Below are 144,179 nucleotides of genomic sequence, written 5' to 3' on the forward strand. Positions count from 1 at the left end.
CATGGGTTGAAATAAGGGCAATTTACTGGAAACAGCAATGAGATAAGAAAAACAGTAAAAGCAGCAATAATGAGAGAGACTCCAAGAAAAGAAGCATCATTGCTCACTGTGGAAACCCCCAGGAATAGAAAATACCTGACTGCTCCCTCTGCCATGCTGCCCCACTGCTCCCAGCTCAGATCCAGCACTATCCAACCACTCCCTCTGGCTCAGAACTGGTGCCACCCAGCAGGTCTACCCAGCTGGGAACCAGGCCCCCCTCACCACTCCCTCTGCCACACTTGCTTGACTGGAAGGAACCTTTTCTCCTCAGAAGAGAGTTCCTTCACCCCACCCTTGGAGAATGGCATGAGGTGGTATAGAATAACTTCTGGGTTCTGGCTGTGCCCTTCCTGGCTACTGAGAAAATTGACCCTGTTCTGTCTTGAGTCAGAATAAAGACAAACCTGCCCAGTGTGCTCTAGGACACCCCTGCTTGAGCAGGGAGATTGGACCAGATGACCCACTATGGTCCCTTAAACATTGTGTGACTGGGTGATAGTTAGGTATTTCATCATGCATAAGAGTGGTTTTATTATTGATCTTTATGTGAGCTTGAGAGTGCCAGTTAATAAAAAGTCCTGATGTACCAGGAGCTGCACACATGATGAAATATCTTACCAAATATACAAATGCATAAATCTATTGCAGTCCCTTCCTGAATCTCCCTGAAATGCAGTTTATCAGGACAAACTAAAAAGACTTCTATTGTCCTCTAATTCTGTCTAAAAAATCAATTTTATTTCTCTGGTAGTGCTCTCTATTTCAATCCCCAGCATTCTTTAATATTCACAGCAGGGTTAGGGGTTCATATAGTTGTTTCAGCTAATTGGTACTGCAATAAAAGAATATGAAACATTAAAAGATCCTGGAGGAGAATGTTATAAAAAGCATCAGGGCAAAGTGTCTAAAAGGGCATGTCTGGTATAGAGCACCTGTAGCCTTTAATTTAGAGCCTCTCCAGTTCCTTTGGGGTGCTCCTAGGAGAGATTTAAAACATCCTTATCATACTTGGCTGTGGGCAACATTTCCTCCTTGTGCTTGGTGCACATGAAATGCAGCTTAACAGATATAAAATGATTTTATGAGACACACGGTGAAGGAGGAGGTCCTGAGTTTGCACCTTGTTATTTTTATTTTTTTTTAAGTAATTTGATCTTCCAGTTGGAAAAATAGGTGTTCTCTGACAGCAAACTTACTTATAACTTTTGAGAATTTCTAAATGCAAGTGGTACCAGCAAGCTTAACTGCACGTGGTGCAATTGCCTTTGCCTACTCATTTGCATCATTTGTTTCTCCCTCTTTTACTAAAAAGCAGATATTTTGCCTGAACTGATAGGGAGAATAATTTAAAAAAAAATAGTCTGGATTCATGAAATCTGTTTTCAGTTAATATTTTTAGGAATACCCATACTGAAACAAGCACCAGTTTGCTGATTGGTTCTCTTATAGTTTGGATATAAACATATATGTCTCATTTTCTTATCAGAAGAATGCAGATTAGAATATTTGAAGCATATATTGCACAGTTGCAGGGTGTTTTGATCTGCATTTGTAATCAGGGGAATAGGAAGAGCAAATGGCAGCGGAATAATCACCTCAGAGTCTTGAGATGACTTGCACGGCTGCTTGTCTGTAGCTCTTGCTGCTCTCCCCAAAGGACAGGAATGAATCAGCTCTGCGAGGACGTGAACCATGTTTTCTGTGACAAAGCCTACATTTCCCATTGTGTTACCACACTGAAGCAAAATGACTTCTCAAAAGCTGCCTCAAGTGCATTCTCAGTCCTGACAGGTGCAAGCATGGCCATAGAGCCTTTTTAGGAAATAGTGAGAGAAATCAGGTTGCTTGTGTTGGTAGTAAACAAAGACAAGTAGTAATATGTTTTACACATGCAGAGCTGGACTGTGCAACTTTCTTTCCTGTGATGTTTTTCAGGATAAAGATTGAGCAAACCCAGGAAAGACTGGATATTTATGTGGATGAGAATGTCATCCTGAGCTGCAGTAGAACCAGCATGAAAAGAACACAGGCTGGAGGTAATTCACCAGATAAAGAAATTTATAATGCTATTAAGGTTTTAAACTTTGTGGGAATTGAGTTTTCTGTGTGTACCAGGGATTTTCTCACATCTTCTTGCAAAACAGAGCACTGAATTCTGTTTTGCATCATTGCACTAGTCTGACAGTTACTTCTTTGGTTTCATACCTTTAAATTTTGGGTGTTGAAGAAAGTAGTTTCACAGACATTCAAAAAAAGCTCAGATGCTAAAGAGCTTTTGTGTAGACATGTCAAACATGTGACTTAAATAATGTGGTTGAAATTTGTAATAGGCCTCAGATATCTGTTATGATCTGGCACGCAGTTACAGGGAAAGTGGGCAGAAAGAGGTGTGGAGCAACAGTTGTGGAACAAAGAGGTTATTCCTGAGAGCAGTTTAACAGCTTTTCTACTAAAGAAAATTGTCGATGGTAAAATCAAATGGGAAATATTATAAATGCCACCCTGTTGTCCATAAAAAGATACATATATTGCTGGTTTTAGGGACTTATCTTTTGTGTTCTTGAAACCTCAGACAAGCAGTGTATACAGATAGTAAATACTTCCATAATTTTTGATACAAGTTGCATGAAAATAGTTACATCTTTTCTTGAAATAAGCAGAACATAGGAATAAACATGGCAGATGGATCAAAACACTGATTTTTACAGAATGATGAAAGAAAAACACTGCTTGAATAATGCAATCATTTGTGCTCTGTGAAGGGATACCTCTCAACATTTAGGAATTCATTGGTTAAATATTTTACTAAACATTACCACTTAACAGACTTTAAACAGGCAAAGAAACTGATATAGTGTAGAATCTGAGAATATTATGAGTGGGGTGGAGGTCTGGGAGGAGAAGGGAGTAGAACGGGGGTGTTGGTGCTCCTTGTCTTCAGAAGAGGAAGAAAGGTGAGCATGAGCAGCCCTTGGGCTAGAAATATGAGTCTAATGTGTTTGTGCCTAGAGACAGAGAAGGGAGGCAGGCTTAACCCTGAAGAGCTGAAGGCTTGAACTTCAAGAAAATGCAGTCTTCTTAAAGGAAGTTTTAACAATCACCCAGCCATAGTAAGGCCCAAGGTAGTGAGTTAGGTAGCACTGGAAAGTCTTTCAGCATGTAGAGGAGAGGGACACCCACATCTTAACCTTTCTTTGGGGTGTCCAAATACCAAACGACCAGCACATGCTTCATACTGCTATAGTTTCTCCAGACTCTCTGAAATTAGTTTGTAAGCCTAAACTTCACACAATCTCCAAACCCTCCACTTTTCATACCTGTCACACAAATTGAGCTGTGAGTGTCTTGACTCCTATGGCTTGCCTTGCTGCACTGGCCCAGCGTGAAGCAGCTCTACGCGGTTCCTACCCACATGTGTTTGCCAGTAAAAAAACATCTCTTGAAGCTCAGGGTTCTCATTTGCTTCCCAATAATCAATAACTGCTGGGGAGCAGGGGGAAAAGATGTTTTGGATGGTTTAGTGACTGCCATAAAAGTACCTGTGAATTGCACTGGGACCATTAAAAACCCTTTCTCCAGAATTCCTGAAGATTTTTCCAGAGCTGAAAAAGTACAAATGTGTGTTAAAGCCTCCTCTGTATTCTGTGATACAAGCTTCTCTGGATGCAAGTAAGAATTCATTTCTTAGTATAACCTATGAAAAGGTGCTTTTAAAAGGCAAGGAAATACAATAATGCAGGAAACACCACAAGCTGTGATCGTAATCTAGTTTCATTTTGCCTTTATGCACATCTATTTTCCCTCCAGCTTAAAACTTTGGCATTTCCTAGTCGTGGACTTTGGAGCCAAACTTTGCTAGTGTGAGCCTATCTCTAGGTTGAGATATTTATGGTGATGTTGAAATCTTACTATACTAGTGAATGAACGGTAGCGTATTTTGCAGGAATAATGAAATCTCAGCAACATGAGACCTCAATAAAGCACATTGTTGCTAAATCTTTGCTGACTGCTGTTTTTACGTGTGAATTATAAGGTGTGTGGATAAGCAAAGTGCGAATTAATGAGGTTTTGCTGTGCTGAAATGAAACTGTGGTGGGACATGAGCTAAGAAATATGGTGTTACTTAGTATTTTGTGTTCAAGAAATTATGTTTTCTGAGCAGTTGCCAGTCAGAGCATGGGTGGCTGCACTGAGGGCATCTTTATAACCATATTTTTGTATGTATATTCCTGGGGGAGATTTTTATCCATCAGTTTTTCCATTGACCAAAGAGAAGGTTGAACAAACTAAATCTCTATTAAGGAATAAGAGGAATAGATCCATGAGCAGGAAGATTTCAAGAAACCCCTATGTGTTTTCAAGAAGCCCTTATCTGTGTACTCAACTAAAGAGACTGTAGAGAGGACCTACTCCCCTTTCAACTTTCCTTCTGTGGTTTGTCATGGAGTGTCACCTCTATTCCTCCCCTTGCTCAGTCTACTGCTGGCTAGTGGTGCTTTGGGGTGGGCAGGAATACCTTGTGTGAAGCAATCTGATCTTGCTCAGCACCTCCTCAGCTGTCCCTGGGATGCACTGCATTAGTTGGGTTAGTAGGTGGTGGAAAAGCTCATGACCACAAACATATGGAGTTCCTGTCTGTGTGAGAAGTTGTGTGCAGGGCTCAGCTTCTGGATGGAAAAGCTCTTTCCAGGTGAACACAGAGGTATAGTAACAGGGAATGATGCTGCATTCTTATACAACTCAGAGCTGGGTTTGCAGGATAGCTCTTTCCCAGCCTTCTCCTCCAGGCTTTTAGTGCTGCTGATGCTGCCTGAGGTGTCTGAGAGCTGCTGTGGTCACAGCCATCATCACAACAGCTTGCTCCTGTGCATAGAGAATTCAGAGGAGATTCAGGGCCAGGTCATGAACAGCTTTCTCACCCTGCCTCAATCCATCCTCTGTTCACAGTTTTGCCTTTCTCAGACTCTCTTTGTGGCAAAGCAAGTCATCATGTTAGTCTGCCAATCCTGCATTGCTGTCCTTACCACTTCAGCACCTGGAGACATCTGCCTGAGCTGCTGTGGAAGCTCATAGATTCATTTGGCGCAGAATGCTCTGCATCCTAGGAGCAATCTGCAGCTCCTTTCTTCCAGACTGTGTATGAGGAGTGAAACAGAGCCAGGACCAGAGCAGCTGAAGTGCATCGGCGCTTGCTTAAATATGCTGGCTTAACTTTTATTTACTTATTTGCTTCTTTACAGTGGGACAACCTACCACAGTTGGAATTTTAGGTGAAGAGGTGCATGAAGCATGGGAGATGACAAGAATGCTTCTGTAAAAGAACATGGGCTGAAGGAATATTTCTTCCCTAGGAGATATTATGGAGGAACTGCTCTCTAGTTAAAAGTCTTCTGTCATCACATTTTGCATAATTTCTCACATTATAGTGAGCCTTTGTGCAGAACTGTATAGGTTAGGCTTTAAAGGATTCATATGATATTTTACATATGTATTTCTTTGGTTTGGACATGAGCTGAGGGACAGTGTGGCAAATGACTGAGTAAATGCTGACAATTCATCTACCCTGTACAAGCATCCCTGAGAAGATTAGAGTCATCAGCCATATAATTGCCATTTTGTGCTCTTCTCCCCTTTCTACAAAATGCACATGCATGAACATGCTCTTCTATGATAAATCCTACAAACTTCATTTGGAAAGTAATTTCTCTGAGTATTTCTGCCTGAGGGTTGTTGTTTTCTGCAGCAAAAGGCTAGAGGAACCTTGGTTCTGAAGAGCTGAAGAGGGAATGGGACAGTGTGAACACCCCAGCATCTGCATTGGTATCAATGGGTAGATGCACAGCACAGCTGGCATATGTCTTTGTTGGAGTAAACTTGCAAGCAGATCAGCTTTTGCATAAGCTTTTACTAGAATAAACGCCATCTTTGAATAAATGCTGTCTTCTTTTTTTCTTCCTTGTTTGTTTATATGATCTTCTCTCTTGTTTCCTCAGCTGATAGTGGAGAACCAGTCCTCAGTTTCCTATGCAGTTTTCTTTTCCATGTAGACATGGTGCTGTTGCTATCATGCTGGCATGGTAGTGTGGAGGAAGGTTTTAGAAAGGCCTTGGGAATGAGAAACTGAGGTAAAAGATACATTTATGTATGCTCCACTGTTTCGGGAAAGTCTCGCTTCAGCATTCCTCTGTAAGCCCCCTTCTCCCCACCCCTGAGCAGTTCCCATTGGACCTGGCCCCTGGGGTGGTTCTGATGTGCCTTAGCTGGACAGTGTCCCCATTGTTTAGACCTTATCTCTTAATTTTGCTGTATAAAAAGGTATCTGGGCAATAGCCTGGGGCCTTTGGTCCCTGCTACGGTTCAGGCAATACAATCTATCTGGACAAGCATACCATTGGTCTCTCTTGGTCTCTTTATCCCGACTTCTAGTGGCGACTGAGGCAGTGCTGCAGCTGGTGAGCCCAGGGCAGCGGGACCGCGGCAAAACCCCGGCCCCAGAGGGGACAGCTAGCCGGAGGGTCCCGGGGGGCCGGGGAGGGACGGGGGACAGCGGCAAGTGACCCCCGAAAGCAGCATGGTACTACCTTCTAGGCAAGGCTATCTAGCTTTAAGATAAACATAGAAGACAAGATGTTTTTAGGACTTAACTAAGTTAGGCACAACACAGTTTGTTGGTTGTGTTTGTCACAACTTTTGAATTTCAGCTGATTTGAGACAACATCCAAAACAATTCTTTACTTCAAAACTGAACTACATCTACTTCTATCAGAGTGTGGCCTTTTCTCACTGCTCTGCTCTGTTACACTGGTGAGTCCCACTTTGGATTTTAGGTGGGAGCAGCGTTGCTTGAAAGCAGTTTCACAGTGGGTATGACTGGGTCAAAGTGAGCTCTGCTGAAAGGTGACTTTCCTACCCTACTCGCACACCACATTCCCACCCATTGTATCCTGTTTCACAATGTGAGCATTCTTTTTTTTCCAAGCTTCTTCTGTGCACTAGATAGCTAACAGAGCATTTCACACACACTTTGGCTGCCATCAGTCTGTACACTCAGAAAGCTGGCCAGATGCTGTAGCAGATTGAGCCCAAGACCATTCCTATTCATTTCTGATCTGAACATCAAGCCAGTGCTTGAAGTACCAGAAACTGCTCAGGAAAGAACATTACTCGTTTCCTCCTTAAATTTCCTTCCCCATATCATTAATGAGTTGGTACACAGCACATCACCCTTTTTGCCATCCTTGACAGGTCTTTTTCCTCAATGATACACTCTGCCCGTGTCACAGAGTGTTCTCATTGTGGTGCACTCACCCTGTAGTAGGTTGTCGCTGTTAAGTAAGAAACAACACAGACTCACAGAAGGTTGGTTTGCACAGCAAAGCTGCCTTACTTCAAATTCTCTTTTTTTATACATGGTTCCAGTACAGACAGACCAGATTGAGCAATTAATCAATACATTTCACCTGACTGGCTAATTAACACAACGCCTTTCTTATAAACAATCTTTGAGAAAAACAGGAAAACAGAGAGTAGGAAAACAACACCTTCAGGTTGTTTATAATAATAAGCTATCATTGTTTATCTTCAACTCCCTAAAGTCTCACAATTCTGGGAAAACTTATCTAGTTTTCTTGCTCTCTGACCAGGCTGTCACATCCACAGTAGGTAGCATTTAACAGAGATTGCTGGATGAAACTGATGTGGTCTCACAACATCCCAAAGCAATGAAACTGCTGCAAACTTTGCCAGCCTGCCAGGTCTAAATTACTTCCAATTAATTGCACAGAGCTGCAGCAGAAACAGTGAACTCCTCATACACTTTTCCTTCTCAAAGACCTCAGCTGACATGCCTTAGACAATGCTAATCAGGCATCAAAAGGCATGAGCTAAAGCCATAGAGCTTTACCAGGACCAGCGCTTTCAAACAAGCATGACTCACTTGTCAAGCATGGCTCTCAGCCCGTGGAAAATCCTTTTGGGGGAAGCAGAAGCAACACCGCTTAGGAGACATTTAAAGTCTTCCCCAGAGACATTTAAAACTAGACTGGACAAAGCACTAGAAAGTGTACTGCAGGAAACAATCCTGCATTGGCATGGGGTTTTGGTCTAAATGACCTAATAGGTCTTTTCTGCCTCTAATTTCTATGATTTTATGACTGGAAATAACTTCTAACTTAAGAGGATTTAGATGGCAGGCATGGGCACGCATTATTTACAGCTGAACCTAAAGTAACTGCTATATTATGGAGTGCATGAGCTGTAGTGGTGAGTGAGGATTGAGCAGGTAAACGTTGAGAGGAATGCATGGGATTAGCCAGCAGTAGTGGAGTTGGCATAATGAGAATAGGTTTCTTTGCAAAAGGGGTACTTCTAATTGGAAGACGTGTAAGAGTCCTGACTACAACAGGTACCTTTCAGTATATTTTACAGTAATTTGCTAAATTGTTGGCTTTTAAAATATTTTTGGACACTGGCAGTGGTTGTTTTGAAGGCATATAGTAAAACATATTTAATTTTACTTTCTTTGAGAGACTTTTGCAGGGCTTCCGCTGGTAGAGGCTGAGCTCCCATAGCTCATAAGCTTATTTTGCATATTTGGGAGGAACTTCTAGTTAAATAGAAATTGTTGTGCCAAATTGTGACCTACTGATCATGCTGTGACCAAACCAGCTTGCAAGTGCACACAGAGAATGGTTTCATCCTCTGTACTTGTCTTCTTAGTTATTATCAGCCATTCTTGACATTTACAAGTAATTTTCTCCCAGACACACTCATGGAGCAGTGTTATTTATCAATGTTTCTTTCCTTTGTGCACAGGAGTTGAGGACAGGGAGACTGCCACAATGAAGAAAATCTGCATGTGGCACGGATGCACGCATGGTCTAAGCTAAGGGATGTGCCCTGACTTTGTGATTATGGGGTCATAGCAATTACATCACATATTTAATCAAGTAGCATCCACTCTGGTGTCTTCATTTTCTTTATTAAAAAACAAAAAAGACATCTCTCATTATCAGCTAGACATGTGGAGCTAATTACTGTGACTTTGATGTTCTGTTTTTTACTTCCTGACTTTTATGTTATCCCTTTAAATGCTTTTGCTCAAAATGCACTTTTTATATATGTGTGGAACTAGGAAACTTTGTAATAGTTAATTGAAAAGGGAAATATTTTTATTTCCTGTATATTTGGGTGCACATCCACTGAGACACTCTAGCACAAGCATCCTGAAAATGTACCAGGATTAACTTGAAATAATCTTCCTCAACTTCCCCCTCTTTTTTTGCAAGGGGAGGGAGTGTGGGATCAGGATTCATGAATGGGAATAGAACTCCAGGAGTGTAGAGTGTAGCTTGGACTCTACTGCAATCTTGGGTAAGTCATTTAACATCTACCTGCCTAAGTTTCTCTTTTTGGAAAAAACATTGTAATCTCTTCAGGCAACTAATGTGATGCCTAATTTGTGTGTATAGAAGGTCTTATATAATCTTTAATTTAGGAAAGGAACAGAAGAATAAGTAGCCATTAATACTAGTCTCACCAGAATAGATGTGTTAACTTGCCCCTAGAATTCCCTGAAATGTTGGGTTTTCCATATGTTGTAGTTTTATTGAATGGCCAATACTCCTCTCCTTTTCTTCAGCTTCATTAACCTGTTCTGAAAGAGGAGAACAAAGAATCAATTGAAATATGTAAGACTGGAAAGTTTAACATACTACAGCACTTAACTGCAGTCTGCAGAATATTTAAAGTGTGGTTCCACTCTGAAGTTGGCAGACTGAGGCAATACCTATGTGGAGCATTAAAGTCATTGGATGCTGCATTTTTTCTGTGGAAATAGAATTTGCAATGCTTGATATTTATTGCCTTTCCGTGATTTTTGTATGAAATTTGCTCAGCTGATAAATAAAAGGAGGTAAGTACCCAAATGTCAGCTATGTCAGCTTGTCCTGAGAATCCAAGCATGAACTGAGTCTGTTCCATGCGTTGACAGCAGGGGTGGAAGTTCTGATATTTGTGTTCAATCCTTTCCCAGAGATTCTGTACCTACGCATCTTCAAATGCAGTTCCTCTTCCAACTCCCTTCACTGTATCTGTGCAAGCATAAATGAACATAGCATAGTGAACAGTTGTGTGGATGAAACACAAGTGAAAGTTGTGTTAAAAATGCCCATTTCTGGTCAGACCAAACAGAAACCATTCTTTACCTATTACAACAGAAACATGTAATTTTTATTGTTACTCGCTTCACCCTGCAAGTTTAATGAAAATGTTGTGCTTCTGCTTTTTTTCTACTCAGCTTGATTTTATCTGAATTTTGACCCATTCATCTGCAGAGCTGTTGCTTTTGTTTTTTTACTGCTTGTAATTCAAAATCCCTTCCGGAGGTTTTGCCTGCAAAGAAAGGAGCAGACATACCTGCACTGGGGAAATACTGAGTTTCAGTCAGTCTTCCAATGTGTTTTCATTGTTCAGATACTGTCAGCTCTAGGCAACAACAGTGGAAGGGGCACGTTCATAAAAGCTATTAGAATAATTCTCTTATTGCCTTTTCTTTCTTTTTTTCTTAGTTTGGAAATCATTATAAGCCACTCTACATATTTTTATATGTACACATTCACATTTTTTATTGGATACATAAAACCTTTCTCCCCCATGTGCATGAATCCACAAAAGCAGCATAAGGAGTGGAAAACATGACAGGTCTGGAGAATTTATGCATATAAGAATTCTTCAGCCTGGGAAAGAGAAAGAATATACAAATGCTTCTTTCTCAATACATTCCACCTATTCAATGATCTTGATTATAGCACACAAGAATTAGGTGACAGCTGCTTGTCCCCCATCATTCTCCAAATAGTCCACCCCATCCTCTGCCACATGGTATGTTTATCTTGGCCACCTACCCACATCTTCAGTATTATTAACATTGTGATAATTTATACTGTAAACTGCAAACATTTCAATCAAAGGCAGGATCCAGTGCTATTGAAACATGTTTTGACATCCATAGCCAGGTCAGGCCAAAATATATATTTTATTTTTTTCCTTGAAAATCATCTGGAACTCATTTTTTTTTTCCTGATTGACAATAACTTACACAACACAGTTTCTGTGGCTTAACAGTGTTGCATTTCACTGAAAACCTGACATCGTCTACTGCCAAACCTGGGATTTTCAGCAGATCACAAATGTTTTTAAATCAAAAACTCATTTCTGCTTTGGTAAAAAGAAAAAAAAAATAGAACATCTGTATTGCTCACAATTGTTTAAACCTTAATGTAGGCAGTTATGTTTTATACAGGTTGCAGCAATTGAAAGAGGTACTGTTTAGTATTGAATAATTTCAAAATTATGTACTGCAGAAGACATCAAAACCACTTAGGACTTTGTTTACAGTGGTGGAAGTAATTGTGTTTATAATCTCAGAAAAAGAAGGAGTTGAGTTTGGAAGTTAGATGTCCATCATTTCAGATTCCAGCTCTTGCCACTGAGGAGTTCTCTGGTAGGAAATATTGGATGAATCACTTTGACTATGAGTGGGCTGCCTCATGGCTGTTCAGCAGTGTAGAAAAATGGTACTTTATGGGCTTGAAGAAGAGGCAAAGGTTAATTTTCAGAGTATGATAGTAGCCTAATACCAGGTTTGGATGTTTTTCAGTTTCCTTCTGTGGTCTTATAAAGTGTCCTTTGGTCTGTAGTCTTTAAAAACTAACCTGTCAGCCTTACTGCTTTGAAATTTTTTTTCAGTGACAAAAGAAGAACAGCAACTATTGCCTAAATGTGTTTGAAATGCTCCTGCAGTCCTCTCAAGGAGATAGTCACACTCAACATTGCATTATTGCTGCTGTAAATTATGTGCAGATATGCCTCAATGTTCAAGGATAAATATATTTGATAGATTTAGGTTTAGTTATCTTGATTGACACAGTGAAACAAGATCCACATAGATGTGAAAATGCTTGTGACTATGCTACAGGTCCTGTGGGGTAAATCCCTTGCTTAAAATGCTAATTGTTCTTCTGGCATGAGACTACAGAGAACAATAGCTTATCTTCTGATGGAAAAAAACCAGCTTTCATATCAAATAACATCCCAGAAGCTGAATACAGAACCCAGGACAAACCTTTTGACGAGAGCTCAGACGTTCCTGTATTCTTCCTTAAGGAAGTTAGGTTTTCTGGTTTCAATACTTTCTCCTTCCAAATTTCCAGACTCAATACATTTATGGTTCTGAATATTCCAGATCATCTGGAATGGATTTAAAGAACAGATTGGGGAATGGAGCAGATTAGGATGAGCAATCTCTTATCCCACAGAACAACCTTTCAGCATTCTCTGTTTCTGAAGCCATTCAACACACAAGGAATTGCATCAGTTTACCTGTTTTCAGCCTAACACTGTTGAAAAAGTAATGTTGTGAAGTCCTTGGCAGGCAGATTCTAAGAGTTCCAAGAATGGTTCATATTAATATAAGTAATATAAATAAAATTTGGTTGGTTTTGCTTACCTCTTAGAAAAAAAGAAATTAAGTACACAATGTGTGTGTATGTGTGTGTATTTTGAAATTATTAATGCTTTTGTTAAATTGTCTAAATATAAGTAGCTTAGTGGGTTTAGATGTTACATATATAAACTAAAATTTTTAGGTAGACAAGTTTTAAAATAAGACAAATACAAACTCTTAAAGGAGTGCCCCAACCATTTAAAAACTTTTATTGCTTTCTCCTTGTTTTTTCTTCTACGTCTCTGCATTTTACAGGATCTTAACTGCGAAAGGTACCTTTTTTTCCAGTAATCTTTGCTGGATAAAGACATTATATTCTTGGAAGATTTTAACTGAGAGATGGGTTAATCATAAGTTTTTCAAATGATTCATTTAAGCTTTGTTCTATTGTCAGATGTGGTTTGGAAAATTCCCACCTCTGCTTATGATATATTTCTGAACCAGACGCAGCCAACCAAACAACATAGGAAATTCAAATTAACTGCAGTATTAATTTCATGCTTCTGAAAGATGGCTGGAGATTGGAAAGAAGAAGATTTTCTTTTAGTGTTGCATCTGTTATAGTTCTATCAAGTATTTTGGTTTCAAAGGGAAGAATGGAAGGAGGAGCGCATTTTTTGTACTTTAGCTCTCTTAATAATTATAATAATAGTAATAATAATATTAGAAATATTTGAGCTCCCTTTCATTACATACCAATGAAGGTGGAATTAAAGAGGCAAGTATAAACACTGTGCTGTATGTATCTGATGCAGATTTGCTGAGAGAACTGCTGAGTAGTCACTCCCTTGCTGGCATTAGCCAAGGTGGTACTGGCTGCAGGAGTATGGAACATGGTTTTAGCCACATAAGCCCCAGGTCTCCCTTCCTACACCATGTCTGAGCTTCTCATTTTGTATGGGATGGGTCTACTTCAGCTCATCACTCACTGGTGGAAGAGCTGCCTTGCATCCCAGACCCTTATTCTTTATATGGATTTGCACTATGTGAGAGAACAGAGAGAAAAAAAAATACATGTGCATGTTCAGCTTGTGTTGATTGATTGTTCCTTAGCTATGAAACAATTTTCTGTACCAATTATGTCTTTGCAGATGACAGAAGCCATTTACTCTAATGACCATAATAATTAATTTTCATTATAAATCAGATTAGTTAATGATGCTGAAGTCTACATTCTTCACAGAACTAAAGCACAGTATCTTACATGAGCTTTCAGGACATATAACTTGCTATATAAGGCACTGCTTTAGAGATTTTTTGAGTCAGTAAGAGTAGCATTGACTGTCTTTGACCTCCAGGATACAGTGGGAACAGCTACTGTCCCAGTGTCAGGTCCTTGCTAATAGCTTTCCATTTGCAGCCACAGCACAAAGAACCCAAGGCTGAAGATTCACTGGTTTTATAGCATATTTGTGGGCAAAATTACCTAAACCATTTTTTTTTTTTCCTCCACTGTAAAAAGTTATGATAGAGCAAACAGTATTCTGGGAATAAGGTGGTGCTTTTTTGTTTTATTTCCAGAATAATATTTTTGCTGAATTTTTCTAAACTTTTGGTCCTGTGTTCACTTTAATACACATAAAGACCACCTGTAAAATATCTAAGTGGGTAGTGAGCAAACAACCAAAACTTAGGGTAAGTTATATTTGTATTTTTACCATTCAGCAGTCTTTTGCAGTAGACAAGCTATGAACTTTCTTCAGAAAATTCACAGGCTTCTTGAATGAAGAAGGTAAGAGACGTTCTCTTCAACAATTTTGCAGAAAGGCTGTATTTATTATTTCAGGCCATAAAACAACTAAAACCAGTCAAATACCTCACCGATGTATTTCATTTTCCCCATTCTTAAAGTCTGTGCATTGAGATGAATTGACCGTTTTATTAATTGTAAGTATGCAATGAAGAATGTGGATAAACACTGTGCAGCTTGTGGCTTTTGATGATTTTAATTTAGGATATTAAACCATCCATTATTTTTGGTGTGAAATGAGCCACCAGCTCATGTGGTGCTGTTCTCTAACTGAATGCTTCTAGTCATGCAAAGCATTGTGAAAGCATAGATCAACAAACTACAGTTGATGATGAATACACAGTGAATTATCTGGTTTGCACATAAGTGCAGGGGAAACAAAGCCTTGAGCATACAGCCAAAGCTAGTGTGCCTTTCTGGTGGGCTCAATAAACATGCTTTGGGGTGCCATTCTGTCCATGGGCTTCTCTAAAGGAATTATATTGGGTCAAAATAAAACAAATAAAACAAATAAAACAAATAAAACAAATAAAACAAATAAAACAAATAAAACAAAAGCAGAAGAGTTAGAAAGGAGAGAAAGGAAGCGGAAAGCGCAGATCTGTAAGAAAGTTAGCAGCAATTCATTGATAAGCTCACATTTTTGACTACATGTTACCAGAAAGGTAAAAACAAGAGAGGAAGAAGTAGATACCCAAACTGGAAAACTAGACAAGGAAGGCAGAGTGGGGATTGCATAGCCAATATAAAGAGGAGTTAAGAATAATTTTTTCTAGATAGGATGTAGCTATTTGGAGTATAGAGGTGACCTGCAAATCTGTGTCTGACCAAGGAAAGCTGGAAAGTATTATTTCATGAAATTGTGTCTCATTACTATTCTTGTCATTAGCACATAACTGATTAAAATAATGTTATTTGAGCTGGCACGGCCTTGTCAGTTCCTTTTTGTACAATATTGTTAAATGTGGTGCTCTTCTCCAGCAATAACCTAGTCACATCCAGCTCCTAGGTTAATTTATAGACTTAATTTTTAATCCACGTATTCCATTAAAATAGAATTTGTTAAAAGAACATCACTGTCAGGATGGTGGTATATTTCCTATATTATAGCACTGCATTTAGACTGAAAATATTGGACTACTTAAGCGTCCTGTTGTCTCAGATATCTTCAGAAAGGGAGAGGAGTTAAAATAATACCCCACTACTGATCTGCAGAGGTCGGTGGTACTGTGTCATGAGAGAGCTGCAGGGGATGCAAACGCTGTCCAGCCCGGGCGCGATGCGGCTGCAGCGCTGCTGGCTCCACTGCACCTCCTGCCCCTCCCGGGGCGCCGAGGGACAGCGCAGCCATGGGTCTGCTCAGGCAGTCTGGAAAACCTCCTCTTTCATTTTAACTAAAGGCATTTTTTTATATATATAAAAAATTGCTTTCAACTGGTTAATTTTAGCCCCCAAATATTGTGCTGGCCTGCAGCTGGGAAGTGGTTTCTTAAATAAAAAAAAAAAAAAAAATAAAGTGAGGAATGTAAGGACATTAAGTGAGCTTTATTGATTTTACCAATGTTTAGTTTCAAATACAGTAAAGACCCTGCAATAACTACTAAAGAAGATACAGATTTTGAGAGATCTATTTTTAATTTTGTGTCTGAAGGAACGAAGCTGATTTAATAATATCTCTCTATGTTCTAAATAAATGACTTCTGGAGGGGATGGGGTGGAATAAGTGAATGTGGAGTGCAAATTGTTACTGTAGTGGAAAAGCAAAAACAGCAAAGCCCACTTTTATTTCTTTCTCTTCAAAACTAAATCTCATTTCTGTGTCTGTTTGCTTCAAATACAAACTAAGGAGTTTTCAGTTTCCTCTCCTTTTTTTATTAAAAAGTCAAATATATTTTTTGGGCTTTTTTTGTTGTTTTTTTTTTTTTTTTTTTTTTTTAAGAAAAAAATGCAGTTGTTCATAAAGAAAACTTACAGAAAGTTTGCAAATAGGAAGAAGGTCCTTAATTCTGAGCACCATAAAAACAAAGGAGGCTGAAGTTCATGTCAATGCATTCATTATTTTGGGTTTATTTCATCTGTGGCCATTGAAGGGGTGAAATATTCCCTCTTCCTCCAGGATTTCCCCCTCTCTGCTGCACTCTTTGAGGAGTGCTGTAGCCACTCAAACATGCTTTGCTGTGCTTTGGAAATGAGGTGTACAGAAAAAGGATGTGGAAGGTGGATTGAAATTCTACAGGAATAAGTGACAGCTTCATCTGTCTGTAGCTTAGTTGTCCCATCTGTGAAGTACTCTTTTATATTAACTTTGTACCACAGCCATTGCTACTGGAATTGGATGTCTGCCAACTGTACATTAAGTTATATGACTGTGCATCATTGAAATTGATTATTTCATCCTTTTTCTTATATATGCATACAGTTTGGGGATTTGGGGTCGTCATTTGCCGAAGTTTCCAGTTGACCAGTCTGATTTTGTTCTCCCTATTGCTATTAGCACTGCCAGGCCTGCCAAATGGATCTGCAACACAAAGTACCTGCTGTGTGTTCAGACATGGCACCAACACCTGGGTTTAATCAGGTTTTTAAGAGATAGGTTTTTTCAGATAGATATCTCTTTATATTTATGGGAGAGAAGGCAGGACAAAGACCTGAGACTTGCATTTGAGGAGGTCGTCAGATTTGTCATGGTCTTTATTTTGTTGAAGGATTTAATTTTTTTCCACTTTAACTTAAAAATGTTAATTAATTAATTTTTTTTTTTAATGATGGACCATTCCTGACCTCAGAAAGTCCTTGCTTGCCAGAAGAGTTGTATTGTCCTTTAGGGAAAGAACTGCATTGCTCCAGGAACCAGAGACCACATCTTTGAGGTTTGGACAGTAATTCTGAGCTACTGGGCTCAGAATTGCATGCCCAGACCCACCTTAAGGCAATGTTGCATTGATAACATCCATTAGTGACTGTAGGAGGTCCAGACACTGAAAAAAATATCTAAGATGGACAGATGTGCTTTTATTTGAAAGAAATCTCCAAATACAAGCAACCTGTGATCAAACCATGCAGGACAAGTTTGATGAAGTACCAGGAGGCAGAGGAGAATTAGGAGTGAGGTGACAGCCAGAATAGCTTTGCTTTTACTCATATGTGTTTCAACATTAATGTTATTTTAACATACACACACATATACACACACAAACACACACACAGACACACACACTCTCTAACTTACTCTTCCTGAATAAAAAACTCTAGGCATTGCTCCAAACCGTTACACCACAGTCTTCTCTCAGTAAAAATTGCCAATTTCTGCAACGGGTGCTTTTATGGAGTTGAATTTTAAGACTGAGCTGCTACACAGTATCTCCTTTTCGGTTTTTCTTCTGTAACGGAACATCCTTATTTGCCTATCTGGCATAGCTATTGTGAGTTATATTTACTGACTGGAAACTTGGCAAGTCCAATATTTGTTCTTGGTAACAAGATACTACCCACAGTTTTTACTTACCAGGCTCTGCAGCAGCCAGGTGGAACATACATCATTAGTTTACTCAATAATGAATATAATTTAAATCATGATTCAAAAATGCTCAGTTACAGTATATTAAATTAGTAAAAGAAAAATTAAATTAATGTAAAACTGGCTTTCCATAGTAGAATTAGCAAAATCAAAATAGGCTTTTTATCAACTTTATTGAAACGAATTCAACTTTCCAAGAACTAAAAAGTGGTTTCCTGTCTTGACTGTTTTGGAATTACTTACTGTCATCTGTTTCAGACGTTAAAGGATATGATTTAATATCAGCAATAAGGCCTCTGTTCCTACTTTGGCAGGTGTTAATTATTTAAACACTACTCATTTAAATTTGTTTCCAATCACTCTTTTGAGTGATTTGCTTTACATGTTTCTTTGTGTGTATTTTCTGCACACACATATAAAATAAGGGGAAAAATCCCCCAATCAGCAACTCTATTTCTTCTCTTTTCAGCCTTTCTTTAGATAGAGAGGTAGAAACAGAGGGATATTTCATGGGTGATGGTTTTCAATGATGAAACATAATATATAATACATCATTTTTATCTCCTTTGTAATAATAAAAAGTTGTTCTCTTAGGGAGAGTGCTGTGGTTTCTGCATGATCATGGCTGTATTCTGTACGAATGAATTATGAAATGAGTCACAGTTCCTGAAGCATTCATGGAGGCTGGAACAATATAGATAGACTTCTTGGTGAAAAACACGAGGAAAGAAACCTCTAAAATAACTACAGTTATTTCTCCACACCTACAATTACACCAGTCTACTTGCAGTGACAAAAACCCACAGTTGTAAGAATATTGTCTGATTCTATACAGCTGGTATTCATTCTATACAGCTACTGTTCTATTCATAAGATGAGAAATGTCTCCCTTGTTGTATGTGCCTGAATTATCCTCTACTATCATGTTAGAGTCATCCTATATTTTTTTTTTACTTTACCTTTGCCTTCCTTTACAGCACTCATCAGAGAAAAAGGAACCTTAGGTCTGTGCAACAGACCTCTGTCTGGTGTGAAGTGAAATTCTCATTCTGCGACAGATAACTTGTAATTTAATATATAATTCTTGTCAGTAGAATAACATAAGGGAAAGCTAGACCAGAGGGAAAGGCAGCCATAAGAGAGGGAATTTCATGCACCACTGGGAAATGAGAAGCTGACAACTATAGGTATTTCACTTCTATAAGGCAAGTCATTTCATCCTGGTAATAAATGGAAAAGGTGGGTGTTTGTTTAGATTTAGGCCGCTTGGTAATGATTTTAACACTCAGCTAAGCCTCTTGCCAAGACAAGCACACCAAGGCCAAAATCTATAATGAACTCCCATCTTCTCAATTATAGATTCAGCCCCGACCGGAGCGATATCCAATATTCCCCTCCTTGCTCCACCAGTGCAGAGATGTGCTGATGGACGTGCGAGCAGCCAGGTTCTGCATGGCTCCTGCAGCTCCCCAGGCCCCCACAGCCCACCCGGCTGCCGCGCCGGGCCAGCAGCTCCCACCTCCCCTCTTCCCTTCTCCTTACCCCACCCCCGCCCTCTGTTGCATGGAAAGAGTGAGAGCAGAGCGGGAGAAATAGTGCCAGTGATGATGGGAGGAGAAGGAGAGGATGAAAGGATGTCCTCCCTCCACCTCCAGGATCCTCCCAGCCCCTTCCAATGGGTGGGAGACTGAATCAGTGGGACCAGCTTGTGATTGTGTTGGCAGGTCTCTGCCGGCTGGCCGAGCGTGTCATGGCTTCTGAAGCACTGGGACAGTGGGCAAGGCACGCATGGCTCTGCAGCACCCTGCTGCTCTTAGTCCATGTCCATTTCCCTCTTGCTGCTACTTCAAGTGGTCTCTAGTATCTCCTCCTCACTTGCTCTTGTCACCAAGTGCACTCTTTCTGATGCTTGTCCAGCAAAAAACATAGAAGGTAATTTTTTTCCAAAGACTTATATTTTTTTAATTTATCCCCCTGGCCTCATTCCCTAGCTTGTTTTCTTCTGCCTTTTCCCATTCCTTTGCTTTTTTTTCCTTGTATATTTTCATACATTGTAGTATATTTGTCTTTTTATCCATATTGAAATGAAGGCATCTTGACTCCACCTGCCTATTGGCTGGTACAACTCTGTCTTTGTTCCCTCTTATAATTCCATAATCAATCACCTGTCCCACTAACCCTACATTCACCAAAGACCTCGTAAAACTGTGGTACATGTTTAAAAGGTGGAGACAATAATATTCAAAGGATAATATAATAATAATAATATTCAAAAGGATTTTTTGTTTGGAGGAATGTAGATGTATCTACACTGGGGATAAAAATGCACCCATAACTGTAGGGTTTAAAGAGCAGAAGAAACTGATGCACTTTTTGCAGGGTGATCTGCTTTGTGCAAGGGCTCTGTACTACTGCTGTGGCTACTTGCTTTTTCTAGCGACTTGTGGTCTGCTGCTAAGTTAAATGGATCACTAACTCATTTTCAGCAGACTTTTCAGATCACTGTCCACCTTCTTGACAGAAGGTGAGGAGTAAAGAGACGGATTAAAAGATATGTAGTGGAGAGCAAATTATCTGCCATGCAGAAGGAGCAAAAGAATGTCTTTCCACCATGGAGGCAGAGACTGTGATTAATTCAGAAAATAACAGTGGAAAATAATAAATAAATCAGGAAATCAAAGCCAAAACCCCACAACGCCGGACTAGGTCTGTGTTATTCAGAAGTTCTGACTTTTGCTCAGAACAATGAGCCTGTTTCAGCAAGAAAGCCTGCCTTAGTCCTTTGTGCTTCCTTAAATAGTAAAGCCTCCCTTTATATGGTTTTGTGTTCTTCATTTATACTGTGTTACATTTTTTCTATTTTTTTTTTTTCTTCCTGTTCAGCAGCTGGCAGGGGGTGACAGAATTTTAGAGGGTAAGTGTGCATAATACAATACATAATCCAGACAGTCTAGTCTTCCAGTTGTCAATCATGTGTACTCAGGCTTTATATCTCTACTCATGAGTTCAGTGTGACTTCTGAGCAACTAAGAACCAGAAGTTTGATCTCCTGTTCATTAAAAAAAAAAAAAAGTAAAATATGCTGGGCAAAAGCCTAGATGAAAAATCAAAAGAATTATTATGATAAATGTTATTCATATTCTCAGATTAAATCTGGTTTTAGTTCTTTTTTCTTCCAGTGACTTACTTGTGTACAGCAATCTTGGCAGAAGGCAGTAAGTCATATGTAGGTTAATCACTTAATGTTTCTGAATTGCTTTGACATGAAGTGTGTGCCAAGTACTACTAATATTATGTGAGACAATATTACGATAAGCTAGGGGTTCCATCTTCAGTCTCTTTTATCAATCAGTAATACTTCAGCTTTTTTTGGTGCTATATATAGATTGTAAATATAATGATTTGAATTCACTGCAGATTGAATTCCATTCCCTCCCTTCACTGTAAAAGAAGAGAGGCATAATATGTAAAGAAAGCAACATTTAGAGAGAATTTTCTTAACATGACCCATCCCTCTTCAGTCTTAACAAGGACTGAAAGAGATGTATGGGGGTCCCTAAGCCCAGGGAAGAGTAGTGCAGTCATCTGAGCAGAAAATAAGTTAGTCTGTTTTAGAAAAAAAATTTGTAATTATAATAAATTATAGAATGTTTTATTGTTATAGAAATATCAAGTTTTTCTCCTAGTGAGCTAATTAACAATTTGATTATTGTCATTACTTGGAAGTGGTGTTTTCATTTTGTGTAAGCTCAAGTTCTCAATATTGTGTTTTCAGAGGTAAAGTTAAATTTACCTTGTTACTTCCCTTGTCTAATTAATTCTGTTTATTACTTAAATAACACTTTGAAGACTCCTAAATGTGAATCACTATGGCCTGCATTTTGGAAAAAGAAATTAATTTTCTGGGCAATCAAGTATCCTCAGTAATACAGACAGCAATTTTCCCTTCCAAAGCAATGTACATGACATTGATGTGATTTGCAGCTTAATTACAGATGGAACCTGTTAAAATTATTTGCCTTTTCCACATAATTTACAGTTAATCAACAACCACTAGCAGTAGACCTGTACTTCCTGTGCATTTTCAACTCCTGATGTCTTGAGTGAGTTTAGGAACTTCTAGGGATCTTAGGCAATGCATAAGATGCTTTTATTGTGGCAATGGTCAGACTGCTATAATGATATGCCCCATTTATTTAGTAGTAGGAAATAGAAGTGGTCATTCTAATTCCATTGAAGCTGCTTTGAGGCTTGGATGGGTTCCATTTCAGTAGTGTACATTTTATAATCTAAATAAATATTATTTCTCTTTTTACTCCCAGTTCTTACACCTTTCATGTGACAAACCTGTCTACGTAGCTGCAGACTACAGAGTGAGGGCATTTCCTGGTAGGCTGGAATTCAGGGTACACATACTCTGTCTAAAGGTATTGGTTGCATATTCTGATGGTCGGCTTCATGAAATAAAATTGGTTTGGGTTTTTTCCAAGCAAACCATATTTTTAATCAGTCATGTTTTCTTTCCATGAAAACACTGACTTTTTGTCAGAATTAAGGGAAATAACTCTCTGAAAAACTTTTTGAAAACCTATTAATTTTTTTTCAAAATATTTTCATAGGCATGGTCCTTCTTTTTTGATCAATATTAATTTTAAGCTTAATGTCTAGTTTTAGGAGACCAAAAGCTAGAGCATGTGTCTAGCAGACTAATAGTGTCTGTGCGAGAATAATCGCTCCCCTAATCAAGCTCTGAAAATGAAGGCCTATGTGTTTTCTGCATCTCACACAAAGAGGAACTTAAGGACTTAAAAAGAAATCAAACTATATAGTAGGTTGACAAGTGCATTGAAACAAAAAAATAAATGTGAAATATCAACACATCAAAAATTAAATCAAATATATCCAAAACCATTTAAAATGCAAATAATGAATTAAAAAAAAAAAAACAAACCACAACAAAACCAAAACACAACCCCCCCACATTTATCAGCTCAAGCAAAGTAGCTTCTATTCATCTGGTTTCCATGAACACAAGATTTTATGAGTACTGGTACCAAATTACTACATATTATCTGAATGTGCAACATAAGATCTGTCTGAGCAGTCAGTAAGATGTCATTCATTATTGCTTCACCTTGGGGACTGGATATTCAAGCTCAAAAAATAAACACTCAATGTATGTTTCATCCATGGGACAGGACCTTCTGTTACAGCTTGCTTTCTGATATTTAGCTCCTACCTGATACCAGAGAATGGAAACCCTATCAGATTCACCTGTGTTGTCACTTACTCCTAAAATACCCAAAATATTTTATTCCCTTGAGCTGCTCATTAAAAGGAAAAGGCTAAAAGTATGTTTTTCTGATAAGTATTGATATGTGAAGTGCTGCTTTTATTTTGAAAGCTCAGTAAATGTTTAATGTCAGTTTTGTCGGATCTTGTGTGTTTATAAATTGAGTTCTGTTGATTCATTTCCTCTGGCAGCACTGCAAAGTTTTGCTACCAATAGGATGAAAAGGGTCAAATTTTAGTTCCTCGGCAATTTCCCTTCTTGCCTATCACTTTCACAGGCTTTTACAATGTCACCAATCGCCCATGTTTTAACTGACTTCCTGATTACATATGAAGAGATTCAGGCACCTCTCAAAGCTTTACTGATTGGTTCATGTTGGGAAGGTGTTTCCAGAATAGCAGCTACAGCTGAAAAGGTCACATCACCTTTCTTCTTATCCCTGCTGTTGGAGAGCTGGTAGTATGGACCGAAAGAAATCTCATTTTCCCTTGCTTGCTTGAGAATGATGCATGTTGGCTCCCCTGCACCACAGATTGCTGGAGAAGATATTTACCTAAGGAGGACAAAGCCATACACCTGGTCTTTACTTTCAGCCCTATGAAAGAGTGCTCTGGTCCATGGAAAAGTAATGGAGATGCTGCTGAGCTGCATGACAGCTCCCATGCCAGGAAAGACAGATCTTACCTGAACAGAACTGGCGTCCTGAAACCAAACAACATGAAACATGGCAGAGATCTCATCCAGAAAACCCTGCCTTGCATATACAGTCATTCAGACAAAAAATGCCCTTAATATTTATGGGAGCATTTGCACTATACTTTAAACAAACTGGTGCTGTTAGTTTAAAGTTGAACTCACACCCAAAGAAGTATTTTTGTTCTGAAATTCTTGGCAGGATCTTTGCTTGGTCACATCAAACCTTCCTCCCATACCTTTCTTCTCCACTCAGGTACCACCAACATGGATAAATACTGTGCTCAGGAAAGGGACTTCACAAAGGAAAATTCTCAAAAGAAGAAGGTGAAAACTACCGGGCTGTTTGAGACTAATAGAGAAGAAGAACTTAAACCAGTATGATTGGCAAGATATTAATGGAATTTTGATAGACTTTTAGAGAAGCAAATTGAATTGCATAAAATACAACTGGCAGTAGTCTTAAAAAAGATTTTAACATTTTTTGATTTATAGGAATATTTACACACCAAATTATTAAGCCAAATAAAGTGACTGATCTAAAAATAATGGAAAAATAATTATTTTTTCCTCAATCAGTTATTGCTTCACACTATGTAGGAAATTAAGGTTAGAAGTCCTGAGAAAGAGGCTTTTATCAGTCTATTTGGGGGTATGAAACATAGTAATAAAACAAACTAAACCATTTAGGCTGGTTTTGCTTTAAATCTAGTACAAAAATGCAGAAAATTTCCATGAGATTTATTTAAATTGAGTGGAGAAAATCTTCAAAAAACAGGTCTGTGTTTTAGATTTTGTGATACTAAACAGGGTGGGAATCACCACATTTGTGCACAAACCTCAGTGTAATTTGTAGTGCAAGTGAGAAACTCCACATGAAAATGCCTTGCATAAAAATTCCATTAAATTGGCTATTAATTTAATACAGCACATTAAAAGCCATTATAAGCAGGTAGAAAACCCCAATGGCACTGCATCTATGCATGATTTACTTCAGCCTAATGCACGGTCTGAAAATTTTAAACTGAGTTACAAGCAACACATTTTTGAGATTTTGAAGCAGTTGCAGCAAGTTGCCTGACATCAGGAAAAGACACAACTGGAGTAGAAGGGGTTTTGGATATAAAGTCAGAAAGAAGGCTAATAAAGCGATTGTAAATGGTCTGTTTAGTGAGGTGAGCAAAATTAGGGATGGAGTAAGAGAATGAAAAGCACATCTTGCTCTTGCTTTTTTTTTTTTTTTCCTCTCATGACTGTAAAAGACATAAGCATATCTACCACCAAAACAAGGGGAGGGAGTTCATTGAGATAAGTTAACCAAAATTTCAAAATATAGCCCTGGACATTTTTTTTGAAATATGCTAAATATGATCAAATACTTAATATTTGACCTTGAACTTATATTTCAGGTGAGGGCAGCATAAGTACGAATTTAAACTAACATCTTCTGACATGCTCTGACAGTAGGCTTACCTCCCTTCCAACCAGTGCTTTGAAGGGCATTTATGCAAAAGGAAAAAAAAATAGTAGTACAGGAGGATTAAATTCCAAATGTAGCTTATCTAACTTACATATACATGATAGTTCTGGGAGAGGAGAAGCTACACTGTACAGGGAAAAATGCCTCTTCCAGAGCAAAATGCCAGTGTGAGCACAAGGTATCTTAAGAGCCAAGATTTTGCCAGAGTATCCCACACTGTCTTCATTGCTGTCCCTGCAAATATCACCAAGGACTGATATTTTAAATACAAAAGCATAACTATAATACAGAATATTGCTTGTACTCCCAGGTGATCATGCCATTTGGTGATATTATTGATGAGTACCTTTGTGCAGCTCTTCAGTCCACAATATTCCTCTTAATTTCCAGGAAATGTTTTCACCAGAATACTACAGAAAAACAGAACAAAAACCATTATTTTTTTCACTTAGATTTCAGGTTCTTTATGAGAAGAAATAAGCAGTAAAGAAATGTTTAGTGAAAGGAAGCTGCAGTGTATTGGAAGGAAGGATGTGGTTAAAGCAAATGCCTAGAAGGCACCAGATAACAATTCTGTTCCCAGATCTGGCACAAATGCTCTTTTTTGCCTATCACCAAAGTATTTCCATGCTTTGGAACCAGTTTCTCTGTAAAATAGTAACAGTGCTTAACTATTTTTTATGATAGAGCAACTGGGAAAATTTATTTATGCTTGTTGCAAGATTTGAGAACCTGAGAACAATTAAAACAGGATCGGTTTCGACATGCAGGCTTAAGTCTTTCCTTTAAATAAAACATTTCATTTATATTTGTGCTAATTAGGTGTATTATAAAAAAAAATTCAGCTGATGAGGATTTGCTCAGTCCTGCTAATAATTAGCTAACAGCTTTACTTGAAAATTCAATTTTATTTTCCTACAGTCAACCAAAAAAACCAAAAGAGTAGTGGAAAAAGAGTAATAATTCTTTATCTTGTATATGACCAAGAAGTTTAATTTCTGATAGAAGATTTTAGCATTGATAGTGTGATCTTGAGAGGCTGTTAGAGAGTATTAGAGGAAAACAAAGACTCTTTTTGTACCTTCTAAAATAACTTAGAGGAATGCTTTGATTGTTTTTCAGAATTAAACACACATAAAAAGTGGCATTTCCCTATTTCTTTTCCAATGAGTTCTGGAGCTGAAAAATCCCCTGGGCAAAACTTTCAACTTGCTTTCCTTCTATTGTGGAGCAGAGAAGCATTGCTGAGGCCTGCAGGGTCTTCCTGCTTGCTAGAAGAAGGAAGAGACTATTTTCTACTGTGATTCAGCACCCACTGAACAAACTATCTCACCTCTTTCTGGCTTTTTAATATGGGAGGTTTTAGCCCTTATCCTTGAAACAAAGTCCCAAACAGGTCACAGGCTTAAGAGTCTGGCCCAGAAATACCCACCCTTAACTGAGGCAATGTTTACTCATAAAATTATTTAAATTATGAAATGCTGATTGTGAAAACAATAGACATATTCAATCACCATATCCCAGAAAAATTGAGAGAAATATTCCAGAGCTCCTATCAGAGTTTAATAGGTATAATTTTTCTTGCGATATGGTAATACACAGCAGCTTTCCCTGGACGGCTGTGTAAAACAAAGAAGTGGTTGTCAGCCTTTCAGAATCAGATGTTAATGATATTTCATGTCTTTGTTGAGTCTGTGGAAAGCAGCTACTGCACCTAAAAGGGAAATGACTTCCATACCAACGTCCCCCAGCCAAAGTCGTTCAGATTGGGAAAACTGGATGAAGTCCATATTTATACTTCAGAAAGAGGTGTAAAAGAAGATTTCAAGACAGTATGGACTGAGCTGTCCCCCTGTCTCTTTACCCAAAGTTATATCTTATCATTGTGATGAAAGTTTTTAGTTCAGTGCATTACAGTCTCTTTCCCCCCCCTCCTTCCTTTTTTTTTTTTTTCAAACATATACGAAGAAAGAATGTAATGTAAGCAAAACTCCAATGTGTTTCTGGCAAATGAGGAGTGTTTTTTACATCTCATATATTTTTGGAAGCATTTGAATCCAGAAGTAATACATCTTCCAAATCGGGAAGAAGGCTTTTTATTAGACTGATGCCTGAACACAGCAGAGAAGGGCTGTCTGCCCCAGCACTGCAGCAAGCAGGGACTGATGCTTTGTCTGAGCTAGTCTGGAAGATTGGAGCCAGTCAAAGGAAGGGTTTCTGTAGCTTTATTGCTGCAACTTCATTTTGCTCTACTACTGTATGTCTTCGCTTCTGCAAACTCTCTTTCATTTGTTTTAAGAAGAGGTCTTAATTCCAGTGCAAAATCCATCCAGAAAGGAGGGCCCCTCAGCACTGTATTCCAGCTGGTGGGGATTAGCTCAGTCCTTTTACCGGATACGTATCATTTTAATCTTAAGCCTTTAGACACTGTACAACATACTATTAAGTCTGTTACCAAATAAAACACTAAAAGGCTGATTCACTAAGGGTTACACACCCTTTGCAGGGGAAAAGCTAACATTTACAAAGGGATAACTGCCAAAAATCACTTAAATTTCATGTCTTTCCTATTTATTAAATCCCACATACACCATGTGTACAGAAACTTCCTTGGGATATGCCTCTGGGAAGAAGTACAAGTCAAAATAAAGGAGCAAATGCTCCCCTAAAACATGTCCCCGGTTCTAAAGAGTGATTTACATTGGTTCACATCAGAAAATCTGAAAAATTGAAGTATGTTTTTCAAGAATAAAATGAAACCTTCCAGAAAGTGTGAATCGTGTACTCAACTATGATAACGAGTAATAAATTTCCTACAGGAATTAGTGGCTAGGGTATGAACCCAGGGCATTAGCAGACTAAGGGAGTCATTTGTTAATGATACTGTGCCAGCAACTTTGACTGCAGTTTGTGACTCGGGTGCTTAAACTGCAGCAATATTGCAGTGCTTGGTTATTTAGGGAAATGTGGGGGGCAGAGTCATTGGACCTTGAACCACTCACTTGTATTGTTAATAGCAAACACAGATGCCTGACTTTGCTCCCTGTGGAGCTTCTTAAACCATGCTTTATCTGTCTGTCTGGGGTGAGACAAAAAAATTCTCTGATATTTATAACGTGCTTTGGATAAAGGGAGTGATCTAAATGCAAACTGTGATAGCCAGTGTTTATTGGCTAGCCTGTTGTTCTGACACAGGCTCAGAAGCATCTCACCATGTAATTTCAGCCAGTCATTTGAAGTTAATCACTGTAGTTCCTCATACTAAATTAATGCCTATGCTTATGGTACTATCTCAGGGCATGAAGATCATCTCAGGAGGTCATTAGGTGTGGTTCTGGCAACAGTCCTGTGAATGAAACTGTACTGATAGTCTGTTTTCTGCTGTTTGGGTAATACAAATGATTTAAGTTTTCTTCCAGGGGATTGAGTTGTTATTGTTGTTTTCAGTAAGAAATAACTCATCTGTTTTGGAAAACATTGTTTAATGTATAATGGAATATTCCACTAGCACTGACAGGCAGAGCTGCACTATGCCAGCCAGCCAGCCCTGGGAATGACTGCAAATCAGGGAGCAGGCACCCCACTGAGGCTGGGTTCTGTCCCCCCCTTCACTGTTATTTTCTACAGAAAAAACCCTCTTCTAAGGCATATTGGTTAGAAAAATTAAAAACCTGAATGTATGCTATGACCAAGTTTTTTGTTAGGGGATAAACCAGCATAGAATAATGCTATATAGAATTTGCAAAGTCTTTTTGCATTCAAGATATTTGAGTAAGATAAATGGTAAAATCACCATATTCATTAAGCCCCGGGATAAAGTACTATTAGTCCTGCTGTGCAGATGTAGAAGTTGAACTAGAGGCAAAGATTTTTGTCTGGGAACTGAGGTAAAGATTTTTGTCTGGGAAGTGAGGTAAAGATTTTTGTCTCAGACAGGTTTATAATTCAAAGTTTTATTCAGTTGCCCTGTGCTCAGACCATGCAATTCTCCCTAGCTCCATTTTATTGCAAGGATCTTGGTGTCTTCATTAAAGACCTAGTTTGAGGGTTCAAACTCAAATACAATTTTTTGTTAAAATGTCAGTGTTCGTATATCAAAGGAAAATGTTTCAAGGCCATATACTGTGGGAAAAGTCTGGAAATAAAAAGTATCACTCATATGTAGCCTGAAGGCTGGAAGGACCACTAGACAATGTAAAAAACAATCGAAACCAAAATTTGCTTGTTTATGTAACAGTCATGATTTTAAAGGGAATTTTGTGTTTTTTAAGGGATCCAACTCATGATTTTTCAGTGCTTGGCTAGCCTGTAGTGGAGGATTTACATCTGATGACCAAGTTCCCCTGTCGCTTCACGTACAGTCAGTTTATTTTGGAGGATCATCAGACACAAACTCTGTTACATGTTAACAGCATTGCCAAGCTCAAGGATTCAAAAAATCATGAGCTCATTTACTCTACATAGCAAAGCGATTAGTGAGGAAAAAACTCAACAACAACAACAGCCCAACAAATGCTCTTAATATTTGCTCTGTTGTCTCCTCCTATGAGGCCTTCAGCAGTGCCCTGGTTCAGTCCCACCACCAGAACCAGCCTATTTGTCTTTAGGCATGAGAGGGATTTCTGACGTTTAATGACAAAAATATGGGTCTTGCTCTGTATTATCCATAAGCTATAAGTTTTCAGGGGGAATGCAGTGGGAGACTTTTACAGACTGAGCTGGTCTGAACAATCTTTGTTGCTGCAGAAATTGGAGGGCCAGAACCTGGGACTCCCATCCGAGCATTTACATTTGCAGAGCACCATCAGGGGGAGCTCCGTCACAGACTTAGCACCGGTGTTCCACAGCTGCCACACCTGGAAAAACACCTCCACCTCCACCTCCACCTCCACCTCCACCTCCACCTCCACCTCCACCTCCACCTCCACCTCCACCTCCACCTCCACCTCCACCGCCACCTCCACCTCCACCTCCACCTCCACCTCCACCGCCACCTCCACCTCCACCTCCACTTCCACCTCCACCTCCACCTCCACCACCACCTCCACCTCCACCTCCACCTCCACCTCCACCTCTACTGCCACCTCCACCACCACCTCCACCTCCACCTCTACCGCCACTGCCACCTCCACCTCCACCGCCACCTCCACTGCCACCGCCACCGCCACCGCCTCCATCTCCACCTCCACCACCACCTCCACCTCCACCTCCACTGCCACCTCCACTTCTTCCTATAGCAGTAAACAAATGCATTGAGTACATTAGTCTTTGTGTCTTTGTGGTACTTCCACCATCTTCATCTCACTATCATTGAGTCTGGCAGAGAGTGTAGAGGTGAAAATTTCCAGAAACACCAATGAAGAACAGAATGCCCAGTATCAAAGTAAGTAGGGTTAATTGTGGAGTCTCAGATAGAAGTTGCTGTGATAACTGGTGTGGTTCTGCTGCTTTCTTTGATTGTCCCATTCAACTGCAGAGTCTTGCTGTAAGATTTTATGACCCTTAAGTGAGTATTGAGGAAACATTTCCTTTATCACCAAAATCTGTTTTTATAGGGGTCCTGCTGCGACTTTCTCAAGGAGCCACCAATTCAGCTGAAGCCCCTCTGCTCTGAAATGTCTTCTGTTGAATCCTATCATATGAAAGAGAATGAGCCAAGGAATTAGACTGAATGTGTATGTAATACATCCTGAGAACCAGTATGCAACATGGTACACCAGTCACAGAGACAGCAGTCAGATGTTTTCTTTTTTTCATATAGAGAAAGGAATGTTCTGATTTTTAGAAAGTTAAAATGTTTTATTTTTTTAATTCGGTGAAGTACAGAACTTAGAGATTATAACTTGATCTCTCCATAACCTGAAAATCTTCAATAAAGACTGAGGACCCACAGCGTCTTTCTCTAGTAAGGTGCAATGATGGATAACAATAAAATAGAGGGTTAGAATGAGCTCCATTTCATCTATACACGGGGAATAAATCACACATGGCTATATAAGATGCTATGAGTAATGGAAAATGTTGAGTTTTTCTTAAGGATAACTAGGAAAAATTAGTTAAGGAAAAGAAAACTTTACCCTAAAATCCTAACAACAGTTTGGCACAATAAAACTGATTTAGTTGCTAAGATTAATTCTATTTAAGCTAAAAATTGCTTTCATTTTAAACTTGGCCTATAATTCTTATAGTGGAGAATATGTGAGGACCTAAGAATTAACTCTTTACACCTTTTTCATTCTGATTGAGGCACTTCTTAAGTACTTTTAAAAATTTGCAGAAAAGTTCCTCCACTGCTCCAATTATGCTATGAGTGAACCCTGATGAATTAATTCCCAAAGAAACCGATTCAAGTCATTGCTGTATTATTGCCAGCATCTGTCAAACTGCCTGGCAAAAAGCATGGAAACATTTCAAGCAACATTGCTCTGGCCATTTGTATAACAATGCCCACATTTAAAATAGTAACTTTATTCTCCTTTGTAATGGGACAAAGTAGAGGGAATAAAGTTACAATCATGTGAATATTACCAGAACACCTTCTGAGAAACATATTTTTACCATGGTGAGTCTTTAAGGATTTGGACAGCCTCCACTCTTGATCCCAGGACATCAAGGTCCCATGTAAAGCATGAGTTTTCATAAGAATTTATTAGAAGATAGTTACTAGAACATTTCCTTTCTGTCATTTCCAAAATGTAAAAAGCAGCATAAGCATTCTACTGGTCTTTTTGCTAGGATGTGGACTTATTCCTGGTTCATAACTGCTTCATTTTGTTGATGTCTCCTTTCTCTCCAGCCCATCACTACCTTCAGCACAGTTTTTGAAAGACTAGATCCTGAGGTCCTTGTTGCAGCGAATATCTTTTCTCCACTTGTGTTTTAGCTGTTAAGAAAGCCCATGGATGCCACACAAAAGTGGTAATGAACTTTATAAGTCTACTAAAGTACTTTTTGCATTGTGAAGGGGATGACATTTGCTTGATTCTAATAAATCTTGAACAGTTTATGGCAACATTAAATGTTGCATCCCACCTACAGGAGAACTGCTTCAGGATGCATCTCCAGCCCAGCAGAAGTCCTGGTATTTTTTTCTTGAACTTTCTCTTTGCCTCATGCAGACAATAGTGTACAATAAAACTGTTGCAAAACTGTGAAATCACAATAAACTAATCCAAACTACCAGAGCAAACAGACTTCTATTCCAGTGATGCCAGGACTCTTTGCAGCCTCAAGGATGGGACTGATTGCATTGAATGGGGTAGGAATTGAATCCTGACTGCAGTTTAATGCATACAATCATATTCTAACATTAAATGTGCTGAAAAGAGTAATTTCTTGGTACTTTGAACTGTCATGTTTCAAGGCTTCACCAAAGTCTAATGACTTTATTTCTTCTGGACTAGAGGATATTGTCAGATGATCTAGAATTCCTTAGAACGTTAGCAGTTTGTCAACACAGAAATCTTCAAGACTAGGATATATGAAATATTTGTCAAGTTATTTTTAAGATTTCAGGGCATGGGGCCTGGCAGTATGCTTTAAAGTATAGCAGAAAGCAGTGCCTTGATACATCTTACCTATGTGGAGGATTGTGTTGATTCATCCAGAAGAATTTCAGTATGCAACTGCTTGGTTTTGTGCAATGAAGATAACCCTGGAGAGGCAACATCCAGCCTGTTATGCATAACCTAGCATGCTCAAGACCTTACTTGCCTATGTTACTTTGAGGTTAAGGTAAATGCCAGAATAGATCAGATATTATGATTTCAAAAGTATATGGGACCTGAAACAGGGCCAATCATGATTCTTCTTGAAAGGCATGAGGACCTCTTTGAAAACCATGGGAGCTCAAGTTGAAGACTTGTCTTTAATGGTCTTGGAGTCCATTCCTCACCACAACTAAAACAATGAGAAAGGACAGTAAAATAGGTGAAGGCATTGAACAGTTTTCTTTCCTACTGTTGGAATAATGAACCATTAGAGAGGAAAGACAGAGGTAGTGACAGAGAGACATGATGATGCAGTGAGCAAGTCACACAGCCTTCCTGTGTCACTAACACAGAGTGATGAGGAGAATCACACCAAAAAGTATTAAATAGGCAGTAACTTACATGCTAAAAGACATGAGAGAAGGATGTGCTGTGGTTAAGAGGTGAAAGTGACTCAAGCTGAACTAGGATGTGCAGTAAGAGAGTTGAATACAGGAACGTCTTGAGATCTCCATCACTGAATGCCCTCAGTAAGAATTTGCAGCCAGCAGAACTGGGAGAGCATTTTGGAAGGTGCATGATGGTCCTGCCAGATCCAGTTCCTCAAAAACTGACCTTAGGGAGTATCTGCCTTAGGTCTGGCAAGGTAGGTATGACCATCTGTGAAAAGGTCTGTAACAAAATTCAGTAGCTATTAGTTACAACAGAAAAGTGAAATAACTTCATTACTTTCTGCCTCTATCCAAAATACACTTGAGGGTTTTGAATAACTTTTCTATTTCACTTCCAGATTCTTCTAAGAGGACCTCTGAACCACTTGATTATAATTGATTTGTTCTTTATGCACACTGTGGTAAAGGGTTTCATGACTAAATGATCTCTAGTTAATAGGAATCCCTGTTCCTTCAATTTTATTCCTGTCCCTCCAACATTTCCCTGCTTCTGTCTGTTGCCAATCAAAAGTCTTGAGTCCATGTTGATTTAGCTCCACTTATGAGAAAGAAATAGAATATTTTGAAGCTAAAATTTAAAAAAGATGAGACATGGCAAGTGGAATCTCAGATTATTAATATTTTAATCACCAATACAACCTTAGCAAACAGAACTTCAGAAAAAAACAGGATATGGATTCAGGCTAGAATTTAACCCAGCTGCTGGTACAGGATAAATTGAAGCCAATGAAAGACACAAAAAAAGAAGTTTGCAAGATTAGAAAATTATTATGACAAACTTTCTTTGAGGAATGAAAGATGAACACATATTACAAAAAATACGTGATCAAGGTTGACCAAGAAGTGAAGTACTTATTTTGAGGGAAAAATATTACGTCAGCAGAATTCCTATAGAACTCTTTAATGGAAATTGAAATTGCTGCAATGTCAACACCACCCACCTTAACCTGGGAGATTTCCATTCCACAGAATGGGCTGGAAGGTCCTTTTTTATGTGTCCTTGTACTATGTACAATGAATATGGTTTCTGTTGTATAAAGACCACAATAATTACTTCAAAAATGAAACAGCCTTTGAGGTAGTTACGGAAGCAATTCTGGAAAACTAGTTCAGATGAGATATATTGATGCTCTTAGATTCTTTCACTAGGTTTTGAAAGTATGATCAGTGTTTCTATGAACAGAAACAATTAATTCATTGAAAGCAGTGGCTAAGCATCTTGATTTTTGTGGAATTTGACATGGAATTTTTGTGGGATTCATAGCTAGTCTAAATCTCACTGCATGCAAATGAATTTCTTTTGCATACAATTTGCAAGTGGCATAACTGCTATGTGCAGACATGTTTAAAAACTCACCAGTACTTACATTCCTTCTAGACAGTAAAATTCCCAAACAATTCCAACCACAGTTGTCTCATCAGTGTTTAAATTTCAGTACTTTCTACTGACAGTAGAAAACCTGTTTCTAGGTATATTTTTGCAGACATAAATATATAAACTTCTCTTACAAATCAAAGAAAGTCCATCAATTAATGTGGACCAATATTGGTGAAAATTTGAAGATTTTCAGTGTGATCCATGAGTAACACTTATTTTAATCTTGGGTATCACATTTTGAAGAATTAGAATTATCACAAAATGCTTGCCAAGCTCTGGGTGTACTTTGCAGTTATGAATCCAATGAGTAAAGTTGCTTGTTTTATTTTAAAAAGCAAAAATGCAGAACTTCATAATACTTCCACAGGACTGCTTCTTCTAATTTGCAAAGTCACACTGTTCACTGATACATTTTTAAAGATAATTACAGTTTTGCCAGCAACCTTCTGTCAGTAAAAATATGCATTCTTTGACTAAGCTACCAGTCCCATTCATTTTTAACTTCAGATGTCAAATTAAGAGTGCATTGTGAGCTGGGAATAATATGTTTTTCATGTAAAGATTATTTTTATACCACAATGTTTACTGCTTGAATAAAATAATGCAAACACATTTCATAAAATGCAATTTCAAAGTTTTGTGTTCTCTGTTCCTTGTATGTGAAGAAAAAAAAAAAAGCCTGTATGCTTTTCCATTCCACTGCACCCTCAGTAGGGGTAAATAAATCAAGAAAACCTTTAGGGGACGTAGCTGTTGTTTTCCTTTTATTGGTAAGTGCAGTCAGTGGGATCCTAACTTTTAGAATTGTTTGACTTGTGATTTGTATGTGACTGTCCTCTGTCTTTTAGAGAGGAGAATTCATTGTCAGGAGAGAATAATTTTTCAGGCAAGAGAGATGTCAGACATGGCTTTCTGTACCATCATCATCAGAAAAGTTTGATGTGTTATTGATTGAATTTATACAGGATTGCTGTGAAGTGAGGCTTGATTCTCCTGCCAAAGGCACAACAGCAGAAGATCTCAGGTCATGTAGGTCATGATTGACAGAAAGTAACTTTCCTTAATTCTTGGACTTTTGCAGGCATGTTTCTATATTGTGGCAAAAAAAAAGGCCAGGGCCATGCAATACCAATGACCCTGCTCATACTCAGATATACTTCAATGGACAAGTAGTCCTAAAAATGCACTGGCGTTAAATCTAAGACAAATGTCTGGTGGTAGATGGATAGAGGTATTGATAAAGGTAGACTGCTAGAAGCCAGGTCTGAAATTATTTTGACATTGTTTTAATTTCCTGCCCTGGACTAAATAAGCTCTCCTTTTCCTTTCTCTTCTTCTTTTGTCCCAAATATCTCACGTACATGGATTTTACATCAATGTAATTTGCTTTAGTGGCCTAAGATCTCTGGTGGCTGTAAATTTAATTCAAGATTTATGAGGTTGCAACTACGATTAAAGACTGGATTTGAGAACAGCATATATCATGCAGAGATATGAATGGATTAATTTCTCAAGAAAATTAGATGGGTGAATTGAAATTGTTTTCTTCTGCTAGAGTAATAGAGAAAGGGGGTTGGTATGCTCAGTCAAAATTATGGCCTCTGAATCAAATCTTTAATATATTTTTCAATACATGATAATTTTATCTGTCATCACTATCAAATAGCTGTAATATTATTCACTTAACATCATTCTAGAAACAACTTAACTAATGTCTCTGACAGAGAATTCATCTTCTGTTATTTCTCCAGCTGTATTTTCCTTCTTACAATCCCCAAAATGACTCTAGCGCTGACTCCTCCTCCTAAATTACAATATCCAAACAATTTAAATTAGTATGTCATGAGATTGGAGTAGTTTTGTGTTTGACCTAATTATTAAAATTACTTTCTGAGAACTAATGGCATAATTACTCTTATAATTAGTAAAATAAAGAACCTGTAACTGCTCAGACTGGGAGCAGCTGATATGATCAAGCTTTAAATTGAAAAAATCCAAAATTTTCTTGCCCGTCGTCTGTAGCTCAGTACATTTCAAAGGGAAGGCTGATACATGCCTGCAATGACTGTGTTTAAACAACTAAATCTTGTCTCCACCTTAGCATTTGATTCATTACTCACTGATGAACCTTTGTCCCTACTTGCCTGTTACTGGGAAAACACACAGCAGTGTCTACTACAGATACCAAAACATATTTGCCATGGCACTAGTGATACTGCCTTGTGATAAAGCAGGAATGGGAGGCTGAGTGAAACTGAAAAAAGGGCTCGAGTTAGAGGCTGACCTTCCCAGAGTACAGCTCTGCTAAGCTCACTGCCCAGCAGAGCCCTGGGGCATCCATGCCAGGCACTGCTTCTATCACCACTGCAATTTGCTGTGGGTCTAAAGCTGGGACCAGGGGGATTAGGAATCTTTGCTGGCTGTTCTTTTTCTCTCTCCTTTTTCATTTAACTTTCTGTACCATCAGAGGGCTACCCACCTTGCTGATGCTCACTGGGACATTCTTGAACAAAGACACAGGGGGATACAATGTTTGGAATATGATCTACATATACAAGTGCACATTGTGTCCTTTTGTACAATTTCCCTCCTGAGAAAATACATCCCTGGTATAATTTTTTTTTGGCTATTTTGACTGTAGATGACTCAGGCATGTTTGTGTCTCAGATTAGACCTCCTAGGGAAAAGTACATATGCATTTTACTTATGGTGTATGACACCCGCTTTAGAAAACCTTTAATGATTATTTGCAGTATAATGCAGTGTGTGGACTTTTTTATTATTGGATGAATGGTGGAATCCTCTTCTGCTTGGATTGCATTTCTAACCTTTTATTTTGTTAAGCAATCAGCCAGTGAGATGTTTATATCTCTCATTTTGATGCTAGATCAAAAAGATCCTGAGAGTTTCAAGTGGATGGTATTGTGTTTTACTGAAATTTGCTCTTGATTTGCATCCCCAAAATGGCAGAAAAATATATTTTGAATGTTGAGTTGTGTTTCAGCAGGAAAGAACACCAAGACATTGCACTGGTGTTCAATTAGAGTAAACAGAATAACTGCTCATAAACATCCTAGTGTATTAATATTTTGGGCTCAATACTCACATTTCATGAAAACTATGTTTATCTTTGTTTTGAACACAGGACCAGACAAATCCATAATGAATGGCATAGAATTATGCTGTGTCCTACAGAAGTATCCTACACATCTCAATTTGTATATAAATGCAAAATGCAAAAAGTATATAAATTCATAAAACAAGAGAGGGAAAATTCTTTAAATACACTTTCTTTTCTGTTAGTAATGCAGAAAATATTTTCCAAAAGGGTGCGTGTAACTCAGAATGGGCTTAAATCTTTCTAAATCCACAAGAAACCTTTTTCTCCTATAGCTGATTTCATTCAAACATGAAATGACTGACAAATGAGATTTTTTACCCACATTATCATTTAAAGGAAGAATGAATAACAAATGTACAAGTAAGTTGCTATTTGCATTTTCTTTTCATACTGACATCTTGAATAAGACATACAAAGTTAAATGCTTCTCAAAATTCAAACGCTGAAGGAATTGTTACCCTAATTATTAATTAGAATACTTTCTACATCCAAAATATGCAGCAGAAGATGTTGAGGCCTGCACCATCATAAAGACATGAAATTCTCTTACACACAAAAGCTAAGATGGGCTGCCATGAAGATGAGTCTCCAAATGTATGAAGATACCTGTGTTTGAACAGACCAGACAGGGTAGGCTGGTTCTCCAGCACAGAACAAGGCAGTGATTGGAAGAGCAATGAGGACACGCAGGCTACTTGTTTCCAAGGTTCAGTGTAGCCATCACAAGAGTAATGTGCCCTAAAGAACTATTTATGCTTAGTGCTAATGGGTCATCCTTTTCTATAAGGACTTGGATCATGTGACTACTAAAATTTGCCCTTGGTGGTTTTTTTAAAGATGGAAAACTATGTGCACAAAGATAACTCCCTGAACTTTACATGGAATTCCATTAATTATAGCCTTTTCTGTAAAATGGTTCATCTCTGAGATGAAGACAGGCCATTCATACATTTGCCTGAATCTAGCCATTGTAAAGCTGGTATATCTGCTGCATTTTCATTCATTCACTGGGTATATGACATATTTTAAATGGAAAACATGACTGAAATAGATGCTAAATTTCTACAGAGTGAGATTTGTATTTTTAGGAGAAAACTGCAATGGAGAAATACCTGGAAAGGAGAGCTTTGTCATATTTCCTGTTTTGCTTAACACCTTAACCACATTTGATTTTGCTGCAATAAGCTAAATTAATCCTACATAAATCCATAATCATAATTATATTATGATATATATATTATACAATTATATTATTACATATTATTATGAATATATTATACAATTGAAAACATAAAAAGTACCAATTTTATTTCATGTTGTTGCATACTGTTAAAAATTGCCATTGATATTAGGTGTTGGATTGTAACACATTACAGGGTCCAAGGAGAATTCACCTGGGACTTCAGTACAGCATTAGCTTATCAGAGACATGTACAAATGTTTTCAGTAAGAAGGTAGCCCTCAAAGTCAGGCATGGAAGTAGAACTTAATAAGCAAAATAAAGCGAAGACTACAGCATCTCGTTTTTTAAACAAAAAACAGGTAGCCTTTTCAAGAGGCCATCAAAGCTATAGGTACTCCTTCTTAAACTATCTTGAACTTTAGACTTTTAATTAAGATCAATCTCACTGATTGCAGTAATAAAGTGAAAGGAAGACAAACAGCACTTACATAACAGTGCTTCCGACTTCCAACAGGAGCAGTAAATACATATAAACAGCATATTAAAACTGCAGGTACTAGACATGCACTGATGTCAGATAATGCTTAAGACCTATTCCTTCAAGAACTTGCTGTGAAGGTTAGGAAACATGCCACTGCCCATCCTGTTCCATGCCACCTCCTCTCTCTGCTCCAGGCTATATGTTTCCAGGAATATGTACCTATGTGAATAGGTACATCAGTACTTTTCCCCAAACGACTTGTGGGTTTTAGCTTTAAACACGATTTAAGCAATTGTTATACTGCAGGCATGTAGAAGCTGTGTTTTTGAGGCTCACCAGCAATAAGAAGGATTAAGTGAGCTTTTATAACTAGGATAATAATGTTTGTTTTACGTGGTCTTTTTACAGCATCTTTCCCTTGACAGCTGAACGTTTCCAATGATTTAAAATGGATCTCATGCTTCCTTTTCTTCCTATTGTCTTTCACTTTCAACAAAGAAGTCCCTTGTTTTTTCTGTTCCTGTTTCTCTGCATGTAAGGGAGTGGAAATGTTGTGTGCCCCAAACCTGTCAGAAAAGTTAATGTCATCAAAAGGATTTTGACATTTTGATCCCAAAAAAACTGCATCTCCAGTCGTGTCTTGCAGAAAGGAGGCCCATTGTCTGTGACCAGCTTGTGCACATCCCCCCACTCAGGGTATTCCTTCTGTTCCTCTAAAGCTGAATTTAGAACAGTTCACCTGGGAAAATAAAGGCACAAAAAGGCAAGCTACCCTAGCTGCCTCGAGCCATTGAAAGGGAACATTTCAGTATCTTCCCCAACAATGCTTCAAGCTTCCCATGCATGACTCTGCTATGCAAAAGAGAGATCTTATGGACCCTAGTAAGTAAAAGAGTGTATTATGACCTATGTGATGTCCAGATACAGCAGCACTATTTGCTTCCAGGAGAGCCAAAGAGCCATGTAGAATTGCTGTTACTAGCAAAGGGTGGTAAGGATGGGTAGGCCATGGAGAAGAGCCAGGGAGAATTGCTAAAAGTTCTCTTTCAGGTGTTATTTATGAGAAATTAATTGGTGGCTTCAGGTACAGTATAGCACACTTTGTTTCCACCCAATGAAATCCCTCAAATAGATTACATTTAAAATTTGGTATCTTGAATCCTCTTCAGGGTATAGAATAGACTTTCAGAAGCTATTGAAACAAAGCTTGCTACTTTAAAAAATATTCTGTTTTGTAATCACTAGGGAAGAAATCAACTGCTTCCAAATAGAAAATGTATTCAGTTTCCTATTTGGAAAGTTATTTCAAATAATTTGGAATTAGTCAGAGCATCAGAAAGACAACAAAGAGCTAAAAATCCATAAGATTTATCCACAATGAAAGATAATGAAAATGAAAGAATATGGGCAGGGAGTAGGGCACCGTACTCTTCTCCCCATTCTGTGGACAAAAAAGAGAATCATAATGAGTCTTTTGTATTACTTTCCATCTCCAGATATGTCTAAAGCCACACAAAAAAGATTTTTCATGGAAACTCTCTGGTAACTTAGAACTTCTATAGGTCTTGGAGAAGTGAAAGCTTCCAAGCATGACAGAAGAGATAGGATGAGTTTGGTATCACTGTGAATGCTTTCTGACCATTCTTATCAAACACTGCCTGACAGGTCTCATAAGCTGCTACATGCAGGACAGCAGAATTGTTATCATGTGATTCTGAAACAGAGAGAAACTTCTACTATAGCTTTTCCCTTTTGAATTTCTCATTAGTTCTGCATGTAGAAAAACATGTTAAAAAAGAGAATATATTTAATTATAAATGTATTTAACCAACATTTAATATTACTGCATAGAAAGATTAGATATTGGATAGGCAGGACACTTCCACCTCGATCCAAAAGCTATGTTAGATGCACAGTTTGCTTTGAGTACTTCAAAATCTGCTGACAATTGAGCATTTAAAATGTATGTTTGTCACTCATACAGATGGAGTTTTTCATTAGCCGTGATGTATTTAAAAATGCATAGACAGTTCTGACTCTACAAAGGTTTGCCAGGAACTGAAGGTTTGGACATATGAACTTTCCTCCCTATCCACATGGAGATCAAATCCCATCTTCCCAATGGAAGGATCAGGCAAAAATTCCATAAGCACAATCTCACGTATACCCTGTGCAGAAATAATCCACAGAGAGGACTGTTTGGCTTTCACTGCGTTCGTAGCTGGTCAATCACAATAGCGCCAAAGATTTCTTGCCAACTCTCACACACTTCTCTGACACAGTTTCTTTCACATTCTTGCTCATTTTCCTCTTATCTTCTATCTAAAAAACCTTAAGGAAACTCACAGAGGGGAGAAAAAACTGTTCTATATTTATTTAAATAACATTAAAGAAAGGGTGTAAAATGCCAAGCCTGATCTGCAGCTTCAACAAGGCAAAGGACTGTTTAAGACAGCTGGGAAAGCTGCAGCAGTTCTTCAATTCAGTTCCTGGCTGTCTTACAGTGTCCTGTCCAAACTGACTATGATTCACCCCTCATTTTCTACCTCCTCAGAAGTCTTCTTTCACACTACCACAGGATCACAGAGAGGTCTATAGGAAAGTGTATTTTAAACATATTTTCATAGACTTGTTCATTAATATTTAATTATTATTCAAAGTTTATTAGTAGCTGAATTATCCTTTGACTACTTTCCATCTTTTAATCACCCCACATTTTGTAAAGTTTGGCTGAAAGCTTGACAGGGATCAGTTCAAAAGGTTTCTCTTATTGATTTGAGAACTGGATTGCCTTTATTTGGTTTCATATTATATCTGAAAGAGTCCTTTGAAATCTGTGGTGCAAACCTGATTTAAAATGTTATGACAACTCTTGGGAGCCAACTCTGATGATCAGAATTCTTCCTCCTGCCCATTGCAAGTGCTGGTGGTCTGATCTCAGGCATTTGGCTACCTTGGGCATCCTTCTCCTCAGACTGAAAGCTCAGCTCAGGTATGGTGTTTCATGTGGCTGTGGTGTGTCCACTGAGCTGCATTCCAGGGCAGAGTGCTTTCATTCAATGATGATGAGGATAGAAAGGGTGGGTCCTAAAGATCAGATCATCACAGTCTATAAACAATGTACACAAGGCTCTCAACGCCCCAATCCAAGCATAAACTCTTGCTTCTGGAACAAATGACCCCTTCAGGGAATGATGCTGTGGAGGAGGAATATGAAGTGTGCAGGGTCTGGGCTGGCCAGGACCTGGGCTTGTAATAAAGATGCTTTTGCAACATTAATATATGCCTGTTTTCTTGCCAACTTCTCTGAGTGCCAAAATTGGGCCCTAAAAATTTAATGAAACCATTGAGATTTAGAATCAGACAAAGCAGAAAAGAAAATAGGAAAGAGAGGAGGGAAGAGGAAGAGAGAAAACTGTACAAAAGGCATCTGATTAAACCAGTGATAATTACTGATATTGTTCCTCTATGAGCTAGGATAACACTTCAAAATAAAAAGTGGAAGATAATTTTGTTAATAATTTTAATCAGCTTCCTTTTCATGATGGATCAGAGAACACTAATAGGCAGCTTTCCAAAAGACAGATGATTTGTAACACCATCAACTCAATAACTGAAACAAGAGACCCAGTCTCTCTTCCATTTGTCTGAAGTAACGGGTTTCTCCATTGGAGGAAAAATAGACAGAGACTGAAAAGCCTTGATTTGACCTAAATGAAATACATTCTATTCTAGCAGATGCTTTATCCTGTAGTTTATTTTTCTCTCTCCCTGCAATGAGCATAATTGTGTTGTCCTGTGTTTTCAACCTTTGTTCCCTTTCTTGATACCAGGTTGAAGCCTGGCTAGCTTAAGCAATTCAGGGTATTATCTGAGAAGAATTTGTTCAAGTTTCCTTGGCAACAGGAGCTGAAAGAAACTCAGTAACATTTAACAACTTTGATAGGAGCTGGTTAGATTTAGATTAATCAGGTGAATGGTGGTGAATGGAAAGAGGTAATGTTTGGCTCAGTTCTGAATCTGACAAACAATGTGAAGCTGCCACTGCTGTTAGCATCCCTGCTGTTTGCCTATCAAGTATCAATAATCTTTACACTTAACAAGATTTGAAAAACAAGTGATTACACTACATTACATGATCTTCATTATTTGATTTAACTTTTATATAGGAACTAATGCCTCCTGGTTTTAAAGCTACATGACTTATATTAATGGGCCTTTCTATATAATTGCTCCCTGTCACTGTTTTCTGTTACTGAGAAAAGTCATGTCATGCCATTGCAGATGTGCTACCAGCTTGGAGTAAACATGGTACTCCAAATCATGCATAGTACAATAAATTATTCTCCTGCCATTATGCTAATGCTTTGCAAATCTTTGCATTTGTTTTTCTCTGGAGTTGGAGGAAACACAGTAGGAAGCAATGTTGTGAAATCCTGAAGAATTTCATTGTCAGTAGAGCTGCTTGAGAAATTATGCTCCTCCTCTTTCAGAATAACACAGTGCAAAAGGAAACATTAATTTGTTTAAATTTTGTTTCTGAAAAAACTTTAATTGGAAACCTATATGTTCAATTTTCTTATTGAAAATTCCTATGCAGAATTAATCTTTTTTCTTTCATCTAATTTTTCAATTCAAACACCTTGGAAAAAAACCCTGAACAATGATACACTAAAAATCCCATAATAATCAGCCAATGGTAGCTTCTGTCTGTAAGAAGAGTTCCCTCTCTCTGCTACTGCCATCCCAGTAATTTTTCTGTTTTCTGCTACAGAAAATTTTGTAAAACACTGTTTTTCTAGTTGCTGAATGCAGTTTGGAATACTAGTTGTTTTTCTCCTCCTTCAAATATACAAATTTGTTTTCCAAATTCCACAAGATAATCCTTTTTTTGGGTTTTTTTTTTGGTGGGGGGGGTGTGGGGGGTGTGTGTGTGTGTGTTTGCAATTGAAAACTTTATGGAACAAAATCCTTTTGTGCAAACTTTCCATCACTGGTGTCAGACAGAGGCAGGGGTTCTTTTGTTTATCTTAAAAGCATGAGCAAAGTTTCGTCCATCTTTCTGGAGGTTCTCATGGTTTATAAGCAGAAATAAAATAAAAAATAAACCACCCCAGTTTTTCCTTAAATTCTCATTAGAGCTATTTTACTTGACACTGAGGCAAAATTTTGGCTTTGCAGTTGGTGCTTTTCTATCTCGGAATGTGAGGACTGGGAGACAAAATGCCTATTCCTTCTTGGGTCTTCAGTGAAATCTGTTTGCTTTCACTCAGTTTGAATTCTTTAGCATTTGAAGAATCTTATTAATATTATTGCATTATAAAACTGGGAACGCTGGTGAAAGGGTTAACTGTCTCATGCCTTGCAGAGTGTCCCACCACTGAGTGCACCTCCCAGAACATGCTGTGTTCCTGGCATCATCACTCCTGCTATGGATACGGGGAGATGAGCTTCATGATTATCAGCAGAGGCTGCACAATGTATTTTGTGTGTGTCTAATAATAGTAGGCAATTGCTGTCATATAATTTTTATTTTTCTATTTTTTAGTGATCATTTATCTGAATGCAAAAAATTGGCATATTTTGTAGTTGCTGAGACATAGCTCAATTGTAGCTCATTCAGCAGTAGAGGTTGCTTAGATGATGCCCAGATGCCTATTTTTATAGCAAATGTTTTTATTACATTTCAGATCCTTGTCCCAGGAGTTTTTGCTGGACTTAAAAACTGATCTGCCTCAGGTCAGAGCCTGATATATCCTATTAAGGACACTCAGCTAAAGAGAATACTTCTTGCTGACACAGAGGCTTAACAGATTAATGAATTAGTCTGTAATACCTTCTCCTTCTAAGGGCTGGTTCAAGTTCTGCTGCTGTTACTTTGATTAGCACTATCTCCTCTGGTGCTGAGCCAGGCAATTCTGTATATTGACTGTGCTGGCATTTCTTACTGCTTTGAGAGAAGCAGAGAAAGAATCTTGCCCTACGAAGTTTGCATCGATCCAAAAGTAAAATTGTAAACATAACCAAAAGAGCAGTATTCTGGAAGGAAAAATGGGGTTGTTAATGGTGTGGAACAACTGATGTTGTATCCAGCCCATTCTTCTTCCTTTAAATATATACCATTGCTAGTATAAATTGTTGAATTTACTTTATATCAGCAATAATCCCTCGAGAGTTGGTCATTTCATGGCATTATTGATATTACAATCGACAGTGGTTTATGTTATTAACTGCCCTCTGTTTACCTCGGGTTGTTAATCAGAGACCCAGCCATTAAGTCCTGGCAACACATGATTTCTCTAGGATTATTGCTAAAATTTCTGCTGCAGTCAGGAGGGTTTTTCTGGCTTACTTCAGCAATGAGGAAATCTGTTGCTGGTCAAATGTGCTCTTGCATGCAACTGTCACTGCAACTGATGGGAATTAATATGAAAGGCAAAATCTAATAAAGAAAACCTTGTTTTGAATACACTTTTCAATTCAATACAAAATATTGAAAAAAAAAAAAACACCCTAGGATTCTAGAGTACACAGCTCTGATTATGGCTGACCTACTCAAGATTATAAATGGCAGGCTAGTCAAGATAATATCCCATTCTGCTTCACTTGAATTGTCATCTTTAATTAAATAAGTTCTACGTCCCACATGACATTTCTCAGCAAAATGTCTCTCAGAATCTTGGGGAGGGGAGGGAGAAGATTGGGAGCAGTGTTTTGGCTGTCTATTTGCTGGTTTCTCCACAGAGATTTCAGTGGTCAGTGTTGCAGCATTTAGAAATTGGCCTAAGGATTTCTCTTGTGCATTAGCTGATCTTTCCTCCATTACCAGGGTTTTGTGAATGCTTTAAGTAGACTTCCACTAAGGAGAAAATCTGTGCCCTGTAGTGTCAAAGCAGTCATTCTGACACTGAAAGCAGGATATTCTTGAGAGATTTTGTATTTATATGCTGGGATGCAACCTACTGTTATTCCCATTTTGCAGATTAATTTTGGGCCATAATAACCATCATTCAATAAAATAATTCAGAATCACAGAATATGCTTAGCTAAAAGGGACCGCAAGAATCATCAAGTTGAGCTCCTGCCCTGCACAGCACCATCCCCAAGAGTTGCACCATGTGCTTGAGAGCTTGAGCTCTGTCATGCTTGGTGCTGTGACCACTTCCCTGGGGAGCTGTTCCTGTGCCTGAACCCCCTCTGGTTGAGGAGCCTTTTCCTAATATCCAACCTATGCCTCCTCTGACACAACTTCAGGTCATTCCCTCAGATCCTGTCACTGGTCAGCAGGCAGAGCAGAAATCAGTGTTTGCCCCTCCTCTTCCCCTCACAAGGAAGTCTCTTTGCATGCCTAGAACTCTGTTAAGCAATGCATCAGGAGCCTTAAACCTAAGCAATGTTTTTTTGGAAACCCTGTCTAATATGTGGAGACATCTCAAATATCTTTGGGATATACAATTTCAGTGGAAATGCTGTAATGAAGTGTGAGTGTGCTCCTGCTGATTGCTTACCTCATATCAGAGACTGTTTGAAGCTCAGAGAAGAATTATCTTTGTATTTCAGTCTTCTGTGGAGCTTGCAGCGCTGAATATGCTCAGAGCAAGCCTTTCTTACTCATGTTGTGTAAGACCATGGTGGTTCCTGCTGTTACATCCATGAATCAGTTATTGGATGAGTCATCTACAACTTTGGTTCCCTGGAGCCTATTTGGCCTGAGGGGCCCTCCAGACACGACTCTATTTCCCACAGCAAGGCTGCCCTCTGTGCAGGTGAAGTACAGCCCACCCCTCATGTTGAACATCAGCCACTACATAGGAATGCAGAATGCATTAGATATGAGCATTCACAAAACAGATCATGGAGATGTAATGAACTTTCCCTCAGTAACCACTTACCTCGGAATTCTTCTATTTCTTTCTATTAATTAAGACAGTAAAAAACAAACAAAAAAAAATCAAAACTAAACCCCCCAATTGCATCTGCATTAAACATGGAAGAATCTCTTCTATTGCATCAGTCAATCCATGCAATTAAATTTTCTTATGGAAATTAGTCAAGTCACAATCTCAAAGATGATGAAAGACAGCAGAATATTACTAGTCTCTGATGTAAAACACTTAACTGAGAAGAACCTTGGTTTTTTTCCAGGAGTGGTGTGACTGATGACAGTGTAAGGTCATATTCTTTGCTTGCTTGGAGGAATACGTGGCTGTATTTTAAAAAGATGAATCTTCCTGAACTTTGCTTCAGTAGAAGTCAAATCACGTATTTGTGATGCACAAGAGTGAGCAAGGGATGGGAACACCTGTCATATGAGGAGAGGCTGAAGGAGCTGAGACCATACAGTTCTGAGAGCAGAAGGCTCAGGGGACCTTACTGATGTGTATAAAAACCTCATGGGGAATGGAGGTGGGCTGAGATGAAGCCAAGATCTTTCCAGTGATGCACGGTGACAGGACAAGAGGCAATTTGGCACAGCTGAAAAGAACAAGAAACTACATTTAAATTAAAGAAAAAGCTTTTTCTGTGTGGATGGTTGAACACAGGAACAAGTTTCCCAGAGAGACTGTAAAGGTATTCAGAGGCCATCTGGGGATGGTGCATGAGCACCCTGCTTTAGCTGACACTGCTGTGAGCAGGGATGTTAAATTAAGTGATCTCCTGAACAGACTTAAACAGTCTTAAACAGACTTAAACAGACTCAAAGATTCTATAATTCTATAATCTAAAAATATGATTCAAGGATATAGATTTCATATTTTCAATTATTTTACACATTTATACATTGCTATATTGCAGTAAAATGCATACAGATTGACTTTTACTTTCCAAAAATGACTATGTTTATGTAATCATAGATAATTTATTTACAGTTAGGTACCTTTTATGTAGTTATACTTACTGAATACTTTTATATAGAGCAGCAATTTTTTAGGCATATCTAAATGTACCAAAACTCAGCATAGAATTAGTCTTAGCTAATAAAAAAGTTCCCTAAAATTTTGATCTCTTTCTTTCACCAGCCTTTTAAAACCAACTTTTCAAATGAACAAAATATTATATACCCCTCCTAAGGAACTATTCATTTATGCTTTATCTGCTTTTATTTTTCATCCTTTTCTTTCTTCACCTTGGCATTCATCTCACTTCATCCAAGAGCTTTGATTTTCATATCCTGCATTTTCCTGATACACCATTAAGTTTTCCCTTCTTGACTGGGCCATTGCATTTATGCATTTGTACACCATACTGAAAACTGGGATTTTAGCAGACAATACTTAATCACAACTGGATTAGATGAAAAAGTGTTGAACATTTTTTTTCATTCCAGAACTAAACAGTGGCAGGGGACCAAATTAATGTCCTGGCACACACTTTGAGAGGGCAAAAATGATCATCCTCCTCGCCTCTATATGAAAAGGGCAACTGCAATGCAAGAACCCATGAGGAAAAAGTCCATATCTGTGCTTTTTCCTGTGCTGCTGCTATTCCCAAGGGCTGTGTGGATCTCAGGGATTTTGGCATTGCACCTCCTCTTTACCTGGGTGCACATACAACTCTGTAACAGCCTGTGCAAAGTGAGAAAGATTGGGCTTTTTTCTTTTCCTTCTTCTTTTTTTTTTTTTTTTTCTTCTTTTTTTTCTTTCCTTTTATAGTCAGGGGCTGTAAAACCTTGAATAAAAAATCAACTCAGAAAGTGGCTCATAGGATATTTATGATAAAGCTTTATTTTATTCATATTATTAATCTTACCTAGGGTTTTCATAGGGTGTTTTAGAGCACAAAAATTTTTGCTTCACCACTGGATTGTTTTCCCTCTATATTATAGCAGTAGTTCAACACTTTTAATTATCTTTCTAGTTTCTGTGATGTAGTTCCTGTTCAACTCACTCACCTGTTGTGAAGATAGCCATATTTGTTTTCTGTCTTATCACAGTCTACTTCCTCTGTGTTGCTTAATATAGCTCTCCAGCTTGTCATCACATCTCCTGTCTTCTGCCATCAGTATTTGAATGGTTTTTACTTCTCATCGGTTTCAAAACTATCAACTAGGAATGGAAGGTGTTGACAACATTTTCAGTTACCCTCTTAAAGAATATTAAATCTTTTCATAAGCTGATCTGCTTCAAAAGCAAGCTGTTGGAAAACAAGCTATTACACATCTAGAACTTGGCTTTCATTTTCTTTCCATCATTTTTCTATTTAACTCATTCTCTTCATTAATGCACTCAAATAAAATTGGAAATAAAATAAATTACAGTGCAGATAAAATCACTGCTACAGATCTAATCTGTTCTCCAAAAAGATCATTCATTAAATGGTGTTTTTTTTTTTTTTTTTTACTTTCCTGTTCATTTTAGAAAAAAACACATCCTAAAAGTTTCGAAGTTGCTGTTGAAAAAAATATACTCATTCACAACCCAAAATACAAAATATCAGCAGATTTTATATTTGGTATTCATGTTTTGAATCTTCAATATATGTCTCAAAGGCATAGACTGTGAAACCTGGGCCCTTTGGAAATTATGGATATTGTCAGTATAATTCTCCTTTTTAAGGACTTATTCTTCCAAGCTCAGTTTGTTTCTGATATTTATCTGCTTTTCTGTCCCTTCCATTCCTGTAATTTCAAAGTTATGTATGTTTCAAATCTTTCACTGTATTGCTTTCAGAAAATGTTTAAGGCCAAGATTAGTGTCCTTAGAGGATGTTCAAAAGGTGTCTCTGCAAGTGTGTTTTAAAACAAGATTTTTTTAAGAAGCACTCTGGTGTTTGCTGCCTGATATAGTATGTCACACGCTTCTTACACTGCCAGGCCAGATCCATGTATATTCTTATCCCCCCAGAACCATTTCACCTAGCCATCATCTTCTAAAAGCTCTGTTCCATCACAGTTCTTACAACTCCATATCTTTAAACTATGGAGAGGATTTTAATAAACTGAAGTATAGGCAAGTTTGGACAATTTTTAAAAAATCTTCTCTTTTGTCTCACTTTTATTATGTCAGTATTAGATAGATGTTCAGAACAGGGTGGTCTTTTTGTATATTCCTTTACAGTTTCTGTTTCTCAGAAAAGTTGTGAAAATTCTTTTTTCTTTTTATCTATTTTTGCTGTTTTAAAACTGGATGTGAGTTTTATTTTTCCATATAGGCTAAAATTATATAAGAGTTGACATGTTGACCTTATTGGCAACCTGGAGACACAGTAGGAATGGAAGGACACAGACTTTTTTAGAAAGGGCAGGCAGGGGAGATAAGAAGGAGTGTCATTGACTAGCTGGAATGAATGGAGTTCCATTTGGGAATGGATGAGGAGAATATATGGGTCAGGATTAAAGGAAAAGCAAGGACAAGTGACATTATAGTAGGATCTGCTACACACCATACAACCAGGGACACCAAGACAATGAGGTCCTATAGAGACAGGTGGGAGCAGACTCACTTTCACAAGCCCAGAGCCTCATGGAGGACTTAAAACACCCAATATCTGTGGGAGGAACAATTAAGTAAGTTCCTCGAATGGTTGATGGTAAATTGATGGTAAATTCCTTCTCCAAGGGATAGAGGAGCCAGCAATGAGAGGCGCTATGCTGGACTTTGTTCTCACCAACAAGCAGGAACTGGTGGGGAATGTGAAGCTCAAGGGCAACCTGAGCTGCATTGACAGCAAAATGGTGGAGTTCAGGATCCTGAGAACAGCGACAAGGATGCTCAACAACTTCATTACCCTTGACTTCAGCAGAGCAGAGTTTGACCTCTTTGGTGATCCACTTGTTGGAGTAGATAGAGCCCTGGAGGGAAGAGGAGGCCTTAGAAGCTGGCAAATATTCATGTATCACCTCCTCCAAACTCAGGAGTGGCACAGCACAACAAAGATGAAGTCAGGATGCTTGCATGGATGAACAAGGAGTTTTTGGACAAATTCAGGCCTACATAAGGTGGAAGTAAGGACACTTGTCAGTATTTCTTAGGAGAAATACTGACCAATTGTCCAAGCAGTCAGGAATCGAGAAAGGAAAGTTAAAGGTCTGATAGAATTTTATCTGGCCAGGGACATCAAGGCTAACACTACAGCTTCTGCAAGTAAATCAGTGCTAAAAGAAAGATTAGCCCTTCTCCAGAAGGAAACAGGAGATATGGTTACATGGGATATTGGGAGGGCTGAGGTACTCACTGACTTTTTTGCCTTGGTCTTCATCAGAAAGTGCTCCAGCCACACCATCCAAGTTGCAGAAGCAGAGGCAGGGACTGGTAGGATGGAGAACCACTCCCACTGTAGGAAATCAAGTTCCAGACCATCTAAGGAACCTGCACACAAGTCTATGACACATGGGTTTGCAACAAACACCCTTTGGCAGCCTTTTCCAGTGCTTGACTCTCTTCATGGGGAAAAAGCTTATTCTCATATCAAGCCTGAACCTATTTAGCTTCAGTTCATGCCTGCTCTCTCATGGCTGTCAGTGTGATTCCTATCAGTAGAAATAAGAGACACAAATCCTGGTGTTTTCTCCTGAAAAATGAGTATGTATTTTTTTTATGGTTTTATATTAAAGTTTTGTTTAGGAAGTCATCACACAGCTTCTAAGTAAGTAACATCTGAATAAATTTCAAGAATTTTTAGAAGAGATTAACTATGTGAAAAATTGTTAGTTTTTTTCACTGTTACACCTATATTTTCTGCAAAAATAGATTCCTTTTCATCATATTCAGCAATAGGGGAGGGTTACTGTAGGGGAAATGATGCAGGTACAATTTCTCCTTTAGATTAATTGGGACTGTATGTAGAAATAGGTGAGCCAGTTTTAAAGAGGTCAACCAGAAACTGAAAATCAAGGTCAGATACAAAGAACATTTTCCAGTCTAGCATGAGAACATGCATATATTGTTTCCATGGAGTTCTATTGGATCTGACCACCAGCATACACAATATTGCCTTTCACATTTGTCTATAGACTTTCCCTACTAGAAAAAAATGTGGAAACTGTGTAACAGGGTTTCCAGAGCACACTAATACACACTCTATAAAGAAGAAATAATTTTCAGTGGCAGCTACCCTACAAAAACTAGGAATTATGCTATGTATTTTTGAGTGTTGCCTCCCAATATGCAAGTTATTGCCTGACTGTTCACATATAAGCTCTACAATACTCTTGTAACTTTAAAGGTCTCCGAAGAAAAGACTCATATCCTACCATTCCTCTCTTTTTGAAATTGTAAGGAAAACTGATTGTTAGAAAAATGGCTGTGACAGTTCCATGTCAACTCAAATTCTGTGGGATTTAAATTTTTTTAATTTTTAAGATCTGGTCAAATCAAAGATTATGTAAATTAAACCTCATGTCTACTTTCACAAATCAGAGCAAGAGGTGAGAAAGTTTTCCTGTATTGTGCCCCAAACTTACTGTTTCTAAACCTATGGAATTTGACTGCAGCTGAAGATATTGCCTGTAAAATCTTCAGTTTCCTTCTTTTCCAAAGTGTTGCATGTCAAAGGAACGGATGACAGATAATGTCCCTCAGACAAGGAGGTCATTTTGGGGCACAAACTCATTAACATAGTAAAAAGAGCTTTAAATAAGTTTTGAAAGCCCACAGGGCAAAAGTCCAAAGGCAAATTAAAACCCAAACAGCAGCAACAACAATTATTGATCTAGTCATTTGGATGGAATGGGAAGATGAGCAGAAATCAGATGTGCTGCTGAAGACACAAGAATGGAAATACCAGGGCAAATTGCTGAGAGAATCTATACACAACATTCAAGTATTCAGTGGCTTGAAGATTCAAACAAAGTTAACATAAAGAGTGGCAGAAGATGAAACATAACATCAAATTACAATGCTGGTGGCAGAAGACCACAGATCGTATACATGTCAAGAGAGGGAAAAAAATTAATAGGTGCTATTATATACCATAGTAATGGAGATTGAATTGTATGGTCATTTAAGGTTTTTTCAGCTATATTACTGTTTGGATTTTGTGCTTCTGTAAATCCACTTGAGCCATTAGGCTTTGGTGAAAGAATAATTTAATATTGTTTTTATATCTAACAATGTGAACTTTTTTCTCTTTTATTTTTTTTTTAATTTGAGGAAAATTTCTTCAAGTAGTTTTATCAGCCCCATGAAATAAATGACCAGGCTGGTTTGATGTGGTCCAGTAGAGGGCAATGACACCTATAATCAATAGCTGTGCTGGCACACCCTGAATAAACACTCTTTAAGTTATCGTGAGAATAATCACACTACCCCCCACCTTAACCTTTCAGACATCAGGTTAATTAGGCAGAACTGCAGTTCATACATACTATCCCAAGGGAACATGTTACTGTTTATTTTCCTTTTTGATGTACAGCTGCAGTACTAAGTCAAGCACTATTTGCATATATGATAGGTGATAATTAGGCCTAGGAGCCTCAGTGAGCCCATATACTGTAGGTTGCTGGTTTAGCTTGAATAAGATAAGCTTGAAAGTATTACATGAATATCACTCCTATGATTGAAAACATTATAAATATTGCATATTGCTGGAAATGTTGCACTGTGACTGAACCAGTGGCAATCTTCATTATCTAATTCTCTCCAGTAAAGATTTATTTTCCTCTGAAGACAGTCTGAGAGACTTGTGGTTGCTCAGCCTGGAAAAGAGAAAGCTGCAAGAAGACATAGCACTTTCCAGTGCCTTAAAGTGGTTACAAGAAAGCTAGAGAGCAATTTTTGACAAGGATATGAAGTGATTGGACAAGGGGTAATGGCTTCAAAGTGAAAGAGGGCAGATTCAGGCTACCTGTGAGGAAGAAATTCATTACTGTGAGGGTGGCAAAGCACTGGCACTTCTCAGAGAAGCTGTGGCTATCCCAGGAAGTGTTAAAGGCCAGGTTGGATGGAGCTCTGAGCAACCTGGTACAGTGAAAGGTGTCTCTGATCATGGCAGGGATGTTGGAATTGGATGGCATTGAGGATCCTTTCCAACATAAACCATTTAGGGTTTTTTTTTTTTTTTAGCATTTATTTAGCATTGTCTGTCTCCTAAAGATTTTACCATCTGAATCAGTCATAGCTAGGTGAGCATTGGGTAGGAGCTATTTGAAGTAAGGCAGACTGATCGTATGTCTCTAGGTAGGTCATAAAATGTTCATTTTGGAAATATTTCCTTTAATATTTAAAAAAACTTCCCTCATATTCATCCATATCTAATCTCTACTATTCTTTTTGACATAGGCTAGGTTCATTCTCCATACTGTCTATTCTCTCTCTACATTCTCTCTCTACTCTCTATTAGGCAATAAACAAGATATTGCCCCAATCAAAGGTACATTTTATAATTAAAGCCATCATCCTCTAATGCACTTCACTTTGTCTTTCCTTGCTGTGTTAAATCCAAGACAAAGTTTATCAGAGTTTATCAGAGTAGCTTCTTCTATCATACCTTGATGTAAATCATTATGGAAATTTATGTATTTTTTTTTACTTGGAACTTTAACAAAGTTATTGAGACATTTTATATAGGAAGCTTAAAGTTAATTCAAATTATGAAAGGTGTAAATTATGTATTGATGCTTACATTGTAATAAATATATAGATTATTATTCAAGATCTCTGTTAAGAAGCTTGTACTCTATTCCACTACAATAAGTTTAGGGGACTCATAATTCAGTGATTATGGTTGATGAGTGTGCTTAACTCTTAACTCTGTACAGAAATGGATAAAAGGACAAAACCCCTGACCTAAAGATTTTGCAACCTATTATAAGACAAATATGATGATCAGATGGAAAAAGGAAATAGACAGAGGTGTTATGGGGAAAACTATAGAGAGGTTGTCAAGAATCTGATCATATGATGACACATTCTAATCATGTGCATGTGTTGACACTTTTTAGTAAAAAAATGTTTATATATGGGAGGAATCTTGCGCTACTTCAACTGAAATGGATTTTGGTGAGGATTGAAGAAAGGCAGATTCTGAGAGAATAGAATTAACAGTTCAAGTAAGTGAAAGAGATCTGGGGAGGCAGGAATTAATAGGATGGGCATCATTTTCAAAGTAGAAAGAAAAATGGGAAGTTAATATAAGGGAAGAGCATGGATTTACCTAAGATTCATTCACAATGTCTCAGGCTATTGTTGCACTGGGACAAACCTGCCTCTCCTCCATCTCACAGAATTTGATTCTAATGCTTGCATGGACAATGAGAAAAAGCAGAGGCATTAAAATGGGTTTTAGTTGAGGTTACCTCAATAAAGAATGATTTGTCATACTTAACAAATAATTCCTTATTATTAGCTGTGTAGTAATTGTAATGCTATTCAAGTAACTTGGGACTTTGGTGGTGGTAGTGTTTTATTTTGCTTGCTTTTATACTGTGAATTCATTGAGGTCATTTTTGAAAGGTTGAAGATGCCTGTGAATCCCAGTTTCTAGAGTAGTCTGCTTTTGTTTGAAATGGGTAATATATACTTTAGTGTTTAAAATAGAAATGAGTCAAGCAAATCATATGTTTACTATTTCCAGAAACTTTTTTTAAAGGTTTGAGGGTTTTTTTTTGTTCTGTCTAAAGTTATATTAGACAGAATTTCCACACAGCTACTGCAAACCTGAATAAAATCTGTAACTTCTCATCTAAATTTATCATGAGTTTTTAACTATTTCATAGAAATCCAGACATATTTATAGCAATGAAAACTGAATTATGGCTTGGGATTTAAAGTGCTCCTAAGACATTATTAAATTATTTATAAGTTCAAGATAGTGTGAATGTACCTAAATGCTATTCAAAACCCAACCTTTTGAAAAAAGTCTATAAAGCTCCATGACATAACCACAATTAATAGTTTAGAGGATGATAGATTCTTGACTATGGGATGCTCCAGTCCTGATGCAGCAGGCTGGCTTTTGTGTTGTGCTTAATATAACACACTGGGACAAGTTAATCATGTCCAGATATGGAAAATTATGGCAACTGAGATGTGGTCCATCTTCTCTAAATCAGATATTGTTTTTCATATTTCTGCATAGTATCCTGCCAATAAATCAAGCTTGGTTGTCTTTGATTTAAGTAGTGACATTCTGAAAACCTTGTGGGCTTGTGATAATAACGATACTGGCTTTTTGACACACTGGGTATGCTTTTGCTCTTATTTTAGCATGCATTTTTTATGTAATGACTGTGCATATTCCTTTTCAGTGTAGGTGTGGAGCATCTCTAAGTGTCTTAATGTGCTGAGATAAAGAAATGTGTTCCAGAAATAGCCTTTTGAGTCATGCTTCATTCATTTTAAGTATGAAAATGAGTACTTTGGTGCCTGAAAATTTGTTGAGTTGTTCAGACTTGTTGAGTTAGTGATAACATAAATGTTTTCTTCATGTTGGATTTCTGTTTTCTTAAAACAGTCACATTGCTCTATCAATCCAAATACTGTGTGGGACATATTGACAAGACTTATATTTTCCAATCTATCTTTAGACTTTCACAGATTACATTATGAAATTAACGACATGAAATAAAAATTACATTATGAGATTAAGATTACATTATGAAATTAACGACATGAAATAAATGATTTCTGGGAAATATCCCTATTGTCTCAAGTGTCATCCTATATGACTTCCAGTTTTGGAAACTCCATTCTCATTCTCTTTGTTTTGCTGTGCATTAAGGGTTCCAAAGGCATGGCTCAGATTTCTAAGTCTTGCAAGACAAATATTGAATTCAGATTTTTCCAAGTAAAAAGGCCTTAACATTTATTTATTTGCATGTTTAAATAAACACATATTTTGTTAATCATCTGGGATTTTGGTTTTCTATTTGTAAAATTTGTACAATTGAACCTTCATATAAAATACAAAAATATGTGACTGTTTTTTAAAATTATTAGTTTTTTATAAATCTATAAAACTCTTTGTTATAAACTTTATTAACAAAAGCAGTAGTTAACAGATATAAAAATAAGCAAGTTACATAACCATGGCAGGCTCCTGCAGTCTTTAGCTTTTCCCCACAAATGACATACACAACATTCTTGGCTGGAGTTTTATTCAAAACACATTTCAAAGACACAACTGTAAAACATTAGACCCTTCCAAAGAGCAAATTGACTAATGGGAAGAAATAAGACAGACCTGCTATGTAAGGCAAAAGAAGTCTCCACCTAACCAAAATTCTAGTTTCCAAGAAAGCTATCACCTACAGAAGTCAGGAAGAGATGATTCTTCCCGTAAATTCACTTTCTAACTTCAGATAGCCACAAGTGGCTTTACACAGTCTGCAGTCCCCCTGCTTTTATCTCTCCTTCCATTTGTTGCCTTCATGTCTCTGCTGAATATCTTCCCAAGACACATCAGTGAAGATTATAGTCAAACTACCATTCAACTTCTGAATGAAATCATGGTCATCTTCTAAAGAGCATGTTCACACCCAGGAATGCTGGCAAATTGATGTTCTAACACGAGGCAGACTGCCAGTGTCTTAGGTTTTAATGCCTTCATATTTACTTTAGGTCTGAGGTTAAATATTGGTGCGCACATATTAATTCAGAATGGAAACAGCCTGCATAAGAATTCCTAAGTTTTCCTCTTTCCTGCCTCTTAATGCTGAGTGATAACTTTTTGTCCTGCTTGTTAGCTGTTTATTTGGCAGAGCTACATATAGCAGGGAGGGGTGATACAAATAATTAGGGAGGGATGAGAACTCACAAATCAATCTGTTGAAAAAAAATACTGAATCTTCTCTACTTGTCTCAAAATTTTCAGATCTTCCACTTGAACTTAATTAGCTTACTGTATTTTTAATTACATTGTGGCCTTGCTAGAATTCATAAGCATTATATGAACAGATGAATTTGGACTAGGAAGATTTTCAAAGGAGACATGGGTATTAAGGTGACATTGGTGTCTTGGTGATTAAAACCAATCTCTTCAAGGGAGCATTGAACTTTTGCCACCAGAAGGCAAATATGGGAATATGGTGCTTTGTACTTTGTACTTATGTCCATTTACATGAGAATGACCATTAACAGCAAAATTTGAGCTGCACTGAACTCAAATCAGTAGCAATTCTAGCTGAATAACTTCTTTGCTATTGGTAATATTGCTGATTTATGCAAATTAATTACTTAAACTCACACTGAAATTTTTTCCAAATGCTGTGGGGAATTTTTCTCCCCCTATGTGGCATTATGGGCCACTTTTGTTTGTAAAACTCTGGGTTTAAAATTAAACTCAAGACTGATGAATCACTGAAGAAAATACATTTATTTCGTAAATGTTGTAGAATTGTAGGAGTGTTCTGCATAATCACAGAAGAATGATCTTTGACTGCACAGCTACATTCTCTCTTTTGACCTGTTAGTCACCTAACATTGATATACACAATGATGCCAATTTTCAAAGAATCACAAGGCTGAAAGCCACTTTATGATTACCATCTTAGTCTAATGATTGTGTCTATTCACATGGAGACAATTAATAACAGTAGGCCATGTGGATCATCATGCTGGGAAGATGGGTTAATGGAAAATTTCATAAGCCTCAAGGTTTTTGTTTGTTTATTTTTGGGATGGAATGAAATAAGACAGGAAACAAGGGGGTATTGTAAAGACAAAAGGCTTTTTATAAAGTCAAATATTTTAAATATCTTCAAATCCTGTCAGAAAATGGTATAGGACTTATGCTTGTATAGAAGTGACTATAAAATTAAACAGTTTTGGGATTTGTTTCTGTCAGATGAAAATGTTAAATGAAGTGTTATCTCTTGAAATGTTTTGGTTGTGGTGGTGACATTATATAAATAAAATACTTCTCAGATATATATTGTAATGTCTTCTCAAATTTAGTACTGTTTAGATGTGAAGTACTGGCTTCAGTCTACTCAATCTCTGTGATTTAATTCCCAGAATCAACATTTTTGGGCTAGAAATATAAGCATAAGCTGTCTGGTTGCCTTTTTTCTATTGTGTGCTGTTAAATAGTGAGATTAAGCAGGAAGATTAAGGTCCCCTCACATCTTCTAGGATGACACTGAGACAGTATCATACATTTTTTCACTTTTATAGAGACAACATCTATTTGCAGAAATAATGAGAGAATAAGAATAAAGACAGAATAAAAGGGAAGAATATATTTATATTACTTTAGCTGTTATCAAATAGTTTTACTGCTTTTCCTAACTGCAGTAGGCACCAAGGTCATCTGCAGTTCACAACAGCTCTTTCCTGATTGTAGATGACATTATGTCAGAAAGCACATTCAGTTATTTATATTTCATTTCTCTTTAATTGTCTTATAAAACTTGCTTCCTAACATTCTCTTGAACAGACAAAGAATTTCTGACTTGAAGAAATAGAAGAAAAATGAATATGAAAATATTGTATGTCAGACTTGCTACTGAAGCAAATATAAATAAAGGTAGGTCTCTGTCTTACTGATGTTACCTTATTTAAGATAAAGAATAATTGCTATTTATAGATGTAATCAACATTTCCATCCACTGAGTAATGAGCAAATTAACAAGACACCTACTGAGTTGTCTTAAGATACTACATGTAAAAAGAACTAATTATAATTCTCTTTGGAATACAAATCTCCATTCATGGCAAGCTGTGTTGCTGACTGTGTAGAAAATGGAGGGCAATTTTGGGCAGGTGTGTTTTTATGAAATGTCACACCCTTCTTAAGGGCTTTGACAGTGACAGTCCTTTAGTGAAGAAGGAAAAGTAGCCTGAAGAGTCTCCACATGTCCCTTCATGTTGGTGAAATTTCAGTTTTCTTAAAGGTTCATTTATACCATATCCATCAGCATAGCATCTGATCTTATTCCAGTAGTGCATTAGGCAATATGACAAATGTCTGTCTCATTTTAGTTCCCTCTTCCTCTCCCCGGGGGAGAAAGACGAAATGAATATAGATGCACAGGGATAAATTCAGACCTGCTGTAAGTAATTGTGATTCCATTGATGTCAGTGAAGTTGCACCCTACCACTTTTGATTTGAAACTGGAACAGACAGCCACATTGTTCTTTGCAAAATAAAAATAAACAGTATGTGAAGATGTTTCCAAACATTTCAATAATATTATCTAGGACAGATTCTGCTCCCAGTTAAAACTATACAAATCCATTTGAGTTAATGGTGTTGCACAATTATAAATGGAAGCAATCCTATACAATCATACAGCTTACAAATGGCTGTGATTGGTAGATATGCATTTATAGATGTACAGAGATCAACATGCAAAACTGCAAGTTTGGCCTTCTGTCTTTTAACAAATAGGTCAGTGGGATGAAATGCCTTTGAGTAAACCATCTTTCACAATTTTTGTGTACTCTGTATTTTCAACTGAAACTAGAAATTAAAAAAAAAAAAGTAAAAATATTTTTTTAGGTGAGCTGCTTAGGATTTACTGTGGTCTTATGAGCCACATGTATGCCACTGAACACAGTCTAAGGATTACCAAGATGGGATATCACTGATTTGGTTCATGTTTTTCTGTGATAGACCCTATTTCTAATTTATCCTAGGAAAAAATAGGTTGAAAATAGAAATAATCTATAGCAATAATTCTTGAAGTTAGCATACGTATGAAAGTGAAACAGCCTAAGTTTATGTAAAGTAAGCTTGTGGGAATTCCCTGTTGTTTGACTGGGAGCTTCCCAAATATGGTGATTGCTTACTTTTCTAAGATGAAAAGTGATGGTATTTTTCATCCCTCTTTTGTGAGGTTTTAACTGAACTGACCAATGTACTGCATTAATGTACTGTATTTAGCAAATAAAAATGGGGTTCTGTCATGTGTAGTGTAGTCAGTCAAGCAGAACTTTAAGATTTAGAAATACACATCTTTTAAGTAGTTGATGAGAAGAGTCACACATTTATACTTGTTTGTATCTCTACTGTTTAAGAAGTCCATCAATTATAATTTTGGTTGATTCCCTAGGAGAAAAGAGAAAACAATTTCCTTACTCTGTTTCTGTTCTTCCTCTTAGAATCATACACAGAATGAATGAGCCTTCATCAAGCCATATTCCTTTTTATCATGACCAATCACAACTGGCAGGTCTGACTATTCACTGGGGGCCAGCACATGAAACATCTCTTTGCCATGGCACTTGCTGCCCTAAGGACTCCCTGATTCCAGGAGAGGAGGAAGCTTCCCAGCACTTCTGCCTCTAAAAAGGAATTCTTGGTATGGGCCTGGTTGTTGATGAGAGCTCTGTTTGTGGTTGGACTAAAAGACACATGAAAACTGCTATTAGCACCCTGTTTTATGGATTCAAGTCTTTTTGACCAGAGCTTTCTAGCTCTGAAATGCAAATATGTGTTTTTGTTGGGATTTTTGTTGTGTTCTATCTCTGTGTAATGGCAAGGCCTCACTATATTATGCTGCTTCTATTTTGTCTCAAGGTTTCAGAAACTCAGGAACAAGGTCTAGAGAGAGGTGCTCCCACAGATTTGGAATGTTAATGGATTTACCATGGGTAAATCCAGCCATAGCATAAAGATCTAATTAACTTTTCACTGCAGTAAGTGAAAATTTCTATAATTTCAAAGGCCTTTGGTTTATGAGCAGCACTAATTTAACTAGATGCAACTGGAACACTGAAAAGTCTATTTGTCATTGTTTTAACACAAAGAATTCATAAGCTCCAAGCTCCATTTCTGAGAATGACTTCCTATGGAGACTCAAAAGATTTCTATGGAGGTCTTTTGCAAGAGAAGAAATTTTTTTTTCAGAGCAATACTACATGGACCAGTTATAAATGGGTTTATGTTGTATAAGAAAAAGAAAAAATGCTATCAATACAATTGATGCCTTTTTCATCTTGACTCTAAATCTTGGTGATTTGCAAGTAACAAGCTCCTGATTCATATGTTTTGAGGTTATCTTTTCATGATTAATGCCATCATGTTTTCTAGAGATAGACATTTGACATACATTTCCCTCACTTGTAGTCTTAGCTGTATGAATTTTTTTTTTGTTTCTAATATGTTTTTAGTTACCTACCATGGAGGAATTCTTTGAATCCTGTGTTGACCTATCATTGATCATAAAGGGTGGTCCTTTCTCCAGATTCTGGCTCTAGTCCTCTTAGCTGGGAGCAAGGCTTAATAAAACTGAAACAATAAATATCTTATATCTACATAACACTTGAATCCAAAAACAGTTTAAAAAGCAAGGATGAATTCATTTACCACTGAAATGCCAGCCACCTCTGGGGTAGAACACATGGTTCTAATTTTCACAGAGCTGAGCAGCTGTTTAACAGTATGAAACAACAGTACATTATAGTTTAAGTCATGAAATGAAGAATAACCCTGTATCCAACTGAAATGTAAGATTAAACTTAGATGGGGGGGAAATAATTACCCAAACTGGTAAAATGATCAGAACACAAAGACTAACCCTGCTATTTTGGCACAGTGAACCTTCAAAACACTAAGGACTGAATGTGGTAAGAAACATAATTTTTTGTTACATCTAAGAGCTGTTATCTTCAGTTAGATTGAATTTTCTGCAGCAAAAAGATTTCATGTTTAAAATTGTCAATCCATCAATATCCAGACTTTCTGTGGAAAATACAAGTCATTAAGACAGAAAACATTTTTTTGGAGTCTGTTGTGGAATTTCTGATCAAATAGAGATTGAGCCAGTACCACTAGTAACCTGACTGTTATGCACATCTCCCAGGATGTGGGACAATGAAATTCAAGTTCCTGTTAAGATTACGTCACAGTGTGGACTTGGACCTGGGTTTCTTACGTCCCAGAGGAAAGCCCTTAATCCTGGATTTACAGCTATTCCAATCATGTTTTCTTCTTATTTTCCCATGGAGGGAAAAAAAAAAAAAATTGAAAGGTCTTGGGTTTGGCTCAGTGTAGAATGTGAATTTTGCAATTTCAAAAACTTTCCTGGAACAGGAAAGTTATTTTCCACCCAGTTTTCCTCCTGCTGCAATGTATTCGTTTGCAATATGATGAAAAGTTACTGAATTTACTGCAATATTATCTTACAGGGAAGACAATTGTTCTGTAGGATACATATTCATTTATATTATACTGTAATGTTTCTATACATTCAACTATATACCCTATACATCAGGCTAGGTCATCAGAAAATTCAATCTCAAAGTGGCGGAGAGACCTTTTCACATTCTTCTCTGTTGGGCAGGTTAAGCATTCAGAAGATATTTTTGTACTTAAGGAATGCTATCACTTTATTTTGCTTTTGGCAATCACTTCCAGAAATAGTTATGTTTTTGTAGATGTCACTCTTGATGCTGGTGAAAACCAGTATCTTTTGTCTATCAGGAATCCAAAAAATAGATTTAAGACTGTGTACATGTTTCAAATCTCTCCAGGTCAGATGTCAACAAAATTCTACCACTAATGAGCAATGTTTGATTTGATTCCATGTTGAATATTCCATTCTATATCAATGCACTGAGCCTTCAGGTCTAATGAAATCTATTGATTGCTGCAGATTTCTAGTATTTACAAATCTGTCAAATTAATTAATCATGTTATTGAAAGAGGTGGTGCACAATTTTAAAGAAACATATTTTACTTTCAGCAATATAATTTCTGCCTTGTACATGGATACTAAAGGTGTTGAGCCCAGGAACTCTGAAGTCAAAGAACGCATTTTACTGAGATTTGGATGAGCTCAAAATATTTGTGCAACCCCATTGGCATGGAAGTCTAGCATTGAAGAAACTTGAGTCTAAAGATTCCTCAAGTTTCTTGTTCTCTTAAGGCCAACTTTTATGAAAGTCAATGGAAGGCTAGTTTCCAACAAAATTAATGACTGTATATTAATGGTTATTCAGAAAATTGAATTGCTTGGTCTTTGAGAAGAACACTAACCCTTTCTATTGTATTTGGACCACAGGAGGAGTGGCAATGCTTTTAAACAAGGTAGGCATGGTAGTCTGGGGTTTGGGAGGGAAAGACTAACTCCAGTAACAAGAACAAAAATTATTAGAAAGATTAGTCAAAGAAAAACAAAAAAAAATGATAGTATACACAGCTTCTCAACATAAATCTTGTTTTTAGTCTGATAGACTAGATACTGAGGCCTTTATAGTTAAATCAAATTAAACTTCAGTTGTCATGTATATAGTCACATGTATACATAAATGTAACATATAAAAAGTCAACATCAGCATAAAAATATATTAGATGTTCTTGTTAAGAATAAACAAACATTGCCTTGTTTGGCAGAATTTTCAAATGCATATTGCTTCCTTTATTTATTTTTTTATTACAATAAAAATGTGTTTTGTATTAAATCTATTGTTATAAAGAAATTAAGGCCTGAAATCTGCCAACATGGCTTTTTTTCCATGAAGTGGGAAAAAAAAGTCCTCCTGTTTTAGATACTTGAAAACATTAGAAATCTGAAAATAAAAAGACCAGCTTTTGCGTAGCAAATTACTCCATAAAAATAAAAAGAATTCTTCTATGTGAACTTAAATGGTTTGAAGGCAGAACATAGCAGAAGAGAATAGCGTGCATGGTCATAAAGGAGAACAGAGGGTTTAAGTCAATCTTTACAGATGTATCAGAGACATTCAGGAAGAAAAGTAATAAAAAATATATAAATCAGAGGGTATTTCACAGAGGTTTGGGTCTCATTCCTACTCTGCTGGGGCAAAGATTATTTTCTTAAGCCTGCACTTGTAAAGAAAATTCCAAGAAAATCCTTACAAAAAAGTCTTTTCCTTGATCTGTTCCTTAACTTTCAGCAATGTGGACAAAATTTTACAGCCTTTCATCTGTATTAAGGGGTATGACTTGCAAGGCCTAAGCTTTCAAACTTTACTGTGCAGGGTACTTAGGTTCTCCTTTCATCCTCTGCTATGATTTAACCTACACTTCATGCTACACCTTACAATGCCCTTGTGTCCATCTACATTTCTTTACTGTCACTAATTCTGTGTAGCAGGTTACATATAACTCAGTGGTATCAAGCTGTGCTTGGGTTCTGTTCTGCAACATGCTTTACAAATTCTTAATACAAGACAACACTTTCTCCAGAGAGTAAAGCACTAAAAGCAATAAAGCATTGACTAGAAGCTTGCAATAGTACAATTTCTTTTGTCCAAGATCCCAGGATCAGCCAGTGGGAAAACCAGGAACAGTACCTTACCTCTGAGTCCCTGAACACAGTTTGCTGTCTTTTTTTGTCTGATTACTCTTTCTCCCCCAGGAACTTTCTTAGAGGCTCCTGTAGCTGCCTCTGAACATTCATTCAGTAAGAGTAAAATATCCAGGTATTATGACCCAGGTCACTTGTCAAGGCAGAAATGGTCCGAGTGTTCAGAATTTTCTGAGTGTTCAGAGAGTAGAGAATTATTGAGGGTAAAATATGAATATGTTTTGCCTTTTTAGTTTGTTTTTTTTTTTTTTGCATTTGGAGCAGTAATCAGTGACTTGGCTGATAAAAGAAGGGGACAGTCTTTAGCATAATTAATTTGGACTTCAGCAAACCTTTGACAAAATGTCCATCAGGGAGCATGGTGAGCTCCATGACAGCATCAGTATCTGATAAGTGAAAAGACTTAATAATTATATGTGTGGAATACAGATAGTATAAATATAAGTGAAGGAAATGCTTCTGGCAGAAATAAAAAAATTAAGGGCTTGTATGACTTGGGATCTGGGCCAGCTCTGCTCAAGAGCTATGTATAGACTCCATGCTTGTGTGCATTTCCTGATTGTGAGTTGAATTGCTGCAGTGTCCTGCTTCATCATCAGGCAGCCGCATTCAAGTTTAAGCAAAACTGCCAGCCTTCCAATGGATCTTAGGAAGAAAATTTAAAAGAAACTCCAGCCTATATGAAGGTACCATACTGAAGGTATTGTGTGGCAGCTATGGTCTGTCACATGGCTTTTTCATGCATATGTTTGAAATAGCTGGAGGTGTCACTCAGAAGAGGGGTTACATAATTTTTTATGTTTCAAAAAGTCCTGGATAGGACCCCACCAAAATCTGGGAAGGCCTGGCTAGTGTACTGAAACTATAGATACCTGAGTAAAATTGTAAGAGACCTGTAGTTGCTTCAGATTGTCAAACCCAAGATCTGCTTTCAGTCTGTGATATTTAGTAAGGCAGCATAGTCAAGCTACCACCCGTCTGTAGCAGACATCACATTGTAAAGAGATATTGGCAGTTATTCTATATTATTCTGCTTGCTTAGTAAGTTTGGAAGTCTGTCTGCTTTTAGCTGGTTGCTATGTCATAGCTGAAAGCAGTGTTTGATGTGAGTTTGAAATTATGCTTGTCGGCACAGCCCTTCCTCTGCTGCAAAATGTTTATCTGTGTCCACACTCAACAGTGCAAATACTGACTTGGAGTTTCTACTGTTACCCTGGACCATGCTATGAAAGGAGCACACACAGATCCTTAAGTTTCAGAAAGTATAGAGATATGGGCAAAGACCTATTAAGGGTTGTCTTGCCACAACTAGGTAAAAGTAGGGACTTTTAGAGTCTGTTGACTACAGTGATGGAAGGTAGAGACACCACTGAGATGAACTTAGATGAATGACTTTCAAAGAACGAAGCACCAGTGATAGGGAGCTTACAGAATGCAGATTTACCAAATCAGATGAAGGGACTTAAGGCATAGCCTTGCAGATCTGATTATGGGGTAGCACAAATTTGGCATACAACCAAAATTTCCTTTCCTTGTGGGCAGAGCTTGAGATGGTCTCTTAGCAGTGAGGGGACCATAGCCTGGCTCTGTTCTTGAACAGTTTTATCCGGGCTAATTCATAGGATGCTCTTTTTTTTTTTTTTTTTTTTTTTTTTTTTTTTTTTTTTGTCTCACATAAGATGTCCACATGTATTATCCTTTGCAAGACAGAAGAGACAGAACTTAAATGAAATACAGTCTCAAACACAATGGGGATGTTCTAGCGAGCATGGTGGCCCACCCAGATTTTGGAACTCTTTACAGTCTGAGGAACATGCATTGGTGTGGGAAATGTAAATTTTGATTAAATAACTAAGGCCAAAGACTTGCTTCTCTCCAAGTTGATGTAAGGGACATGTAAACTCTTGGTATAGTTTTCATGTAGAAATTGCAAAACCAAAGGTTCACTCTAGCTTAATGTTTCTCAAAAGTGTTGACAAAAATCAAAGAGAACAAATAAACTGTTAATTAGGTTAGTTGCTTTGGACTCTAGAAATGGGTTGCATTTAGTTTCCTACACATTCAATTACTTGATTTTCAACCTCTTGCCAGACATCTAAGGTGTCCTAAGTCACCTTTAGATGATTTATATGTATACATTCATTATAGATGTCAAAATGTCTTTAAGACACTGTTTCCTTCCTGGCAGGTTAATTCCTAATATTTGCACTGATTTTGGCATACTGATATTGCCACACTCAGAGTGTGTGACTCTACTGCTTTTCCATCCTTGGATATAGGTCAAGACCATGCTGATTTGGTATGGATTTGCTACCCTGCAGGAGATGTAGAATTGATTACTAGCTTGCATGCATTGAACAGAATTTAGGAGGAAAGTGGCTAGTTTGCTCCTGATGTGAAGCAACAGAAATATAGAGTAATTTTTAATTAAAGAGCACACAGTAAAAAGGTGTTGGTACGATGGACACCATTTCCCCATTTGAGGGTCAAACAGCAGGAAGATACATAAATTACTAAAATATGATACTGGGAACTATTACTGTAGAATTTTAGGCTGTCATTCCGTCTCTGTTGGGACAGGATCCAGAGACCAGAGGTAGTACTGTCTTTTGTCTGAAGATTTCCAAATTTATTTTAAAAACTCTTCCAAAACAGTAATTTCACAAATCATGTTAGAAGTACCACAGATGAACAGAATTATTGACTGTTAGGAACATGATACTTACTTGCTAGGAAAATAACAAAGTGAGAGTACTAGCAATTCTAGTTGAATATTTCTAGTGTATGCTGCTGCCTTCATCAAAACCAGAGAAAGTACTCTGTGGGAAAGAAAAGAAGGATAAGAAACAGCAGAACAAAAAGTTTGGATGTTATTGTGCAGTGTTTTTAGTTTATTTTCCAAGAGACTCAAGCATGATTAAGCTGAGCAGACATTCCCTGGACAGAAGGCAAACTTTTATAACCAGGCAGGATTCTGACATTCTGAAAGAAGACAATACTTTTGAAAAAGAAGCTTTGAGTCTGCATATGACATAACAAATGACATTCAGCCCTCCATTGTGACTTTTCAAAGACTCTAACAGGTCAGCATATTTTGAGATTTGAAAAATCAGTTTGCTATATATATGTACACACAAATACACAAAACACCTTAACATTCTGGTTTGTGGTACTGTTTGTCCTAGCATTGTTAAGTTCTCTGTGTGCTTTGCTTTGTGCCAGACTAAGAATTCTTCACTCACAGTATTGAAAATAATTGAAATAAATCTGCCTATGTGCCTTGAATAAGCAAAATTCATGCATTTTTTTATAAAAATGCAGATATTTTGTAAATTCTATTTTAAAAGGGGGCTGAACCTGCTGAAAAAATTACAAAATTATCTCTCTTAGCTCATACTACAGCTTCAATTCTTTATTCAAAACTAGAGTAAACGGCTTCTACCAAAGAAGGCAAAACTGAGAATGTTAAAGATAACATTCTCAGCTAAATGTTATCTTTATAGACTCCATTGGCAGCAATTCACATAACTAAAAATATTTGCATCCAGGTTTTCCTGCAGTCAACAGAGAGACAGTTTTATCTTGTGGGTGTTACAGACAATTTTAGTTTACTATACTGACTATTAAGAAGTTTAGTGAAACTTATAATCTTATTTAAGCACAACAGTCATATATATATATATGCCTGCAACTCCCCAGTGTTTGTGATTTCATTGCAACACATATTTCTTCTTATTTTACCCCTTTTATTTCATAGTGAAATATAATTCCTTAGTGGTTAGACAAATGCAACAGGACCTCATTATGTCCAATTTTCAAGGATAAGGTATCCATGAAAAGGATGTATCTGGAATATATAAGAGAGTGTCAAGTTATATTTTTAGAAAGTTGCTCATCAGGAAGTGTCAGAAGAGAAGGATTGGAGAGAAACAGTCAAACTTCATAGGTTTCATAGTAACAGGTTATAGATTTATTTTTACTTTGGAAGACATCAGCAGGCTCAGCAGCTATCCACAAAATTTTTGAGAAGCCATCAAAGACCACCAGACAACTAACCACATCACTCATTATCTTCACAAGAAGAAAAAAAACAGTAATTGAACCATAGAGTTGAGAGTAACTGAGCAAGGATACTGAGGGAATGTAGACAACAAATTAAAACAACACAAGTAATTGGTAGCATTGTGAAAAATCAACTTAAAATAAAACATTATTTTTAGCTGAATGCAACTAAATATTGTCCATTTTAACAAATTCAAGTAACATAAATAATTGATTTAAAAGTTATGTAATATGTCTGTGTTGCAAATAATTTACTCATTATGTTATGCTTAAACATGACAAGATGAATTGATTAAATGGCTTTTTTTTTCCCTGCCATTGAAAATTTTTATGGAGTGCTTACTTGTAAGTGAAGCCACAATATTGCATATAAGTTCAGTTATCTTCAGCTTTTCTTAACAAGCTGGTCTGCTTTTCAGGTCTGTATTGTCTGTAGGTAGGACTCATGCAAACCCTGAAACTCTGAAAATCACACTCCAAAAACATACTGAGGCATTGAGAAAGCCAAAAACTGTGGATGACAATTACAAAGAAGTGCAGGAACACCTGGAGTGCTTTGTGGACCCAATCATTCAAGGAAAGCCAGAGCTCCAACTTTGTTTTGCCTAAAAACTGCTTTAGGAGAAGCAGACACCTAGAACTAAGTCTGACATGTGGGTCTCAAAATATCTGAGCTCATCCCACATATGCTGGCACTTGAAACAGAAAGAGTGGGACTCCCTGTACAGACACAGCAGACAGAGAGCACAGCACACAAACAATGTGGATACATCAGCACTGTGCTGTGTGTGTGCACTAAATTATCAGGGGTCAAGAGTCAGTGCAGTTCTGCCAGTTTTGTTGAGACCCTTGGCAGATGGAGGCAGTTGTAGCCTGGGTGGGTCTGTCCTCAATTGAAAATGATAACCTGAGAATCTCCCTTGGAGTGAAGGCACTCTCGCACCTTCGTTCCTTCGTTCCTTCGTTCCTTTGTTCCTTTGTTCCTTTGTTCCTTTGTTCCTTTGTTCCTTCGTTCGTTCGTTCATTCCTTCCTTCCTTCCTTCCTTCCTTCCTTCCTTCCTTCCTTCCTCCCTCCCTCCCTCCCTTCCTTCCTCCCATCCGTCCATCTCATCAGAGCATCAACCTGACAAGAGTTGAAGAGCAAGATCTGATTCCTTCTTTTATCTGAACCTGCCAGTTTCACATTTTATACAACTGCTTGAAGAGGGAGGCGTCAGAGTGCATTTCAAACAGCTCCTCCAATCCCTCTTCTTGAAACTGTAATGACCAAACATTTGACAAGAGTGTGAGCACCAAACTTTACTCTGTTGTTTAAGATGCATGAGCACTAGCCAGTAATTCAAATCTTAATTTAGAATACTTGAATATAAATTGAAACAAGGACTGGAAAACAGATCTCTGCCTTGTCAAGTGAGTTTCCTCACATACTAGTCTAATAGATGCATAATCATATATTTCTCTACTCTGTACCAGTGAATATTTAATTATTCCATGCCAGTTTAAAGACTTTGAGCAGAAGAGGGCTGTGGAACTCTTGGTCTCTTATGTATTCACTAAGAAGACAGGAAATGCAGTTAGAAGTTTTTCTGGGCAAGTGAAGCCACTGAACTCACATCTTTCACATATTAAGAAGAATCATTGCCACTAACCTACTCTATAACTTAATACTAAACCCTAGATTTTTTTTTTATTATTTGTTAAGTCTAAATAATATGTGTTCTTTGGGAATATCTTGGCTGCAGACCTTGCAGGTTGATCCCTGTTGGATTTTTGTGAATAGCTGCCCAAGGCTTGTGCAATTCTAGGTCTACGCAGGTATTTCAATATTGCACTAAGGTACCTACACCCAAATTAATCTGATCAGAAAAGGAAAGCTCAGCACACATCCTAATTGCTGTTAGTAAACTGTGATGACCTGTGGTCCCACTCGGTCCAGGAGGTATTTTCAATATAAGAGGAAATAAATTGGGTCTGACTGTGTTTTCACTTACATGTGTGCAAAGAAGGAAACATTCCATTAAAAATGATGAGGCAAAATGAGCAGTGGTTTGAGATCAGAACACAATCCCTGAAGTGTTTTTCTAGATCTTAATCAGTCTTTTATAAGAGATAAGTGTTCAAAGGATCCCTCTTGAATAATAATATCCTTCATTTCTTCTACATTAGTGTTACTTCAGATGCTAGCAAGCGCCAAAAAGGGAGTCAAGAAAAATATGTCTGCAGGCCTGCACCCATAGGTGGTATTGCATAAATATAGAACACAAACCTGACAAAAGCTTAAATTATAATAGCAAGACAATGATATTCAGGAAAAAATAAATATCTCTGATTTAGGGATAGGGAGATTAAAATTATTCTTGGGTAAATATATAGACCCATCTTTGTCATATAGAGTGAAAATACTTTAAATCTTGACGACAGAGTATTCAACCTTTGTACTATGAAATGAGGATAGTAATCATCTTTGGCTTCAGCAGAAAACTGCAGCCTGAATGAAGGGTGACAAATGCCCCTAGGTTAGAACTTGCCTTTCTAAAAGTTCACCAGTAGAGCATAGGAGTTGCTTTAACTTAAAACAAAGATGCTCCTGGCACAGGTACAAGTCTGTCTTCTTCCCTTCAGGAAAACATTTCAGATGACAGTTGATTTCTTTGGCAGTGAGCACACAGACAGGATAATATATCTGACACATGCTTTTTAAATATCAAGTAAAACTTTTTTTGACATATAAAAAAATATTTATCTGAGAAACAGGTGGGTGATCAGACATCGTTGCTAAAATCTGAAATATCTTCACAACCAAAACTGGCAAGAATCTCCAACTCACAATAATACAAAATGTTTTGAGGACAATTACCTTGTCAAATTTGTCATTTTTTTAGCTAAAATGTCATTAAAAAGATCTATCTTTAAACTTACTGTATTTTATGGTAAGGTTTTATGGAGGGAGATGCATCCTAAACTTGTATTAAGAGTGATAGAAAATGAACTCTCCTCTACACAAACTGAAGTACATCAGTAAACTCCAATCTAGAGTGGGCATTGCCTCATGTTATTAGTTAACTAGTAGTAAAACAAATTGTACAGTATACACATAAGAAAGCAACATAGCACTTCCTCAACTCTTTCTGAATTGTAAATTGTGAATGAAAAGAAAATGGTTTCCTTAGTGTTTAGCTTCTGCATTAAATATATACACTGATTATGAAATCATTTAAATTATAAAATCCAGTTAGGATGTTTTGTTATGTCTTACTAAAATGTGTTTGGCACTGCTCAAATTTGGTTTGCCAAGTAATCTGCTCAAATATTAATATCTGATGTTCTGTGGACTCCGTAGTGGCTTTGCTTGGGAGAAGGTATAACAAACTTCCCAGGCTCTGATTACGTATTAAACAGTGGCTTGTAGAACAGATACTGATGGAGGTGATGAGAGCTTCTTAAATACAGATGTTTCCAAATACATAAAAATGATCCAATAGTCTGGATATCTCCTGTAACTCCAGAAATATTTTGAAATGCACAGTGAGACATCTGCCAAAGGTTTAGACATTGACAAATAGTCTCCTTTGAGCATGTGAGTTCACTGCCATTCAGCCATTCATCCAAGCCACTGGGAAATGGGGATTGTTCATAAGCACTGGGGGCAATGGAACTGTCAAATTCATTTGGTCATGTTCAGAATGAGATCATGTGGTTCTATCTCATTCAAAATATGATTATTTTTGGTTTGGGTGTGACTTGAGGCTTGAATGTCAGGAAATATGGCAAAATAAAGAGGGTGGAGGAGCAGAAATTAGGAATTTTGAAGTAGAATCAGAGAAAGAAAAAACAATCTGCACAGACGGCTGTATGGTCTCTACTTGCTGAGTCAAAAATAAGTCAAAGGAAATAATGCTTTTAATTTAATGCATTCCTTGCCCAGAATTAATTTAATGCTTATCCCCCAGGAGCATTTGTCCCTGTACTGAGAACGTACCATCATTTAGGCCTTATCAATGCCACCTCCCAGCCACAATTGTCTTTATAGCTGTTGTTGTGTTTACAGCATAAATACTGCATAGACCAAAACCTGGAGCTTCTCTGGCTTCTGTAGACACATACCACCTCTCAAGAACATAAAATGAGGTTTTAAAAGTTCTCACCTACCCACAGAAGTGCACCTATGCCAAAATTTGGAGGCAGTATAAAGTGCACTTAATTTTTAAGAGTTACACTGGCCTTGCTGTGTGCAGGCTTATTTTATTGTATGGTCTAAGAATGGAGTCTTTTAGCTCTGGGGGTCAAATCATTGGACTGAAATTAAGAAAGTGCTCTGAGACATGCTACCAAAGTAGGGATTGGCCTTTGTGCAATTGAGAGAATCTCCAAGAGCCAGGCACTCTAAATACGATCTAACCAACCAGAATGAGTCATTAGTTTTTTGTGATGATAGGTAAGAACATAAAAGAGGGAAAAAAGAAAGTAAAGTTATAAGGATGATTAAGTTTGTTTAGTGCTTTGATGGTCATCTTTAAAATCAGATCATTAAGAAATCATATAATTTGAGGGAGATTTGGTCTGATTTGAATTTTTTTTTACATAAACAAATGTCCTTACTTTATGGCCAGGTGTTTGGCAGTACATCCACTGAGGGAAAAGTCAAGGAGTTGGCTGATTCATGTTCTCTGGTGTTACACGTTATTTTGACAGTCCAAGGAGGTGTTCTGGTTCATTGTGTTTTCCGTGCTTCACCTATTGCTGACAACCTGTGGTGGGAGGATCAGTGCAAATCCATTGCTCTGCAGATGGCAGCTGACGCAGGGGTCCCCCACATTGAGAGGCATTGACGCAATTGCTTCTATGAACCACTGTTCACCAGATAATTTTGTGCCTCTCTCTTGCCAGCCCTTCTTCAGCACTCAGCAGCTAACTGTGGCTGAATAGCAACAGGTAGTAAAAAACAAATGCTCACCAGGAATACTGGGTATCATTGATAGGCGTATCCCTAAATATTATTTCATATTTAATTGTCAGAGTGTCCTTTCCTTCCTGCATGGTTACATGCTAGAGGAATGTGTTTCTTCAGTGCTCCACTGCAGAGCTACAGTTTGACCTGCTCCATGACCTGCTCAGGCTGGAACAGAAATGAGAAATGAAATGTCAAATAATATCTGCATTTATGGCTTGAACACAACCAAAGCCTGCAGGTCTGTGGATAATGTAGAAGCAAAAGGGAATGTTTTTGCACTTTTAGTGGTTCCTGTAACTGATGGCTGAGGCTCTTGGGGCTGAATAAAATAAGTACAGAGTAAAGTACAAAATAAAATAAGTACTGGTCCACCACACCAGTGCACCTTGATCTCTGTGGTGACCTAGACACAGCTCTTAGGTTTTTGCCATCACCTACTACAGACTGCTGTGGTTTTGTGAAGTCATATAACCTTGTCATGTACTGACAGTAGTAGAGATCAATTAATAGAGAGAACTTCATATCTGTTGGCAAACTGTCATTTAAGGAGAGTGGGGAAATGGAGAGATTTCCAGTGACCTGCTTTTTGAAGCTACTTTGTCCTTCTTCCAAAGAAGTTACACCTTGTCATTGATAAATGATACTCTGTATATCCCAGAATTAATTATTTAAATTCCATTAGCTTAATAATAGTACACAATAACTCTTCCTGTGCACCATTTTAAGTTTTCTTCTTTTTATTAAAATGGTTTCTTGATTGATTTCAGTTATTTTTACACAGACCAAGAGTGGGTCTTAGGCCAGGATCTTGCAAAAACCTTCACATTCTTTATAAACTCAGGATAATATTTTGTATTGAGGGTGAATATTCATAACAACCCACTGCTGAAAAGGAGGAATCACACTTGCTCTTTCATTCTCTTACAATTAACCCTTTTACTGCACTGGTCTACAGACACTTACTTTACTTTGACCCTAACAATCTTCTCATCTTTGAAAAGCCAGTTCTGTTCACCAAGCAAACTCACAAACGATTTAACTATTGTTTTTTTTCCGGTGGCTTTTTCTATAAGTGTGGAAATCCAGACGATAAGGGGCTAATATATGTATCTTAGGCACCAATAGCCAGATGCTTATGGAGCCAGCCAAGAATTGCTGGCAATAACCAAAGGTTGTTGATAATAGCACATTGTGGAAAGGAATAAGTTGTGGCAGGAGAAGGGAGCAATGTCAAGGTAGGGCAGCACTTTGCCAGGGCAAACATCCTTGTTCTAGATCCTAGAGATAAGCACAGTACAGTACAGTGCAAGCACAGGAATGAGATCAAGAAGTAGGTATGGATTGGATGGGGAGATCAAAACCACCCAAAACCACCACTGAAGCCCTCCAAAACTGGAAGAACAGACTGTATATGATAACTATTTTGCATAGAAAGTGAGAAACTTACATCCAGGTTGGGGAAAACATATCTGTTTTTTTCTTCCCTCCCCCTTTACCTAAAATCTACTGTGATGTACTTATATAGTAGCTCAGGGACTAATATACCAATTTCCATTGGTAAATATGCAATTTACTAATAAAATTTTGTAAACTTTATAAGTAGAGAGGAGCCCCTAACTTTCATCATTATTTTCACCCATGAGCATCTATGAATCTCGGGTACTCTCTTACCTTTCAGGGTGGGACATCACAGTAAGTTAAGGTTTTGATTAGGTTAATTTGCTGGGATAGTCTAGATAGGAAGCTGGAAGGTGCAGTTCAGGGGTGGGGAAGATGGGTAAACAAGACTGACCTGGATGTCTCTCATTGGGCTGTGCAAAACTGTTTGCACATGTTGGTCACAGTGTGTATGGTTTCATAATTAATTCCCAGAATGAATTTCCATGAATACCAGCAGGAGTCAAATCAGCTTGACAATGGGATCTCAATGTTTTCAGGATATAGATAATCACTGCTCAGTGTAAGCTTAGCAAGTTCTTTGCTAGTTATTATAATCTGCAAATGCTTGAAAAAGCAAGATAAATTGACATCGACAGTGGCAGAAAGAGTCAAATGGCCTCAAGCACAGGGCTGAATCAAAACCCAGGTGGGAACCTGAGAGGTTCTGTTCTGAAATGGGGACTTTCACAAGAGAAATCATTCTTTCTTAGTTGTCTTGGTGAAAAGTCTGGTGTAAACAATCAGGTAAGCAGCTTACATACCAAATTCTGTATTTCTATAGATTCCCTATCCTAACTTTCTTTTAAAATCTAGAATTGATCTCATACATTTTATATGGTTGGCTATTGTATTTTGGGGATTCACTACATGAAAGTGCTGAAATGTCCATTCTGTAAGTTAGAAAAAGGGAGCATGTTTTTCTCCCCCTTCACTATTATAAATTCCCATGAGTTAATATTTACTTATTCCAAAGCAAATGGTACATTTCTTTCCACAAAATGATAGCCAAATTGTATTTTCTTGGCACTTCAGAAGTTTCCAAGTCACCATATCAGGTTTAATAACAGTTTATATTTAAATGCATACTGAAAATATCTGTGCTATGCAATGTGTGGTGTTGAAACAAGACTTACCCTAAGGCTGGGATCTGTCCTATTTGCATATTATTGATACAGCTATTAACACAAATGACCACAGGATTCCTTCACCAACTACTCCATGGCTCTCCTAATGGGCTTATCTCCTCTTTATGTCATAATGGCATTTCCTATGGTGGGTTCACTCCTCAGCCTTTTCTGATAGCCCCTTTTTCCAGTCCTGGCCTTAAAAAAAAATAACAATGATAGTGAGAAAATTCCTAGCTGGCTCCATTTGCTCAGTTAATGGATGAAAAGTGGATCTGACTACCAGCCTGCTCAGCCACTGCTCTGGGAGCATGAGTCTGCATGGCCCTTTGAGGTGTACAAGGTGATACAGTGCAGCTTGTTCAGATACAGCTTATCTACCTCTGTAGACTGCTCTCTTAAATTGTAAATACACCTCCATGGATGCATACCTGAACTTGAACAGCTTAAAATTGAATATAGCAAAAAACTCAGAGAAACAGTAACCTTAGGATCTCCAACTTGGCAAATGAGATGAAAAATATCAGCATTCATTTCAGAAAACCATATTCATCAGGTATTGCAAGAAAATCATTACACCACCTGAGTTTGATAACCCTATTTTGTTTTCAGAAGTGACATAACAAACCTCCTTCTAGTTGTATAACATCTAATTAAAGTACAAAGACAAATTAGAGGGATTTTATATTTTAATGAAAAACGGCCTACAAATACAGTATTTTTTCAGGGAGGGCCAAAAAAGGCAAAACATGTTTTTAGAATTCACAGTCTTGTTGGCGTAATTAATTTGAAAGTATGAAGTTCCATTGTGGGAAGGATATACACTACTGTATTGCTCATCTTGTAACATAAATAGAGAGGTTATTTGTCAAAGTCTTTTGAAACATTTTCAGTTGGATAATTATTTATTTGCTTCTGTCCGTAATTTTAGATTAGGGTCCAGATCTTCTCGAAACACACACTTAATTTGTATTATTCCTGACACAGTTCTAAAGTGGATGATATTAAGGATGTGTTGAACTGCATTCAGATAGCTCCAGCCTAGCCAAGAGTTTTGCAGCAGGACTGCTGAGGCTTAGTCTAAGTGCATTACCCTGTGTTGTACCCCACATCTCACCACCACCCCAGGTTTCCTTGGTTCCTGGCTGGACGGTACATGTGGGGTTGGAGGTCCCTGATCCTGACCTGAAGAATCCTAAAAGTTTTGGTGGGGGATCATGCAGCTGTTGTGGGCAGATGAGCCCAGGGCCTTTGAGGAGTGGTGAGGAGCCAGACAGGCTCTGGAGGAGCTGAGGAGGGACTGTGACCCCTGAGGCAAATCCTGCATGCAGATCTCCAGCACACGGGTCTGGGCACGCAGACTGCGCCGCTCCTGGTGCATTCAGCCAGCTCTGCAGGCTGGTGCAAGGGCAAGTGGATTAATGGCCTGGCTCTTTTTCACTCCTCTGGGGTAACTTGGGAAGACAAGAGAGAGAAAATCTGCTCTCAGGACAGGACTTGCCCATTATCCATGTTGCACAAAATAGCCACAGCCCACTTGTAGGGCTTGTCCACAGGCCCTGCTTACTCAGGCTGGAGGTACTGGCCATGAATTAGGCCAGTCCTACTACAGGTCATGATTTCCTGAGCTTCAGATCCTTGGCAAGGGTTGATATTGGAGCCTCAGCTACAGTCAAACAGCAGGCTGTGGGCAGCCTGTCTGTCTGTCTGGGGGCTCAGCCCACCTTAAACTGGCTCTGCTCTGAACACTGCCAGCATAGACTTTATTTTCCAGAGGAAATATATTTTCTCCTCTGTCTCTATAGGAAGGATGTAATAGGAAGAGGAGGCCTGCAAGATTATCTTCCTTCCCCACAGATTTCTACTAGAACAAGATGTACTGTGGAGTATCAATGTTTTGTGAATTTTTCTGTTTTTCTACTCAAGTAGTTGATTCAACATCCTGCAGAACAAAATGCTAGGCATAAAACATAAATCCTCACAATGTCTTTCCTGCATCTAATAAACATGCAAATTATTGAAGTTTTAAATAACCTACAAAAACTAAATTCATTTCTTTAATTTGCTCTTCCAAAGAATAGGGTGCCTTTGGGTCCTTGGCAGACAGAACATTAGACTATTTTCTTTGTTTTTTTTTTTTTCCACATGTGAAAATGATTTAATCTTTTTTTCAGGTTTGGAAAACTAAGCTCCTACAAGTAGAGGTAGGCAGTTCATAGGAAAGTGAATCCAGGCTCTGTTATGTGGCCCTGAAACCTGCAGGCTTGGTAAACAGCAGATGACTATTTAACTATGCAAAAAAACCCCCTATGTAAGCTAAATATTAAATGATATTAAAATAAGAACATAAATATAGCTATGCATCATTCAACAGGAGGATGCCTCTGCAGTCAGAGCAGACAGGAGGTCAATGACCCTTGATGATAGCTCCTTCAAATATTAATGTTAAGTCTATATAATGAAGTTAGTCCTTGCACAAGCTTTATGCTTACCCTTTATGGGGAAAGAGAGCCATCATCCATTATCAACATATATGTAGAGAGTGTGGTTTGAATCTCCCCTATGTTTAATTTGATGATTAACCTTCCTGGCTTTCCACATTTGTATGCAGAGTTTGCTGACGCTACGCCTTCCATTAGAAAGGTTAAGATGAAAGTATTCTATGCCTTGCTCCAGCAATGCTGACCTAATTCTAACCCAGATAGAACTATCTTTTATCTTTAAGATTTCTAATATTGCATTCTTACAATACTATCAAGGAACTTCATCAATTTTTCAATTTGGTTGTCCATTGCACAAGCACATCTTTTTGTACTCCTTTGTTCTGTTGTAAATACTTGGTCCTGAAGTCAGACACATTGACACTATCTGCTCTGCAGCACACAGAAAAGATCTGTATTTTTATGGCTCAACAGTCAAACAGCTGAGAAGTGGTTAAAACACACTCCATTTTACAGTAATTTATTTTCAGCCCTTGACAGATTGATTTCCATGGGGTTATTTGCTTCTTTCTGCACCCTACTTCATAACAATGCTTACTAGAATGATTTATTAACTCAGTGCCGAATTCTTTGATACCTTAATAGTTAAATTAACTTCAGGACATGAGGCTAAGTTATTTTAACCAGGTGTTTGGGGTGATGTTTTTCAATAATGAATGATTAAGGTCATGAACTAGTAATACTTTGGTGCTTGAGTGTGCCAAAAATGTGCTTTCTCTAGGAGCATTCAGAGCAGACATAAACAAGCTGCTATTCAAAATAATCTCATTTTTCTATGTGTACCATTGATGCTCAAACAGGGCATTTAGATTGCAGATCTCCCTCATAGCACTGATTCTTGGCTTCCTCAAATTGTTTTGAAAGATAATTTGTGAATTTTGTGTTCAGGAGTTTCAACAAAGCCAAAGTGTCCATGAAATCAGAATAGGTTAAATAGAGCTGCATGAATAATTGTTTTTGAAGATAACTGCTGAACTAGAGAAAGAAAAGTTTATCTTATATAGAACTTAATTTTTTTTTATTCTTTTACTGAAATGAAAAGCAATTTGCTTTGGTTCAACCAAAACTTGTCATTTGCAACCCTTTATTCTCCATAGTTAAAGGAGTAGATTAATTTCTTAATTAAAAGTCAAAAATGACAAATAAAATTTGAGTTTGGACATAGCAAAACAAAATATTTACATTTTTTAAAAACAGGTGTTTTGAAATAAAAAAGATAGTGGCAATTTCAGGAGACTCACAAATTGTTTGTGAGAAGTGAGGTTCTGGCAGATGAAATATGCAAACAGGAAAAAAATTTACTCAGTGGTCAGACAAGATGTCTATGCTCTACAAACAGAGTAGAAAGTAACCTACATTATCAAAACTTAACATTTATGCTCCCATTTCAGGCTGACAGCTTTTTTCTCTTAGCCTCCCTTTAAGTACCTATTTAATGATGTTGACATATCTCTTCAATTTCCAGATAACTGAGTGTAAACTCAAGTGGCACACTCTTGCCTAACCCAAGGCTTTAGCATATGCATGCTGGGCACTTACTCAGGAAACTGTTCAGTAGCTAAAGTTGCACTGTAATTTTGAAACTCACACACAAGTTTCCCCTAGATGCTTCAAGGGCCACTTAGTGCCATCAGCAATGCACAGTGTAATAAGATGAACTGAAGAGTATTGACAAATAAAAATCTCAGTCAAGGTTGTTAGGTTTATTGAACCCAAGAAAATATAGAGTAATGGCTCATGGGCCACACTCAAGCTAGAGTGCTATTGAGAAAACAAGGGTTAGCAGGTGAATGAGATGACCATAAAATATATTAAGATAAGCAAAAACTCTCACAGTAAACTCCATTAGAATCATGGGACCATGGGTTATAGAAGGCACACTGTAGTTTAACTTCATGATCAAGCCAGAGCCAGCAACAGATCTCCAGGAAATGGCCCACATGCTCCACTAATGTCTGTAGGGATGAAATTCAGTCAAAAGTACAAAGAAGGAGGCAATGTGATATATTTTTCGTATAGAAAAAAATTGTCATATATTTGATAATTTTTAAAACTCTGTGCTAAGAATAATTATCCTTTACCTTTTTTCACTTCAGCTGCCCTCAGCCCACTCATATATTTCCCTCACACTTTGCAAACATTTATGTTTATCAAATTGTTTTCATTTTTCTGTGTTAATCAGGCAGTTATCTCTGCTCTCTTTATTTATGAAATATTGACACTTAATCATGCCAAGCCAAAACAGCATCTCAAACCATGACTGGTGACTGTGTATAAAACCAGAATTCTGTCATGAAAGGATTTCAACTCCCAACTTTCTTTCTGAGGTCAATAAAATTGTCTATGTTGCAGAAGATTGGTGTCTCTTTCAGCCCTGGAGGGTCCTATGCTCAAAACCCCTACACCCAATAAGATGTAGTTTAGACAAACTAAGGTTAATCTGTAATGGTCTATTGGACCCTACCTCAGCCTTCAAAGGTTCAATTACAACTGTGGCCCTTTACCATTTGTAAAAATAAAGTTATGGAAGACATACTGTATATATAATTTTTCAGGAAAAAAAAAGTGCAAGTAGACATGTTATACTTGAAAATTTATAACATTCCTTGTGAATAGATGATTGAATGAAATGCTATATATATTTTAATACGATTCCTTTGAAAATGACTGACATAATATAGTACTTACTTACCAGTATTGACCAAATTTTTGGGTGAGAGAACCAATGAATTATCTAGCTTGAGTGGTCCTCTGGAGACTGTCTGAACAAACATAGCACATGGTCAACTTACACCAGGTTGGTACTTCCTTTATTACCTTTTTGCCTTTAACAAGAAATATAAAAACTACATGAGACAAACTGATGTGATTGCAAAGCGAGAAGAACTAACAGCCTTCTACTCACTTCTGCGAGATCAGTTTACTGGGTCTTGTTATGCTGACATTTGATAAGACCTGGATTTTGCAGGATGAGGATGGAAAGCCAACTGGGCCCATTACCTCCCATGTTTGCCATGGATACATGAACACACACACATATTCAATAGTTCATGACTGCTTTGTTCCTGAAAGTCAACTCAGCACTTGATTCTTCTCTAACACCTCTTGCCATGATCCGTCTTCCTTTTAGCAGATCTGGGGCATATAAACTTGCTTGCTTGTACAAATGACTTGGAGAAATGATGTCTTATAGTTTGCTCTGATCTTCCTTGCTCAACTGAGTTTTCTCAAAGCCTAAACTGCTGCCAGGATGGATTGCTTTTTTGCTTTTTTAATCATCATTTTAGGTCTAAATGAAGAGTTTGCTTGTTAGATTGTTTCAAGAAGTGGTCATTTGCAAAAACTTGGTCCCAGAGTACATTTATTTCCCCTGTAATGATTTGGCTGCTATGCCCTAACTCCAAATGGCAGCAGATACTCTGACAGGTATTTACTGGCTGCCTACCTACCATAAGAGCTACATCTTGGATTTATTTGGGGTGGAATGGGAGAATGTTGCAAATGTATTCTTGTCTTTGAATGATCTGATTGTTTTCTTTTTAAACATGACACTAAAAATCAATCTCTGCCCTTTTACTGCAGACAGGTATATCCAAGCAACTAACACACAATTAATAGACCTCCCAGTAAGTCTACTGCATCTCCAGGAAATTGGTATTATAATGCTCTGGGTTTTTTTCAGTAGGGAGGCAATCATATTGACTAGATTAATAAATAAGTTCCTAAAATACTTTGTTTTTCCCCTCAGATGTTCATCTGGCTTCATATCTATCCTGTTCTGCTTGTATTTCTACTCAACATAGATACTCAAATTTCTTGAAAATTCTTCACTGGAGATAGAATAAGCATGACATAGCCTAAAGACAGGTATTTCAGAAATAGGTTTTCTGTTTTCAGGTATCTGGTTTTTGATAGTATCTTGTTTTTCAAAGATAAAAATGAACTCTTGATACTGGTGAATTCAGCTGGCTTTGGAATGATTTCCTGCTTTGTTTCTGGTCTGGCCTTAAAGCCATAGTTGGTAGCCACTTCTAGAAAAACCAAACCTGTCTGTAGTAGACGTCACTGGACAAAACAGATCTAGGAGTGAGCTTATATGCAAGTAAACCAACTGCCCTCATTTTGTAGGTTAGGGACAAATGCACTAATTGACTCTATTGTGTTGTATCTTATTAAACCCACTTGACTTCTATGCACAGAACAGCTACAGAATCAGATGTTGTGTGCATTTAATTAATTAAATGTGATTATTTTGATTCAAAGAAAAAAATGCCCATCCATTGTTCTGAGTGCTTTCACGTTAAACAATAAAACATTTTAAGGCTTTTTTGCTCACCCTTTTTAACGGAGCTGTTAGCCATTAATGGGCATCACAGACTGACTCACTTGTGAGGAGCATTTTGCTAAAGTACAATCCTGCTTGAAAGTTCTGGTTTGTGGTTTTTATTTAATTATAAAAAACTATATATTGTAGTTCCAGAAGGAACCAAAGAAGTAAAAAAAGGGTGTGGATATGGGTGTTGGTATGCTTTTAAAGCAGGTTCAAGCAGCCTGGGTAACTTTGATTTTTCCTTTCAGCATTTTAATTTACATTAGTTGCTTATAAAAGCTTTTGATTAAATGAACCACTGCTGTATTCTTATGCTCATCAGTCAAGTTTGTCTTGCTGTGCTGCATTTATGTTGTGACTCAGGCCAAGCTGTCCTTTTCAATGTAGAGAGAAGGAAAAGAAATATGGCATTGCCATAAAAGGCTGAGCTAGCTCGTGCTTCTTTGGTAATTTGTTTTCTCCAGGGCATTTGGCTAGAGTCTGAGACTGTTTGTAGGTGATTTTGCTCTGCCTTCTCACCTAGCTGAGGTTCTCCACAGCAGCTGGTGGTCCCATATCAAACAAACATTTTTGAAATCTTGCCTGTAGTATTGGCATTGGCTTCTGCATATTGGGCCCCTCCTATCCCCAAACTGAGCAGCTACAGAGACCCCAGAAGGCACATGTCACCTGGGAGAAGAGAAAGGCAGTCCCACTCCCACCAGCACAGTCCTCTGTGGGTAGAAACTAGGTTATGGTTACTATGACAAAGATACATACAGAACTTTCAGCCATAGCTTTGACAAAATTCAAATGACCTGACAGCAATGATTGGCTTCATATTGGTGGCCTGGAAGTGGGGAAGAGAATTGTGTAAAGTTATACAGTCATGAGGCACTCATAAGATACACCATTAGTAATCCCAACAGCTAGCCAGAGTTCATAAATATTATTCTCTGTCCTGAAAATGTAATAATTCATGTGCTAAGGAGAAAAAAAGCCTCTCTTTTTTGTGTTTAGCTCTAAGCTGTTCTCAATGCCATAGGGAGAAAAGGGAGCCCAATGCTTAATCATGCTTGTGTTAGCTTGGTTGTACAGCTCAAAATTGTGTGCGTTGCAGCATATTGCCTCAGAGTCATTAAGTAAGTATTTTATTAAGAACTGTCCTATGTGGCACTAAGGTCTTATAGTTAAGTGTGTTCTTGGTGTAATATGTTACATTGAGCAGAAAAAAAGGACTTGGCTTTCTCATCAAGATTTGCAAATTAGAAATGTCCATCTCTCTTAAAAGGGCATAAATGCTGTTTTTAAAATTACCTTAAAAGTCTCTAAGGGCTTTCTTTTACATGATGGTATAATTTCTTAGATTTTAGTTCAATAAATATTTTTATAGCAATAAAATAAAATAAAAAATAAAATAAAAATAACATAATATATAATATAATATAATATAATATAATATAATATAATATAATATAATATAATAATATATTTTAATAATACTATTTTAACATCCTCTTAATAGAAAGAGTTGTTATTGACTGTATTGCACTTGACAGAAGTTCTGCTTGAATTACAGACAACATCCACGGATGTGCTACTGCAATTGTACCTGAAACACACTGAGATTTTATTTCATGATGCAACAGTGAGACTACTACACAGGAAGGATATAAAAAATATGATAAGTGTTGCTCTCAACAAGCAAGATTTTCATGGCTGATTGCCAATATCTAATAGGCCATGAGTCTAGAGTGGCCTGAGAAGGACTTTGAGGTTGAAACAAATACCATTTAATTTGTGTGAATGTCCAGTGAAACATCAGTTCCACCTAAGGACTGTCTTGCAGCAAACTAATCAGTGGATCTTTATGGCAACCCACAAATAAACAAAACTTTGCACTGGTTACCCTCTAATAATGTTTATTTCACATTCAAACTGTGTATTACTGGTCCAGAAAAAACCCGAAAAACAACCCACCTTTCATGAAAATTCTTTCCTTTTCAGAGGATTGGCAATTTCTGTACCAATTCACAGCAGAAAAAGGGAGGCAGAGAGACACAAGGTGATTTATTAGCCCTTTAACTGTAATCCCAGAAACTGTAGCTTAAGATCATACAAGGTAAAATGTCTTTGCAGAGCACTCACAAAAGTGGGTTAACCATATTTTCCTCTAAATGAAAAGCTGTTTCAAAAAGCAACTCTTCAGAATTGTGTTGTTGAACATTTCATGTTTATCTGGTTTTTGAAAAGCTTTCTTCTGGCAGAAGAAATTTTAAGTATTCAGAGTCATAATGCTTCTCTATGAGGAGCTGCAGAGATGTACTCTCCCTCAAAAAGAGGCACTGAGTAAAAGACATCTAGGTCCAGCAAAACTCTGCCTAGCAGTGACACACAAAATTATACATCCTCTGCGAGGCTATTTGCAGTAAGGCAATTTTAGGAATTAAAAATAAAGTAAAATACATAATTTCTGTCTCAGTTCTTTGAGGACTTGGGAAATGAGTTTTCACTGTAGTCCAGGAGTCACCTCATCTCAAAGTCAACTGGGCACTTTTTTGAGTTATTAGTGTTTCTAGATAGAGGAACAGAAGAAAGAGTTATTTTGTTTGTGCAGGACAAACTTTAATGCTTTCGTGTATTTTTTTCCTAGTACAGACTTCCTTTACTGGGAGGCTTCCAGTATTTTTTTTCATTCTTACTGAGTTGTAAATACAATATAAAATATAGTCTACTATATTTATATATATATCTACTATATATATATATATATATATATATATAGTATATATATATAGTATATAGTATATATATATATAGTATATAGTATATAATATATATATATATATATATATATATTTATATATATATCTACTATATTTATATATATATATTTAGTCCTCCCTTTTCACAGGGAGGATAGGGAATTAAATATTTCCTTTACAAGTCAGTCTTGGCTTTTATCTTAAGGGTTTTCTGAGTATCAGAAAACATACCCACCTACATGTATAAGGCATTGTTATATAAAAAAGGTCATCTTATTCCCCCTTTTCAACAGTGCTGTATGATAAATTATTAATTTTTTTTTTCAGTGTTAGATGCTATCTCTAAGTAAATATTCTTTAATGGTCACACAGCAGTTGTAAATAATGGATGTAAATTCTCTGTATTCAAAAAATATCTTTGTATCCAAAAGTCTAATTGCTTTTCCCCACTTAAATCAACTGGTCTCACTGCCTACCTTACTAAGCAGACTTTGCTTGAGAAGATACTTGTAACACAATTGGCAAACCTTTGCAGTTCTCCAAGGAAGATCTGGGTAGGCACTTCTAAAGAATGTATGCTTCATTTTTTGGACTGGGAAAACTTCAAGAAAATATTTATTCTAGTCATAGTCATCTGGAATTTTAATAGTTTCAATTTCATAATAGATCCTCAATACAGCAATATGTTCTGAGGTTTTTTCTTTTCCTACTGAAGTCAGAAAGAGCATTACTTGGCAAATTTGAAAAAAGTTCGAGAGTCAATTTTAATGGGATTACTGCAGGAAATCAGAGAATAGGTGTTTCCAAACTGAAGTCTTAATTTTACTTAAAACTCTAATTTCTTCAGTATATTTAGGCAGAAATGCAATTTTCAAATTTCCTTTATATATTTGCTGATTACTTAAGGTATGTGCAAATTATTCTATTCTATTGAATTAATACCTTAAATTTAGGACCCAAGTGCAAAGACTTTAATTCAAACTTTTGTCCCACTGGTTCAACTAATTTCATTAATTTCATTCTTAACTATTTACTTTATTGATAATGACACATATTAAAAATATGCTATATCTTTGGGAGGTGTATGTCTTCTTACTCTAGGACACACAAATTCAGAAATAACAATATATTGTCAGGAATCTTCATCTCGTGTAAGAGAATACTCCTTTTTCTCCTCTTTTCCAAAATTATTGTGTCCCCCACATCCACAATATAGCAGGGGAAAAGAATGGGGACATTTGCAAAATAACTGGTCATTACTCTTCCTGGACTATTACAGTCAGTGCAGGAGTTATTGATTTTTGCAGGTTGCATTTTTGTTAGGTTGTGTTTCTTTAAAAGACAAGAAGTTGGGAAGGACTAGGCAGAACACTGCAAGGAAAGCAAAGCACAGGAGCTTTGAAGTAAAAATGGCATTGTCTTTATTTGACAATAAAAATGCTGTTTCTATGTTAGAAGAAACTACTCTCACAGGAATTTTTTCTTGTTTTGTCTTGAAAATCTTTACAATGTCTTGGTTATATAAAATACTGTTAAGGGAAAAAAAAGACATATGACATCAGTCTTGAAATTCTTCAACATTCTTACTCATCTGTGGATAAAGAATGGTAGACAAGTGAAAGTAGTGTCTATTAGCCAGGCACACACCCAGATAATCAGTATGTGCATTAGATTCCACAGACAAAGCTTAAATATCTTATTCTGAAGCTACCTTTAAACTCCAAGGCTTTGTTGTCACTGACAGAGAAGAGTATTTTAAACTGACTTTTTATTCAGCATCCAGCTTAAATTGTAGCTTCACAACCCTTCTGTTTGATAATATCACAGGACAGAAATATATAACCTCTCTAGGAGATCTTTTCTTTGCAGATTAGAAACATAATTTCAGAGATACAGTGTTTTCAGAAAGGTTCCAGGGCCAGAACATCAGAGTGAGATAGGGTCAGGCATCCTGTGTCCTAAATTCCAGGCAATGGGCAGGAAATCTAAAGGCATGATTGCAATGTACAGTAGCAACTGCAGGAGTATGCCAGCACTGTGTTTACTGCTGATTCTGCTTTTTTTTTTTAAGGAGGCAATGGAGGATCTTTGATGGGAGAGGAGGGGATGGACCTACTCTGCTTGTTCAGACCCAGTATCTGCATGAGGAAAACTGCATGCCAAGGAATGTGCTTTTGCCAGATTTGTGAGACCTTGGTGGCTTTTCATGGAATGGTCATTGACTGTTGTATTTTAATATTAGTTCAAGAATTTTCATCATGAATATGCTAAGCCCAAAATCTTAGAAATTCATAAAAATTTCAGCTGAATGTGCAGAAAAACATTCAGTTGCTGATGCTTAGGGAAATTAGTCCCTGAGAACAGGGAGATAGTTCAGTGGAAGCAAAGCAAAGTAAGAAAAGTATGCTGTGACTGCTTCATTACAACCTGCAGAAGTCTGCATTTTGCTCAGCATGATAAAATGTTCTTCAGTTAATTCCCCCCACCCTTTTTGTTTGCTTGTTTGTTTTATTGTATTGTTTTGGTTTTTTGTTTGTGAAGTAGAAGCATATTTATGGATTACTTGGTTTATGGGTGCTATTGTCTGCTGGGTATTTTTCATTGCTCCCAGTGAAGAAAGGTTTACTATTTTCCCTACATAGGGTATTTTTACCTGCTTTCAGCTCAGTGTCATCCAGCCAGTGGCTGGGGAATGACCTCAGGCACGATGGTGATGGCAGCAGGGCTGGCTGCAGGCTGAGGTGCAGGAGGTTAACAGGGCTGAGGGAGCCCTTCATCCCCCCTCCATGGGGCTTTCCCTTCTTGCATGTATCTGTCTCTGTATATATTGGCAACCTCCTGGAATAGTGACTCACTCTCCTGACTGGTATGTAAAACCTTGAAGAAAGTCATTGTTTTTGCTGTAATTCTGAATCTCAGCTGGGGGTGCTGGAAATTAAACGTGTAATTTCTGAAACTGTAGCAAGATATAGAAGTCTAGCAACTGACTTTTCAAATAGATTTACCAGATTTGTATGGTATTTAATAGTTTGTTTCTTGAAAGCCATTAAATTTACATTAACTTTATCACATTACAAATAGTCATGGCTCAAACTTACTGTTTTGCAAGAACTTAGTAGCTTGGATTTGGATACAATTTATCATCTGCTTTTACATTTCATTAAAAATATTTTTTGGTATAATGCTGCTGTATAACAATGTAACTCAAAATTTTCTTCTGGAAGAGCTATCTAAACAGCTGAGGAGTGCTTTATTTGTAATAAGTTTGTTCAATCTACCCCATCACATTTTCTGCAGCCCTTGGAATCTTACTGAAGCAGCAATATGAGATTAAACCCTTAAACAATGTCACCAAGAACATTGCATTTCTGGCAGTGCAATCCTATGTGCAAGAGCTTGAGTACAAAAATGATTCATGCCATCTATTAAAGGCTAATTTAAATACTGGAATACTTTTTTACCATTCAGATGCTATGAATTATTGCATCTACTATAGTTTGAGACTAAGTCGAGCCAGCTTGTCTAACATGGCAGGAAACTCCAGCCTCAAAGGATTTTAAAAAAAATTGTAATTGTCACAATAGACAGATCTTTTCTTTTATTTCACCTATATGGATAATAATCTTTCATACATCTTAATACAATCCTAATGAAATCTAAAAAATAAATTTCATAGTTCCTCTGCTGGTTTACTACAGAGACTGCAGAATAGTATATTAAAAATGTATTTCTTTTTCACTATTACTCTCTTTATATTATCCATCAAGTAAATCAAACATAGAGTTCTAACTTATTAGCATAAAATCTCACCCAGACACAATCTGCTTGATGAACAGACTTCCAACTTTTTTGTTATGGAGACATAAATTATACTCATATTACGAGGGAAAAAGGATTTTAGTACTTGACTCCATGTTGTTGACAAAATTCTGTATTAGGTTATGACTTTTAAAGAAACATAATGTTTTGTTTCAAATTCACAGATCTAAACTCACCGGTTTTTTAGTTGTAATAACAGTCTTATGTTTCCTACTTAAATATGCACTAATATAAACCAATTCTAACATTCCCCCGTGCACGCAAGCACACACACGCATGCACACATGGGCACTCGTATCTTCCATGCCACAAAGTTGGCAAGTTGTGCATTTCCACAGGAGAGTCCCTGGACTATTTAGTGCAGCCACGCAGAATATTCCACTTGGTATGATTTAGAAAATCATTCTTTCAATCCAATCCTGTATTTCATGAACACCCATGGATTTCTGCAACTAACATGAATTAAAAGAGGGTCAGCTTCTTGTCCAGATGTACCCTGGTATCTTTATATCTCTTATGTATGTAGGGATCCTGTCAGATTCTGAAAAACACAGCAAGGTTTGGAGGTGAGCTTCATTTGAGCTGCGATTACAGAGGCATTAAGTACCTGCTGAGCATGGGCCTTAGCAAATCTCCATCGATTACCTGCCAGGCTCATCACTGAGCATCTTTACACAGTGGAGCTGCCACATCGGTCTTTGCATGGAATTTTTAACATCTCATTTAAATGTCTCATCAACCTGTAAAATAAGTAGGTATCTCTGCCTGTCATACAAGACTGTTCCAGTTACTGGGAATCTTCTCTTTGCTTTGTTTTGGCTTGTTCCACTCAGCCCATCCCTGCCCCCAACCCAGTTTTCTTGGAAATAAATAAATTAATAATAAAAAAAATTTTAAAAAATAACAAAATAAATAAATATTGAAAAATTAATTCTACTTGCACAGATATTGTTCTCTTCTCCACAGTAAGCCATTCCTTTTTCTACTCTTGGAATTATTTAATCTACCAGAAAAATATTTTTAAATACATTCTTGCATGGGATAAACACTTTACATTTGGCAGGATCCAGTACCCAGCATTGAGTACCTTGCAGGGTGGGGCTGGCAGCTCCACACACCTGCTGGCCAGTATGAGCCTCTCCCTGCAGGCTGGTCCAGCTCACAAACCCAGCCCTCACAAGAAGGTGCTGAGCACTGGTGCATCAGGCCACTGGCATCCCAAACCCTGACCATCCCCTCTGTATCCCATCGTTACAGATGGTTTGGCATATGGGAATGCCACCACCGGCCTTCACCGAGATCCCTTATCTTTTAGGAGCATCCCTCTGCCTTTCATGTGAAAAGCTGCTCTGCTCTGAGGAGGGTCACAGGCTCAGGCTGCACACATTAACCTTTGCTGGGTGTGTGAGCGATGCCTGCGGAGCCTTCCCTGGCTCTCCCTGGGCAGGTGCAGTGCCCTGGAACGGGAATCAGAGCAGGAAGGTGCTCTGGTGCACGGGGGACTGACTCACAGCCTGTCTCAGATGGCTGTCAGATTGTCAGTGACCATAATAAAGCTTTCACTTGTCCCAGCTGGGGAGGCTTAGAAGAAATTGCAGTGGGAACCAGCTGCTCACATGTCTGTGATGAGCAGGCTCACAGGAAGACTTTTACTCAATTTCTGTGTCTTGCATTATTTAACTTACCACCTGATGTTCCTGTCATACAGTAAATCCAGAAAATTACTAGTTGCTGAGATTTTCACTGTGTCTGTTTGTGCAGATACGTAAGTTTCTGGAGAATTTGAGATTACATAAAGGAATTTTAGCATGCCATTTTAGATGGTTTCTATTCTATGCATGGTGCTCTGGCAGTGCCTAGAGCTTTCAATTCAGTTACTGCAGTCTGCAAGGACCTACTCTGCATTACCCCAGCCTCTGCACAGACACGTCCTGCAGGCTGATAATAATCAGGTACACATACAGAACAATGATCATGATAAAAATCAGTGTAACCAAAACAATTTGCCTGATGATCATAAACATTGTTTATTGATTAGCACAGCAGTTTTACGTTGTGATTTAAGACAAAGACAGGTTTTTATTTTAAAATACAGATAGGAAAGAAATGAGAAATGCCAAACTGTGATTCAAATATAACTATGTTCTAACTGTACTAAATAGCATATTTCTATGAATACATGTTCTGTGGAAGATTGCAGCCACTCATACAACATGAGGAAAAAAATGTTTTAAAGTCAAAATGTATTTGTTAAACATTCCATATTTTAAAGAAGTTTAAAATCCATTAATGCAAGTATATAATAAAGTTTAAAACAAAAACTCCTGGATTTTGTTTTGATCTAGGCACTAACATTGGCTGTGTTGTGTCACTGAGTCAGGCAGTGACACTTTTATGCAGAATGAATGGTATCTTTTTCTAAATTTACAGCTATTACTTTTGCAGTTGTTCAAATGTGGCACCCAGAGAACATATATTTCTCCTTGGTGGGAATGGGATCATGAAAAACATCTCACAGTCTACAAAACAGGCAAATCAACCTCTTCTTACTTCAGAGCATGTTCTGAAAATCAGTCATTTTTACCATTTCCCACCCACAAGGCAGTCTTTATCCATTAGCACATGGAATTATATGTATTGAAGTTGTTTTTTTGTTTTACTTTGTTTTGGTTTTTTATGTGTTCCCAAAAGCAAATAATTGTTCTGAATAAAGGGTGGTGGTGGTGAAGAAGTTACTGCCTCTATTATAAACTGGCAGTATTTCTTAGGATTATATTTCAGCATAAGGTTTTGAAGACACATTTTCAAAGGTTCTCAATTCTGATATCTTGTTTTATTTACCACCAATAAAATAAAAATCTGCCTAGGAGATAAGTGAAGCCTTTTAAAAATTAGATTATATATATATCTTGCATGGAATTGTTAACATCTTGGAAGGCAGATGCAGGATCTGGTTCTGGGAAAGGATTGATCTTCAGAAGCTTTGCAAGTGTTATCTATCCTCTTAAAGGGAAGGGCTGGCAGTTCAACCTTTCACTCTCTGTGACTCATGGAACAAATAGTCCAGCAGATGGATCTGAGGTTCCTTCAGACTTGTGAGTTCCTGACGATTCTCAATACACTCATCAACCTTGTGCTTTTGAAGAGGAACCCAGTCTGATGCCTGAAGGCTTTCTATATTGGCTTTTCTGTTGGCAGTAGAGCTGAAGGAAAATACCATTTGTTTTTCATAGGAAAGTTGAGAATGGAGAAAAAAAATTGGTTGCTTTAAATTTCTTCTTTATCCTGACATTTCCCATAAATGAAAACAGAAAAATAGCCAGTTTTCAAATATTGATTATATTTTTTAAACTGTGGGTTTCAGTATTAAAAACAAATATTTTCCAGGACTCAATCTTTAACAAAGAGAATCCAACTTCTTTGAAAAATTCTTGTGGGAGGAGAGCTAAGTATTTTCATTTACAATGAGGAGCATTCTGTGAGTGAATATATGAGTTCAAATAACAACATTAATATAGTTATTTTAACAAATGTTTTAGCTTGCATGATTTTTAAATTGTTCTTCCTTTCCTTTCCTTTCCTTTCCTTTCCTTTCCTTTCCTTTCCTTTCCTTTCCTTTCCTTTCCTTTCCTTTCCTTTCCTTTCCTTTCCTTTCCTTTCCTTTCCTTTCCTTTCCTTTCCTTTCCCTTTCCCTTTCCCTTTCCCTTTCCCTTTCCCTTTCCCTTTCCCTTTCCCTTTCCCTTTCCCTTTCCCTTTCCCTTTCCCTTTCCCTTTCCCTTTCCCTTTCCCTTTCCCTTTCCCTTTCCCTTTCCCTTTCCCTTTCCCTTTCCCTTTCCCTTTCTCTTTCTTTTCCCCTTTCCCCTTTCCCCTTTCCCCTTTCCCCTTTCCCCTTTCCCCTTTCCCCTTTCCCCTTTCCCCTTTCCCCTTTCCCCTTTCCCATTTCCCCTTTCCCTTTTTCTTTTTATTTTCTTTTTCTTCTTTATTTTTTCTTTCTTTTTTCTTTTTCTCCTCTCCTCTCCTCTCCTCTCCTCTCCTCTCCTCTCCTCTCCTCTCCTCTCCTCTCCTCTCCTCTCCGGACAACAGAAGGTTGATGCTGAATTTTCCTCTTCTTTGCACAAAACTGCTGCAGGGAGTACCTTGCAAAGTGGGTGCTCCTAGTTTCTTTCCATGGAAGTTCATGACAGTACCTAAAGACTAAGTCCAGGTGCCTGGATCAGGTATTTGGCATCACAATGCTTACTGCAAATAGATATAATAGTGAATCTAACATTACTGAGATGTTAACCTCAGAATATGAAACACCTCTGAAACATCTCTGTGTGCAGAACATGTGGTCGCCCTCAAAACTGTGCAACTAGAAAAATTAGGAAGTTCTGCATATGGACCTATACATTATTTAAATAAAAATGATGGTATCAAAGGAGAAAAACAGGGGGGAAAAAGAGAGAAAAGAAATGGTATGAACTGTAGGAGTGCCTGCTTGGTACTTGGGTCATCCAAAGCAGTGAATCATATCTTGAAAGGGCCTGTTCTCCTGCAATAGCTGTGCCTGGAGTGTGGATACCAAATGCAGATGTTTTCTATGGCTGGCATTAGACTCTACAGGATGTGCACAGAGAGGCTGCCCTTTCTCCAAGTCTCTGCCCAGGCTTGCTGAACTGGTGCCCGTAGCAGCTGAGGGTTTGCTGAGGCTTGTTATGTCCCCTCATCCTTTTTGTCTGGGCTTGTTGCAACTGCTGTTTTCTGCCTGGCTTAGCATCTTCAGTCTCTTCTTCCATAAAAAGTGCCGAAACTGAGACAAGCATCTATGGCCTCAGGAGGAGCTGTAGCCATGAATGTGGCCAATTTTTAATTCAGCTTTTCAAGGTCATAGCTGTTTGCAATTTCTAGCCATGTGAACATCTAAAATGCACTGGTTAGTAAAGATTTTGACTAGTACTGAAAGAAATGGACAGAGTCTCCAAGTCATGTAGAATAACACTGTGTCAAAAAGCTAAAAATAAGAGGTATTCTTTCCAAGCTGACAGAAGAGAAAATGAGAAACATCTTCATATAGCCTATCAAAGCACTCACTTGTATAACATTAATTTGTTGATGGTACTGTACAAAGTGCAATGCCCAACCAGAAGAATTAAAAGTTATTAACAAATGTACTTTTCATTGTTTCACTTTTTTTGCATAGAGGTATGTGTCACATTTTTCCTCTCACAAATGTAATGGAACCATCTCTTTAGCAAACTGATAGAAGCTAGCAGCATTCAATGAAACAGATCTTCACTGCACATTAATCATGCAGCTTCTATGTCTGCAGCTCTTCCTGCCTGCAGCCAGGAGACTCAAGGACCTATAGTGTAAGAAAATTATGGGAAAAATGAAGGAAGAATCAGGTGAGGGGAACTCCAAGTATTTTTCTACATTAGCCTTACTGTTCTGATTTCTGAATTGAATGCAAATTGTTCAGGCTTTAGTCTATTTTTTTATAGAAACATAAGTAAGCATCAGTGGAATACAGCTCTGTTATGCAACTGCCGTTTCTATTCATCACCTTCACCTTGTCAGCAGTCATCTTACATAGTGATAGTAAATACAAGCAATAAAGTATAGCTAAAGCATCTCTGTCTTTGCTAAGCTAATGGTTGTAAGCCCAAAGTTAATGTCACCCTGGCAGGCATACTTTTTCTCCATTTGTTCTTTCTCTTTTTTTACACTGGTGCACCTCTTACTTTCCCTTTTCACGCACTGAAATTTCATGTTACAATCAGCTCTGTTTGTGTATTACCTGATAATGGGAAATGAACCAGGCTGCTCTCTGCACCTTACAGAGCAACATTATTACATTATAATAGTAGCGTTAGATCAGAACAGCAGAACATATGTTTGATTAGTGTCTCCCAACAAGGGCCCAAATTTTATTGGTATTTAATATCAGTAGGCATCAGAACAGAGATCACCATCTTAGTGAGAATCTATGCTAGAATTAGTATTATTATCTCTACTCATAGCCTTGGGTATTCAGTAATATTGTGGCAGTAGTAATGTTGAGTTGTAATGTCATGCAAGTAGCTTGATATCTATCTTTTCCATATTTTATTCTGCTTTATGTATTTTAAATATGTGTAATGTGGAAATCAGAAGATACCTAACTGCCCAGCAGGGTGATGACAAAATATGCTCTAAAGATGACATTCACTGCACATTTTCAAACAGCTGCAGTTTTACATCAAAATTCTTGATGGCTCTTCATGTTTTAATTCAACAGTTTGATAATACATAGCAGAAATACTATGATTTAAGTAAGATACAGAATTCAGCTCAATTGAGGAGTTATTGCAGACAACTCTCACAGGAATGGCAAAAGTAATCACAAAAGCATAAATTCAAATGCTTCTGTATTTTCATTACATTTGATAAAACAGAAATCAAGCAAAAAGAATTCCTTAAATGTTTATTTTTTTTCACTATAGCATTTCACTACTTCATCAAAAATTTAATAACACTTATCCTTTGACCACAATCTCACTCCCCATGTGTGGTATCCTTGAAGAAATTTTGCTGTAATTATTATTAGTAATAGTACTATTATTATTACTGTTAGTAGTACTTCCAGAGAGTCTATGTCTAACCATTCTACCCCTGGGCAAGATCTCCCTTTGCACCCAGTGTTATATTAACTCAGAACTAAAAAGGAATCCTAGCCAAAAGCTTAGAAATCAAAGAACAAGACTACTTTGGTAGACAAGCCAGGAAAAAGAATGAGCAACAGTCTGGCTCACCATCACATTTTATGAAGAAACCACTGAGAAATTATTATATTTGGTTTAAAATGTTTAAAGTACCACACAGGCATAAAATACCATTACAGGTTAAGAGGAGGGAAATGACAACTAAATTATGTGAGAGAAGGAAGGTTATATTCTAAGTGATGGTGGAATCAAATGTGTTTTCCAGGGCTGCAGATCACAAGAGTGGAAAGCAGAGACGTGAGTTGGGATGCTCATGGAGAGCTTGGCCCGGAGTCGGAGCGGCGCTGCAGGGAAACCCTGCCCTGAGCACAGCGCTGGAGCTGGAGCTGCTGTGAGCAGGAGCTCATCCCCAGGCAGAGGGGAGCAAGGGAAGAGGCTGAATCAGATGAGGCTTCAGGTGAGGGCCAGGGTGCCACCCTCACTGAGCAGTCTCTGGCAGATGCAGAATGGGCACGAGGGTTCTGTGGCTGCAGGGTCACGCTCTGAAAAGCCTTGGCAGAGGCATCTGCTGGGGCCACCTCTACAACGAGAATAGGAAGTGTGCTTCTGTCAGGGGAAAAGGAAACTGTTGTGTGTGTCATAGCTACTCCTCATTAAACTGTTTGTAAACAAGTCTTTTGTTTAATCTGGCTTGGAGAATATGTGTTGCAGGATAAAATGTTGCTGGTGAAGTAGCCACTCCAATTATTAAGGGCCATGAGATGATGCTTCTCAGCATAGAGCTGATCATGGGAAATTTACTACAAGGTGAAATAATAATATTTATTTCTTGCCTAAGTCATCAGGAAGATGTGCTTCAGGGAACTGGAGCATTTTCTGTAGAGACCTTGACCAGTCAGAGTAATTAAAAGCAGTTCAAAGATATCCTGAGAGAGAAAAACACAGTCTTGGGAAATAATAATGTGGGAGGTTCATCAGTTTTTGGGCAAACTAGCAAAGGAAAATTAATGGGTAATTTAGCTAGATAGCTTCTCAGAGCAACTTAAAGCCTAGTGAGAAATCTTGATTTGAAAAAAAAAATAGAGGTTTTCTGTGAGTCTAAAAAGACAGTCACTTTTAAGAATTTTGTTAGCTGGGAAATGCTATACTTTGGGAGCTTCTCTTCTTCTTGGGTAAACTGCTTTCAAAGTGACCAGGAAAGCTGGATTGTCAAGAACCTTTAATCATTTTAGAAGGGGCAATAAGATTCCTGTGAACCCTAAAAGTGAGTGCCATGGGTGCTCAAAATGCACACAGGCATCTAATTTAATATTGGATTCACCTAAGAATGAACATAAAAGCAATAAGATAAAAAGGATCTTTAATCTCAGCAAAGGATAAAAGGAAAGAGTTAGTGAGAATGTCAGGTAGATTAATTAAAGGAGTCACAGTGAACAATATTAGGCAGTAAATAACATGAGGGCATAACATAATTACCATTTCTAAGGGTTATTTATCACCAAGTAACCCTTTTTGGTCTAGGCCAGTCTTAATCCCCGTGGGCTCATGTACTTTCCTGGAGCAGCCACACCTTTAATTATGTAAACCTTTAGCTTTCTTAATTTTTAGTGCTGATCTCTGCTTGGACAAGTTATTGTTACATTTTGTTTGGATCCTTCCAGCCCTCTGGCCCCAGTCCCTCAATTCTTGCTGGATTTCTGAACTAGAGTCTGAGGCTTGCACTGGAGCATCATCTCTTTGTAACTCACTGAGCCTTCCAGAGGTCTCAGGTGTCACCAGCTGTGTTACTGGGAGGCTTCCTTGTGGCACTCCTTTACAGTTTGATTAGAAAAGGTTTTCTCTCCTGCTTTTCTGTGCCCTTTTCTCTCCAAGTAGCAGCACATGACAGTGGCCTGCAAGGACAGAGATGAGCTTCCTGCTCTTTGAAAGAAGTAGAACATATTTCAATTCTGATGAAATAGTCCTTGCATTGTTTTGTAATAACAACTAAGCAAGTACCACAGGAAAACTTGCACTTTTCCCCTCTGCTCCCAGTGTCCAATTGACTTGTGTGTCTTTCAAGTTATAACGAAAACCATTCCCTGAAGGAAAATGACTATTTGGTTCAAGGCAAAATGTTTACAAGTATCGACTCTTTACCACATTTTGTTTAAAAAAAAATTTGAATAAGCATTTTGAGGGGATAAGAAATGACCAGAAATGTTTCATGATTGAGGCATTAAAAAAAAAAAAAAACCAACCAAACAAACAAAAAAAAACCCAAAAAAACACACAGCTTTTTTTTGTAACAGATTTTATTATATTTAAGTATATATAAAAATTTAGTTAAATATTTAAAAAGTCAAAATCAAAAAAGAATGATGCAATATTACTAAGACAATATTCTTTGATTATTACCAAAGTAAGTCTTTTAAAAATACTAAAAATTAATTCCACAAGACATGTCTGAACCATTATATTATTTACATGTTCAGTGAGTGAAAGGAAGATGCTAGATCTCCTCTTACTGGAAAACACTACTTGTACTTCCCAGAGAACACCTCTATAAGCTATTTATGTCAGTGGACATTAACCTCTGCTCCTCAGGTTCTGGGGCAGTAATTGATCTGACTTAATTTTGATTTTTTTGAAGGTTTAGTCAAAGTCTGCTGCTCAGACTTCCTCTGCAGACACTGAAGAAAGCTGAGGAGCTCTAAAGATCCTGTACAATTGGGAAAAAAAGTATTTATGAAGGAAGTAACTTATCTTTGAAGGAGTCTAGATAACCAGGTGAAATCTATGGTTAAAGGAGATTAACTTTAACAGAAAGCTGCTTTGTTACAATTTTAACCATAATTACAAAAGAAGTAATACCAACCTTGACTTTTCCCATTCTAAAAAAAGGGGGAAAGGTAAGAAGAGCTAGTGGAACTCTGAGCTTTCCATGGTGACTGCCTCAGAAGAGGAAATTCCTGAACTGAAGGGTATTACTTTTTCTTCTCTTCACCTTTTTCTTACAGTTAATTATGGCCAAAAACATAGTTAATTATAGCCATAAACATATATGTCTGTATACATATATTCCATCTTCACAAATGACATAACCTCTCCTTAGTAAAACTGGGTAGTTTTCTAAAACTGAAAGATCAGTCCATAAGTATAGGTGCCTAATTTATTAAAAATTTCTTAAACACCTGAGTGATAAGCAAAAGTTGGCTTTAGACACTAAGCTGATACCACATACAAAAAATTTGATCTTTTTTTTGTATACATCAATACAGCTGTGCTACTTAAGCAACCTCGTTATACCGAGTCCTTGCCTCCAGTAGGCATAAAAACTACATTTTTATCCTACATTGGCCAAGATTATAGCCATTAACATGTAGTGAAGACTGAAGGTGTAATTTAACTAAATTCTGATAAATCAAGGTAATCCCTAAACTCCTACTCAGTGTTTTTCTCAGTTTGTTTAAACATGTGAAAACTGTATCTTCAATAGGATTCTTTATGTTTTTTTAACCTGGTATGTGGTCAGAGCACACCTTTTCCCCCTAGCTAGGGCATACTATTATATGTGGTATATCTGAGTGAGGAGTGGGGTTTGCCTTTTGTGCTAACTAGGCTAATAAGGAAACACTGAGAGAAACTCATCTTGGTAAATTTAAGACACATTAGGAATATTCTGATCTACCTACACTATGCTTCTCACATGTCTAATTGAAGCCTACTAGCAGCATATTTAGAATATATTTAAAATTCAACTCCATGCAAGGGCTCCTACTACTGAAACGTTATGGCTGGCATATTATTAATATTGTATATCCTCTTTTCCATACAAAAGAGTCCTGAAATGGTTTTAAGTTACAGAGCAATGTGAAGATGGATGTGTGAGAAACTTGAAAAATTTACTTCCTGTATCAAAACAACAGTGGAAATACAACTTTAAAAATGGAGCAATTGAAGTGAATACCATAAGCACTCATTAATATGCTGTTGTATTTATAATAATACCTCTCATTTTTATTACAACACAGAAGTGCTGTTACATCAGCTCTTCTAATTTCAAATCTGCAAAATGACCAAGCCTTTTTATTACTTAAGTGAGAAAATACATAATGTCTAGTCAATAAGTCTGTTTACCTTAGACAAAAACTGTGCAGAAAGCCTGTGCTTGTGGAGGTGCTGACCACCAGACAAGATGACAAGTGTCTTGAGCTTGAGTGAATCAGGGGCACCAAGCACCTGGCAGGATTGACCCCTGCACAGAAAGGAAGCACTCAAGGTCAACATGTGGAGCTGTGTCACAATTCCTTTGGTATTTTGAATCCATAAATATAGGAGCAGATGTGTTGCTTTCTTCTGGGAAGGTTTTTTCCTTCTGTAAAATATCTAAAAGCCTGCAAATATGTATTTAAGATGGGGTTCATGCAACAAGAAAACCAAATATCTTATTCATGCAACAAGAAAACCAAACAAGAAAAGTTGCTTATGATTTCAAAATATTTACCTCTCAGACTTGTTTTAGAGCCCCCTGTGCAAAACTCAGAACATGGAGTTTCAGATATCTCCTCCCACGCATCCCCATCATGAATTCTCATCACACTGTGGCAGGGGAGGGCACATATTCTGACTGACTTCAATAGAAAGACTGTCTCCTGTATCAAGTTAACAGTGAACCATTGCTAGAGCAAGTGGATTTGAGGACAACATTTTGGCCTGTAGGCCAAGTTCCTAAGACAGAAACTTTGGAGGAAAGGCAAAATGCCACTCACATTTGTAGTGTGGTATAACTAAATAATATTGGCCAAAAGTAAAAATACACTGAAAGTCATCCTTGCTTTTAGTACAAACAAGGAGCTCCCTGTGCAGTGAGCAGAATAAATGAAGCCTGGTTTCCTATGGATTTGTGCCTCACAGTTGGATTCTCTGGTGTCTAGTAAAGTTTAAGCCCCATTTAAAAGTTTTTCTTGCATTGCAGGTATTTAGGCCATCCATCTCCCATGGCATGAGCTCAACTGAAGCCTGTTCCTAAATGGAGCATGCTAAGAAGTGCTTTTTCTTCTGTGCAGCAATGCCTTTTTGGTAAACTTGAGGAATTTTATCTCTGACACCCTTTTCTCCATGACTGAATTTGGCCAACAGGTTCAAAAATTATGGATACAGTCAGATAGAGGGTAAGCCTCACAAGCAGAGGCACTAAAAGTCCATTTATATGTAGATAGTGTGATGCTATCTGAGATAAGTCAGGTTGTCTGCCTCTTTGGTGCCAGACCAGAACTGTCCCATGTAGAAGAAATTCCCAGAAAGCCAGATGGGCTTCAGTGAGCTCCCACAACAGGTGGATGAGTTCTTCACTTCTGGCAAAGCTGCCCTCCTGATAATCACCAAAATACAAGTATAACTTTTGCACATCCTTTCTGTAACGTTTCCCCGTGGAGGGAGACTCTGAATGTCTCCTCTCTACTGTGCTAGGTACTCATGGATAGCCTGAAATATGTTAATTCCCACTAAAATCACAGAAGATTAACTTTAAAGTGAGTTATTTAACTCTCTTGTGACTAAGATAATTTTTTTCAAGCCATTACTGCCTAGGAATTTCTTTTGTGACATTTCTAGCTGCATTTTTCACTTTTAAAATTGCAGCCTTGCTTATGGCTTCTAATGATCTATTCTAGAAATTTTAGCCTTCTTCAAACTGCAGGGGAAAAACTGATTTCAGTGAAGAAGGAAGTTTTTTGCCTGACAGAGACTGAAGCTCTAGTCTGAAAATTCCTCCAAGGCTGTGGAGGCCTCTGCCACCTCCTGCCAGCAAGATTATGCTCTCTAAGTGGATTATGATGCCAAAAAAAAAAAAAAAAAGCTGACTTTGGGAAGACATGTAGATGCTACCAGTTTATCAATACTTGAGAAACAAAGCATCATCTGGTCACTGCCAGTGATTAGGCAATTTAGCACAACATCAAAAGAATCAAAACAGTTACCTGATTTCTTCTATATCTGCCGAGTTAATCCAATATAACTTCTGGCCAGCCTTAAAACAGAATGAGAAAAAATATTGTAGGAATAAATTAAAAGGGATCAGTGAGAAAATATATTAAATTCTTCTCATTAATCTGCCATGGAAGCAAGATTAAAATTGTTACAGTTTAAAAATTTACACAGGTTTCATTAAATTCTGAACAGACTTTTCAATAAAGGATTACGGCTCAATGACAACTGTTAGAGATGCCATCTAAGAGAGCAGATGTATTATCTGTATTTTATAGTCATGTAAAAAAGTAATAACTTTTGGTCACAATTAACTAATATAATTTGAAGCTGGAATACTGATTGGCAATCACACATAGCAGCCTCAAGCAATTAACAGGAGATTCTTCTATTGGTTGCTGGACATGAATACTCCAGGTACTTAGTCATCAGCCCCACTGCTGACTTTTGCCTAGGAGGAAAGCAGATTTTGCAGGCTGTTTTCCTCTTCTGCCCAGGCTGACAGAGAGAGAAACTGACTGTTAGGTACATGCTGCATACAGGTGTAGTGATGTGAAGGAAGAGGAGTTTGTGTGGTACAAGATTTCACTGTCTTTCTTCCAGAATCAGAAGGGTTGGAAGAGTAGTGACAACTTTCTGTTTGTCACTGGTGTGTGCAGATGGCACAGTTGGCAATGTATGCCTAAGGTATTGATCATGCTGCATTATTCATCTATTTAGTCCTTTTCTGATGAGCAAAGGAAGCCTGAAATAAAAATTTCATAACTCTGAGAATGAAGTACCTCAGATGTAATACCGGCATTTGCAGTCCTTGCATACTGTGTGTGTGCTCTTACTTGATGGCATACAGTTCATTGTTTCTGGACCTAGAAGAGTATCCCCTGTTCTGGGATAAAAGGACTTTGAGTTCGGTGTATAGTTTTGGTCAGGGCAACATAAGAAAGACATTAAGCTATGAGAGTGTCCAAAGGAGGACAGAAAAGCTGTTGACAGGCCTTGAGGGGAAGTTGTATGAGGAGCAGCTGAGATCATCACTTGGTCTGTTCAGCCTGGAGAAGAGAAGGCTGAGGAGAGACCTCAGTGCAGTTACAACTTCCTTGCGAGGGGGAAGAGGAGGGGCAGGCCCTGATCTCTGTGGTCAGCAGTGATGGGACCCAAGGGCATGGCCTGAACTTGTGTGAGGGGCAGTTTAGGTTGGACACTGGAGAAAGGTCATTTACCCAGAGGTGGCTGGGCACTGGAACAGTTCCCAGGGCAGTGGTCACAGCACCAAGGCTGACAGAGCTCAAGAAGCACTTGGACAGTGCTCTCAGGCACCTGGTGTGACTCTTGGGGATGGTCCTGTGCAGGGCCAGGAGATGGACTTGATTGTCCTTATGAGTTCCTTCCAACTCAGCTTATTCTATGATTCTGTGACATACTCCTCCAGATGCATCATGTGAAGCCCATTTCTTTAGTCATTGACTCTAAAGAGCCTAGTTAGTTTTGGTTTTCTTGTATGGTGCCAAATTAAGGAAATTTCTAGCAAAAAAACACAGAGGAAAAGCACTTTTAAAGACAAGAAAAATCACATTTTTATTTTTATGAAAATTCTTGGGAATACAACCCTTTTAAAATTTCAAAGGGGAATGCAAAGTTGCAAGACTTTGTTCTCTTTATTAATTGATACAAAGATAGGATAAGAACTTGGATAAAATTTTTTTTTCTTCTATATTCAATAGTCAACCATAATTTTTCCTCAGGCAAAAGAAAAATATTTGGGTTGACAACATTAACAAGTCTTGCTTCTATTCTTCAGGTAATTTGATTTTCATTTGAGTTTCCTCTTGTCCTGCTTCATCCACGTTGAATTTGCTCTTACAGGGAATATTCCCTTCCTATAAAATTTGGCATTTAAAAGTTATTTGAAATGCAGAGTCCCTGAAAATCAGAATTAAAATATTTTATAACATTGAAACTAATAATTACAGTATTAAATAAGGAGGTTCAGCCATAAGTGAATCTAGTTTTACCATAGTGTTTTAATTTAGAACCAATAATTCTTACAAAGATCAACCTTGCTCTCTGGCTCATAAAGTAGATGAAATTATACATACACAGCTGTTGGCACACTGTAATCTTTTTCCATTATATCATATTGGAGATTCTCTTGTGTCTTTCTCCATTTTCATAATGATATTTTTATATCTCTATTGCTACATTTAATTGTTACAACAAAATAAAATTAAAATTTAGGAAGAGAAATAACAATTAGAAAATCAATGTTAAATGAGAAAACTTATTCTTGCTGCTAATAAGAATATATTCTTTTCCTCCTAGCTACCTGAGACAACTTTTTTCCCCAAAGAAACAGACAACATTTTGAAGTTTAGACCTTCAATTCCTCAAAAACCACAAAAAAGTAATTTTTATCTCTATTCCTTTAATTTTGTTTTTTTTTTTGCTTTTGTTAGACACAATATCAAATTTCATACAAGAGCAAGACAACATTTTTTCCTCATTTGATCAAACTTCAGTGAAGTAATATAAATTTTGTGTGCTGTTTAAAATGTGCATGACAAAAATAGTTTTATAGGTACAACCTTTAATGAAATTGTTTAGTAATTAAATATTCTATAATTTCTTTTTAACTCCTATCAAGACTGCAGACCGACATTGAAGAATTGAATTTGGCATGTTTCTGATTTTTAGTGAATACCTATCAAGTCATAGAATCTTGCTAAATTTAATGTTGTGCATTTAAATCCACAATATTAAATGTATTTATTTGTTTAAAAGAAAATACAAAATGTAAATGTGAGAGATGTCTTTTGAGGAATGATACTAAAAGGCAGTACAAAATGAGACCCTTTCTTACTTGTGCCTAAATTTAGTCACAGTAGCAAAATGCTGTATAGCAGTCAATTAATTAGGGTTTCCTTTTGTGAGTGCAGAAAGTAAAATATTTGACAACAAGGAGTAATGAGGTGGTAAAGGGAAGATCCCCTTCTTTCACAGAGGCTGTTGAGGCACAGCTTGGCCTGTGCTGGAGTGCTGAAATCAAGTGCAGGTTCTACCCCTTGTAAGGCCACACAGCTGAACCTAATTTTACCATATTGCAAAGACCGGAATCTTCGGTTAACATCTACCACATCCTGGTCCCTTAATCTCTGTATTATGTAGTGGCACCTCCCACAGAAAGAGTTCTAGTATTCTCACAGAACCTCAGACTAATTGTTATTGCATGTCAAACATATGGAACCACAACTCATATTTACTAGTATTAGTTGATTGTACCGAATATATTTAATCTTGTTTTCACCACTTGATTTTGGTTTTTAGTGAAACTTTCCCTGAAACAAATGTTCCTTAAAACTTACTTTAGGAGTACTGTATCTGGTATCAAGTCACGCTTTCAAAATCATATTTGTGAAAAATGAGAATCTCTTTCCAGGTATCATACACTGTAAATAAGAATGATGCAGCAATAAAATGAGTTACTGACATTTTGAGTTCTTTCATAAGTACTTTTCCTTACTTGGAAGATGCCTTTTGTTCATAGCATCACAGACCTAATGTAGCTGGCTTATCTCTACTGCTTTCCTCAGACCTTCAGGCTGAACTGTCCATACAATCACTCCCAAATGCAAATTACTCATTGTGAGTCAGACCAGTTTCAAAGTTTAAATAGGATATTTTTGCTGGCTTAATTCATTTAGATGGAAATAGGTGAGGAAAACCTTGCCCAAAGAGCTGAGCAGGCAGATTTTAGCAAGTTGGTCACTGCACTGTGAGAATGCCAAACAGGACAGAGTAGGTTGGAAGGTGAGGCTGAAGGCAGTGCACGAGTATCAGCAGACATGACTGCAGCTTCACTGCTTGTTCTGTGCACTGGGAATTACTCGTGTGTCTCAGCAAGGGTCAGACAGTATTCTCCTATGAACAAACCCTTTTTTATGTTCTAGGTACAGAACAAATTTAAATAGTTCCAAATTTGGTGGTTCTAGTGTGGGATGAAAACACAGAGTGAGGGTTATTCTTCACCAGTAGAAAAACATCAAGTTTTGGATTTGAATTCTAAATTATTAGATTATTTTTGGTTATGCTTATTGATAATCAGACACTCCTGCTATACCCTTGGAGTCTGGGAACATTCAAACTTGGAGTCTGGATTTGAGGACATCTTTGATTTGATTCACACTTGCTACTTGTGTACTTGCTGCCAACATTGTTTAGATAATGCAGCACATCTGACAGGCTCTGTAGGAAAAGCATGTCAAACAATGATGCTTTTTGTTGTGGCCTGGCTGGAATGTTAAACCAGACTTTAAACTATAGTGGAGTCAAGAAAAGATTAAAACGTTTTTTAACAAAGGCTTCAAATACAGAAATTAAGCAACTTATTCCTTCCACATCACAACCCTTGGATCACAGCCAGGGTAACATTTACAATGTATTAAAGGAGCTCATTCATCCTTCAGATAAAGAGGGTTTTTTTGGTTTGGTTTTGTTTTAAAAAAGAGAACATATTTGCAGCATGAAATCTTGATCTTCCAAGTGTGCCAGAATCATACTAGATGATATTTCTCAAAATTATTTTATTGCTTATGGGAATATATAAGAGAAGTATGACAATTTTTTTTATTGTATACTTCTTGTCTATATCACTCAATTCTTACATCTGAACACCAGTTACATCACTGATTCTTTGATTTCTGGTGTAAATCATACCAAAGAACATCAGACAATATTTTTCATTGTGTTTCAGGTAAAGGGCATTTTTTAAAGACATTTGATACTGTTTTTAGATCTTCAAGTCAGATCCTACAATGACATAGAAGCACTTTTTTTGAGGGAGAGGAACAAGAAAAAAAAAAAACAAAACAAATTTTAAAAACCCAACAAACATCCAGAAACTGTCCAGGACTTGTTTCTAGGAGATGTTTTAAAAATAATTCAGGAAAACAGGAATCTTTCATGCAAGACTCCAGTGATTATTGCACACAGAAGGTGTGAATACTTGGGTCTCTTCACTCCAGAATGAAACAAGCTTCGATCCTTTGTTTTCTGCTTCTGAGGAGACTGTCTTAAGGATAAAAAAATAATACCATTGATGAAGGGAGCTTCATTCTGCTGAAGATGATTGCTTCCACCAAGAGAAGAGTGAATAAGATAGCAGACTACTCTAGCAGAAGTGAAGCTTTGGAGGAATGAGGCTTGGGGAGCATTTTCTCGGCAAGAAAAATGAACTCAACTGCAAATTTATGGCTGAATTATACCATGAGAGAGAATTCATGACGTGTAGATAAACTGAATGGTATTAAGATATAGGTACTTTGATGTAGTTTGTATCTGAACAATGCAAATACATCTGAATAAATATCTCACAGCTTTCCAGCTATATGCACATGCCAGTGGTTGGTCCAACTAGAAGACAACATTCCCAATCCAAGGTACATACACAGTGCCTCTTGACAGTCTTACAAGTATCCCTCTGGCTTTTCAGATGCATCCCTCTGACACACAGCAGACCAGATGGGCAGGCCCTCACTGCAGCTGCTCTCCTTCTGCTCCAGTAATCACCTACCTGCTCCATCTTCAACTTATATTCAATGCATTTTCCCACTGCAAAGATGAGCCACCAAGAATTTTACATGACTTCTTCATTTATTCCCTTCTTTGGATTACTGTTAGGATTAAGTACTATGAACTATATTCACAAAATAAACCTCACAGACCAAGAACTTCTCTTTAATAATTTATGACCATTCAGCTGAACATTTCTGTCCACAGCTGAGTCTTTATAGTAAACAATAGAGTTATTGTGGGTCATAAAGCTGTGTGGCAGGGCTTCTGACTTATTAATGATTTAATATTTGTACTCAAAATTCTGCTCTTTTTGCAGCATTTTTCTTCATACTTTTTCCTATTTTATAAGTGTAAAAGAATATTTGCACTTGCATTGAAATCAGTACCACATAGCTTGCCATTTGATTACTATTCTTTAGTGCATTTTATCCCCCATATTTGATGTCTAATAAAATTTATTAAGAAAGGAAATGGTTTCCATAAAAAATAATAGCAATTCATGTTTGACAATTTCACCTGTAAATGGAATGAACAAAGTGATTAAGAACATATAAATTAAGTTTGGCAGTTATACTCTGGTTGTTGCAAAGTGCCTTATGTACATAGGTGAACAAATAATGGGTTATTTCAGTCTGGTGGCTCACATATCAGCCAAAATATAAGGGAATCAGCAATGATGAAGGCAGTTCTTTTTGGGGAAAGAAGAGTAGAGACTCCTTCCCTACTAGGATTTTAGGAATTCAAAGCATATATGTTATTCAGCCCATGATTTTTGTTCTGTTACATATTTCAAAATTATTCATATTCTGTATTTTTCATTCAGTGATTTAAATTTCTTGTATTGTCTTTAATTTAAACATTGTCTGACACAAAACACAAATGTTTTAATCAAAAATGTCAAAGGAAAATTCTTGGCAATTCAAAATATTCCTAGTTATATATATTTATTTTAATTTCAGTCAATTTTTTTACATGGTTTTGGTTTCCAAGATTTTTTTTGGCAAATTTAATATTCATTAAAAATTTTGCCCCACCTCAATTACAAACATAAGTACACCCACATAACACCCTTTGAGGTAGCAAAGTGTCATTGGCCTATTCCAACAAAACAAGATGCCAAATTATTTCTGAGGAAAGTAAGGAGAAATTAGTTTTATCTATTGAAATAAGTCAATGAGCTCAGCTTCCTACCAAAGGCCCTCGGCATGCTGAAGACTTCAAGCTCTTACTTGTCTACAGACTTCTTGCTCTGAGGTTTGGTGCTCCCAGCAGTTCACCAGCAGGAGCCTTGTCCCACTATAGACCACAGCTCCCTTCAGCCTCCACACCTGAACGTCCCTGCCAGGTCAGCAGGACAGGGAGGATGGTACATACCCCAGTCTTGTCATGCCATGGGGTTGGACAGCAACCTGGCTCAGAATCTGAAATAATTTGCAGGTTAAACACGAGGGACATGTGTCTGTCTGTCCAACATGAGCCTCTCCAATAACTTCCTTCAGCCTCTCCGTTGACTCTTTACGAGGGGAAGGGATGGCTGGATGGGGTCAGCCGTCAGAGACCACAGCTTTTACAAGCCATCTGTTCACAAATCTCCTCTTTCATGTATGCCTGTCACAGACAGTTATGGAAGGACAGAGGAAGGTCGAAGTGCTTTGCCCAGACAAGAGAGTGGATTAAGTATGAGAGATGTGAGCCTGGGGCAGAGGAATTTACTCCACCTCTGTACACAGCAGTGAGCACAAATAGCTGTTGGGTGGGGATGGCAGTCTTCCCTATCTCCCCACAGATAAACAGAGCACATTGTTCTTGAAGTCAAAAGCGGAGTAAGGAATTGAAACCTAATTGCTTTTCAAGCAGGGAACTCAGTTCTGTAGCAAGTGTAGGTTTCTGTAGTGGCAACTGCCACGTGTAATTTCATGGTCTTCTGAGGTATTGTACCAAAGGTAAGAGGTAGAAAAGAACTATCTATCCAAGCAAGTGGATATAAAATTCATGGACCATATTAATGAACAGAAAAAATAATGTTTTCTGTGAAAAATTGTTTGAAACAATCCATAATAGCCAGGAACAATAGTCAATTCTTATTAGTGTTTGGCCTGATCTACCTGGCTTTAGAAAAGGAGCTTAATTAACTTCTTTAATTGAATGAGCTAGACTTATAAATTAGACTTACATATGATATTCCTGTAAATGTTTAAACATCATGAAATGATTAGAAATTTGTTAGCAATATCAATTAGCAATATCAAGGAAATCCAATATTTTTACCAAATGATTCACCTTTCATTGCATGAAATACATGCAGATTTTGTGACATTTAGCAAATATTCTAAACGTTTCCTTCAACTGCAAGTAAATAATTTACAAGGAAGCATGCTGTTGGATTAAGTACAACAAAAAACTTAAGTAAGGGGTCCCTCAGGACCACCCCAAAGACTCTTGTTTACAATAAACAGATGCCAATATGCTAAAGATAGCTTGGTGCTTATGATATATTTGCCTGAAGTTCTGACAGGTAAATCTGTGGGTTTAAATTGGTCATCCTGTGTGCCTCTTCACAGATGACTCCAGAGACTGATGGGAGAATATGGAATCTTGTATGTAAGGTCTTTGGTCTGTATCCACAGTAAGGAGAAGTGCAAAATCTTCCATATCCCTTTTTATTTTCGCTGTGCTTTTGTGGTGAGAAGACAGAAGGAAGTATTGGCAGTATGCAACAGAATGTTTAATTACTTGCAATCCTGCATCCCATTTAAGGCCTTAGTTGTTCAGCTGAAGCTCACACAGGCTATGAAACCCATCAACACTGGCATTAATTGGAACTCCTGTGAACAGTTTCAGCATTTGTCTTGCTATCTACCACTACAAAGTGGAGTCTTGCTCTTCCAAAAAGATACCTCCCCTCAAGTGCCAATGAAACAGAACATTAGCACACTGTGGAGAAATTCCTGTTCACTTCATCATGTAGCAACAGAATTTGGTTCCAGTGTTGTCCGTCTGGATTTCTCAAAATCAAGTCTTGTAAATCCTGAGTGTTTTCTGTCACCAAAGAAGATCACCTTCATGCATAAAACTGCTTCTTACATGAAGTCATGTGCCTTACTTTATTAAAAGAGAAAACAGAAATATGAGGAGACTCCACCTAACAAGCCTCTGTCAGAACTCTATGAATTCTAAGAGCTCTGAACAAACCAAAAACCATTACAGGGCTTTTACTGTCAAAGAAGCAAGGAAAAGCTTAGATGAGACTAATTCCTTTCCTATCTGTGATTTAACAGTTGTACTAGTGGAAAGAATAGGACTAAACAAGTTAAATAGCTTTGAAATATTTATTTGTTTTTCATAATAACTACAGGTATCCCAGGTGGATACAATTATTGATGCTAGTGCAGATCACAACATGATGTGACAGAATGAGTGGCTAGTTTATATAATAACAATGAGCAATATAAGCAACTCTATCAACTTCTATTGATATACCAGGAAATGATCATACATGATATACAGATCTGGCTTCTTCCTACAGATTTTGCTAGATGTTCTTGTAGGGTATAGCAAGTATTTAAAGTTATTCTCTAGAGTTCCTGACATGGTCTAATAAAATCAGCTTTGCACTAAACTTAACAGCATTTATTCAAAGATAAAAGGCACATAGATAATACCTCTGCTTGCTATTCCTCTAACATGCAGTTCCTCTGTTGGGACTCGGACATTATAATTTCTTCCATTAAGCTTTGAGTCAGAGTCTTTGCTTAATAGGGAATACTTAGTTGTCCTCCTGCAGTCACTGCTCTTTCTAAACCTTAGCCTTGATTATGAGATAAGAAATGTTACATGTAGAAAAGGATTGATGCTGCCAACACACTGACTTTTCAGAGATGATGCCGAGTATTTGAATGTAAAGGCAGACAGGAATGCTCAGACCCCAGCAAAAAGCCATGTAAATAGTAAAGGATGGGTACCAACAGAAACAACAGATTTTCCTAATATGAAATGGTGTGCTTTAAAAAAATCCATTTTACCATCAAAGTATCAATAAATAAAAATAGTGCTGTAGATAGCATCTGTCTACAGGGGCTTAAAAGCACTTCTTGTCTCAAATTGTCCAGTAAGAAATTACCACTTCACTTACACAATAGCTGAACCTTCTGTCTCAGAACTACCTCAGCCACTTAATCACCATTTTGTCATGAATGTATGCCTATATCCTAAAAGGGGGTTTTCTGTTTATGATGACCAAGCACACTGTCAGTGACTACAGCACCTGAGAAGAGCATTTTTTTCTGTAAATATTTATTCTCTCATTCTCAAAAAAAGCTAGTCCATGTAAGATTTTCCACAGCTGACTAGGGAAAAAAAAAAGTTCCTTGTTACTAATAGTGTATCTGGTACCTTAGAACACACCATATTTGGGGACATGGGTATCTGAAGCACTTGCTTAAATGTATAGTTGGCTCTAGATGTCAGGGGCCCCAGCTGGCCTCTTCTCAATAAGCTTCATCCCTTTCACTGAACTAAGAGTTCCAACCTAAGAGCAGAGCTAAAGTATAAAAACCCAGACCATCACACTATAGAGCTAAACCTTCAGATTTTGCCCATCAAAATCCCCCTCACATTTCTAATATCATCAGCCCCTTGCAGAACTGAGTGCCTGTTTTCTGACTGATTCTTTCGAAGAGAGAAAGGCTATAAGAACCAACTCAAATACAAACTGCATCTGTATTGACAACTTGACACTTTGGTTCTTTTCCATAGTTTTAAATTTGGTTCTTGTGAACAGGATAAAGTTGCATACAATCAAGCATTGTAGATCATCTGACAACTAGGCCAGGGAAAGTATAGGCAGTGCTCGTGTTTTCCTTTTAATTCCTGCAAAGAAGAAACTAATTTTTCTTGTTTTTAATGAAAAAGCTCCTTTTATGTGTGACAGTAGATTTCCCTTTCAAGAAGTCTTGACTCAGTGAACCAGATGCTTCCCTGAGCAATAACAGAGGCAGTCAAACAATCCTGCAGACTGTTCATGACTGGGAGTGGAAATGGGCAAGGATGGACACTGGTGTTACAGAGAGTACTGAAATGACTGATTCTTGCCCCTACAGGATGAGCAAGGAACATAATTTGAGGCAAATAAATATTCCTATTTTCTTCAGTGAATTTAAATATGTTGGACTTGTTGGCTGCATTAAAAATTGGTACAAGTGCTGTTGTCCAAGCATCATCCCTTTACAAAATACATACTGCAACAAAACACATACTTGCTATTGGCCTTGCTGCAGAATCCTCATATGCTTTTATTCAGACTGGCACAGATTTTATGAGGAGTTAAGTCATCACCAAACTCCCTTTAAGTTCAGTGGAAACTGACATCCTGAAATTATTTTAAATATTGTGCTGTATTGTAACTTTTTTTTAGCCTTTAATTTCCAAGTCATCTTTGAAGCCTCCGTACTTCTATGGCTATAACGAATGGTTTGCTCCATTTTAATCTTTCACATTTTATTAACAAAATCAAAACCAGGACAATTAGATACCTCCTGATTTTCATTTATTTTAATATTAAGGGAATGTTTGAAATGGCACAAGTATTGGGAAAAGTACTTCAAGCCATGGCTGCAGCAGCACTGGGGTTCTGGTCACAGACATCAAAGATAACTTGAAAAGAAAAAAATTTGAAACCGATAATTCTTTGCATTTCAGGATATATTTAAATAATTTTGTTACATATATATGAAATAAAAGTTAAGAAAAGAGACTTGAGTACTGTTGGAAGCCAATATTTTGAAAGTACAACTGAGCTATTCTCCAGTTTTGTCTTCTTTGGGGAAGACATGAGAAATAAAACTATATAGCAACAGTGGAAGATTGAGTGGAAGCAGATATTTAAGAGAATAACTGCTGGAGAACCTCAAACTTCAAAATCTCCCTGACCATTATTTAATGAATGTAAAAATAGGATTGTCTCTCACTCCATGTAACATTTTTCTTTTACCTCCACTGGATTTCATCTGCCACTGAACAATTTAATCTCACACTCTTTGTTGTTTTTTTTTTTTGATACCAGCCCTCATCTTTATTTCCCCAAGTAAACTCTCATGGGAGCCTAGGTTCCCTTCTTCTGCTGCCTGAGTGCAATCTGTAGAACAGCAGAGGTCATTCTGCCCCAGAAATAAAACAATTCAATAGCAATAAATGAGAAAGAAATACCACTGTCTTTCTCACAGGTCCTTTACCCTCCCATGGCTTTCACTCCCAGGGGTGGCCATTATCAAACAATTCCTTCTGGCCCCTCTGCTGCTGTTCCACTCAAGCTCATGATTCAGCCTGAAGTGGTTTCCCACTAAGCTTGTTTTCTCTTGAGTTTCTGCCCCAGATGCCTGTCTGCATATCTCAGTGCCATGGATGCCAGCCTCCATCAGACCAGGAGGAGGTCTGTGTGCTGAGAGGGACTCCCTGGCCACAAGAAGGAAAGACAGGAGAGAAATGAGGGAGTGACTTTATGCCCTTCAAATCAATAATCACAGGTCTTTTGCCCCGTGTCACTGGCAGTCCCTGGCGTCTCCTAAGAACACAGCAGCTTCCAGGCACATAGGTCCAGCCATGCCCTCCTCCCCCAGAAGATGACCTCTTAAAATTGTCTGTGTGTTCTTCGGCAACCAGGATGGCTGCTTCAGAAGCAGTGGGGGTTTTTGGGTGGAGGGAGGAGAGGTGGATGTTCTAGATTGCAGCTCTCCATTTGCATATGATCTTCTAATAAGCCAAGGAGAAGCTCTCTCACTCTAAGCTTGTGTCTGAGGCTGTGCAATCCAAGGATTGTGTCAGCAAAGGATGAAGGTGTGAGCATGCAGTTTCAAGACGAGCTTGATGCCCAGAGTGGGCTCTATCTCTGTTTTCCCATTTGCAACCAGTCTTGACATACTGCACAAAACCTGTGTTCCATTTACTCAGATAAAGCAATTAAGAAAGGAGCTCACCAGGATTTTCCTCCTGTTCCTTGGATGCTCTTGCAAGAGATCCTACAGAAGGATACTGGACTAGTTCAGGAAAGAACTTTTGAGGGAAGGTGTGTGGAGTAACTGAGATGACAAGATCTGAATAGGAACTTGCAGTTCATCACATCTGCCAAGTTTTGTAACTGGGATAGGACAAATACAAGAGCTGTTCACTCACAAGGAGGAACATAATTTCTACTTGGTCATGACCTCATTCAGGTATAGCTTTTAGGACAGTTAAGGTCATTCTTAAGGTGCTCTGCTGTTAGTGGCAGAGGTCAGAACCTAACGTGAGCACGACAAATATTTCATAATTTCTCAAGGGTATGTTCTCTATCACCCTGTCCCTGTCTTGCCATGACAGTCATTTTCTAATAGCAACAAGATTTTTGGAAATTTTACTTTGGAGGCATATTTGGAAACAGCCTCCTTCCCATTACCCCTGGGTTCCCATCTTTGTAGCAATTACAGTCTTCAGGGAAGTAGTGCCAGTGAAAGGATGGATGATGGGGAAACTTCAGGTATTCTAAATTAAATCCTCAGTCGCTTTAGGTACATCTGAAGAGGATGTTGGATAAGTTACATTTTATGTTTACTCAGCAGACCATGATTTTAGATACCTGGTGTGCTCTCTAAATGTCAGAACTTCCTAGCATTGACAACCCTGGCAGTGACATAACTCTAGACAGAAAAGAGCTTTTGACAGTTCTAGATGTCATATAGGTTTCTTAGAAATAGTTCTGTCGTCCAGTTCTCTTACTCTGCTGGGCTTGTCTGCTGACAGAGGCGCAGGGTAAGAGTAGTGAAAGGAACTTAGTGTAGGAAAGAAACCGATCTTTTTGTGATTCTAACTCCAACTTGCACCTCACTTCTCCACTTCTGTCACAAATACAGAACTGCTCTAATGTTGCCCTGTTCTTTTGAGAGTTTTACAGTTCTAAAAGTTTCAATGCCTTCTGATATTTACATATTTCAGCTGAATGTTCTCATGCACGTTCATGTAAATAATGATTGTTCTGCATTCTTCTTTGTGGGTGGAGAGAATTGATGGACTGTTGGTTTGACCAGTGTAGTTGGAGAAGTGTCAGTTTCACCCTCCAATCCACTGTCACTTTTGCTATTGCATATATTACAGAGTCAGAAAATAAAAATTTGGCCTTTTAAAATTATCTTTCTTTCCTTTTACATCTAGCCTGCTTCTGTGAGTTATTTCGTATCATAGTGTGACACTAACACTACCTGTGTTGAGAGCAACATCTGATAATAAGAGACATTTCTGTGCTTGGTGGTAGGGGTCATACACATAGACAGATATGCAAGTGATGTCAAATAAGAAAGAGTACATTCCTAAAAGAAAGTAAGTTGTGTTTAAGCTGCTTTTAGTAGAAGACTGTCATAGAGGAGGGCTTCTTAACCATGAGAAGTTAATTTTCATTATCTGTGCTTATCAGACACAATCTATTAGCTGTGAAGTTTTGTGTAACTGCTTCAGCCATGCATAGCTGCGCGTGAAGTTATTTGCTGATTTTCCACAGTTTTTATTTGTTCAACAAGTACACAGATGAGATGATCATTAACATCTTGATGCATTGAATTCTTTATGTATTGAATGAACTTATCAACCTTCAATTCTCTTTCTGTGAACAAGGAGCAAGTATTTTAATCCCACTTATTCTATAGTAAATTAAGTTTAAAAAAGTAGTAATAAGCTATTTTGATGGAAAAGCTTGTCAGCATCTGAAGGTCTCTGTGTGATGCTGCACATAATCAAGTGTGATGCTTGATGTTCTGTGGCAAAATAGGAACTTTGGTTGAGTTCTTATCTTTTGTGGTTGCACTGGGTGTGATTAGGATGGAGCTAATTTTTTTCATAGCATCCTGTATTGTGTTGTTTTTTAGATTTGTGATCAAAACTGTTTTGATGATAACAGAAATGTTTTATCTACTGCTGAACAGTGTTTGCATGCAATCAAGGTTTTCATGAGCCCAATAGGCTGGGGGTGAACAAGAGATTGGGATGGAACACAGCTGCAATTGCTGATCCAAACTGACCTTACAGCTACTCCCTATTATACAATGCCATGTTCAGCAATAAAACTGAGGGAGTTTTTCCAAAGAAACTGTTGCTCTAAGATTTGCTGGGCCTTGGTCTGCTGATGGGAAGTAGAGAGAAATTGTCTTTGCATCATTTTTGGGGTTTTTAAATTTATTCTTTACTTCATAAAGTGTCTTTATGTTAAACTGCAAGTTTTTCTCACTTCTCCCCTTATTCTCTTCCCCATCCTGCCAGGGAAGAAGGCAATTGGCTGGGGGCTTAGCTGCTGGGGGCTTGGCTGCTGTAAGCTCACTACCATGATCCAAAATAAATGTCAAAAATATTCAGTACCATATCTCCCACATTTCAGCTGTGATGTGAATATTATTTTGATAGTCCCAACAATGCAAAAATATGTCTGTCTGATTTACCAAGTCTTTTCTGTAATGTTTCCTGTCTAGCCTATAAGTCTTTATTCTTTCTCATGGCAGGAACCCCACAGGGCAAATGCATGGAACCCTCTGCCACAGTGACCAGTGACTCCTCTTTGATCCAGTTTTCCACAACTGTTATGGCATTGATGGTATTCTCTTGCAGATGGATTTCAAGGTGATTACTCAGTTTTGTCCTGCTGAAGGGATATATGCCAATTGCCATATCATAGAGTCACTTAAAGAAGTAAAGAGCACAGAAAAAAATCCCATCTTTTCCATCTTTCCTTCTGCTTTTTCACTATGTTTGGGGACTTTTGCCCAGATGATCAAAGCTGCATTGCCAGTGAAAGGAATGTGTGTATGTGTAAATCTGTGTGGGGAGGGAACTAAGCAAGAGTAAATGACTCCAGTTATTACAGTCCTAACTGATTTATTCCATTCTAAATAGAGCATGTGGAATCCAGTGATCAAGTCTGTGTGAACACCTCACACAGCACAGATAACTTTGGTAGAGTCAACCTCCTTGAACACAAATAAACATGAAATGCTATTGATTTTATTTCACACAGTGAAGAAAAACAGTCCCTTTTATTAATTTCATAGCTGAATGTATTTCTATGGGCATTCTTCTGCAAGAATTTACAGTCCTAATCTCTGGGGAACACAATTTGATGCAAGTCTTCTTTGTATCCATGCCAATGACAATTTTTCTTTCTTACAGTTTTTTCTCTTCTTTTAGCCAGAATTCTACTCTTGCTAATTAGTTGAGAATTATTTGACTTTCTCAAGTAGTTTTTCCCCAAAGGACTCCATCCTTCCACCAATGGTTCATTGTTCTACCTCCTGAATGACAGAAGCAACATGTGGATTAAAGAAATAGCATATCAAATTATGTATCAGAGAAAGGGATATTCTGGCTTAAAACTGAATTTTGTCTCCCTTGCTTTGGTCTGTGTTCCACCTCCAACCATAACTCATTGTCTCTAACCTCCACTGCTCACAGGGTGTTCCAGATGGTAACGGGGTAATAAGATACTCACAGTTCTCAAAGTGCAACTCTAGGAAGTAAAATGGTCCCAGTGCTCTAATGAAGGTAGGGCACGAGGCCAGTCTGGTAGAGAATTCATTTTGTTTTCCAAATTATGCCTCACCTCTAGTACTTCTGAAAATATCAGAAAGTGGACTGAAATCTCCAGAAAGATTAATTGTTTCACTAAAACTTCATATGAAGCCAACAATCCATTGGCACTTGTAAAAGAACAACAATCAGAAAAGCATAGAATTTACCAGACATACGGTTTTCTACTGAGGTGTGAATGAATGGCTATGACAGAGTCTCCTGAAGTTTCTAACTCAGAAGTATGCTTTCTGTTTAATTCCCAAATCATGTATGAGTGCTTAGACAAAGTTGGTTGGTGCATCACTGACCATATCTGCCAACATACTTTAGTTGTGACATGTAATATACAATGCATTTTATGTTTATTTAGTCACTGGCTTTGGTCTCCTCTGAATTATAAAACTACATCTTGGATAAAATGCTGTGAGATTGTGCTATAAATTTAGTCCATAAATTCACACCAATATTTGTTTTTTATCAGTATTAGATCAGTCCTGGCAGTTTTCCGTACAAATGTAATTCCTGTGACAGAGTAGCTGTTTTTATTTCCACTGAAAATAACACAGAAAATTTTCAGTAATAGATGGGCAAGAACCAAAATTCAGGCTCCGACCAGTTCTGTGCACCTTTTTGCTGTACAGCAAATATTAAAGAATATTTTCTTTAGTTTAGCAGTGAAATTTAAAGTTACCTACACAAGTGATAAATTGTTTCTGCAGTGTTCCTTTTGAGGTTTATTTAAAATGATTTAAAAATTATTTCTTATAGAGTATTTTTAGCAGATCTTGTGCACTCTATTTTTTCTAAAACTTTATGGATAAGTGAAAGTAGTATTCCATGCTGTGAATCTAATTATATGTGAGGAAAAAGTATATATTTAATTGTGGCTTAAATAACAGATTTTTCCATTTGTTTCACATAGAAAAAAAAAAGAAAAAGGATTACTTTGGGAAGGATTTAACGTTGTGTTTCTTCAATTCAAAACAGAAGTAGTCTATAATTGCAGCTTAGATCCTTAATAGTCTTCTAGGAAATCATTGAAAAGCAAATAAACAAGCTTTAGAGATCTGAATGCTCACATTTCCACTGCCTATGGATGCTTTTGAATCAGGCAAAAAAAAAAAAAAAAAAACATTAGACATGTTTGTCACACAAAACTATAAAAAGGCCTGGGTTGGAAGGGACCTCAAAGATCATGAGTATGGACTCCTTTCACTAGACCAGGATGCTCAGAGCTCCATACAATCTGGCCTTGAACACTTCCAGGGATGGGGCATTCACAGCTTCTCTAGGCAACCTGTTCCTCACCATCCTCACAGTAAAGAATCTTTGCCTAATAGCTCATCTGAACCTCCTCTTCTTCAGTTTAAAATGACTCCCTTTTGTCCTGTCACTATTAAACGCATAAGATTTCACAGGTGCAAGCAGAGTGTTCAGCCCTTCGGGTCTGTGTAGGGACCAGATGATTTGTTGTGCAGGTTAGGAATGGGAGATGTTGTACCAAGGGCCCTGGGAGGCCCTGTTCAAAAAGTCTCATAGCTCTAAGATCTAAAACTCCTAGATCACAAATCCAAATGCCAGGTATAAAAGTGGCATTTAGGAGTGCCGAGTGGGCAGTTTTCATTGCTGTCCCAGGACAAGAGTTTAAGCTACATTTCTGTAGCAGTCTGAGACTTCTCCTTTGCCTGTGCCGTGGCATGCTCTTACCTTCAGAAGAGCAGCCATACCATCTGCTTGGCAACAGAGCTAACATATCCTCCAAGTGATGAAGGTTTTGTCCCCACTCTGTTCTACAGCAGAACCATCTCATGTTATCAGTTAGCATTTTTTTGGTGGCAGCAGAGGTGCATAGCAAATTGCTTATGCAGCCTACTGACTTTCCATGTGCCACGGGATAGCTTCAGTGGCACATTCTTCTGTCACTGGCAGTTCCTTACACATGGTCACAGCTACGAGTAGCAGGGAAGGCCTGCTAGATGCAGACATAGTGCTAGATAGATGCATTACAACCCAAAATTCTCTAGAGACTAATTTTAAGCCTAGATTAGCCTAGACATACCCAGTGAAAATCAAAATCCAAGCTGATATTCTAGTCACAAAGTGGTGTAGGAAGATCATATGTATAAAAAAGTGGAAGCATATATATTTCACTTCTTCCCAGAACATAAATGCCAAAATGGAATCAAAGATTTTCACCACTAACTGAGTTTTTGGTCTTTCTCTGTTGAGGTCAGAATTCTAGAAGATCTTAAATATGCTCTCTGGTGTTTTGTTTTTTCTTTCTCAGAGGAAAGTATATTTTGTTTTATAAAAGTCTTTTAATTTGACATCAGATCTTACCAGGGTGAATTCTGTGACCTTCTGAAAGACTATTTTAACAATGGAAAATGTGTTAAAATTCAGATTAAATTCTCATATAATAGATATGTCTTTGGTTTTGTCTGATGCCGAAAATAGAAGATATGTGTTATTTCCATGGCTGAGTATGTTGCAATAGCTGACTTGCACAAAATATCAACAGCATTTAAAAGACCAGTGATGAATAGCACACTGAGCTGGACCTCAAAAGGCTTCTTCACACTTTCCTGAAGACTGCAGGTAAACCATTTTAATATCCTTTTGCCTCAGTTTTCCTGTTTGTAAAATAAAGCTTGTTGTATTCCATTCCTTGGTAAAACCATTTGATATCTACTGGTCAAAAAAGTATGTATTACTAAGTGAATGGAAAACATTAATTTTTCAAGGTATTTTTTGGCATTTGTTTTGGCATTATTCTAGTTCTGTAAGACATGCATGGAGAAAAATGCCAAAGCACCAAACAATTAAAATTTTCTTTTTTCAAAGCTCCATCTTATTCTCAAATAGAATGTTATCAATTAATTAACTAAGAGGAATCTAAAATTCATGCTTTATGGTCCATTTTATGAATATTAAAAAATACACAGTGAAAAATATACCCAGAGAGTCTCATAGTTTTATAATTTTCAGAGAAAATAATTATTTATTACCTGTTTTGAATAATTAAATTATTATCATTATTTCCACAGCAGAGAAAATGTAGAAAAATCAATTTGCAGAGCCTTGTCTAGATTGGCTAGTGTTCAAATGAAGGCAATTTGCTGTCTCTGGATATTTCTGACACTAGACCCAAATACATTTGTAGCCCTTCTGTAAGAAACGAGAGGTCAGGCGTCCACTTTGATTGTAACATTTAGCAGAATGACATTTTCATGGTAAATTTGGGTACTCAAAAAAAAAAAAAAATCATAAAACAGGTTAGTCACTTGCTATTTAAGCTGTTGAGGTTTCTTTTCACCTATAGTATGAGCTGCCCATCCATTTTTATTTTCTCTGAGCTTAGCAAAAGCAGGATCATTTATCACTTTGACTCTTGGCTTTTGAGTCAGCAGAGTTTGAACACCTCTTATATCTTTTTCCCCTTCCTATTTTTGAAAGACAGCCACAAATACCGTACTGAACACAAATAAAGACAGTCTTTCTCCTGAAGAGCATTACAAGTAAACACTTGGAAGGCTAGACATTCTAGGAAATCCAGATGTTTGGAAGGACTTGAGTGTAGAAAGGGTACTGTGTTGGCTGAAGCTAAGCATTAATGTTTTTACCAAAATATGCTACTCAATTTAGCCTGGGAGGCTCAAGAATTTTCCCCTTTTTACTCAGATATTTCTACTGTTATATTTTAATGACCCATTTGGATCATAACCAGGGGCACATGAACAGATCTGGATAACTACAACTTCACCTATTCTCTGAATGGGCTTCAAAGACCTGGAATGCCTGTGTTTCTTGCCTCTAATTAGGTCTGGAACACTCCTTGTAGAATATGGTTTAGATCCATTTATTTTTTAGTGGCTTCCTAAACAAAATCAGGTTAGTGACAATTTAGTTGAGAATCTCTTTGGGTTAGTCTGCAGCCAAGTCATCTTTAGGCAATCTTACATGTAGTGGTTTTGTGTAGCTACTATAAAACAGAAAATTCCTGCATTCCCAAATCCATCAGTCTGTACCACTATTTGGTTGCTCTTAAAATGAAACAGTTCTCAATGGTTCCTGTGTTTTTGGGGTTCTTTCCCCCTACCCAATTCCCTTTACTGATCAAGAGCAGATTTACAATGCAGGATTTGGGCACTGCTCTGAATTTGGATCAACCTCATGTCTTGATGCGAATCTCCTGAAGTTTATTTGTGATTCTGCTGCATTTGTGCCATGGCATGGAGGTGCTGGAGTGCAATACACTCTTCCTCACTGTGACTTCATGTTGGTGCACTCCCAGTTTAACTCTGCTAGGATGTGGTTTCAGTAAGGTGTGTGAGGTGTCCCCTACAATATATATTCTTGGGAGATCTAAAAGTACAATAAGAGAGTGATATTCATTTGCACTTCAGCAAATGCAGCAAAAAAAAAAAAAAGGAATATGCCCCTCTGACTTTTTGGAGTATCTCTGTATGACTATTTTTTGGTGAGATTAAAACTTGAATCCCCTGATTTTTTTAAATTTAATTTTAAAAAATTAAGACCAATTAACACAGACTTAAATAAGTACTTTTTAATTATGAAAAATCTGCCCAAAATAAAGGATGAACTAATGGTTTATAACTTCTAAAGCACATTTTAAGCTTGGGTTATGAAGTGAAAAACCTTTACATACATAGAGCTCAGAGGAGCTGCCATTTATTAATGTTTTAAACAGATGCTTCACTAAGCAACATATTTAATTAAATCCACAACTGTTGTGCTTGAACAAGATAGATTTTTACTAGAGCAAGCCTAAAGATGAATTCAGAGCAACAATTAACTAGACTTGTTTGTACAGTGTGTTTTATCAAACAGGTCGAGTAACTTTACAAAAACATTATTTGAAGTGTTGATCATCATTAAAATATCTGAAAATTGAAGATCATAGTGTACATGCAGTTACTGAAAAAAAATGTAGGTAGATATTCTTTCCACAAGGCTGATGCCGTTTCTGATGGACTTAATAGGAGCTAGACTGAGCTTTTGCATGAGTTGGTGACATATGTATATGCATTTTTTTATATATACACACACACACACATACATATATATGTCCATATATATTGTGTATATATACATACAAATATAATACTGTGCATGAATAAATAATTTGAATATGTATGTATAATTAATGTTTTGTAAAGACCATAAACAAATGTATGGTACAATTGCTTATATTATAAGCAAGTAAATAGGAACCACTTGCTCATGGCTTCAATAGTCTACCTAAAACCACAAACTCTGATTTCACCAAAAATCATCCAGGTATAGGAAGGACTAGAGAACACAAGGACACCTTCACTTTCCTCAGTTCTCTGCCAAGGAACCTCATCAGGTTCAGAGAATTGCTCTATTATTAACACAGGAACGTTATTGCTTTTGTATCTGGGCTAGGGTATTGACCTCAGTAGAGTTCCTCTAGTGTAAAAACTAGCTGGATAATGTTAAGATCTCTGTATGGAAAGATTTCTCTGAAAATATCATGTAAGACTGCATACTTTCTTATATTCATTCTCTTTTCAGTAGAGTGCCTTGGAAGAAGCTAACTCCTTTCTTCTGAAAAGTAGAGAAGTCTTTAACTTGTCCCATAATTATGGAAATTTAAGGACTCAGTCTGAGTGGATTCTATGCTGAGCCTTCATCTGCTGCAATGTTGAGATGTGCAGAACTCCACAAAACACATGAACTGTCAGAGATATTTCAGGGTTTTTTTTTATTGCAGGAAAGTTTAGAAACAGTTGCAGCAATTATTCTTCTATGCACCCCTCATTCCTTAGTGTTTATGCCTTTGTGGAGTAAAGCACACTGCAATGCACTTTTGTGTTTTGAGGAAAGCTAACTGTCAATTATTTATTGTCAACAAGTATTGTCAACATTTATATAAAATAGAACTGTCTAGTCTTAAGGACACTAAATAAAGGCTGTGGAGATTGCTTCCCAGACTTTATTTCAGTGTAGAGAAAATATAACTTAAGCTGTTCTGATTTTCCCAGGGTCTTCCAACTCCTCTTTGCCTTTAATTAATTTAATCTGTAAAAATTTGGTAAAAGAATTTTTTTACATGCTATGCAAATAAGATTTTTTTTATGACAACTAAATAGCACTGTGAAGTGATCTATTTATATCTAAAATTACCACGGTGCTATTTCATTTATTACACCATTTGCATTTACTTAATTTATTCAATATTCTGAGACCAGACAAAGCTGGTGACATTTTTGCTACCATGGTAGGAATTAATGATGACCTACTACTGTATTTCTGATAAAAGGAATTTGTTTCAAAGCACTTTTTGCTGCACAGCCTCATAATTCTGCTCATAGAACAAAAAAAAAAAAAAAATCCTATTGTTAGTTAATTTACATATTTATTTTTTTAGGCACCAAAGAAAACCAGCTTTTCTCCATTCCAGAGCAATGCCCTATCAGATTTTGCCACAGAATAATTGCATTGTCTGGTAAAATGACTGAGTTGTTGCCCATGACAAAAATCTTTGTTCTTTTGGAAACTTGTGGAGAAATTTTGCCTTGGGTGAAATTCTCAGTTTTGCTTAATCATTTGTTTTTGTTGATATTATCTGGTTTTATAAGAAAAAATCAGAATGCAACTTGTAGCAGTTTCACACTCTCCACAGCTCAATAAACTTCTGAAACATGGAATATTTTGATAGTTTGTGATCCAAGCAATAAATAAACTAAGGGCATTATTTGGTATTTTCTCAAACTGTTTACAAAGGACTAGGGAAAGAACAGGATGTTCTTCTATTTTGTGGTTTTGACACTTTCCCTTTTGATTGTTAGGCTAAAAGAATGAAATATTATGTATTCCAGAAGAAAGTTAACATGAGGTACCTTTAAGCACACAGAAACGGGGGATCCAGTTCTCCTTTTGTCTTTCTCTCTGCTGTTTGTCTTCTTTGCGAAATATTATTACAGATAAAAAGGTAAATGATGAAAAGGTGTGAAGACTGCCAAAAGAGTTGCTATGGTTTTAAAAGCAGTTGTAGCTACCAAAGCCAGAAAACAAATCTACACAGGAACAACATTAGGTAGTTTAAGGAATCATCAATAACAGTATATGGGACATATGTCAGTACTCTGACTCACTGAAAAATACAGGGTGCAGTCACAGTCTCCTTCAGATCTGATGGCAAAAATCCCATTTACTTTAATAGCATAGGATTGGAAATTTTATTTGAAACATGATTGTCACAATTATTTTAGTTGGCTGAAGTTCTTTTTTTTCTTATTTGCCATAATTTGGATGTAAGATGACTTTTCAACAACAGATTTCATATACCATAGCAGCAGTATTCTTGTTAATGGTGGGAGATGTCAAAGAATTCACAGTCTACAGGTAATTACTCTTTCTACCTGCAAATATTACATGTAATTTTGTGATGCAAGTCTTTTCAAGCTATAAGGTATTTCACAGTAGCTCACTGGATGCCTATTTAGAGAACTGAAAGATCATAGGTATTTTAGTGCAGTCTCTATGTTATTTGTAACTTCAAGAGACCTGTTAGTCCTGTATTACAGAGACCCAAATGTTATCCAATAAATTGTATTTCACTGTGCTAACTTAGAGGCAAAGTGTACAGGACAGCAAGAAAAACAAAAGGTGAATGAAAGAGCAGCTCAGAAACAGAAAAATATCACAGGTAGAAAAGGTCAAAATTGCAACCTGGCTTTCAAACAGGGTTTACTAAAATTGCATAAAGGATTAACTATATAGAATTCTTCCAGAAACAGGAAATACTATTCATAAAAAGTAATAATTAACTGAGACACCTAAAGAAGATGTTTTTTTTTTTTTTTGAACCTGTTGACTCTAGAACTAGTTGCCATAGATGTTATTATTATTCCTATTGAAACTTTTGTCAGTGGTATTTATTGATTACACTGCCCTTCTATATCGTCTGTAAACAAAATATGTATTTCCAACTTTTATATCAATTACCATGCTGTCTGCTTCTGGGAATTGGTTTCTTTTAAAAAAATTTACATTTCATAGAACAATAGAAATGCTGCCTACAAATATGATCAGTCACAGGCTGCTTCCTACATTAAATCTAAATGGAAAGCTTTGATAGGCATAGCTATTTGGAATAAAACGGTGTTCCAATGCCAAGTACTTGCTGACCTGGTAATTAAAGGGTCAATTGAATTTATTTGATTTAATTTTTTACCAGAAAAGCTGGTAATTTTTAGATTTAGTTTTAAAAATTGTGAATAACCGCTCCATTCATATATATACATTGAAGGATCATATGTTTAGAAATACAGAGATCATTCAAAACATACGGGCTCTGAAGAGTGTCTTTGTACACAACCTTTCCCAAACTGGTTCTATCAGTGCCATGGCATTCATGGTGCACTTTCCTGCACACCACAGCAGGCTGAGGTGAGTAATTGGGGTGGCTGGCACGGGAGGGCTGCTGCGGGCGGTGGCGTCCCTCCGGCAGCTGGGGTGACCGGGATCCTCAAAGAGAGAGAGGATCCTGCTAACTCGGGCAAACCAGGTATTTCAAGTGCCTGCAAGACCTGCAGGACCTGGATGCCCTGAGTCACCGGGGTGACTCAGAGACTGACTGGTAATCCACACTCCTCTGGCTGCTGTAACAGAAACAGATGAACACAGAAACTCCTTTTTGGGATGGTCTCCCAACAAACATCCCCCTAAAGGTAATTGAAATTTTACCGAGAGATAGGCTGTGAACTTCTCTGACAAAGGGCCACTGCTTTGACCCCCACCACGGGGGGACACCACCACTGACCTAGAGCCCTTCTGCAGGAGAAAGGGAGGCTGTAACCCAGAGACAGCAGGGGCTGCTGACAGTAGGCACGGTCCAAATGAGACCTTAGAGACAGCATAAATCCAAACTGCTGACATGGCTATTGCAGAAGCATTTTTGGTGGTACTAGTGCAGAAAGAGAAAGATGTGATGAGTGGACACAACTAAAAATGCAATGTACTGTTTTGCTGTTTATTTCTAGCTATTTTGATTCTGTGTTTTCTATGACCAAAGTGTAACATGGCTTAGGAAAGTGGTCCAAATGGTCTTCTGAATGAAACATAATCACTTCTATTTCCTCAAGCCAAAAGTATATTTAGCCCTGGAACAATAAATCTATCATTTTACTGATTGAAGCAGTAAATAGATATTGTAATCAAAGGGCATATTTATGAAGTGATAAAGTAACTGTCTCCAGAGGGTTGTGCCTCTAGCTCAGTACAACCCTTTTTTGAAGTTATGGTGGCTCTGGAGACTGGACAGCTCCTTGGTTGGTTTCTCTTTGTTTTTTCAGCCAGTACAATGGAATGGGCTGTGGGTATGAAAATATAATAATAATTATAATAATAATAAAATAGTAATATAGTGGTGAAAAACAGAGCAGTCTGCCCTCTAGTTTACCCTTTTATATTGCACCAAGCATTGCACCTCATGCCTAGTGCTCTGGGAATGTAGCACTCCCTAGAAATATTTTTTATGATTATTTGTTGCATCACTACTTCTTCTCATCTTCATTGCATTAAAATGATAAAAATAGTATTGTGCTGTATATATAACCACCTACTTAATTAAAAGCAGCTGTTATCCATTAATATATTAAGTATTTTAAATTAATTTTTTTTCTCAGCGTGAAGCAGGCATTTTAGAATAAGCTCATTGAATCTTACAAGTATTAAATCACAAAGGGCAAGTTTTCTCTATTACACTGTGGGATGTGTAGTAACACAGCAGTCAATTTTAAGTGCTGCTGATCATCTCTGGGGAAATGTTAAATAGCCACCACTTTCACTGAAACCATTGATTTGTTTTGGGTTGCTTAAGGCTTCTTGCATCTGTTCAGGTTGTACTTAGTGGTTAAGGGAAGTGAGAATTAATAGTGCAAGATGCAAAGATTAGCCTTCCACCTGGCACTGTGAAGAATGGAGAGCTTTCTTCATATATGCAAAATCCTTAATAAAATAAAATATTTCTTTATCTTATTATCCAGCCACAACTGAGACCCAGTTTGAGCTTCTCCTTCTTTGAGTTTGATAAGTGGCTCATATGAAAATAAAACAAATGTTCTCTCAGAATGGCCTGTTGGTATAATTGTAAGATGGAACTCTTGGAACCATGAATGCACTGAACTTTTTATAAAATATCTTCTTTCACAGCTTAGGTGAGGTCTGTACTGAAAATTGTAAAGAAATTCAAGATATGCATGTAGGGCTGAATAGCCTGGAGTGAATTTGGTTGTGCAAGAAAGGTTTATGATGAGGGAGGATGAGAATGAATTAACACTGAAATTGTATTATATCATTCTCTGTAGGAGGAGTATACTTTAATTGACCTGTGTATGAAAAACAAAGAAATGTTAATAGCCTAATTTACTGAAAGATATAAGCTGTATAATAACTTTGTCCGCCTCTAACATGAACATATACATTATATTCAAACACTTATGGTTACAATCTCTTTTATTTCTTCCCTCTTAACATAACAGAATCAACCAGGTCTTTAGCCACACTGGGTGATACTGTGATAAGCATCAGGGTGTACCCACACTCTTCATCAAATATTAAAGAGGTTGAAGGCAGGAGTCTGGGATGGCTTCTACACCCTGTGCAATCTACTGATTCCTCCAGGGTGTGAGCATGTCAGGAATATGGGAATTGAGAATCAAGTCCTTTCAAAAGCAGATGCAGAGGGAGGTGTATGTGTGTCTGAGTGCTATAATGGCAACAAGACTTTCAGCAATACAGTCAAGGAAAGATATTGATAGTATGCAGTATTTTACTTATGTATTTGTCTTCTGTTCCATTTCTGATTTCTTTGCAATGCTGGCATCACCCATTTCAGAGTAACTTTTCCAGACATTTGTATATGGCTCATACATGTACAATTGTTTGAACTCTGGCCTCTCTCACTTTTCCATTTCCTATTCATGCAGCTTTGTCACTTTGCTGGGATGTCCCCGCCTTCTTCAGTTTCACCTGAAGCTCTGAGCTCATCAGGCTCTTCTCCCTCCTCTGCCTCCTCTTGTGCCACCCCTGGGAATTGCAGATCTTTGTGGTCAGTGGCTCTAGAGAAGCCCCAGCTCTCCTGTCGTGGTGCCTACAATAACAATAGTCCACAAGGAGACACTGGAGATAGCTTTTGCCAGGGATTTAAACTGAATGACAAACAAATATTTTGACCATTACTTATAATGCTAGCAGGAACTTCAGTGGCCCGGACAAAGCCACAGTGAAATACAATGTTAAGACAGATAAATTAAAAAAAAACCAAAACAATAAATGCTTTTGTATTTCTTTATGGTGTGGGTAACTAAGTTTGGAGAGAACCTGCCTGAAGTAAGAAAAAAAACTCAGTTTTTTTGTTTGTTTGTTTGGTTGGTTTTTTTTGTTTGTTTTTTTTTTTTTTTTTTTTTTTGTCAGATCAGATCCTTTGATCAAAAACCCCAGCATGGTCCATAAAGATATTGTAACTCTAGGAGAAATGCATTTGCTGCACAAATTCTTAGAGCAAGGGCTTGTATTATTGGGAAGGCAGAGTGGATATTCACAGTGGTCAGTTTAGCTTCAGACATGAATCCTTCATTGGAAGAACCTGATGTGAGAGTTTAAAAATCCTCCATTTTTGTTGTAGCCCATTCTTTTGCCCCACATTTTTCTGCAGGCTATGGACAGTGTTATGAGAAAAAAACCCTCATGTGTTAGAAATATTTTTCAGCAGACATAGCTGTTCCAAACAATACAGCAGGAGCAGAAAAAGCAAAGCTATTAATATAATTATTTCTGCTGATTTTTCATAATCTTGTCTATTCAGTCACAATCATGACATTACAGATAACCCAGAGATAACTTATATAATACTTCAGGATATGATACTTCATGACCTACATTTGCACACCAAAGGAAAGTAATATCCCTTCAAAACACTCTACCCAATAATTTTTACAAGGATGAACCTTATTTTCCATAGAAATAAAACCCAAACAGGAAAACAAAACCAACAACATAAAAACAAAAGTCCCACAAAATTTTTTGACTATTTAGTCAGTTAAAAGCTTTAATGTATCTCAAAATGTTAGATTTTCACCCTAACACACCTGCATAGCCAGTATCTTGTAATTAATTAAAGTATATGTTCCAGAAAGGCATCAAGTGGAAAACACTAACGTGGATCAGAGGCTCTGACTGTAAGAATTCAGACATGCAGATGTCTTCTCTCATAAGCTCATTTCAGTGACTAATCAATTAAAATATATGTTTTGTTTGTAGTAAAAGTCTCTTCTACCTGCTGGTTTTACAGTTCAGCCATACTTTCTTAATAGTTTTATTCCTGTTCTGTTATCTGTAATCTAAAACCTTATCTATATCATGATGGTGTACGACATGTTGTGGCTTATGGTCAGCTCATTTCAGATGTTTTCAGAAAGCATCTGAAACATGCATTTTGCTTTTGAATCTTGTGATAGCTGACCATAGAAAATTTTTACTCTCCTATAAAACCCTCCAAGAAATAATAAGATTTGGGATCCACTCATATTTCTAACTTCTGGGATCAGAACTTAATGCAGAAAATGTATTTAATTCTCTTGGAGACAGACTTGGGGAGCAAGACTTATGAATCTGTTCAAGAATGTCAACTTTTGATATTCCCTTTTCCTTGTTGCTCTGTACCAAGTGAAGATGAAATGACAGTTTTCTGAGGCAAATATAAGACTGAGTGGGACTTGACATTCCCAATAATCCCAGAGAAGAAAGGAAGAAAACAGCTTGGTGGCTCCCAGCTCTGCAGCAGCTGAGGGAGCAGTGTCTCCAGAAAGGGGCATGAAGTGTCACATTTCTCATCAGTGACTGCCACTGCAATACAGCTCTGCCCTGGAGTGATAGTGCTTTGGTTACACGATACAGCTTTTAATGTATTATCAGGACTAAATGGCTATCTAATGTGTTTTTTTGGAAGAATTTACCATAAAACAGATTGCTCCACCTAAAAGGAATATGGTATCATGTTCATTATATTCTCTGGAATATTGTAAGTTTAATAAATCTTTCTTCAGTCAAAATGTGAGGAGATATGTAGAACTTTTTCTGAACTCTTGACATAGTTTTAAAAAATGTTTATTATACCATTTACCAATATTCTTATCTATTTCCTGATATTTTCCTCCTTCCTCATTCTATGCTTTATTTCTGCTGTTATATTTTCATTAATAAATTCCATGATGGAGTAATTCACTGAATACACAAGAAAAACATTAGTAATATAAAGCAAACGCATGAATATTGCATAAATTCCATATATTTACTTCATGCCCTGAGGACACCTTTATTTGTATTAGATAGTGTTTCATGAACAGTTTGAGTTCCTAAAGTATGTTTGTTGTTTGGTTGAGCAGCTGTATCCCAGGATATTCACAGATGAAACCAACCAAAATACATAAAAACAACTCCTCAGGGCACCATAAACTTTTAAGGCCCAAATCCTGGTGTCAGCTATTCATGTACAACTCCCAATGATGTCAATGGAAGTTTCATGAACATATCTGAAAACAGATGATGTCCTTTATCACAGCAAGGGAAAACATGAACCAACAAAGTCCCGATGAAACCAGAAACTGGAGCTCATAGGAGTGACCTGAGTACTGTCAGCCTCACTTCAGCACCCCTAAGCTGCCAGCATTATCCTTTTACTTAGAAGTCAGAACAGATTTATAAAAAATTCCCTGCTTTTCTATAGTTTCAGCATACGGCTTGGAGGGGATATAAGAATCACATCTAAAATATTCTGGTTGTACTAACTTCGAGATGAGGCAGTTTTGCTCATTGGTACAATAGAAATACAGATGGGGCTTTTGTCAGCACATAAACTTTCTTGAACTGATGCCCACCAATTCTACCTGTAGAACCAGAGGAAACAGCCTCTGTTGCTGCTTCAGGGGAGGTTTCAATTAGCTATTAGGGAAGATTTCTTTACTGAAAGTGGGGGGTATCAGGCATTGAAACAGGCTATACAGGGAAGTGGTAGAATCACCATCCCTGAAAGTGTTCAAAAGGCAAGTGGATGTGTCTCTTGGGACTATGGCTTAATGGTAAACACGGTGGTGCTGGGTTAATGGCTGGACTCAATGATCTTAGAGTTCTTTTTCAGGCTCAGTGATTCTATGACTCATGAGCCATATCTCTTTTCCTTCCCATGTTTCAATGTGTTACCTGTGGGTAGAGACAGCACCAGCTGCACAATCAGGTTGTCTGAATCCACCCTACAAACTTTTGGCATCCACCTGGGGTTTGGTGGTCAATGTTCACAGGCAGTTACTTCTAGAGGAAAGAATTACCTTATATTTGAGCTGAATCCCCCTCTCAAAGCACCTGGCCACATACATCTGCTGTGGGGAGAGAGAAAGGAACTGAATTATTAGCAGAGGAAGCACAGTTTGGACCCTAAAACTTGGCAGTGTGAATCTAGAACACAGTGTTTATCACCTTAGTTTTCTACCCCAGTATGAGGTACAAAGGAGTGATAAAACTGCAGATGTACTGCAGTGTATGGGTAACCAAGTTGAAAATAAATTAACTCTATGTTAAATGCCTAAACCTAAACTCAGTCGTAAAGCTTATCTGAGAACTTGAAAGAGTGACAATCTTTATATTAGAATGAGCTTGAACTTTTCTTGAAGATGCCCTCCTGAATACCCCATTTGGTTCCCTCTTTGACAGAATGGAAATTCTATAATAGAGCAATTGGAGAAACTGCATGAAGATCTGTGCTGAGGAAACTCAGTTGTAGTTGACTACAATTGCTTACTCAGCAGTCCATCCAGTCAATGCATTTTAACTAATTGTCTATTTATTTCTGCACTCTTTGGCTGGTGAGATTTTGTCATGAGACAAGCCAGATGGCACAGACATCAACACCTGTAATTAAGAGATAAATAAATGCTGCAGCATCATGGCTTACCCTGCACTGGACTGTTTAAAAATATCCTGTCTCTGCTTATGGGCTCAGCTGTATTTTGAATGCTGAATTTCTTAAAAGAATCCAGATCTTTTGTAACATGACTCCTAAGAATCAATTTTAATTTCCTAATTTAGCTGATGGCAGACTTGGGAAGGCCTTTTCTAAGTGTCCCTTCTTATTGCCCTTAAAGAAGAGAATGGATTTAATGTAGCCAGCCAGAGAGCAAGGTTTACACCTCAGAGTTTAAAGGCAGTCAATGATGAAGTTTTGTCAACACAGCCTCAGCTGATATGCAACACCACAGAATCAATTACCAGATTCCATTTTCTACCAAATTTCTTCTTCCTTTTCAGGCAAATTGCAAATATCTCATGAGATATTTTTCTTTATTTTTATGTTTAATTTTCCTAGAAAGCAGGCAGTGACATTGCCTCTGTCATAAACCTTAAATAGTCATGCTTCAGATCATGAATGGGGAGGCGAGGGAGGAGGGCAGAAATTTGGAGGGGAAATGCGTACTACCACTATTTACAGACACCTCTTGATAAAAAAAAAGGCAAAAGCTGTTACCAATAAAGCATAACTTTATGGAATTAACTAATGGCACTGAGAAAAGAATTTGCAAGATCAAGGGAGAAAATAGTTGCTGTCCCTGAGTATATTGATTTCTGATTGAAAAACCTGAATATGCATGTTTCCTTTTGAGTTCTAAAATCTGAATCTAAGAACCTGCTATAGTACCAGCACATTAAAACACCTAAGTCGTTTACATTAGTATGCAAACTGTTTATTCAACTGAATGTACTACATATAGGATGTTTATATACCTTTCTCTGTTTATATAGGTCGTGATTTGGTTTAAGCAGAGAAGAACCAGCTAAAACTTACATGACACAGTGTGTTGATAGTCTGGATTTTCTTTTCCCTTTAAATCTTCCTTAAATAGGTGTTCCTCTAGCCTCTGCAGATGACTTATAATAGCAAATGCACAAATGAAATAATGTTTTGTTTTTCCTGTCAGCCTATACCTACAGGACCTATATGTCCTAGAAGTAGGATGTTTTACTTACTTACTTTCTGTATGTATCTCTGGTAATGCTGTATCAGTCCAACATATGCCTTTGGCTGCTGACAACTTTCATTTCTCTATCACTTAGAGTGCTCATCCATAGCATAAAAATTCCAATCATACTGAACTCCATTATCTAAATGAGATGGAGCACAGAGAGAAACTTTAGTTTCTCCTTTTGTGTGTGCAGCTTTTAGGCAGTAATGTGGGCACAATGAACTTCTTGGAGCTGGGAGTAATGGTGTGAGATTGCTCACACCATTACTTTAGATGGAAATTGAGTCTGTGCTGTCTGCACTGAAGTCTACTTGAGGCTCTACTTTCTGCTTTATTTTAATTCTCTTTGCCTCAAGGATAATGAATATGGAATTTTTCAAAGACCTTTCCAGCCAGCATTCATTCCTTAGTCTCAGTTATGTAACACTAGGATTTTTGCCTTTGAAAAAGTTGTTTATTTATTTGCATTATTTTTCTAATATACTAATTATGAGCTACCCGGTTTGCCCTAACCCTTTGGAGCAATTATTTTAAAACTGAAACCTAGTAGCAAGAGCTTTCATTTAATCAAATTTTCATTGTTCATACATTCAAAATTAAGAGCTTGATTCTCTCCTATTCATTTATACATTGTAACTCCAGGCTTTTCTTTGTCAGTGAGCTCTGGAGTTAATTTCAGCTCTGATCACTGGCAGTTGGAATTTTTCAGTGCTGCCATTTTATCAACACTCATTCTTTTGTGTTATGATACCACCTTGAAAAAGTCAGATCCCATGATGATATATGCTGTGCTGACACAGAACATGGAGATAGTCCCAGGCCCCACTTCAAATGGTGTAGCATGTCTCTTTAAAATGATAAAACAATGTGCCTACTAGATAACAATATTTCATTAATTAGTTTTACTGTCTGTGAGAAGCCAGTCATACATGAGGATCCCATTGCTGGAAGAAAGAAGTCAAGCACATTACAGAACCACATATAAAATACAGTGAATTTAAGGTCATTATCAGTTTGTGGCTTAGATTCAGACAATATGAAGCGATATAAAAGGTAAGTGTCTTATGAGGAATAGATACGTATGTGTAAAAATAATTATTGATCTAATACCCACAAATTGGTGCAAATGCAAGTGACCAGCCTGCTTTGGAAAACAGGTCTTACTCCTTGGCAAGCATATTAGCCAGCTCAGCTTCCTGACACTTACAGCACGGTGTGTCTCAAACTAGGAAATGAATTGCATCAGGAGACACAAATGACCACAATCCCATCAATTTCGAAATCATATCTATGATTCACCTTGACTTTGCACTGGTTGAGCACCTCCTTTTGTAAGTCACACCACACCCACTTATGAAAAATAAGCTATCTATTAATTATTCAGTTTGTTACAAGGAGAACATGAGTTATTATTTCTACTCTTATATTCTTGAATGATTTACAGGGTAGGAAACATGTGTGTTTTTGTTTATGGTGGAGGAGATGGTAGAGAGAGGAATGAATACAAGGTTCATTCTAAATCCACAAAATAAAGGTAGCTCTGACAAGTTGCATTTTGCCTTGGATGGCACTTGAATATTTTTTAAGAAATTGAGTTTGTTATACTTGGTAGTGAGCTGTACATTCAAACAGATGCCCAGTGAAAAGTTTTATGGAGTTAAATTAAATGTGTTATATATTGTCATGCAAGAAAGTGAAATTTTGAACTGTCAACACATTTCGTCCTTGCATCCTCTCCTTGATATCCATTCTGAAGATGAAAATGGTTTAACAGATTGGAAATTCAGTTCAGTTGAAGAAGATGGTGTGTAAACCCAATCTTTATCATACTTTGTGAAAGACATACAAATATAGATACACTGAAGCAATGTTTTTGTTTCAAGATGGCTGTTTCAAACTCCTTTACTATTTAGCCTGCATTTGACATGACTTGTGGATGCAGAGTTTGATTCAGATAGAGGGACAGCTTCTCACAACAAGGATTAAAGTCCCTTAGCTGCAGAAGTATAAGACAGGAGCTGAGCAGATATTATATAAAGTGTGAAATCCATAACTTTGATGATTTAAATACTACTGGCCCTGAAAGAATCTCAGCTGCTGATTGCAAAAAGAAGCCCTTGTGGATTTGTATCCAGTCCTAGATTACTTGTCTGGCCTTCAGGGCACTGACAGCAGAAAAAGGAAACAAATGCACAGAGAATAGGCAACTTAAACAAAAAGGGAGAGAAAAGCTGGGTGCACACCTGTTAAGCAGGTATCATGGAAAGCAAAGTTCTGCTCTTGATGGTACCAGGACTTGCAAAATTTATGATAGAAGTGTGCAGTGCATTCAGTATAGGATTTTAAATTCAGGGCTTTGTATTCACGGGAGTGGAAGCAAGTAATCACAGAGGCACAGACAAATGGCATAGCACTAACATAAGTGCTGCAGTGTTTAGTTCCCAAACAAAGTGATCTAGAAGAGAATTCGTCTTGGCTGTGTTCCTCATTACAGGCAGACCAAAAGCAAAGGAGTGTGGCACCTCAACAATTCAAGTCCCTTCATTGTCAACAGATGTGAACACAGCTGTTCACACAATACCAGTGTTGAAATGAGCACTCAAGCATGGGCTGACATGTGTTTAGGGCAGAGCAGGACACAGTGAGCACAGAAATCAAACTGGGGGTTGGGAGAGCAACACTTTCTGTTCACAGAAGGACTGATCATATGTTTAACAGGTTCAATCTGTTCTCATCCTGATATAGTAGCATAACCACATGGCTTTGTTATCCTGATGCAGCCTAGTCAAATGAAAGGGATTTTTCAAATTAGAACCATATTCCAATAGTTGCCTGTAATCCATAACTCCACTTTCCTCTGTATCAAGATGCTTCAGGGCTGAATCCTCTCCAGGATACACAACATAGTTTTGAGTTAGAGGCGGAAGGACACCAAGTTGCCCTGGCTCTTGGGAGATACTTCCACAGATTCCCTTTTCCTCTGTCACAATGGATTTGGATTTTTCCATTTAGTCCAGAAATTTGTCTCTTGTAAGATCTGGTTTAATAGAGTGGTTGTGCCCATTACTTTGTTGTAATAGAAAAGAGAAAAAAGAGAACTTGTTGTGCTCATGAGGGTTTTTAACCTGTGGGTAAATGCTTTTACAGGCATTAAATATACGTAGATCTTCTACCAAGCCTTCTGTCCCAGCACTAGTCCTGATATTTGCTTTCCTCCAGCTCCTATCCACAATGACTCCAGCCATATACTCTCTTGCTTCTGAGCCATCTTCCAAAGCAAAGTCTCATGCAGGATCTTCTCTCCTGATAACTTCACATTTCTAATTTATTGGGAACAGCTTCATCCTGCTATGGTAAGAAATACTTCACAAAGAGTGCACCATTGTGCTGTTAATATGTAGTAAGCATAAAACAGATATTTTCCTATGTGTTGTAGCTGTTCTCTGAAGATTTGAAAATATATCATGAACACCTTTCATTGCCCCCTTCTTTACCACAGCCCTTTCCCATTTGGTAAGAATTAAGTTACTCCCTTTGTGGATGGCATAAAAAATTTCAGTTGCAGCTTTTAAAATTTGATAAGCCTGACATTGTCTACCAAAATTCCTATTAAGAAATAAAAGTAAATAGCCTGTCTCACTGCATGATTTAACTCCCTCATTCATAAATATCTGCATACTTATGTTCTTGAATATAAGGTGAATGTATAACTTGAAGCACTTAAATTTGACTTTGTTACAGGGACTTTGCTCAAGGTGATATAACAATTAAGTGGCAGAATTGGAAACAGACCCAGGTCTTCTAGTTCCCACAACACAGAAAAATCACTGGCTCATACTATTTCCTCCCAGGGTCAATCTATATTTAATGTGAGCATTGTATCATTCAAAGAAAAAATAAATGGTTCCAAAACTTAACATGCATAATTTAGTTTACACAAAATTGACACTTTTCCTCAACAGAATATAAAATCTGCACAAGTATCCACCAGTGCTGTAAAATTAGAAGCTAAAATATGGTTGAATTTAAAAGGGAAATAATTTTGGGGCACATTTCACAAACATATATTAGTGCAAAATTCAGAGCTGATTCTTCAACTTAGTTAACCACAAGGAGAGTTTCTTCTGATATCATTTGGCATAATTTTTACCCTACTATTTTTCTATCCAAGTAATTCTTCTGAAAAAATCAAATTATTGTTAAAAGTAATAAAATTAATAAAATAACAGTTTTAAAATAAAAGTAGTCTATTATAATATTTTGGATAAGAAATTATTTGTGTAGTTTTTCAAATTCACTTATTATGAAATGATATAAAATTACATCATATTATTACATATTTAATTCAGCCCATTGAAATTTACTTTACTAAATCAAAGGTATAGCAAGAAATATTAATAAAACAGTAGTGAGAAAATGGCAAAACCCTGGATATAGATGGTGTTAAATTTTACCCATGCAAGAGTTTTCTTCTGAGTCAGATTTTTTTCCCAAAAGAAATCTTTCTATGAATCCTTAATATATAATAAATAAAAATAATAACTAAATATAAAGTGACTGACAATTATTCTGAGATATATCTGAGACTATTTCCTCAGACCTTTCGAAAAGCAGTGTTACTGCCACACTGTTACAGTACACCTTTTGATTGCTTAGGTTAGCATATTTCAGAAATTCTTTGAATTTTCTAGTTTTGCCACGTCTGTTTATAAAAATGAAAAAAAAAAAACCCAACAACATGATTGTCAGTATTCATAATGACATGAAAATCACTTTTAGCTTGTCGAAATATCTTCTGAGTTTTTCTCCACTTTTAGTCATTCTACTGAACTCAGTGTTATCTCACCAGCTGAGCCTGAGAGAACAAAACAGGCTAGTAACAAACTGATGCCCTAACATTTACACTTCAAAGGAGCTTTACAGGGAGCAAACTTCTCATACTTAATGCCACTGATTTATTACTCCTTAAGAAGTCATCTTATGCCCCAATCCTTATTATTCATGGACTTGTGAGGAAACCAAATATATTCAAAGTGGCTCCAAGTACATGAAGTAAATTGTAGCATCAAAGCTCTGAACTCAATGAAATCGCTCTATGCACGAAGTCATTATCATGTGTTTGCAGGGCAGTGATCTTTATGAGCATGTAGGACACTGTGATCTTGCCTTTGATTTATCCAAAGCCCTTGCTAATTTCCAAAAATATGCCATAGGACTAAAAGGATCAATTGCTTGTGTTTGTAGTTTGTACGATGTGCAACAAAATGTGCCACCAAAGGGAATTAGGAGATTAAAGAAATCAGATAGTAGCAAATTCAAAAATTCTTCAGGGAATTTTAAAATATTATGGAAATTAAATTTTATTCAGTCAAAAAAGTGTGAGAGAAGACCAACCAATGAAATATGAAATAATGTCTTCAGGTTTTGGTCTGCCCAGGCTGCTACCAATGGGGAATTTTTTTCTTGACTTAAATGGTAGCAGGAGCAAGTTCTTTTAACTTTGGAAATTATCTGATCTAAATTGTGTTTGACAGTAGAATAAAGATCTTGTAGATACCTGACCCAATTATTTAATGCCTGTGGTGTTCCATTTACATGTCAAAGCACATGGGCTACCACAATTGAGTGCTCTGTGGGGAGGATCTTTCCACTCTGAAGATAAACTCATGCTTTGCTCAAACTCCCTTTCCCAGAAAGTGATATGTGAGAATCAGTTTAATATGACCTTTGCTTTTTAATCAGGAAATAAGAGGAGAACTGAAGGAGCTCAACATTGAGCTTAGTTAAAAAACCATGTCAATGGAATGCCAAACTACCATGACAAAATAGACCATCCAAGAAGAACATGCATATTTTGTGTATGTAGTCTGTAGCAGAATGAAACATTTGGATACTAAATGGAAAGGCAATTACTATTTAAACATGTGAGAAAAAATATTTTGGTAGTTTCCATCTACCTTTCCAGTAGACATCTCTCAAAAGTTCTCTGCTTTTCAAGTGTGTCATTGAAATTATGAGACAAAATTATTTAAAATAGAGAGGTTTCTATTTTAATAATTGTTTCTCATTATTTTCTGAATATGATGCCTTCAAGAATGTATTTAACTTTAAACAGAACATTTAAGTACATGCTGAGGTAAAGCCTTTTGACTTTTGAAAGATCCTTCGTGTAGTTTCTGCTTCTTAGTTATGAAGTCAGTTTTCCCTTGCCTGCATGAGAAATTTCAAAACTTAGTGTTGCATCATGCTGTAGAAAGCTGACTATCCAACGTAAGAGTTCTGATTGTTTGTTGCTTCACATCTTCTTCACAACCATCCATTAGCATTTGTAGAAGTCAAATACATGATGATGTAAAGTACAGTCCTTAGTTTACACTAGCATGAATTACTTGTATGCCATTTTTACATGTAGTTAGCTAAAATTTAAACATAGGGTCCAAAATGCTAGACACTGGAGGATCAGGATTTGGAATTGTAAAGTTTACTAGGACAAAGAGCTTTGGATGCAAATGAGTAAGATTGTTTCATAAAAAATTCTCATATAAGGTGCATCATAGGTCCATAGCAAGACCTCAACTCTTTAGCATATCAGCTAATGAATAAAACACACTTTCAATGCCCTTGAAAGAGCAACAGAACTGTTAATGAACTAGTTCTACATTTCCCCCAAAAAATCAAAACACAAGAATTTTCGAAAAGCTTTTATTCCAAACTCTTTCTGAACTTTAAAAGTGTTCCAGGCAGTTCTTATACAAGCTGTTAAAAAAAAGTTCCTACAGAAAAGTAATAGCAGAACATTTTTTCAGCTAAAAGAAATAAATGTCAATAATTCCTCAGTTCTTGCTTTAAAATGTTTCTCTAGCATCAATTAAATTCTTATATTGTACAGAATTTTTTCTGACAATCACTAGTTATCTTTTGGAAGTCAAAGATATGTATTTATTTCACTATTTGCCCCTTATGCAGGTGCAGTTATAAAGATTCAGAGCTATAAAGATTCTGAGAGATTGAGCTATAAAGATATAGAGGGATAGATTGATTCCCAGCTAGTTTTGGTGTAACTACATTGATTTACATCTGCTGAGAACTTTTATTCCCCTCAGGTTTTATTTCTGAGTGCTTTGTAAAACCCTACATATCATAAAACACTTGCAACACACTGTACATGAAAACATAATCTTTCTTATCAGAGGCAATAAAGATATCTATAGAATATAATTGTTTTGCTTGAGATAAAATAAAGAATAATTTGTAACTGTATGATTAGCAGCGTTGTTACTAGTCTCACACACCAGGTCAAATTGTCCAGGGATGAGGCACAATTTGACTGAAGATTTTGCAGCCCCTTCAAAGGAGGCTGAGCATGAGAAAGTGAAAACAACTCTCCTTCTGCAGACCCAAGCAACAATCCTAACAGATCTCACTCCAAGCATGCATTGCCTGATCTCCTAGGAAATCCCAACAGAGCCTTCTACTAAACACGTGCTCGGCTCTGGGGGAGCTGCCCTTACATCAGGGAGGTTCTGTGCCTGCCAGCTGGCAGCTGCACAAGCCCTGGGCCTGTCTCATTAATGGTGCAGGGGACACTGCACTCCCACAGCTGAGGTTCCAGCCCTGGCCTCTGCTGGCTATCTCCAACAGCTCAAACAAGGTTTGCTGAAAGAGCTTCTCCTGTGGCCCAGCCAGCAGAAGTGGAGCTGCTCATGTCTTGTTGGGAAGTTGGGATCCATGCTCTGAAGTTGTCAAGCACCTCCTGGACAGGCAGAGTCCAAGTACCCAACTGAAGCAGTGCTCTCAACAAGCAGCATGCCTTAGCAACAACAGCAAATGCACAAAAATAACAATTCCACCTGAAGATACCCCTTGCAAGTGTTTAAACACCAAATACAAGATGAAAATTATGTATTAAAAAAACCCAACAAACTGAAATGGTTCTCAGTTTTGTTGCAACAGGACAAGTTTCTCACTGTTTTCCCAAAAATGGAAAGATAAGTGTACACAATTATTCCTTCCTGTTAAGAAAATGACAGATTTGTAGGCAATACAGCTGTCTGTTTTAGCAACGCCTTTCACAGTTACGGCATGATCAGAGCAAGAGGCAGCAGGCCTGCCCTTGCCACAAAGATGGCTATAAGTTGGACTGTTACAAATAGCCAAGTGCCTTATGATGTTTTATTAATATGCTAGCACAAGAAGAAAACAGAGAATAGACAAAAGAGCTGAGTCTGTTCCACTTCATGAGAAACATGGGAAACCACCAAGCAGAAAACAAAGAACACCTCAAGCTCCCTCCCTTTAAAATATTTCCCAATTAAAATGTTAAGCAAATACCATTGGGTTCAGACTGTTTACACAAGGCTGGTCTTGTCAAAGAATAAATGCTGGCAGGGCAGGCAAGAAAATGCCAAACTCTCTCATCTTCTGTATACCTGTAAAAAACTGCATAATTAATAGAACAGCAACTTTAGACAGACCCCCAAGGGCTGGAACCACCAAATCATTTTGACCCCTAGATGTAATGCCTACCTCCAAAAGGCAGAACCTCTAATTTCTTTGCCAGTTTTTCCTGAATCCTACAGTGCCTAAATCAGT

The sequence above is a fragment of the Lonchura striata genome, chromosome 1, assembly GCF_046129695.1.
Source record: "Lonchura striata isolate bLonStr1 chromosome 1, bLonStr1.mat, whole genome shotgun sequence".
Lineage (NCBI taxonomy): Eukaryota > Metazoa > Chordata > Aves > Passeriformes > Estrildidae > Lonchura > Lonchura striata.